This window comes from Nesoenas mayeri (genome assembly GCF_963082525.1).
Source record: "Nesoenas mayeri genome assembly, chromosome: 2".
Taxonomy (NCBI): Eukaryota; Metazoa; Chordata; class Aves; order Columbiformes; family Columbidae; genus Nesoenas; species Nesoenas mayeri.
In genome coordinates, this window is record NC_137543.1 from 39,989,434 (window position 1) to 40,133,612 (window position 144,179).

At 39.5% G+C, this 144,179-nt stretch overlaps 1 protein-coding gene across 1 annotated transcript; it reads left to right on the plus strand.

The window, feature by feature from the left end:
• Window positions 1-22,466: 22,466 nt before the first annotated feature.
• CA8 (carbonic anhydrase 8) lies at window positions 22,467-63,395 on the plus strand (the record flags this gene model as incomplete). Its single annotated transcript, XM_080339758.1, has 8 exons — window positions 22,467-22,545; window positions 22,900-23,091; window positions 26,978-27,102; window positions 48,949-49,044; window positions 51,398-51,460; window positions 52,845-52,893; window positions 55,442-55,554; window positions 63,261-63,395. 8 exons carry the CDS (start codon window positions 22,467-22,469, stop codon window positions 63,393-63,395), a joined length of 852 nt encoding a protein of 283 aa, XP_080195884.1.
• Between the last annotated feature and the right edge of the window lie 80,784 nt (window positions 63,396-144,179).

Genomic DNA, 144,179 nt, shown 5'->3' on the forward strand with positions numbered 1-144,179 from the left:
CCTGCTTCTGAAAATTTGGCTCTATCTACATGGAAGTGGAAAACAACAGCTGTAAATGAGGGAATTTGGAGCACAAATGAACACCAGACCCAGCTGCAGATTTGCATTCTTTGACATCTGGTGCTGAGTAGACACTGGGGAATTCTGTGATAACATGAGATTTAATGCATCTGTCCGCTAAATCTAGCATTTCTCTTTGGGACATTTGCATGGATGAGGTTGATCTCAGAGAGCTTTTTTAAGCCAGAACAAAAAAGGAAGAGGATTGTATCTGATTTGGACTCTCAATTTGTATGCAGAGCTGGCGGGCTGCATGGAGCTTGCCTTGAACTGGGATCACACATCTGTTCTGCAAGAATTTGCAAGACAGCTTCCACAAAACACCAACATGTTTGATTTCAGAAGTGCTGTGGCTTGGGGTTCCTCTGAAGTGTTTTGGTGCATAATGAAAAAGGTTAAGAGAGTGTCTGCATATGTGTGTGTATGTTGGAAATTCAACTAAAGGAGAGAGATCAATACGGTTTAAAAAGGGGATTTTCAACACTTTTCTGAACATTATTGGAATATCACAATAAATCCAGATACTCAAGGAAAAGAAGGGTTGTGATCACATGATGCAGTCTCTGGAACTAAAGTAATTCTGCCCTTACTTTTGTAATTTTACCTCATTCCAGTACAACTGGGTTCTTTTTTGAGATGAGAAGTCTTGTGCTTTATGCCAAGGCAGTTTGTATAATCACACTTTACATGTAGACAAAGGAACAAGAATTTGAGGGCCAAAGACATTACACATCATCATACATTGTAAATCCTCATGTACCCTCTTTAGGATTATCACTCTATATTGTTGGACCGTACACATTGTAAAACATCATTGCAAAGTGAAATCAGTTCACTAATACATAGAATTTTATTTTAATCTGTACTGCACAGTAACAATGTCATTCTTAAGAAGGGAGCTACTCAGTTTGATTTTAACTGGATTCTTCTTTATATGCCACGAGGATAAACACAGACTTCACACGAAAGCATTTAACCTCTTTTCCTCATAACCCTAGATAATCAAGGATGGGTGTAGACTGAAGCTGGTTAGAGATGCTGTGAAGTCTGTGGTTGTGACCTCTCCACCTCATACATCCGAGTGCACACATTGTGCAGCAGATAGTGCTGATGAAGACTGCCCTTTCCTGATGTGCTCACACTTCACGGTCCCTGCTATGGTATATTGTGTAATCTGGAATGATCTAAAAATGACTGGCAGTGCAGAAGATGAAATAAACCTTCCTCCTTCCTTCCTCATCTTCCTCTCGGGCTGCTCAAATGGCTTTTGTTTGGGGATGGCCTTTGTTCCAAGTGATTCCTGCACCAAGAGAAATGCAAAGAGATTGTTACAAATGCTGGACACCATTTATGTGGACTCATCAGATATCCATCCATAGGTCCATTTTTGTCGTGTTGCCTAATCCTCATTATCTGCTCACACTAATCAAGTTTGAGACATTTTCAGATACAGTGATTTAGTAAGTGCTAGTGCTCATTTTGTTTTGTTTTGGTTTGTTTGTTTGTGGGCTTTTTAGGTTTTGTTTGTTTGTTTTGTGTGTGTGTTGCTTGGTTTCTGTGTTTTTTTTTCTTTTTTAAATGAGAAGTGCTATCACACATCTGCCATGTGAATGTGAAGAAATACCCTGAATTGCTTTAGCTGCCAGTTTTCTCTTTACAAAGTAATTTTTGTGCTACACGTGATGGCAAGTGTTTCTGTAATACAGCCCTTTACTCCTTTAATTACAGTTTATTACCCCATAAAGGATAAAAAGCAACTAAAGCTCTTAAACAGACTTTGTTAATGACAGCTATAAATATACATATTACGTTAGCAGTACTGAAATGGAATCTGGTGTGATGAATACAGGTCCACAATTTTCTAAGAATACACTCCTGTAACTCTGAAAGAGACACAGGTGGAAATTTAGTGGGAGACAATGGGCTTGCTTGACACCTTGTGGCTGAGAAATGGTAAAACTCAATTTCTGAGAAATCGTCTGTTGGTTATAAATCAGGCATGAGAGAAACCTTGCTCCCTTGAGATGACCAACAAGTCTTCATCCTGCATACAGATGCAAATTCTTAAAGGCAGAATGTATTTACAGCCTATAAGATCCCTGCTATTTTTAATAATACCTCTCAACAAGCAAATAACATAAATTTTTCTTTATATTGGAAAGTGTTGGTATGTCTGTGTGTTGTGTGTGTGGGTCATGGTATGTGAATATAGCCCTTGCACATAATGTGCAGCCTGTGTGTGGCCATGGTGGGTGTTGTTCTAGCATAATTAATGAAGTCCAGGCTCACCCTAATGTACAAGCCCCAGGGTGTGCACCCATCAACCTTTCTAAAACTGGAGCACTAGATTACAACATTGACACGCCTCAGCAAGGGACTGATGTTAACCTTGTGCTAGATTTAAATCATTCCAGGCAGTCTGTTTTGAATTTCCAAATGTGCTGTACTGTTCTAATGAGTTAATTCATTTGGTATCCACTTCCTCTTGTCAGCTGCTTTTGGAAAATAAATCGTGCATTGTTATCTTAGCCTTGTCCATCCTATTAATGTTTTAGAAAATGCAGCTGAAGATTATCTGGAGTTTTCTATGGCAGCAGTTGACCTGCAGCAACTAGACAATGATCAATCACATCTTGAAACAGTCACGAACTGCAAAATGCTTATTCATTTTCTTTTCTGTCTGCAGCATAGTATTTAAAAAAAGTTTTCTACCGTCATGCAGAGGGGTAAAAGCAAGAGTGTAATCTCAAGAATTTTATAAAAAATGTCAATTTCAGTGCATCAGTGTCATGTACCTAAAAAGGGTAGATATACCAATATACTACAAATTCCACCTTTACCAGCAGCACATTGGAAGTCTTCTCTATTCTCTTCTTGTTCAGTTGTAGAGATTAAATTGACAATACCATGACAATCTGTGTATACTTTCATAAGGCTGACATTAGGCTTGGTGTGGAGCAGGGAGGGATGTAGGGCTTCCACCCCACAGTGTCTGCCAGTGCTGGACTCACAAAAGAGTGTTGTCCAGAAGGACCTTGGGGTTACTCTGAACGCTGGTCTCACTTGGTTCCATGACACAGCTTTCACCTGCCATTTGTCAAGACCTGCTCTCTGTTTCCCAATATGATGTTAATAGCATTGCCTGTATCCTCCAATTTACTCTGGCGAGAGACATTACTGGTAACTGGTCCTACCTGAGTTTATAAAACAAAGCTAGCTGGGGTGCCTCTGATTCCTGCTTAAGAGTCAGAAAAATTCCAAAGAGGGTCAGGCTCCTGAAGAAATTCTTCACTATGAGGGTGAAGAGGCACTGGAACAGGCTGCCCAGAGAAGTTATGGATGCCCCATCCCATTCAAGGTCAGGCTGGATGGGGCTTTGAGCAACCTGGTCTAGTGGAAGGTGTCCTTGCCAATGGCAGGGGGCTGGAACTAGAGGATCTTTAAAGTTTCTTCCATTCTGTGATTCTTTAACTGGCAGCAGTAGCCCTTCCTGCTCTTTCCAATCCCTCCATCACTTCCAGAAACTCTCATTTTTTGCTTTACACATCTTCCTCAATTTCCTAGTAAGAATTCCAAATCTGGTATCCTAAGATTATTTCAGCAATTAATTTTTGGAAAAGCCTAGACATCTTTGATCTCCAGTGTTCTGGCTGTGTTGTTCATGTCAGCTCTTTGCACAGCACTGCATGCTAACCCCACTGCAGCACACAGTACAGCATTACTTGTGCCCATACTCTCCCTTCTCCCCAACCACAATTAGATCATCTCAAAATATCTGTACTGCTTGGAGGCTCTAGATCTCATGTGAAGGTTCATAGATTAATTTAGCACAACTAGATTACCTGGGGATTTAAACAAGTTACTAATTTAATAGCCATGAATCTTTCTGGCAGTCCCTGTGCTGAAGTTCTATGCTTCCCCTAGGACGTGCAGGAATAAAGAGTATATAAAAAGAAAAAGAAGCACAAAATTCTCAGCCTTTTCAGCCTTTCATTTCCCTTTGACTTTCAGACAGTTCTGACTTGCACACTGGAGAGACACAGAGGTGGTTTTGTTTTTTTTTTTTTATTTCACAAGAAACAGATTGAATGCGCAGGTTTTCATTGATCTCAGTGTAAGTGAAGTTCACCTCTCTGAAGAAATCCCAAAGAGTCTAATGCATGGTGCCACGCGTAGTCAGCACCTTCTACTCCAGTCTATTCTCTGCTGTACTTCTGTTCTCCTCAGCAGGTGGTGGTGGGAAGACCTCTTTATTTTTCCTTATAATGTTTTTAAGGATTGCAAATGACTTTGACCATTCTAGCTCTACTTAAGCCACCAAAGCGGAGCCCTCAGATGCCCTTTAATCCTGAACTTAGAGCTAAGTGGGAGGAGAAGCTGCTTACACAGTAGTGGGGAAATTTGTTCTCTGAGAAGGAATTATCCACAGCTGTTTGTGGCGTTGCCTGAACACATTGCTCACCAGCGCTGCAGCGATGCACAAACATGAGCGGGGCCAAACAGCCTGCACCTTGTGCACATCTGAATCTCCATTGTTGCAGGGTGTTCCACAGTGAGTGCAAAAAACCTCTCCCTTGGAGGTGCTGGTGACTCTTGGATGGCTCCGTGTGCCTGGGGTGGGCTGCATGTGTCTGGCTGTTTGCTAGTGTCCATGGATAACTCATATTTTCCTTGATGTGGAAGAGCTGCAGCTGCACATCTGCAAGATACTCCACAAACAGCAGGTCACAGTTTGATTTTTATAAATAGCCTCTCAAATCCAAGATTTGTGAAAGAAAATGCTGTCAATGCTTTTACTTAAATTCTATCCTTATTTTAGAACTTACTTCAATTTAAACAAAAAATAATAAATGTCCTGTATTCCCTTTAGCATATAAATATAACAATAAATTGGTGCAGTTCCACTGAAGTCTGTGGAATTGCATCAAATATACTGGCACAGAATTTGGCCCATGAAGAGAAAAGAAGCCTCAATAGTACTGTACTTTCAACATGAACATTCATTTTCCTCATTGCCTGTACCAAGAGATCATTTTCTCTAGTCAGAACTCCAACTGCATTTTTTTACTATCAAGAATATTGCTTTTAAATAGAAAAATAAAAAGTAAACTACAATAATTTTCAATAACTATACTACTGTGGCCTTAATTTTCAAGGAAAAACATTACCAAACTCAATTTCAGATAACATTCTATTATGCACAAACCACTGTTGATGTGATAACTTTTCTTTTAGGTTGCTAGTAAAGAGAAGAACAATGTGACCCATTTAAAAATGGGCTCGTAGAAAAATATTAGCAAGCCATTTATCATTTCTATTTAATATTGTTGATAAGAACCATTTGATAGAAACATTTCTTTGTTACAAAACTAACAGTAGCACAGGACATATTTGACACATGCACTTTGCAGTGGTACTGAGAAAAGGACTTTCTGTTTGTTGTAAATTGTTTGGAAAAGAAATGAAAAAGGAAAACACCTTAGAATTCCTCAATAGGTGGAGCCTACATTTTTAGAAATGTTCAAGTAATGGGTAAATCACACTCACACAAGTGGAGTGCTGCAGTGACTGGATACAGGCTCTTTGGGAAGGCCAGAAGCGGATGGTGAGGAGGGACAGTGGCCTTGTGTTTGAGAGAGGAGCAGGGATGCCTGGAGCTCTGCCAAGGTCTGGCTGAGAGGTGGTGGGTCCGGGCTGGCTGGCAGAGCAACGTGGATGACCTTGGTGTGGGTGTCTGCTGCAGACTGCCTAATTGGGCCTCCTTCAGACAAGCAGAAGAAACTTCATGTTCGCTGTCCCAGGTCCTCACAGGAGCACTGATATCTTTTGTAGGTACAACATGGCAGGGCAAAAGAAATCCAGAAGGTTTCTGTAGTGCACTGATGACAATTGCCTGACACAGGTGGCTGAGGAGATGAAGAGGGGAGATGCTCTGCAGGAGCTGGTTTTTACAAACAAATAAGAACTGTTTTGAAATGTGAAGGTTGGGGCAGCCCTGTCCACCTTGACCAAGGGATGGTGGAGCTCAGGATCCTGAGAAAAGGCAAATAGCAGGTTAACAACTCTGGGTATCAGGAGAGCAAACATTGGCCTGTTCAGGGATTTACTTGGAAGAATCCCATGCGAGACCATCAGAAGAAAAGAGGAGGAGGCCAGGAGAGCTGTGATTTTCAAGCATCATCTTCTCCAGACTCAAGAGTGGTCCATCCACATGTGCCAGAAGTCAAGCAATGGTGGCAGGAGGCCTGCATGGATGAATAAGAAGCTATTGACAAAACTCAAAGATAGAAAAAGAAATATTCAAGAGGTGGATGTAGGATTAGGTGAGATAGGAGAAATATAGAGACACTGCCCAAGAATGCAGGGATCCAGTTAGGAGAGTCAAAGCCTATCTGGAGTTGAATCTGGTCAGGGATTTGAAGGGCAGAGAGAGACGTTTCTAAGGGTACATCAGCAGCAAAAGAGAGACTGGGGAAAATGTGTGCCCACTGCTGAATGAGTCAGGGGACCTAGTGGCCGAGGAGACAGAAAAATCCAATGTGCTCAGTGCCCTTTTCTCATTGGTCTTGACTAGTAAGACTGAACTTCAGGCATCCCAGGCCTCTGAGACCTACAGGAACACCCAGAACAAGGAAGAATTACCATTGTTGGAGAGGGACCAGGTTATGGAACATTTAAACAAGTTTGACACACACAAGTCCATGGGATCTGATGGGATTCAACCACAAGTGCTGAGGGAAGGCCACTCTCGATAATCTTTGAAAGGTCATGGCAATCTGGGACTGGAAGAAAGGACTGGAAGAAAGCAAATAATGCTCCTTTCTTCAAGATGGAACTATAGACCTCAGTCCTTGGGGAAGAGATGGAATAAATAGTCATGGATGCCATTTGCAAACATGTGAAGTAGAAGAGGTGATTAGGAATAGTCAGCATGGGTCTAGGAAGGCAAAATCATTCTTGACCAACCTGGTAGCCTTTTGTGACAAAATGACTAGTTAGGTGCATGAGGGGAGTGCAGTGGATGTTGTTTGTCTTGAGTTTAGCAAGGTTTTTGACATCATCTGCCACAATGTCATCACTGGCAAATTGATGAAGTACAGAGTAGGTAAGAGGAAGGTGAGCTGGACTGAAAACTGGCTGAACTGGTGGGCTGAAAGGACTGTAATCAGCCACATGAAGTTCATCTGGAGGCTGGTCCCCAGAGGTGTACACTGGGGGTCGATGCTGGGGCCAACGCTGTTTAGGATCTTCATAAGTTACCTTGGGTAACTTATGTTACATGTTGGGACAGAGTGCACCCTCAGTAGGTCTGCAGATGATACAAAACTGGGAGGAGTGTCTGCTTCAGCAGATGTTTGTGCTGTCATCCAGAGAGACCTTGACAGGCTAGAGAAATGAGCTGGCAGGAATCTCATGAAAGTAAACAAAGGGAAATGCCAAGTCCTGCCTCTGGAGAGGAACAACCCCAGGTACCAGGAAGTAGGGTCAACCAGCTGGAGAGCATCTTTAACAAAAAAGACTTGAGGGTCCTGGTGGAAACCAGGTTGAACATGAGACAGAAATGCACCTATGCAATGAAGGCCAATTGCCTACTGGGAGGAGTGTTGTCAGCAGGTTAAGGGAGATGATCCTGTGAGGACACACCTGGAATACTGTGCCCAGTTCTGGGCTCCCCAGTATAAGACACTCTTTGACATAATGGAGAGAGTCCAACATAGGGAAGATGACTAAGAGAGTATAGCATCCTTCCTATGAGGAATGGCTGAGAGAGATGGGACTGTTCAGCTGGAAGATAAGGCTCAGGAGGATCTCATCAACATGAATAAATACCAGATAGAGATGAGTAGAGAGAACGGAGCCAGGCTCTTTTCAGTGGTGCTCTGTGAAGGGACAAGAGGAAATAGGGCAATTGAAATGCATGGAATTCCACCTAAATATTCAGAAAAAAACCCTTTTTAACTCTGAAAGTAGTTAACCACTGGCACAGGTTGCCCAGAGAGGTGGTGGAGTCTCCATCCTTGGAGATACTAAAAACTCAATGAGACATGGCCTTGAGCAATCTTGAGCAAGGTCAACTGAAGGCCCTGCTTTGAGCAGGGTGTTTGGACTAAGTGATCTCTAGATGTGCTTTCCAACCTCAGCCATTCTGTGAAATCGTTGCTTATATAATTAAAAAAAAAAAGTAAAAAAAATTAAAAACTTCCTTCTCTGTAGGAAGCTCCATATTGTAGGCACAGATATAGTCATGCTCTTCTGCGGTTAATAAGTTCTATCAGAAAGAATTCCTGCGTAAGCCTGTGGGATGTAGGAACATGCATGATCCTGGCATCCAAACAGAGAGACAGCAGGGACCTTTTGGTACCTGATTCTGGGGAAGATGGAAGACGCTTTGCCACTTCACACCAGCTGCAGTCCTTGCAGTCCTTAGAGGGTTGGCTGTCCCATCCCCAGGTAAGGAGCACAGTGAGCATCATGACCTTGGTCCATCCAGTGTGCTGGAGAGGAGTGAGCTGCGTGTGGGGAACAGCTGGCTGTGCTGGCACTGCGGCAGCTGCGGAACCCTTGGAGCCCTTCTCTCAAGGAGAACCTGCAGCTGATTTTTCCATCCTACTTTCGAGACCTTTTGTGCTGATCCCGCAAAGCACAAAGGGAATAGAGCAGGGCTGGGACTATATGAAGAAATACCTCCCCCAGCCTTTTAGGTATGGAACAGAAGGAATATGTAACAGCATGACTTTTGTACCAATTCCACAGAGGAAAAAACGCCTCTGAGAGCAGTTTTTGGTAGTTCAGGAAAACTCATTTTCTTCACAGGTTTGAATTATACAAGGTCATTTTATTTTTTTTTCAGCTTCCTATTATTGTTATGATTATTATCATCAATGAATTGTTTTGAATATCAAGCATATGGAGCAAACTACACTTTTTTTTTTTTTTTTTTTACATCATCCTTGTAATAGTAAGTTTTGGTTTACATTTTAATAAATGAGGAACCACCACTTACTCTGTTTAGGATTAATGCATTCATGAGTCTTATTTTCAGTAGCTATGAGGGAAAGACAACATTTTAAAGCAAATTGAGGTGGCTGATATCTTCCCTAATGCATTTTTAATGTATAAGACATGGTAAGGACCACAAAACCATTCAGTGCTCTGTAATACTATTTGACAACAACAATAAAAAACCCAAAGAAAGATAAAAACAAGCTAACAGACTGTATGGAAGAAGGAAAAATACAGTCATGCTATTTGTCTCTGGTTAGATAATTTTATTGAGACTTCTAGCATATGATGAACGAATATGATAAGTGGTGGGGGGATGAGGATGTTGTGATATTAATAAAAATGTAATTCTGTATGAAACTGTCCTGTGATTTATAGCTAATAATATTACTGTAATGAGGCTAATGAAGCCAATCAATCCTGTATAATCTTTTGTTTTTGTAAATCTGATTCTCAAAGAATTTCTGATAGTAAAAGGACAGATTTGTCTTCTCCTCCCAGCAACCCCTTCCCTGCTGACATGAGAAGTCCCACTGAAATCAACTGACAAGCACACTGTGGAGTAAATAACACTCTGTGGAGGTTCTTCTGTTCTGCCCTACTTATGTGGTTCCTCTCTCGTGACAATGTCCTCAGAGCCACATTTTCTTTGAGTCAGAACTTCTTACTGTCATATTTTCCAGCTTGCTTTCATCTAAGTAACCAAAATCCATCTTCAGTGAGATTTGTCAGATCCCTGAAAACTTACAGAGACAGGCACTTTTTGCCCTCTTTGTTCTCCTTGCCTCTTTCCACTGTAGTTTCACTACGCGTTTTCCTGGGAAAGGAGAATGGGATTTAGAATATATATCTTTATAGCATTTGGAAGAATACGTATTTCTTCAGATAAATGTAATGGGATATATTTAAGAACACAGATATGTAAGAAATACTTGAAGTAATTTTACTTTGCTTTACGTTGCTTCAAGTACAGAACTCATAGTTCTCCTTAAAGAGGAATGACTATAATGAAATTAATAATCTTGTGAATTTTGACCACCATTCCTGGCAGAATGTGAAGAGAAGCTCCCACACATATTTATTTCTTCAAGTCCAACACCTTCCTCTCTAGGATTCTGGAAACGGGCAGTCTAGCAGAGGTTGCTGTCTCTGTCAACATGCACATTTAAGTCAATGGCAATAACCTTTTTGATGTCAGCGAGACAGGATAAGATCTTGTGTAAACAGCCAGCACTCACATCTTTCCTCGTCCCAAGAACCTTGTTGATATCAGATTTAACACCTTATATGTCCACCTCACCTGAATACATGAGTAGGCACAGATATGTGACAGAGAGGAGCTGTCATGGTGAAGAAAAGGATGTGAATCTGAAGTTGGAATAAAAGTATGGCATTATGGACAAGATCATACCACATCTTTTCCTGTGTAAGGCTCTTTCCTTTCTGGATTTCAGTTCCAAGCAGTTGCTGAGGCTAGTGCCATCACACGCAGGAGAAGATTGTCAAAAACACATTTGCAATATCAGATGGTAGGAATAGCTGGCATTTCATCTTGGTGAGAACAGTCTGAGACATTACATGGACTGGAGAAACACCAGCAACAGAGCAAGCAAGTGAATGGCTACTGGTTTCAAAAGAAAAACAGTTGATTATGTTCTGTCAGAAACCAAAAGATTTTAGTTCCTGACTGGTTATTTGTGTTTGAGGTTACTTATGAAAATCACTTACCACAGAGCAAATTAGATCCTAGCACTGTTATGTTGTCATCACTGTAAATTCATTAATGCTTCACTGAACTGTTCTAATGCCATTAGACTGCCCCATGTCACATGTGTTGTGTCTATGAATGCTCTCTTTGTCTCCCTGCTTAGCGTGGAAGGTGAAAGGCACTGGAATTGAACTGATTTTTCAAGCCAAGAATCTATGCAATCATAAATAGAATAAGTCCCTTCAGCTTGACATTCATTGCTTCCTTTCTCACATAGAAACAGATGGCAGTAAAAGGAGAAAGCAGGTGCAGAGTGCCTCTTTCAGCTGCTTTTGATGGAAAACAGAAAGTGAACAAGTCACAGTGAGGTGTGTTGTACATATCTTTAGAAAGGCACTTACAACTTCTAGATACATTCCTGCTAATGCGGGTGTAAGCTCTTTGGAAGTTACAGCATACACTGTTGCGCTCTCATCAGCTCTGATGGATGTGGTTTGTATGGGAATATAATTTAAACATGAGGATATAAGGAATGATTTATTAAATTACTGGAGAAAGTACTTACGAAAAGAGGCCTAATACTAGAGAAAATGTCTGCCTTATTTGAATGCTGTTAGAGCTATAGATTTCTTATAAGCTGGAATACCCCAAATGGAAACTCTCCATACATTACAGCACTGTCTGAATCTGCATATAAATATCCTGAAGTAGTACTTTTGAAATATTGCGATTCACAACAAACAGTTTCTTAACTCCTGAACCTAATGGAAGGCCACAATTCTATTGTTGCCAATCATATTATTGCTGTTAAAGTGAACAGCAATGTAATCTGAGAGCATGTTATGTTTGGGTGGGTAGTGAGGATTTGGATACTGCCATTTTCCCACTAGGCCATCCAGCTCTCATGCAAAACATCATTGTCTGTTTCCAATAAGGGAAAGATTAGACCAAATATGGTCAACAGTCTCTACAAGAAGCCAGGTCGAGGTGAGTAGAAAGAAATAAACAGTGCCATAGCCTCTTTTCCCCCTGTTACCACATCTATAAAGCAGAGCTGGTCTGATGTGGGTGGAAACAGGCTGTTCTTTGTGAAGAGCTGGCACAATTTGCCCTCATTAGCAGAGCATGCCCACTTTTATTTGCCGCTCTTGCAATACCTCATTCAAACACCATGCCGCAGGGATTTTTGTAGAATCTCTGGGATTTCAACTATGAAAGGAGAAGTTTTTTCTTGTAAACTCCTGCAGCTTCCTGGGCTTGACGTACTGCATTGCCTGGCATGGATTTAACTTTCCCCATGATGCTGAAAAAGCACTAGCCCTCCTGTCACAGAACAACTGGCTTCAATGCCCCATGCTAGCAACGAAGCTCTGTGATAAACAAGCTTTTAATCTTGTATTTCCACACATCTAGTTTGTAATTTGCAACTTGACAAAGCTATGTGTCAATGACTGTGCCAAAAGCTCAGCCCTGAACAGAGACGCTAAAAGAAGTGTGATGGTAGGGGAGAAAGCGCTCACAGGAAACTCACAGAAGAATTGTACTTTGTAGATGCTTTGATTTAGTGCCATTGGTCTTATTGCTGCAGGTCTTCTACTTAGTGCTAATGTAGACAGTCCAGGAAAACCTGCAAGAAACTAAAATGATGCCTTTCAACCTGAAAAGTGTCTTCTGCCTTCCTAAATGCCAAGGAGGGATCTGCCAGAGCCAAAAATGCGTGGGGACTCACGAGGAGCCAGCCCTTTCACATGATAAGGTCTCTTTGGAATGAATTATTGCTTAATCAAAGCATATAGGTAGCCAAATCTTATGGAGCATCAAATTTTCAGCAAAAAGCCTTGCTGGCTCCTTTGTATGACGCCAGCCCAAGTGTGTCAGGTAGAACTGCTAGAGATGGGCCACCTTCTGCGTGAAGGGAATACCTGGTGCACAAATAGGTATGTTAACATACCCAAGACAGGGGTTTTCAGTGCCAAAATGAGATTTTAAGTGCTAAGCAGGAATAAAAATAGAATTCAGGAGAATTTCAGTTCACTATGAGGAATACTGACCCACAGCTGGGAGCCAAAGATCAGCTAATTCAGAGAAAGTGCTTGCACACAGATGAGCGGTTTGGGAAGAAGCACAGGAACATAAATAGCAGAGGACCTTTTCACAGAATGGTTGGTGTTGGAAGGGACCTCTGGAGATCATCTAGTCCAACCCACCTGCTGAAGCAGGTTCATCTAGAACAGATCGCACAGGAGTGTGTACAGCTGGGTTTTAAATGTTTCCAGAGAAGGGGACTCTGCAACCTCTCTGGGCAGCCTGTTCCAGTGCTCTGGCACCCTCAAGGTAAAGAAGTTTCTCCTCATGTTCAGATGGAACCTCCTGTGCTTCAGTCTGTGCCCACTGCCCCTTCTCCTATTGTTGGGCACCACTGAAAGGAGTCTGGTCCCATCCTCTTGACACCCACCCTTCAGATATTTATAAACATAAATAAGATCCCCTCTCAGCCTTCTCTTCTCCAGGCTTACCTAACAGTAATTTTGTTTCCTGAAATCTTCAACATAATCCTGACGGACTGCACTGTCTCCGGGTGCTCCTTTTCCAGATGAAGAGAGGCTAAACTCGTCTGTTTTGGAGATGCAGATCCAACAAAACACACTGTGCTAATGAACTAACTCCCTTCCTGTGGAACAAACATAAGGAAGCAGCTGAAGAGATATTTATGATTCAGTATAAACCAGAAAAATGCCTGCTTTCAGATTCTTAAACAGGAAGGTCGAGACTGTGAAACACAAAATCTTATGGGAAAAAAGAAAAAGGGTTACATCAATCTTTTTTTTTTCTGAAGGAGTCTTCTCTGATGCTTTTTTCTTCCCCTCTTTTATGTAAAACTGCCATATATGGATGTATTACAGGACATTGGTAAAATGTTAGAACCACTGAATAATACTGCAATCCGGGGCATTTTGGGCAAAGATTTCATATTCATTGTGTAAAGGGATTTTTATTTTTACTGGCAGCTGCCTGTTGTTGTTCAGTGGTTTTGAAAGTTAACAGTCCCTTTGCACTTGTGAATATGAACATTTTTGTGTCTGTGTAAGATCTCAGTTTTTTGAGGTTTGGGATACAAAGATCCCTTTACTGATCTTTTTTACAACACATCTAATCTAAGGCAGGTATGATTACGTTATGTTTTATTGTATCATCACCCTGGAAGAATACTAATTCAAGAAATCATTATTCAGTATTCCTACTCCAAACATTTCAATTAGAACAAAATTAGTTGCTTCTTCCTAGTTATCTACATTGAAACATGATTAATAAATGGTCAATTTAAATCTGAATGGAAACATGTCCTGTTCTGAGGTTCCAGCTAAAATGTTTTGAATTGCAAAATTCAGAATGTGAGCTAAGAGTCTTTCTAGCAGCATTACAGTGTTATCTCACACCATTCTCTATCAGTTACTGCCTGGTCTCCCTTTAAATACTTGCTCCTTCATAATTATTATCTGCAGTTGACCACTGGACTTTGAAACTGCAAACCAAATTGCTTCGCATATCTTTTGCTTCTTGCCATATATACTTTGAAATCATATTGTTTGTTTTCTGTCACTAAGATACAGGTGACAAGACTTGAGAGGGAAAAGGTAAGCAACATTGAATGCAAATAGGGAGCCCTATGATTGCTATAAAATGTGAAAAAGTGTCACAACTCTGCAACTAAAAAAAAAAAGAACAGCTGTGCTTAGGATCTAGTGCTGATTCAATGGTGAAGGGAAAACTATTTAGAAATAAAAAATATAATAAATGGAAAAAGAAAGAAACAAATATTGATATGAAGTAGAAAAAGTGGACTATAAAAATATTGATCAATACTTCAGGAAAAACCCATAACTAGGTTTCACACAAATAAGTAACAGTTTTCTAACCACATTAGTAAGAAAAGAAACCAAAAGTCAATTACTGTCTGAGACTCTGAATTTGTTAATGATGATAAAGAAAGAAAATATTCATAAATATTCTGGAGGTTCCATGTTTGGAGAGGAGTCTGATCTGCTTACATCATGTGTGGGTAAAGAATTTTGCAGTTTAGTAATACCTAAGTGGTATTTTACAATGTCATAAAACTTAGAATTTTAAAATCTTATTTAAATCTATGTACTCACACCCTAGAGTTGTATAAGAATTGGCTGAAGGGATCTTCTGTCTTTTCTGTAAATTTTTAACAAATCCAGGAAAATGTTACAAGACTTAAAGAATTGTAACATGAGGTAAATATTAAATAAAAAAGAGATAAATGAGATAATCTAGGTAATTACTGTCTGGTTAGCCTGACAACAGTTCGAGGAAAAATACAAAAAAACATTGATATGGGATTACAGTCTTAAAAGCTTGATGGAAAGGAATATAATTAATGCTAGTGACAATACTTTTACTGAAAATATGTCTTGTCAAACAAACATCTATAACGAGATTAGAGATTTTTATGAGGCATATGATTTACTAGTGTACAAGATTCTAGTTGAAAATGAACACTAGGAATCTTTCAAATGAATGGCATTTCAGGTCAACTAAATGCAAACCGATAATGCAGGCTGTGTCCACATTCCATAGACTGGCTCCTGGATACCCTGACTCAGAAAGAGGATTTAATGTTTATACTAAACAGCAGCAGAACAAGAGCTCCAATGTCTGATTCAACAGCAAAGAAAGACTAATGTGGATCATCACTGTGCAGATAAAAAAAAAAGAAATTAATTAGAACGCAGGGGTGAAAACATGAGCTATGCAGGAGAATTCTGGTGTCTGTATTTTTAATGTGGAAAATGGGAAAATGTGTGGAAAAAAGCTAACAAGATATCCCAGTCTTAGCCCTCTAGTAAGTGTTAATGAGCTCCTCTTGTTTAGACCACACAGAGGTGAGCAGACCAAAGGCAGTGAGAAAACACAAAGCAACAAAGGCCCTTCTGTCAAGGCAAACAAGCATAACGTGAACCAGTGGCTGGAAGTTAAAGCCAGATAAATTCAAATTAGAATTGGCTACCCATTAGTTAACACTGAAGGGGACTAACCACTGGAACAAACTGTCAAAATAATTAATTCTTCATTTCCTGATGTCTTTAGGTCATGCATTCCTGGAAAATGTGCTGTGGCAAAACACAAATTATTATTTATTGAAAGCCAAATAATTAACTTAATACATGAGTAACTGCATGACATGTAATAGCTTGTGATATAGGAAGCCAGATTGCTCTCCGAATGTATGATTTCACAGCTTTGCCAGAATGGGGCATGTGAGCACTTTGTCATCCATGGGTGTTTACATATCGATAAGAAAAACTCGGTAGAATGAAGAACTGCCTCTCCTTTTGCCATCATTTTACAGACTCAAATATGTTGTTATTCCCTTGCTACTTTATCCCGATCAGTGCTTCCCCTTTCTCATGAGCTTCCCAGGTGAAAACCCAACACCTTTAAGCTAATACCTGCTTTTGCTCTTAGAGTGAAAAACTGCTCAGGCTCATTATTTAGGTCATTGTCTCTTTTTGTTTTAAAAAGTAGAAGATATTATGCCTTTCCCTGATTCCGTGCTTCTTTTTTAAAACATGTAATTTGCACGTAGTGGATTTAACATCTATCAGTTCTACTGACAAAGAGCCACTTCATTTCAGTAGGTATTAGATGAAACTTGTAATCCTTCAGTCATCTCATCTAATGTTAAAGAACTCGGATTATTACAGTTAGGTAAATAATATTCATCATCTCCTCATTGCAGATTTTTCCTCTGAGCTTCCCATCTTCTTCCTTGAACTTGGTTCTGGGTATATCTTTAGTTCTACTTCCTTCCTAAAGAAATAAAAAACTACTTACATAGGAGTTTTGCCATGTCAGGGCCCTTGATTATCATTTGCATTCTGTGTTTCAGAGAGATCCTATTTCATCCTTTAACTCTTTTTCCTTTTAGCACACTAGGGGGGAAAAAAAACCACCTCATTTCCCTTCGACGCTTCTATTGTCTGCAGAATTTCACTTTAGTTTTGTACTTATTTTACTTCATCAGCAATTCCTGTTGTCTTCACCAGTTTTTATAATTCTTTACAGATTTCTCCAGGGCTAGACCCTGTTAGGGAAAAGAAAAACTCCAGGAGACTACACTAGATTATTCTCTAATTTTTTTAGTGTGCCCTTACTCACACTGTATCTTCTATTATTTCTTTGCTTCCCTTTTGACTGTGGTATTTTTAGTCCTTAGAAATGCATTCCTATTCCTTGGGTTTTCCTTAAAGAACTTGAAATTATTCTGTCGTAGTTTTAGTGTCCTCTAGCTGTAGGTGTGAATTCTCATGGGCAGCCATAACAGTCCTGTTTTACACATTTGAACACTGGGACAACATAAGACAATTATGCCCATTGATTTAGAAATACTAGCTGGTTCCCATTTTCCCTTCATCTCTGGTGCATTCTTATAGACACAATTTTGCATGTAAGACTTTTATACTTGTACTGTAGAAAAACCTGTGTACATACTATCAGATCAATGTGTTGATCTTTAAATTCTACCCAAAACCATGTATATTATGAAGTGAAACATGTAAAGTGTGTACAGGACCAGCCTTCTATCCTGTTAACTGGCAAAGCCAAGAACACAAGTTTACACTTACAGACCATAAAACACACAATGCCACTGAAACTACCCTTTGGTGTGGATAAGGGGGAAATCGGGATCCAGCTGACATATTTTGCAATGTTTGCAGGACGGCATTTGCCAATGTAAACCTGACTTGCAAACACAAGGAGTAGTTCACTGGAAACAGTTTCTCTTTGCTATAAATGGTGCCTTTATTGAAAATCTTCTCTCTTTACCTTTTTAATTCTGGACTATTTATATTACCTGACCATCCTTTTCCTTTTAGTAACACATTACTTCAGCTGCAGAAAAAATGAAAAATGATAGGCAAATAATATTATTCCAAGAATACTGAAATATTATTTCTTGTAATGAACGAGTTCCTTTTAAAATGTGCAGAGATTTTCAATTTTGTTATATATAAGCTTGTATTTTAATGGTCATATGCAGAAATTTTCTGCTTATGCTTCTAAGTTTGGAAACTTATTTGAGAGAGTAACCTGGCAAGAAATAAAGATAGAAACAAGATTATGTGAGAAGTGATTGCTGGCAAACCTCATAGTCCAACACAGAACACAACATAGGAAGCCCTGTTCACTGAAAAAGCTGGATGCTGCTGATCCCTTCAGCTGCCTGTGCTGCTGTATGGACACTGCCTTGTCTTTCAGGACACCTTGGCAAGAGCTGAAGTCTGGCTTAGAGAGGAATAAATGTACCCTAAATTGTCCCAAATGGAATAGTCTAATATCCTACAGAATATTTACCTCTAATATGAAGTCCTGTATGCCATCAGCTACTCTTCTCTGTCATTAAGGTAATAATCCTCTCACAATCTGAATTTTTCATCCATCAAATCAGAGAAGTAACCATCAGTTCTGCAGCCTGCAGAGAATCTTGCAGGTAAGACACTATAGTTTAAAATAACTTGTAGGAAATTCTGCTTTTATTTTTCTACAGACTTCGTCGTGACCTGTACAGTTCTCTGCATTGGATTTTCTTTCCTCTTCAGAGTGGTGAAAGCCGTAAGTACAGTTGTTGAAAATGAATGCCTTAAAAAATGTTGCTAGTCATTAACGATAATTTACGCATATAAATGTCACAGTGTTTGGATGCAGAATTTTCGTTCAGGCCTGGTTTTCCCAGTATATAAATTTTAAGGTGATTAGGAAAGCTATATTGTCTTTTGAAAAAAAACAGTAACTGTATATGTATATTAAAAAAGCATATCTAGATATAGGAAATACCAGAATTGTTGTTTGTAGTCTCACCAGGATTAAGTATTATACCAAACATGTTTCAAAATGCCACTTCTTATTATTTTGCAAGAGGGAATATCAGAAGCTTTGCTGCTTCTGAACTACTGTCCTCTGAGTTTAAAGAGGAATTGTTAGGCCTTGGATCTATGCCTGAGGGTTTGTTTTGTTTTGTTTTTCTTTTTTTTTTTTTTTTTTTTTCAATCATCAAAGGGTGTGATCATTAATCCCAGTTAAACAAGATGTCAGCGTGTTCCACATAATTAAAGGCTGAACTGGAGAGAGGTGGCCTGCTCTTGCTTCTGCTAGTGAGGTGACATGTCACAAGGGTCATGCTGGCAGGGCTTCTCCTTCTTTTCACCTATCAATTTGATATGAGCTTGAGAGCTGTAACTATGCCTCCCTACAGGTTTTTCAATACGCTGAGCCAATGTAGGAAACAATCTCTGAGGAAAAACACCACAAGCAGTGCATTTTTACGGAATAAAGAGTGTATTTATGTGTATTATATATTTAACATCTTTTTACCGTAAAGTCAACTATTGGGAGCTTCTGCACAAAATTAAGCTTTAGATATCTAGCAATAATAAAATTTCTGAAGATCAATAGAAGATTAGTTTAAGAGAGAGACAGACAGCTGATATAAACCGTATGATCCCTGCAAAGAGTGCACTTAATTGAAGAGGAAAGACCTGTAACGTGGAAGTGGATGCCTTGGGACAGCTATATCTGGTGACATAACACTACAAACAGATGATTGCACAGTAGAACATGTGGCAAAAACCAGTGCATAGGGCACCGCCAGTACATTGTATGTGGGAACAAAAATGGACTGACAGAGAACACAACACTTTCAAGAGTGCCTACAGCACTAAAGGACACCAATTCTCACTGATCTTGAGCAAGGTTTAGATCATGCCACTGTCTCCATTTGATTGTCTCAATCCTTTTTCTTGAAGCTGGTTTGTGCAAAGACCAGTGAGGTTGATATCTGTATTTGTGGCTGGAGTTAAATGTGTCACATGCTCTGTTTCACTGTTGGGATATACCCTTGAACTCCTCTGTTACTTACACACTTTACCATCAAATATGTTGTAGGAATCTTGAGCAGATCTAAACTGCTGATCAGTCATGCTATGGCTGACATCAAGTACAGAAGGATATTTGCACAGAAAATACTGAGCAGACATATAACAATAAAGGAATGCCCATCATTCAGCAAGGCTTTACCTGCTATGCGTAATATTGAAGAGAGATTTGGGTAGAATGGGAAGGTTGAAAGGAAGAGCAACGAATATCAAGTAGCTTAGTTCTTGAGTTACGATGGAAAATATGGAAAGCCATGAAAAGTATTTATCACAAAACAGGAACTTTCAGGTCTGATTATGTTGCCCCTCATAATTGTGAAATTCTAGAACAGATGTCCCACAGGAAAGCTACTGCAGGAAAGGAATTAATAGAGGGCATGAATGAAGTACTTGTGCTTCAAAGAGCAAGGGAACAAACCCAGCCCCCTAGGACTGTTTTTTTTTTTTTCCAAATGTGTGACTATTTGAAGAGGAAAATGAATTTCCAGTCAGATGGAGCAGAGTCAGGGATGTTTAAGGGGAATATCTGGTCTTTTTTTTCCTCCATATGGCTGAGCAATGATTCAAAGTAAATGACACGAATAGGAACAACTAGTGTGTGTTTAACAAGTGATTAGGAGAGAAAACAGCAACCAACAAAGCCAGGTAGGTAGAGGAGACAGGTATGCATATACAACATATCTCACGTGACTACAGTTCATGTTAAAAAATTGGAGTCTTCTGTTAGTACTGATATACTCCTTTCAGTCATCAACAGTGAAGACAGTAACTAATGATCCTGTAGAAGGAAACTTGTGTTTCTGTTCTGATTCTGAAAAACCCCCAACCCAGTACATTCTACATCTTTTGTCCTATTTTCATTTCACCTTGCACACCACTCAGGGATCAGTACTCTCTTCCTTCAGTAATGAAGTTCCAGCTCAGTCCTCCTTCTCCTTCCGTGTCACTTTCACGCTGATGACAATTTCTGCTACAATGTCAGCCCTGCATAGATACCACTGCTGAGCTGGGGAACAGTACAGCACAATGAGGTGTACACCTAGATCAAAGTCTGTGGATCAACTGCACAGGATCGGGATGTTTTCGTCTTGGGATACTAGAACGCAGGGAGGTCTGTCCTCTGTCTGTAAGTGAGCAAGGACGGTAAGCAAAGGGCACTTCCACTTACCACTGTAGCGACTCTATTTGACTGCCTCTTTTACCTTTCCTAGTTGCTGTCAGGGATTGCAGATGGTGAGTGCTGGGTTTCCATTCCTCTTGCTGTCACTGATGCAAGTGTTTGGGTTGCTGCCTAGGGGAGATCTCTTTTACAGAGGTCTCTTCTGTCCTTTTTTCCCTTGATAGAACGAGTGTTCCCTAGGTTCATACATGGCTGTTGTTAAGGAAGAAGGAAGAGTCCTTTCATATGCCCAAACTGAGGCTTCCTCTTGTTGGGGGGAGACTTTCCTGTATATTCTGCAGGAGGCTTTGCCTAAATGAAGGGCTGACTGTAAAGATTGTGGAGGCATTGACCCTCCTTCAGAACAGAAGGGACAGAGCAGGGTTCCCTTGCTTTTTCAGTGGCTCCCTTATCATCACTGAGGGCCTCCATCCCTCCATAGAATCACAGAATGGGTAAGGCTGGAAGGGACCTTTGGACATCACCTTGTCCAAGTCTCCTGCTTAAGCAGGGCCACCCAGAGCAGGATGCCCTGGACCATGTCCACAAGGCTTTTGAATATCTCCAAGGAGGTAGTCTCCAGAACCTCCCTGGGCAACTTGTGCAGCACTTGCTCACCCCTCCACTGAAAAAGTATTTCCTGATGTTCAGAGAGACCCTCCTGTGTTTCGGTTTGTGCCCATTGCTTCTGGCCCTGTCACTGGGCATCACCAAAAAGAGCCTGTCCTATTTGCACCTTCCCTTCAGGTATTGGTACCTATTGATGAGATCCCTCTGAGCCTTCTCTTCTCCAGGCTGAACAGTCCCAGCTCTCTCAGCCTTTCCTCATGTGAAAGACGCTCCAGTTCCTTCATCATCTTCATGTCTCTACGCTGGATACTCTCCAGTAGCTCAACACCTCTCTTGTACTGGGGCGGTCAGAACGGGACCCAGTACCCTAGATGTGGCCTCAGCAGTGCTAAATAGAAGGGAGGGATCATGTCCCTTTACCTGCTGGCAATATGTTGCCTAACGCAACCCAAGATATCATTCACCTTTTTTGTGGCAAGAGCACATGGCTGGCTCATATTCCACCAGGACTCATAGGTCCTGCTCTCCAAAACTGCTTTCCAGCCAGTCGTCCCCCAGCCTGTGCTGGTGCCTGGGTTGGACTTTGCCCTTTCCCGTGTTGAACTTGCTCTCCCGGGTGTCCCCTGGCACACAGGCCGCCTGTGCCCAGTAAAGGGGGGCAGCGGGAGCTGCGCGGACACTCCCCCCAAGCTGCGGCTCCCGCGTCCGCCCGGTCCCCTCTCCCCCCTCCACCGGCTGCAGCCTCGCCCGCCCCACCGCACTCCTGGGACAGCGACCGGCTCCCGGTCCCGCCCGGCGGCTGCGCCGCGCCCCCTGCCCCGCCACACGACGACACCCGCCGGCGGGGGCGGGAGGGCGGAGGGTGGGCCGGGACACGCTGCGGAGCGCCGGCAGTCCGGCTCGCCCCTCGCGCACACACACCCATATACATACACTCACACAGACACACGCACTCACACGCACACCGCCCGGCCGACGGGAGCCGGGGCCGCCTGCAGGACGCCCGCCCATGGCTGACAGGAGCCTGATCGAGGGCGACGAGCCCTTGCCGTGCCGGGAGGAGGCTCCGGAGTGGGGCTACGAGGAAGGTGAGGAGCGGGCGGCGTCTCCGGCGGGGAGAAACTTTGCCGGGGAAAGAGGAGGTGGTGGCGGTGGGAGGATTTCGGTGTCGGAGCGGAGGGAAAGTCGCCCCCCGGCCGCCGCCAGCCACGGGAAACGGGGAAGCGCCGGCCCGCAGCGGGGGGCCGGTCCGTCACCGCCCGCGGGAGAGCAGCGCCGCGAGGCCGCCCGGTAGCGGTCGGCGGGGCCGGAGGGACGAGGTGCGCGGAGCTGCCGCTCCTTCCCGCACCGGTGGGCAGCGGCGGGGCGGCCGGTGCGGGCGGGCAGGGTCCGGCTGGCGGGGCAGCCGGATCTCCCCGTAACAGCCTTCCCTTGTGTCTCAGGAGTGGAGTGGGGACTCATTTTCCCTGATGCTAACGGGGAGTACCAGTCGCCCATTAACCTGAACTCGAGAGAAGCTAAATACGACCCCTCGCTCCTGGAAGTGCGTTTGTCGCCAAACTACGTCGTGTGTCGTGACTGTGAAGTGATCAACGACGGGCATTCGATCCAGATTGCCCTGAAGTCAAAATCAGGTAATGTGGCCTTTGCTTTCCCTGCTAAAGATTATCTTGCCTTCAGAGTGTACATGTATCCTGGTGCACTGGAACAGCAGCTGTGCCCAGCAGCGAGTGATTGTGCTCACTGGGCACTAAAGGACACCAAATCCCACTGATCTTCAACAAGGCTTAGATGATGCCACTATCTCCATTTGATTGTCTCAATCTTTTTTCTTGAAGCTGGTTTGTGCAAAGGTTGGTCAGGTCAATATCTGCATTTGGGGCTGGTCAGAGTGGTGCTCTTGACTTCAGTAGAAAAAGGAATAAGCTTGCAATGAGAGCTCCAAGTTTTGACGCCGAACTGAATGGTCAGTCAGATTGCTTCAAAGCATGTCCAGAATTTCCTCTTGCGGTGGTGTCCTCCAGTTCACCGGCATCAACAGTTATCTGCATTCAGAAGCCGTCCAGACTATTACTCAGCCAGCGTCATGCCAACCTGGCAAAATTTGCCCTTGGTCCAAAGACTATGCAATTTAAAAGAGCATCTTCTATTAATTTGGGTGGCATGTGAATACAAACTACAGAATTGGGCGGCTTTAGATACTCCAGGTATACATGCTTACAGTATTGATGATGAGCAGGTAGCAAGGCAGTCCGCATTTCTTAAAGCATTTTTTGCTCTCATTCATCAAATAAGAATTAGAAGCAAATAACAAAAGAAACAATTCCAACTTAAGTCAAATCGCAGTATCACATTCAGACCTTTCATCTGGACAAGCTATTCTGTATGAAGGAGACAAGTGTCAAGAAAGTAGGAAGAAAAAAAGTCCTTTGTGCTTTCCAGCACTGTGGTACTTCTTACCATGTGTTTGGAAGAGCATCCAAGTTATTCTAACCACTCTTAGCCTTTGGGGGGCATTTAAACAGCTGAACATTGTCAAACCACGAGACATTCCACTTGTGTTTCCTTCTGAGATCCCAGTAGTCCTGGGAGTGAGGGACTCAGTCCAGTTCTACACTGAATTTTTAAAGAAGGAAGGGTTTGTTATTTTAATAATGATACTTTTCTTTATGATTTCCTTTCCACAATGAATTCCGTTTTTTTTCCACAGAATTTTGCAGATTTTCAATAGAACAGAAATTTTGTACTTCCAGTCAGCTTTACTGCCTTCATCAGGAGCAGAACTCTTTTCCAAAGGAGTCAGGTTCTGTCTGCAGGGTCAGGAAGATTCTTGAATTCTGCCGTGGAGGGAGTGAGAGTGACCAAAAACGCTATAATCACTTGCATGCCACAATGCAGCTGTTCAACCCTACCTTTCCAAAGGGCAGTTTGTAACTCAGAAGTAATAGTTAATAAGAGGGGACCAGCACACCTAAATGCATGTGCAAAAACCATTGGAGACTTAGAAGGAAAGACTTGATTGCAGTGTGATGCCAGACTGATGAGTCTTGAAATATGAGAAAATGTGAAACAGAATAAAAGCTTATGACTGAAGTATGGAATTATGATTTAGGAAATCTTATTTTAGTTTCAGCTTTTCCATAGATTTCATGTTACATAATTTCCCATTTCCCACTTGTAAACCTGGGATAATTTTTCCATTTTTGGGAGGGAAAAGACAACATTTGTTAACCCTGCAAAGAGGAGAAAAGAGTTAATAAGCTGTGTTTGACCTAGTATTCTGGCCAGTTTTCAGGGATTGCGGAAACTCCTGCAGCTTCTTTTCCTCACGAGGGATCTCTGATGACAAATCCATTTAGCCAGATTATTTTAATGGGAACTGTTGAGCGCTAAATGCTTTTGAAACTCTGTGCAATTATGTGCAAGAGATCCTCATCTTCTGTAATGTTAACAGTCAAAGAAAAACTTCTTTGTGGAAAAAAAGTAAACTGATTAAGACACATATTTAAAAATCAATTTGTCATTACTGGTGATTGGTTTTATCCTTTAATTCAGGACATGCAGTCCATCTGGAATTCCCAAATCCTTATTATTTAATTGCAAACATTTTCCCAGGCTGCTTCAAGTTTGATCATTGTGCATATGTTATGCGTTAGGTGGAAGAAGCATGACCAACTGTGTAACGCAATTGTATATTTAAAAATGCTTTAGAGGATATCCTGTTAACAGAGGGACTTCTCTTAAGACAGCAGTGGGTTGCACAGTGGATGATGGTTTCAGAATAATTTTCTGATGAAGATCAAATATTGCTGAAAGGCAAAGCAAAGTTAAATGTGTTTCATGGATTGACAAGGATCAAGATTGGATGAAAGGCAAAGGAAGGATAAATGTGCTTCAAGCATTGAAATACTTTTGTCACTATATCAATGTTATAACTTAAGCCTCAGAAATAAACTCTTTGAAGCTCCTGCAGATCCGGAACTACATCATATAGATAATATCAGTTCTAGTTACACTTTCTGTAAGAGCAACATTTTAAAACAGAGAAAAAAAAATGCTTCATTTTCCTAAGAAACAGCACTAATTAAGTATCATGTTTCTTTTTATTTGCCCAGATTTCCCTAAATACTTTTAATTGGTTGTTTCCCCACAATGTTAATCAGATCTGTAGATTTTCCCTGTAGGATATAGATATAGATAGAATACAGATAAAAGAAGTTTAAGAAGCAAATCTGATCTGTAACTGTATTCCGGACATTTCATTTTAGAAACCCTAATGGCTGTTAGATTAGTTTTGAAGAATTATTAAAGGAGGATTAATCAGTATATTTTACTTTTTTCTCCAATGTAATTGATTATGAAAACCTTAACTGATCAGTATCCTTTCAAATTTTTAATAGTTCTGTACTTTTGTTTTTATGTTTGTACAGTTGCTGAATTATGTTTTTAGTGTTTCACTATGTGTTGTGCTCCAAACAAAGACTGTTTACTTTGTGTGTCAAAATAACTTTGTATTATGGAACTGTAATCCCTTGAAGCCACAGGTTATGCAGTTAAATAATCCTAATCAATTAGCAGAGATTGTAAAAGATTCATTCAAGGTCTATGAAATGTAAGCTAGATTTAATGGATTCTAGGGAAGATTGTAATTGGCCTTAAGTAAAATCTGACCTTGCCTAGGAGCCAGTATTCAATGATTTCAGTGGGAAGTTGCCTACAGGTTGTGGAGTAGTATTTGATCTGAAGCATATTCACAAATCCCTGGGCAAAATGCTTCGATTGATTAATTCCAAAGTAGATTGGGCCTCGCGAGGTACAGTTGCGTGCTTTTACTACTTATGGTGGAAGTCTCAATTGATGCAAAAGTATTGAGCTATTATATGATTTTTTTGTGTATGTTGCAATTGAGGATAGATGCTTTTAAGAAATTCCTGCTGTTTACATAACTGAAGGAAAAAAACAAGTCGTGGCTGCCTAGAAAGCTGTTTTTAAGTAGATGAGGTATGTTGTTGCTCCTGTGTATAGGTTTGATTATATGTGGACATGAAGGCATTCTGTCTTGCAGAAGCCTGACAGGTGGTATACGACTGAACACCTAGCAGAATATTGATATTCAAAAGTTTTCTGTCAGTTTCTGTGACTCATAGCAAATACAGGTGATGGAGATTAAGCATTCGGACAAGCTGGAGGTAGTTACCAGTTCAATTCAGAGCCCTTGCCATCTGTTTAGAGCACACAGCTACTGTCTTGATAGGATCAATAAACACATTCACTCTTCTGGCTGATAAAGGTACAGTGTGTTTATTTTGTGTTGTGACCAACTGTTCTGCCTCATAAAACAGTGCCTAAAGTTGCCTTCTGTACTTGCACGGTACTTCAAAAGTAAAGATGTCAAGTCTGTCAATTTTTCTCCTCTCTAGTACCTCTGATAATAAAGAAGCTTGCAACAATCTCCCCATTGTATTTGGAGAATATGTTCAGTGGAAAGCCAAGTTCATTACCATTTGTCTTCTTTCACAGTGTTAATAGGGGGGCCATTACCTCGAGGACATGAGTTTGAACTACACGATGTTCGATTTCACTGGGGGAGAGAAAACCAGCGTGGTTCTGAGCATACGGTTAATTTTAAGGCCTTTCCCATGGAGGTAAGAGTGACACTGCATTGCATAACACCTGCTAAACACAAAAGATTTTATTTCATAGCCTGGATTCCTGGTAGTTCAAAAGAGAGTTTCTTTGAGCTCAGCATTTTATTGCTTTATATTTCAACCACAAAGCTATCTTGCTGAGGTGTGCTTTAGTGCAGGTAAATTAGGATATGCATCTGGAATAGAATGCCTCCAGCACTCATCACATTGTGTGATTAATTGGTCATAAAGTTAACTTGCAGAATTATTAACTTCTGTCTTAATAATATTAGTGTTCTAACAAGATCTGCTGTTTCAACACTTCCTATGTCACCTTGACTAATAGCTATAGATGGGGAGAACTAGCCACTGGAAATATTTCCATGGTGAATAATAACAAATTAGGTAAATTTGGAGTAAGTGTGGAGCAATTTGTTCATGAAATAGCTTTACATACCTGAAAATTAGAGATTATACGATATTCAAGGGTATAGTCTGTAATATCTCAGTGAATTACAAGATTTTGAAACACAAAGTCATAATTCAGCCTGAAAACATTCAGCTGTTCATGGGGTATCAGTCTGGGCTCCTAGGCAACCCAAAATGCTGGGACCTACTTTTCCTGCCCCTCAGTAGCTGTTCGTCGTGTTACTTTACTTTCCACTGTACCATTGCTTACACTTGTAAAGTGGCCTGGAGTATCCCTTAAACCCTGTGCTACAAGACTGGTTTTAACAGATGCCAACCCTGATGTTCGGTGACTTCAGCTTTGCATCTTTTATTTGTTGTGCGCTATTGGTTTCAAAGAAACTCAAGATTTTTTCGGAGTTCTTTGGGTTATTTTTGCCATATCTATCTATCTATCTATCTATCTATCTATCTATCTATCTATCTATCTACCTACCTACCTACCTACCTATCTATCTTTTTATCTATCAATCAATCATAATCCCTCATGGGTCTGAAACTCTGTTGCTGTTTTCTTTCTGTTGTTTGGTGCTAGGAAATTTGTTATTGTAGCGTTACATTAATGAATGCCAGACTACTGGAATAGAACTGCTTTACAGAGAAGGGTATAAAGAGATTAGAGCAAATACTGCAGAGCTAAGTGTAAAAAGCTTGTGCACTTACACCATCAATCTAATTCTTAGGATTGTTCAGGTACTTTCTTTAAGAGTTGTGGGTCAGATCTTGGTCTCTGCTGTTTCCTATTTTTGCATTGTTCATTGAAAAAACCCTTTAAGTGACTCACAGGGGCTTTGCAGGTTGATTAGAGGCAGATTCTGGCAACTCAGGAGAATTACTTGGATGGGGAAGACTCTTCAACCAAAGGGAAGTACAGGAACCACCTCTGCATCCTGATTACCTGGCATAGGATATAAAATGTGATTTATATAGGCAGTAAGACCTTCAAGATACTGTAGTGTTCCTCTGAGGCAGGTAGTAGCTTGTTCATTATGAAACAGCCCTGCTTAGTGCTTTTCCTCAAGGTTGATTCAGCATGTGGTGATCAAGAAATACTGATATGAACTATGTCAAGAACTATACTTGGAAGTCTATGAGGTTCTCCTGTCTCTTTTTTTTTGACAATCACTTTACGAACAGTCTTGATGGTGTATGGGAACAGTCTGTTGATGACCTGTAGAAACCCCAGAGTTCTCTACTCCAAATCAGTCCAGAGAAATATGTATTTGACCCAGATATGCAAAACAACAAACTTAGTCAGTCATGAAGGGATTTCATTCTTCGCTTACTTTAAAAGCAGCATGGCAGCTGCACAAACAGAATTCTGGCACAATTGAAGAACATCACCTGGAGGTGTGCAGGCTGGTGATATCCTGTCTCTTGCATCTAAGCAGCTTTTAGCTAGACAGATCTCCAAGAAATAATTACTGATGCAAAAATTCTGTAGCAGAAAAAAATTGACTTAAAGATCCTTATGCAGGTGATTTCTTCTGGCAGAAAATGACAGCAGAGCTTGTCGTATCCAAGGTCAGTTGCACACAGGTGTATTGGTTAAGTCAGTTCATCATCTTCTGTCCCATGTTGCAAGTAAGGGATGGGCAGTTTGTTTGATGGCTGAGCTGTATTTCCTTCTGCTATTTGCACAAAGAGCTGCTCTATTAAATCCATCTCCAGTTGTCCAAATCAAATATTATACCCGAGCAAAAATGAAACAGGTGCTTGTGACCACTATAAATGTTTATGAAATGCATCTGAGACTCCAGAATGGAAGATTTTCAGTTTCCGTTCCAGGGATTGCTGCCCCTTACCCCTTGTTTGTTTTTTTTTTTTTTGGTGGAGTACAATCCGTTTGATCAAGGGACCAGGAAATCTATTTTCTTAACTGTTAACATTAGCATTAGTTAATACAGTTGTTGGAAATCAGCTTATTCTGAACGTATATTTGGCTTGATTTTCGCTGGCTTTGTTATTTACTGAACACAAATAGCGCTGGGTGCTTATTTTGGCTATATTCAAGCAGTTTGAAGTAGTTTATGCACTTGTCCTGTACTAAATGCAATGTAAGCTGTCACTTTTGTGCACAAATGCATGCCTAGGAATACGTTGAACACCAAGTGTGTAAGTTGGGATCTTGTGCCAGTGGAACAAATCTAGTAGGACATTTTCCTAAGAAACTAGAAAAGATGTACAAAGGAAATGATGGGGATTTTAAATTCTCCTCTCTTTATGGGAGAAAGACAAGTTAAGGGGATAAGCAGTAATATGAAAACATAAGTGCTTGGTTTAAGCGTGTACATTAACAATACAACCAACTAGGTCCAGATTATATACTCCATTACACTATTACTGTATACAGAAATCAACTTTGACTTTGAAGAGATCTATTTGAGATTACTGTCTAAGACTCTTTATTGACTAGAGCAGTAGTCTTTTTTTTTTTTTTTAGGACTGGAGACTGTAAGGCTTTATTTTATTACATTGGATCAAATGGTTGTGGAACAGCTTCAGATTATCAGTTTAATGGTCTTTTTAAAGCCTGACTTTAAAAAAGAGTGTTATTTTTCAAAATTTGGAAGAGCACGCTTCAGTTACTTCCGTAGTCGCTTCACCTTTGATACCATAACTGCTTTTATAGAAATTAGGCAATATCCTGTATTAGTTGGGTAATATCCTGTGTCTCTTAGTTCAAAAATCTATTATTTCTTACTAGACAGCTAGTTAGGATGTATAGGTTCTTGGTGAATTAGGTTGGACTACTAAACTTATGTAACCTCTGGAACAGGTTCTTGAAATAATTCACACTGTTGAAAAAATGTTGTTCATGTGGCTTTGAGGCTGAGTTCACCGTTATTTTTGTTATTATACGACGTTCAGCAAAGATGTGTTTTCCAGTTTCCTTGACTGAAGAAACCAGAATGTTGACACTAATAATGTGTTATAATTTTCACTGAAACATCTGTGTTTGCAATCAGTCAGGAAAGCAGGACAAAATAAATAGTTGTCAAAGGTAAATACTGTAGCACATCTTTTTAAACAGAGGAGAAGCAGAGGGCTTTATGTATCGGTACAATAGTCTTCTCTCTGTTCCATGAAAACAAGAGCGTGAAGTCTGTTGTTGCCTTGTGGCCAGAAATTGGAAGGAGATATTTGTACAACCTTCTCCAGAGAAGTTGTGTTCCTTTGCTTTTTGGCCAATGTTACTCTGGCCACCATTTGTGCTAAATATTTAGTCATGGTCTTAATATTGAGAGACTGTTTCTTGCCAGCAAATGAAACAAGGTACCAAAGATTAGACTGTGCTTCATAGCACACATTTCCACAGAGCAGTAAAATCCACACCCACATGTGAGTTACCCGAACCTGATTTAGGTGTAAGAAAGAGAGGAACTATTTGACATCTTTATTGCTCTTTGTCATGACAAGAGTATGGATTAGAGAAGGAGGAAGAACAAATGAAGAACTAAGAAAGCTCTGACTCTCTCCCTTACCTTTGATAGATAAGAGGGAGATAGAGTGGGACAGGAACAGGAAATGACTGCTGTTTATTTTTGTTACTAACAAAGTTAAAATAGAGGTAGCTAAAAATGGAGGCCCATTGTACCTGATCTCTGTATAAGCACAGCATACTATAGTATCAGGCAAAATCAATTTACAGTCAAAAAAGTCAGGAAAGACAACAGGAGAAAATGGGCTGTATGATGGCATCAGTGCTGTTTTATGAGAAGAAAAAAAGTTTTCACTGTTTCTACAGTGAAGAGAAACGGAATATTATGCCTTAAAGATGTCTCTTCCTCCTAGTTAATCAAGTGGTGGTGTGACCAAAGGCACAATCTGGCCTTGAGAGAACAGTTGTTTCCAGGCTCCTGCTCTGAAATAAACTATATCTAGAAAATAAAAAGGTTCCTTTCACCACTCATAATATGACCAGGAGGATAATTCTCTGTAATCTATCCTCTTTAAAATGTAGGATTATATTAGCTGTGAACCATGTGAAGACTCTCAGTAGAAGAGGATTGGCAGAAAATCCTTTAAAAAATGTTTCCAAGATGTGCAGGAAGATTTATAACTGTATTATTGTCTGTCCTACAGTTTTGAGTAGAACAGAAGAAAATCCAGTTGCCTGAAGGGCCAGAATCAGTTCTGTACAGAGAAAAAAAGATGTTCCTTTCTATTGTGTAAGGAAGAGCGGGCTAATTAATTCTGTAGACTCAGAGTTACTGAAATACCTGCTGCAATAATGTTAAATATAATACAAAAGACATATCCTACCCTCTATCTGATTTAAACCATTAAGTTTTCCTTTGTTCATGTACCTGCCTAAGGATATCATCAAACAGAGTTAAGAGCTTCAGGGCCTCAGGTTAGGCTGTTAATATTAAGTTCACCTACTCAAGCCTTCACAGGCTTGGTGTGGGGATTTCTATGTGCCCTTCTCTGAAATCAGAGACCTGCACACTGTGCATCCTCTTTCTGTCATTTCTTGATAGGAGGTGTCATGCTTTCATCACAGAAACTTTATTCTTTGCCAGCTTTTAATATTCTTTGCCAACGTTATTTAATCTTGCTGTTTTAATCAGTTTCTTATTAGCTTGTTAGCAAATTATTTCAGTTAAAAAATGGAACAGTATTTGTAATGGTGATAGAAGGTGTGGGAGATCGTGTGCCTCTCCCTCTTAACCCAGTATCTTACAAACTGCATGGGGGCTGGATTGGTGTGAATAGCAAGCAGGATTTAATCCACAATGACAGTAGTTTCTAATATGTGAGTTTAGTTCGGGTATTTGGGGATTTTTGCCAGTAGCTTTAATGGGACTATGATCCTGGTCATAAACCCTAAAAGAAAAGCTTTTAAACCAAGGACTAAAACCTGTTGCCTTATCTGATTGCATTGATTACTTGTTTGTGAAAAAACAAAAATTAATTCCTCTTGCTTTGGCAGCACTAGGGCTATGAATGAAGAATATCTTGCTTAGGCAGTCATGAATTTAACAGGAGGCAAAAAGAACAGATTCCAGAAAAGTTTATGTAGCTTCATGCTGGGGTCTGGAACTGCTCAGAAATTGTCCAAGTTTTCTGGTGGAAAATTATCTTGTTACTCAAAGGCTTGGCTGGTTTTCTAAATTTTGGAATAATTGCAGATGAATACTGTGAGCTGTGATTAAAACAATGTGTCTTATAAGAAAATGATGACATTCATGTAACAGCTATAGCCTTGACAGGTTATGAATAACAGATTAGTAACAGTTAAAAGTGGATATGCCCATTGGACATTATCTAATTTCTGAGGGCAGAATTGAGGAAAAACACAGGAAAATCAGGCCAGTATCTAAGCAGATGTTTCAGTTTTCTGAATCTGTGCTGATTTATACAGAAGCAGAATCTTTTACTCATTATGTAGATGCCATTTACAAACATAACAATAATATTTAGCTTTACACAGTGCTCTGTGGGCAAAATTGGCCCTAGCACCAGTTCTAGGGCTGCCAGTGAATTGTATTATGTGGGATCCTAGCCCCATACGTGAAGCTGTTTAAGTACTTTTCTGCATTTTTCTATATACCATACACTCTGCGGTCCCCTAATTGATGTGACCTCTGTTGGGATTTTTTTTTTTCTGGTGGTACAGAGCCAGGAGGTCTCCATCCCCTCCCATATACTGGGAAACAGAAAACCAACAACAAGCTAAACCAAAATTACCATCATTGTAAAAGCACACATGAGCAACTTACGACTCTTGAGATTGCTTGTTGCTAAGCTCTTTCTGTATTATGTTTTTATTGTGGTTGAGGGTTAATTTGACCTAAATAAGCACATGAAGTCTCTGAGGTAGGCTTTGTTTCTAGGTAATTTGTCAGGATGTGCTTGGATTGGCCCTTGTTTTGCTCAGTCACATATAGTTTGAATTTTTCAGAGAATTTATCTATGTGCTTTGTATTGTGGATTCGTGAAAAAAAGCTGGTGCAAAAATAGCCTGATGTGCTGGCACAAACATAGTTTTTGCTTGACTAGTGCCTGAGAAATGCTCAGTTAAGCTCTGTGGAAGAGCTGTACACATCTTCAGAGAGAGGTAGCAAATGTGATTTCCCTTCTCTGCAAAGCCTGCAATTTATTTATTGGATTATGTGGAAGACATAGAAGCTGCCAGACACCAGGTCAAAGAAGAGTGGCATTAACACTCTATACCGAAGCTGCTTTATCCTTTTGTCTCTCTTCTAAGAGTTACTTATTTACAGTCGGTCATGTGTGGAGAAGCTTTGTGGCTCGTATGCACCTACAACTCTTTTGAGGTGGCAGTTGCAATAGTTTGTGATTTGTATCTTCTACCAGGATGGAAAATGTCAGTATTCTTTTAAGAAATAAATGGTCCAAACTACAAATGACTGAGCAGAGTAGAAAAAACTCTTCTACTAAGAAAAACTCTTCTAATGGAGAGAAGTTGGGTGAAGGAAATGAGAATAAGAAAATGAGGACTGACTCAAGAGGGGAGCCCTTCTGTGGGCTTCCTGTTCCATCTTACCTCAGCTTATTGGTTTATTTCTTCTGGGAGTTGAGGACAGTCTTTGCACTTTGATCTAAGGAACATTTTGCACAAAATTTTCCTGCAGTCATGCTGGGCTAAGATGCAACATTCAGTTTTAGTAACTGGTTTGGTGGCACTGTGTCCTCATGGAGACAGGCAAGTAATCTCGAAGGCAAAATAGCCCTTAGCAATCCCTGTCTGCAGTGGAAACAATGTAGCTTCTGATACTTTTTAAAAATATCTTTTAAAAAATCTTTTCTACTTCTTGAGCAGAATTACAGCTTTGCCTTCTCCTTACTCTGCTTTTTCACAGAAGTGTCTTGGTGTCTTCAGACTAGACATGAAGAAGAAGTTTTTCATGGTGAGAGTGGTAAAACACAGGCCCAGGTTGCCCAAAGAGGTGGTAGATGCCCCATCCCTGGAGACATTCAAGGTCAGGTTGGACAGGGCTCTGAGCAACCTGATCTAGTTGAAGATGTCCCTGCTCGTTGCAGGAGGGTTGGACTAGAGGACCTTTGACAGTCCCTTCCAACCCAAACTATTCTATGATTCTGTTCTATGATTCTATGGTGACACTGCCTGTACACATTGATACAGATGTTGCTATAATAACATCCTTTATTGCAAACATGATTCCTAGTTCTAACAAGATTGATACTGACATTTTCACTCTCCCGTGGGAAAAGAGCTTCTGTAGTCACTTAGAAAACAGGACTTCTGAAGATGAGGTGAACCCAAGTTTAAGCACCACAAGAAGGCTGCTGAAGTCTTTTCCTTGCTGTTTTGCTTGGCTGTGTGCCCTTGACGTGAATTGCTTCAGTAGTACATTATTTTCTAATTTCTGCCATGATTTTTGCTGGCAGTCTGCTAGCATTTTGCCTCAGTTTCCTGGTGCCTTGGTTTTCCTGTTTGGTTTTCCTTGGCACTTTGCCCCAACCACTAGACCTGTTTTTCTATCTAAGACCTGTCACTTGTGGATTAAGCTGTGAGAATCCTTATTTTCTCTCTTTCCACTTTGTATGCTTGTGTCAGGACCAGTTCCTAGGTTGGCTCCAATGCATCAGTGAATACTTTAAGAGGGAGATAATAGCTTTCTGATGCTCACCGCCAAATTTTATATTCTTTGTGCTAATGGTGCACACAAAGCTCTTAGGAGGTAAAGGATAAAACTTACAGATAATCTAAGAGCTGAAAACCTTTGAAGGCTGCAACAAGTATTTGCTGTCATGCCTGAGTGCTTCACAAGGAGAAATCATGTAATCCTTAAGACATAAGTGCAAGGGAGACAAATTTTGCTATTGCCAATGAACTGGTAGAAAACAAGTTCAAAGAGATTAAATTGTTTGGCCATGGTCACACATGATGCCTTTTTCAGAACTGACAGAGAACTGACTTGTGATTCCTAGATGCTTGAATTCTAGTAAGACTAGAAATACTAGTACCGAAATAAATACCTAATTTATGTTGTAAATCCCAGTTCAGCAATTTAACCACAGGGCTATCTGATGCCCTTCCATAAGCCATGCTGTTGCCAGTGAGATGGCTTCACTGGTCATTCCCGCCTTTTTGCTGTGCCAGCATTAGGCCATCTAATGAACTGGACTGGGAAACAGTAAGTTTAATACAATTTGGAGGTTTTAAGGAACTATGGGAGCCCATTTTGCCTCATGTTCAGTCTCTATATAGCTATTGTTTTTCTATTAAGTTCCTATTACATTATGCCTAGTCTTGTTACATTAGGCCTAGGGGTTTTTAAGCTACTTTTTTTCTTTTTATGAAGAGGAGAAAAGTAATAGTGTCAGGCAATCTACAAACTTGCAGGTCAAGAGAAAACTGCTAGAGATGCATAACAAGGTTTATTATTTCAATGGAGGCTTTGCCAACATTACAGAAAAAAACCTGACAGTTTCCTAGAGGAGTGTAATGTGAAAGAGCAACTCTTCACTGGAGACCAGTCAAGATTATGACTTAAGATGATAATATGCACCTGCAGATTCTCAGCTCTTTAGAGAGACCCTTAACTTTGTAACACAGAGAACTGTGGGATTCAAATCAGTTATTAATAAAACTTACTAAATTAGCAGGGAAAGAGAGATAGAGAATCCATTAGAGAATCTTTTATTGAAATTTAAGTCAGTGATTTAAATCATTCTGCATACAAACCGTCTGGTTTTAAATCCAGGACAACAGATTGCAGCAACACTTTGTGGAATTGGACATGCCTATATTAAATGCTTAGTCATATGAATACTTCCAGAATTAAGTACTTAACCCATAGCACTTTGTGTTTTCTGTCTTCTTGTTGGCATCGCTAGTCTGTAATATCAACTGTTTGTCATGGGCCAGTCCTTTTTCCAGGCTTCACTCTTTCTAAATGTAGAGCTATAAAAACACATGCAGACTCACACATACGCCCACTCAGGGTGGCAAGAATCCAGAGTAAAAGCAGGATGGGTCCTGCACTAAAATCCTTGCTTTTTACTTCCTGACCTTCGTAGTTCAACAGAAGGAGGAAGAAAGTATTGAATGTGTATTTGTTGCTGTTGCCACAGGTAAGAACAGACCCAGGACACCTCAGCCTACATGTTTGCTGGAGCCAGCTGTGGTATCAGGGAACAATAAGCTGCTCTGTGGTGGTCCTGGCTTCACATGCTGAGCAGAAACTTGGCACAGTGAAGGGTCTGACCCTGTGAATGATGGTAATAACTGTGGAGCTTTTAATTTTCTTACTGATTGGGTTGATAGTGAAAGTCAGCAATCTAGAGACTAGGTTGTTCTGGCTTTTTCGTTCCTTTTCTTAGCCCGTACAATTTTATTATAGTTGGAAAAATGTTCATTTTGCATTAATTCCTGTTTTGTTTTTGGAAAAATGTTCATTTTTTAATTCCTGTTTTCTTTTCATCTTCTGTGCATGCCAGTAGAAATAGGCAGTGTCGGTGCTTTCAAACGGGAAGAAAAAATAAATACACACAAATTACAAATTACAGCATCCTCAGTTTCCCCCACTCCCTTAAATGTTTTGCCAACAGTTTTCCTAAGCAGGGAAGCTAATGTCACATGCCAGCAGCCTCTGTGAGCAAACCAGGAAATATTCTCATCTTCTGTTCAAGGCCTGGTCAAAAGGGGTCTAGGTGTTATTCGCAAAGGTTTCTCTGCCAACTGGTGTCCTTCACAAAAACTGGGATGCGTAAAGACATTGGTGTTGTGGTTGCATTAAGCATGAAGATTTATCAAGTTTATGCCCATGTCTTGCCTCCCCATGAGTGCTGAGAGAACTGCTGTGGTGTTTGGGTTTGTGTCAGCCTCCTTGCATCCACCTTCTGGTTCCTAACCTTGTATACTGTGGAAATGAAGCCTCTCCCTTAAGAGTTAGTCTATCTGGTTAGAAGAGGGACACAAAATCAATTTTTCCCTTTTTTATTGCATTTAAATTAATTTTATTTTAGCCTTTTAGCTTCTTTTGCCAGAACAGAAAGAAGAACACTTGGTTGGATATTTTATGGTTCCCATTATTTTTTTCAGCTTGCTGTTTGTAGCTGTAGGCTTTTGTATCTCTGCATATACATATGTACTTCCACTGTTAATTTCACTTCTTCAGTAGACCAACAGATCTTTGTCATACATGAAACGAGGCTACTACATGTGATTAGATTGTTCAAAGGGAACACAGATCCCTCATTAGTATTAGATGTGGCAATGTTTTTATTATTCTTCTTCAGCATGGCTTACCAATGTAGATACTTCTTTAGCACAAGTGATTTAGAATCATACAATCATAGAATGTCTTGATTTGGAAGGGACCCACAAGGATCATTGAGTCCAACTCCTGTCCCTGCATATGACAACCCCACAGTTTGCACCATGTGTCTGAGGGTATTGTCCAGTCTCTTCTTGAACACCGTCAGGCTTGGGGCCTCCCTGGGGAGCCTGTTCCAGTGTCCACCACCCTCTGGGTGAAGAACCTTTTCCTAATGTCCAACTTTAACCTCCCCTGGCACATCTTCCTGCCATTCCCTTGGGTTCTGCCATTGATCACCAGAGAGAAGAGTTCAATGCCTGCCCCTTCTCCTCCCCTTGTGAAGAAGCCGTAGACCGCTATGAGGTCTCTCGCAGTCTCCTCTTCTCCAGACTGAACAAACCAAGTAACTTTAACTGCTCCTCCTACGACTTCCTCTCCAAACCCTTCACCAACTTCATAGCCTTCTTCTGGACACTCTCCAGTAGCTTTATAACCTTTTTATCCTGTGGCGCCCAGAACTGCACGCAGTGCTCCAGGTGAGGCCGCACCAGTGCAGAGCAGAGCAGGACAATCACCTCCCTCGCCCGGCTGGCAATGCTGTGCTTGATGCATCCCAGGACACAGTTGGCCCTCTTGGCTGCCAGGGCACACTGGTGGCTCATGTTCAACTTGCTGTTGACCAAAAGCCCCAGATCTCTCTCCACAGAGCTGCTTTCCATCATCTCATTCCCCAGTCTGTATGTGCAGCCAGGGTTGCCATTTCCCAGGTCACAGCAACTGTGAGAGTGTTTCCTGAGAGGCTGCAAATAATTCAGTAGTCCCACTTTTTCTTACCTTTTCAGTGGCACACCTAAAGGCATGCCACACAATTTCCTAGACTACTTGTGCTGTTGCTTGGCTAGCTTTTTGGAAAGAGAATAGATTTTGGAAGGTGTCTTCGCAACTCTTCAATTTCTGATCTAACTAAAACAATTCCGTTTACAGCCACATTACAGGTCAGCCCTCTTTCAAAGATGTTCACAGAGAGGAGAGCACCAGTCAGCAAGGGTTCTGGACTACCCAGATACCACAGTCGACCATTTGTTCTGCATATTTTAGCTGTGAATTTAGCTTCTGACCTGAGACATAGTATCTCACACTTGTGACTGTGAAGTTGTTTAAACAGTATCTCCAGGATACCTTGTATTGTGCTCCAACTTTATTTGTTTGCACTTAATTTCTCTGATTTTAGATTACAGACTTCTTTGTTTGGGGAATGTCATCTTGTTCTGTGTGTACTTGGGGCCTGACAGTTAAACCCATAGACTAGACCTGCTACGTCTTCATCGCTTCCAGTAAATTGCAACAAGCAGAAGTTCAGCAGAAGCTGTGCTTTCCCTTCTCCCACGTTACATTAATCGGGCGTTTTTAATGCTAACAGTCTTGTCATCTGTGTTTCTTGGCACTGCTTTCAGCTTGTCTCAGTGATGAAATTAGCTTTGCTTTCAAAGATAGGCACAGAATTCCCTTTATGTCATTTTTATGACAATGATCTATGTATGAAGTTTTAAAGAAGATCTAATTTCTACTGAAATTCAGTGCCATTTTGGCACCTATCCACAATAGAAGCCTTGAAAAATTCCAGTCTAGGGTAAAAACCAAGTGCACCGATTAAAACCAAACTCCCTTGGCTACTTCGTCATCCCTTTCTTGATTTTGCCCAGAGTTCGTGATGTAGTAATTTGCTTTTATTTGTATTTGCACTTTTAGAGGAAGCATATTTACCTTGATTGAACTGCAATGTTTAACAATGCAGGCTTTGTTACTTTATGGGTTTTGTTTCTTTTTTTTTGTGGCATGGAGTATGTGCCTGTACTCTACTTCTCCTAAGATATTTTTCAAACAACCTCTCTATCAATTCCATTAACTTCAATTTCCTAAACCTCTCCTTCAGGCTGTTAATAACTAACTTTCTATTTTTCTAATAACTTTTCTTGAAGCTGTGTGCCCTGGCTGTATCCTTGGTTCAGTCCCCTTATGGGGATTTGGAACTTAATTATTCTGTGTTATGGTCACTGCCAACAGCTTAGTCAATTGCTTCCTGAAACAATCTGGTGCCAAGTCAAGTATCAACTCATAAATTCTTGTGCACATGTATAATAGCGAGACACAATTTTTCCACATTTTGTCCTCATGAGATTTTTTTTGTGCAATACTTGTGTTGTTGTTGAAATTACACATAATTACTGTACAACTAGGCAGTGTTGCCTTCCGTTATTACTAGCTGAAATCCTAAGCTTCTTTTCATCCCTCTCAAACTAGGAAAAAGACTTTCTGCTGGCCCTAGTTCGGTAGCCAGAGTTTTCCATTTGTACTGTTCCTTCTTCAGCTTTTGTGGCATGTTTGGAATGAAACTGGAATATACTGGTCTCTGACAAACCTGGGTGAGTCCAGGAGAACAGTTCTTAGCTCTACAGTTGTTAGCAGAACCGTGCTAAAGCTGCTTTACTTTACCCTAAGGATATAGATTTGTCCCGGTGGTGGCGTTTATGTGGAATCAAAACAGTTTCAACTCTGCTTGTTTTCTCAGCAGTGACAAAAATATAACAAATGCAATATGCTCAAAATTCCCAGACTAACAGGTTTTAGATGCAACTCTGGTTAAGACGTGGTGATGCACTATTCTTTAATAATAACTTTAATTCTTTTGAGGTGCAGCCTATATGAAATGAAGTAGGAGTTGGGAAGGTATGGGAGCAATAACGTATCTCTCATCCTTAAATGCCTTCTTGTCCTGTAATATTGCCAGACTGAGCAGACTTTTCTGGTGCTTGTAATTGCTAGTTGCACAGCTGACAAGAAATAGCTGTATAACCTAGTTCTGACCAAGCAACAAAGCTTTCCAGAAGATTAATTTACACATGATGCAGCATGCATTGAAGAAAGAAGCTTTTGTAATAATTAGCTCCTTAGTAAAGAGTTAAGAGTGTAGAGAGTCGAGAAAGTACAATAGGCAATTGCAACAGCAGCATGGATTCAAGCAAAGCTAGTGACGATGGTGTTGGAGTCTGATGTTCTCATAGTTTAACATGCAGATCTAAAGAAGAATTATTTAAAAATGGTGGTCTGCCGCTGTTTGTAGAGCACAAACAGAAGCCTGTTCAACAGAAGGATCCCCCCATACCACCACCTCCTGCAAAATGGGCTCGGGTTGCCCATTAGGTTGAAGTAGATCTACATCCAGGCTGGGCAGGTGTTTCATGTTTCCTCCAGCTGCCTCAGCTGCTGGTGATTTTATTGTGCATTAGGTCCTCTGTAGAGTCTGGTTCTGGTGTTAGGGAGGTTAGGAAGGGTTTGGCTGTTGCTACAATTCCCTTTGACTCTGGTGAGGTGTGTCTTGGTGCTTTGTTCCAAACTGCCTGGCTTAGCCAGTGGAAACACTGCACATTGAACATTGTTTTATAGGGATTCCCAAAAACAAATTAGGGATTTAGTAGTGTAGCAATAAGTATTCACAAAGAAAGCAGTTATAGGGTATGGACTCTTTTTTCTCTGGTAGCAAGTCATTCCAGATTGTGCAGGTTTATAGCAAATCTGTAACGTTAAGATTATGTAAGAGTGAGAAATGTTGGAGCAGAGAGACCTTCTTCTCCCCTTAGCATTAATCAGATATGTCATAACAAAAGATGAGCTGTGATTTCTTTTCCTTATTTCTTTTCCTATAATGAATTAGCCTGTCTTATGTTTGGTCTGGCACTTGGGTGAGAGATGCACACCCGCATATCACAGTAAGGCACAGAGCTAGTAGTGATTTTCCTGATACTACAAGAGCTTAGGTGAAACATGATCACTCACATAGGTGAATGACTGAGAGGATCTGAGAAAGATGTGTCATTCAGGAGTCAATGAAGAAGGGTCTCTCTAGTGGTCGTGAGCAATTCATGCCTGGGCTCCTGAACAGAGACTCCTGAGGAGCATGAAAGGGTGAGAGACGAGGGACACAGGTTACAACAAGAGATTCTGATTAGGTACAAAGTGAAAAAAGTTCTTCACAATGAGGGAGGTCAAGCATGGAACAGATTACCCAGAGAGTCTGTGGGGTCTCCATCCTCGGAGATAAGCAAAATTTAGTCTGACAAGGCCCTGAGCAACCTGATCTGACTTGGAATTAGTAGCTGAATTTGGAGTTGGTGCTGCTGTGAATAGGGGAAGGAGGTGTTTGAACTTCAGAGGCCACTTCCAACTTAAATTTTCCTGTCATTATATGTTTTTATGTGTGAGCTGGGAATAAAATAAAGTCAGCAACAGAACTTAAAATATCGTTTTTGTTCTCAGTGAGCTCAAGACCCTGCAGATTTCCATAGAGCAGTCAGTGCCCCAGACAGGGGAAAAATATACATGGTTTTTATTGAGAGAAACTGGCTTCCAGAACTGATAAATATGCTAGGTCATATACAGTGACTGATTCCTACCAGAATCTGTCATCCCAGGGACTCTGGTTCTGTGTAAAAAAAATACACCATCCCAGGCCATTGCTTTTTGTATTGACATAAAGGATATTTCTGTGTTAGAGAAATGAATGGATTTAAGTGTAGGGTTTTCCTTTGTTTATAATTTTTAAAGTCAGAATCTCAGGTCCTTACTCAATTTTGAAAAAGTCTTAATTTGAGACAAGCCCCTTTTTCATGTCAATGTCAACTTTTCCTAAGCAAGGACATCAGGAATGGGATCAGTAGTCTTTTGGTGGGGGGGCGGGATGAAAATTGGGAAGATCCTTAGAATTTGTTCCATACAGAATAATCCACCGGCAGGGTTTGCTCTAGAATAATTTCTTAATCTTCCCTCTGAAGGAGAGTCTCTCCAGCTGTTCACAGAACAAATCAACTTCATCAGCACTGTATTATCATTTGCCTTCATGAGTTTTCAGTTTATCTGATTTTAATGAAGTCACTGCTGCAATTTGATTTACAGCTGGAATATTAAAAGGCTCCATGTTTGTGCTTGTTTTTTTTTTTTTTTCTCCAAGAGAAAAATGGATTTTTGGGTGCTAAGGAGTTTCTCACAGATTTCTGGTTATTTTGTTAAAATATACTGCCTGGCATGGTTAGGCAGCCTCTGATGATTGGTAACAATATAGCTGATTCATTTTGCTTGTATAGAACAGTCATAACTATGGAAAATCAAAACATTAGCTAACAAGTTGAGCAGAGCCTCTCCTGGGTTACTGACATGTGCATCTTGTTTGTACTCCAAATGAAAACCACACAATGGTGAGCTGCCAAAAACAAAAACAACAAAACCACATGGTTATGTTTATACCAGAGACTGACACCCCTTGAGAGTGTACACTTTTTATATAGCTGTCTCAAATCAATGTAAAACTGAATGTTACCAAAACACAGTGTTAATCTAATTAATCTCTCTGGCTCTTGCTACTTATAAGATACAGATGCCTGGGTATGAAGTTGTCAGTGTACACAGTCATTATATTCTATTGACTGTTTCAAGATTTGTAAAAGCACTGGGGTCTTTTGTCTGTGCACATTTGATTCCTATAAATATTAACAGGAGTTACAGGCCATGTTGTTTCTGTACTGTACTCTCCAGAGTTCAAATTTTGTAATGTTTTTAGACCTTTTGCCATTTTTTTAGCTGTTGTCTGATGTTTTCATCTGATGTTGTATTACAAATAAAAAAAGAGCAGGCAAAAGGGAGAAGAGCTCCAGAGAACCACACAATCACACAGGATAAACCATGATTTGAAAGCAACGCTTTTGCTACAAATACTGCAGCCTTATTGATTCCTTGCTAATATTTCACTTTCTGAATCACTTTTTCATTTACTTACCCAGCCCCTATCTAAGCTATGTTTTTCCTACTCAGTAGAAATATTAATTTGTTTTGAGTTCCATTTAAGTGCATATTGACATCCGTTCATTTATTTAAATGTCCGTGCATGAGCTTATCAGAGAGCAAAAGATGTGAGACCTGTTGTTAGGAAATATTATGGTATTAATTATTATTCTTCCATTAGGTTGGTTGTCTAATTTCAGTTTGTAAATCCCTAATGACAGAACCTTTTCTGTGAATAGCTATTCTGAGTATCACCTTGATTCAGAACCCGGGAACATAATAAATACGCTGCTGAATCAGGCCAGCAGTCCATCATAGAATCATAGAACAGTTTGAGTTGGAAGGGACCTTCAAAGGTCATCTAGCCCAACCCCCCTGCAATGAGCAGGGACATCTTCAACGAGATCAGGTTGCTCAGAGCCCCGTCCAGCCTGGCCTTGAATGTCTCCAGGGATGAGGCATATACCACCTCTTTGGGCAACCTGGGTCAGTGTTTCACCACCCTCACTGTGAAAAATTTCTTCCTCATGTCTAGCCTGAATCTCCCCTCTTCTAGTTTAAAACCATTAGCCCTTGTCCTATCACAGCAGGCCCTTCTAAAAAAAGTCTGTCTCCATCGTTCTTATGGGCTCCGTTTAAGTACTGAAAGGCTGCAAAAAAGTCTCCCTGGAGCCTTCTCTTCTCCAGGCTGAACAACCCAAACTCTCTCAGCCTGTCCTCATAGCAGAGGTGTTCCAGCCCTCTGGTCATCTTGGTGGCCTCCTCTGGACCCTCTCCAACAGGTCCATGTCTTTCCTGTGCTGAGGGCTCCAGAGCTGGACACAGGACTCCAGGTAGGGTCTCACCAGAGCAGACAGGGGCAGAATCACCTTACTTGACCTGCTGACCATGTTCCTTTTGATGCAGCCCAATATACGATTCTGGGCTGCAAGCACACATTGCTGGTTCATGTCCAATCTTTCATCCACCAGTACCCCTAAGTCCTTCTCTGCAGGCCTGCTTTCGATCCCTTCATCTCCCATCCTGGATTGATACCAGGGGTTGCCCTGACCCAGGTGCAGGACCTTGCCCTTGGCCTGTGCTCTGTCCCTAGCAGTGCCAGTAAGAGATGCTGTGTAGGGAGAGCACACAAGCCTGACCACTTCTTGTTGTACTCCCTAGTCATATACAGTCGTAGGACGAGGAGTGCTAGAGGCTACAGCCCTGCCTGCTGTCTTCAGTGCCTGCTTTTGGACTTCTTGTCCATAATTTGTCCAATCCATTTATGAACCTGCTGATAGTAGTTGGCACCACAGTGTTTATAAGAGTGAGTTTACAACCTGCTGTAATAAAAGAAGATTACTAATCTTCTGTAACTATTGCCACCTTTGATGAAGCAACACAAGAGAATCTTAAATGCAGACCAGAAGTCAGTTCTACCTTGGGCTTTAGAAACCTAGTACACAATGATGATTCTTGTTCCAAGGAGCCTACTGGGTATTTAAAGCCTCCTTCAGCAGAACCTCAAAGTTACAGGAAGCATTGGACCAGAAGTGCAGAGTGCCCATTTCAGTACCTTTGGTAATGTTGATTACTACACCTGAAGCTAGTCAAAGGGTGTCTACATTAGACTTAAGTACATTCATTTTTTGCCTTTGTGATATGTTTTTTGTTTGTTTTGGGTTTTGTTTTGTTTGTGTTATTTATTTATTTATTTAGTTAGTTAGTTTGTTTGTTTTGTTTTTCAGTTTTTGTTTTTGTAGACCATCCTCACCTCTGTTGAGAGGGTAGAAAGGATGGAGACACATAAAGGATGGAGAGACCTAAAGATACTTCTAAAATGGGTAGCTAATACTTACTCTCCCAATGCCCCTGTAGATGTGGGAAGAGGTGCTGGCTATTGAGTATGTTCCTTGGAAAACAGTTCCAGCTGCAGGACGTTTGGCACTGTGCTCCCCCTTGCATGCAGCAGCCAAGTGTATTTTGCATCATATCTTCCTGTCAGGTTGCTCATGCTGCTGCACAGACTAATTCTAGACCTCTTAATGTTTTATAGTATTACACAGAGGTTTTGCTGTCATTTTTCTAGCTGATAGATAAGCTGTATCATAGGAAAGTCTCTCCCCTGCTACCTAAGACAGGACAACAACCTGTTTCTGGATAAGCTGGGGTCATTTCTGGTACATGCTGAAGCTCTTGCTCATTTTCCTCATGCTGAGGCTCGATGTTTTCCTTTCAAATCTTCAGAAAAACCTCACTGTTGTCAGAATGCAGACAAATGCCAGATTAAACTTCACCTCCAAAGGAGCGTAACATGCTGCTGAATGCCATGGTAGCTTTAGCCAAGACCCGCCTGTTGACACAGCCAAAGTCATGGTCTCTTTACATTTGGCGATCGCCCTCAGCTCTATTGTCCCAGCCGCCAAAGGACAAGCTTGCTTTGACATTTCCAACCAGCCGAGTCGTGGTGCCCTGCGGTGCTGTTCTTGCTGCACCAAAGACATTGCCATCCCCACTGCAGTCACCCCAGCCTTATTTTTTCCCCTTTTCTTCTCACATTAAGATTTTGGGGAGGCTTGTGGGACTCCGTGAGTCCCCTCTAGTGGATAGCTGATGCAAACTCCAGTCTTGTCTTGAAAGATGCAAAGCTTTCTCTTTATCTTCTTGGGTGGTGGTAGTTCTGTGTCTGCTAAAGTGAGCACTGGAGACTGAAATCTCATTATTTGATCCTGTGGTTTTGTTACTTTAAAAGCCAAAAGCAAATAAAATGTGTAATAGAGCTTTTTATTGATGATAAAATACCTGGCACCAAGTATATCCATCAGCAATAGTGAGATGGCTTCATTCTTACAGGGGAAATTTGTGTCTAGAAGCTTTGTAGTGTTGAGCAAGTACATTTGTATTAGACTTCTCATGTGCAAATGAGTTGTTATATTTTTTTTAAGAAGAAGATTTCATGTTTTTACCACAGCTGATGCTTTTGATCAGCATGAATAGAATTATTTGTGTGATAATTTGGAATTTAAGTGGATTTATAATATGTTCATTTAAAATTTTGTATTGATTTTTGAAATGACAGTCATCAAGAGTAGTGCCCAAAATTCTCATCAGGGATTAAATAAGGATCACTTGAGGAACTGATCTTCTGAAATACTGAGGTGCCTGAGTGAACGCCTGCTGTATATGGCAATAGGGCCATTACAGGCCAGAAATGAAACACAATATAAGAAGAGACACTATCTGTTTTAAAAACTAATTTTGCTGAAGGAAAAAACAATGTAAGATAACAGAGTGACATTTTTAACTCCTTAGACCAGGGGTGTCAAATATAATATAACTACTCCTACATTTACACAGTCCTAAAATTACATTTGGCCCTTTGAAGGCAACTGTAAGGCTGATGTGGCCCCCCGGTGAAAATGACTTTGACACCCCTGGCTTAGACACGTGACTGAGCAAAACATTTATCACAATTTTACAATGGGATTTGAATCTAAGAGCTTGTACTTTTTAAACTGTTTTATCTATGTGAAATGTGCAAAAGTTGTTGGCAGATAAACTGCAAAGCAGCTGTGCTTTAGCTGTTGAAGCTTTGCAATTATATCAGACCCAGCCACAGCGATTACATTTTAGCACTGGTGCTGGAAAAACCTGCGTTTGAAATGCCTATTACCTCTCAGTAAATACTGCTGTCCCTTCTTCCTCCTTTCTTTTCCTTTCCTTTCCTTTCCTTTCCTTTCCTTTCCTTTCCTTTCCTTTCCTTTCCTTTCCTTTCCTTTCCTTTCCTTTCCTTTCCTTTCCTTTCCTTTCCTTTCCTTTCCTTTCCTTTCCTTCCCTTCCCTTCCCTTCCCTTCCCTTCCCTTCCCTTCCCTTCCCTTCCCTTCCCTTCCCTTCCCTTCCCTTCCCTTCCCTTCCCTTCCCTTCCCTTCCCTTCCCTTCCCTTCCCTTCCCTTCCCTTCCCTTCCCTTCCCTTTCCTTTCCTTCCCTTCCCTTTCCTTCCCTTTCCTTCCCTTCCCTTTCCTTTCCTTTCCTTTCCTTTCCTTTCCTTCCCTTCCCTTCCCTTCCCTTCCCTTCCCTTCCCTTCCCTTCCCTTCCCTTCCCTTCCCTTCCCTTCCCTTCCCTTCCCTTCCCTTCCCTTTCCTTCCCTTCCCTTCCCTTTCCTTCCCTTTCCTTTCCTTCCCTTTCCTTTCCTTCCCTTTCCTTCCCTTCCCTTCCCTTCCCTTCCCTTCCCTTCCCTTCCCTTCCCTTCCCTTCCCTTCCCTTCCCTTTCCCTTTCCCTTTCCCTTTCCCTTTCCCTTTCCTCCCCTCCTCTCCCCTCCTCTCCCCTCCTCTCCCCTCCTCTCCCCTCCTCTCCCCTCCTCTCCCCTCTCCCCTTCTTTCTCCTGGTTTCTTTCTCTCCTTCACTTTCTTTCTCTCTTTCCAGCTGTCATTCTGTTTTCCAGCACTTGTCTTTTTCCTCTCCTCCCCCTCTCTCCCTTCCCACTCTCCTCCGTCCCCTCCCTCCCTCCCTTTCCAACCTCCTGCTGGTCTGTCTTCCAGCCCTTTTCTCAGACACCGCTTCCCAAGTCAGCGGGACCCCTCCTCACCATAACAGACTCCGTGTTTACCACCCAATGCCAGCTGCCTGGCCTGTGTTCATGCATTAACTCCTATAGGCCCTGCTACTCTGCAGAAGAAGGCAGTTGAGGGCTCGTGTTTTACACTTAAGCATCTCTTTCACTGCTGGCCCTCAGGTGGTCCTCCAGCCATTCTACTCTGCTTGACTTTCTCTATGTTTAACCTTTCCTGAAATCACTTCTTCTTTTACTACTGACATTTGAGTGACTCATCCTGGGTGATATGTAAGACAAGTGACATTAAGATAGTACAGTCAGCCAGTCAGACCTGTGTTTGCACAGCCGGTGTCCATAATCATGCCCCTGCTGTGGAAGAGAGCTTGGCTGGCGGAGAGGCAACACTGGTGGCTTGAAAGTGAGTGAGCTGGTAAATCATCATTAGCATCACTGGCATAGTTATCCACACCTTTGTTGTAGATATTTGGTAACTGGCTATACATCCCTTTCTCTGCAGCTATTTTTTGGGGGTGGATTCCTGATGTTCGTAATAATAATCACAGAATCACAGAATATTAGGGACTGGAAGAGACCTCGAAAGATCATTTAGTCCAATCCCCCTGCCAGAGCAGTGGGGAATACCCTTATGCCAGAGGCATGCACATATGTATATTCATGCATGCACATACACATGCTGAGCCTTTGTTAATTGAAGTTAATTGCTGGTGTTTTTTTAATAACATGTTTATTTGTCTATTTGCACTGCTTTGTTTTAGCTTCATCTAATGCACTGGAACTCCACACTGTACAGCAGCATTGATGAGGCCGTAGGGAAGAAGCACGGCATAGCTATTATTGCTTTGTTTGTGCAGGTAAGTTTCCTGTGTTGCACTTCTTATAATGCACTATCATTTGTCTGAGTAAAATGTGATCCCTTTAATTTTCTTTCATTTTTAATGATTTCATAAAATAAAACAGCGTATGACTGCTGGTACTCTATTCAAAAGATACTTTTCAAGTCCTATGTTCTGTGTATGATGTGCTATGTAAATATTTATTCTTTAAATGGGATATTGAAAATATGTTAATTAAAGAAGGGATAATGCATAGTGGGCAATCTCTCTCTGTGACTCTGGCTATGGGAAGACATCCACTGTTCTTTCCTCTGAGGGCAGAACGAGGGCTGTCAGGAGGTACAGGTGCTTCACTACCCCCGTAGTGTGTTTTTCTCCATTCCTGACCTGGCCTGCTGTCCAGGGATTGAGGAAATGTACTGAGGAGAGAAAGAAAGAAGATAAAAAAGCCCTTTCTAACCCATCGGCCCAGCCAAAAACTGGTAGTATAATAGGATTGTGCATTTCTGAACACAGGGACAATGTGAGGTGGGGTCATATTACTTCAGAGACACCAGACATAGTGTAACGAATCTTGTCACAGACCCTCAGAAAAGCCTCTGACAAGGAGACTAAGAGCTTGCTGGGGGGAAGGTGTAATGCAATCTGGGAAGTTAGCCCCATAAACTAATTGCTGTTAGAGGTTTTTCAAGGGCTGTACCCCATAAAGAAGATTTTTTGGTTTAGTCCTCAAACATCCGTTTCTCATTCTTTTTGTGAGAAATGCAAACTGCTCTATTTAAATGGCTTTGGAGGAAGAGGTTTAGAGTTTGTGCATAGATCAAATGGATTTTCTTTCCCAGTGATATTATTAATTTGTTGTATTTCATAATGAGTTTGAGTGCCTTTGAGCTTTACCTCTGTTTGAATTTAAAGGTACATTGGTTACAGCTCCAATGCTCAGAACTGCTAAAAATGGAAGTTAGAAAGTCTTCGGTTTTGTATCCTAGAGGGCTGTGTGATAATTGCTTGTGTAAGTCACCTTCTAATTCCAGCAGAGGTAACCTTTGAGTTAGTTAGAAAGTTATATATAAGTTCTTAAATAAATCTGAAACTTCAATGATACATTTTCCATTTCTGGTCTCACCTTCATCAAGAGTTCTTAAGCATTCCAAAGGGCTTTTTCATTAGCCAAGAAAGGCATCCTATAGTTAAAGTTGACCAAGAAAAAATAGTATTTATGCTATTTATTAAAGGAACAGGGAGAGAAAATGTGCTGACCATTTTTTTTTTCCTGTTAAAAGCATGGAAATATAGTAGTATATCTTTTATACACTTCAAAGATTTTAAACTAAAACCCCATTCTGAAACAAAATACTCTAAAATTCCTAGAAATAACAAATATGTTTTGTTGACATTCAATTGTTTCCTTCCAGTGACTACTGTGCCATTCTATTCCAAGAGAAACAAGGAGCAAACACATTTTTCAGCATCTAGCTCTCCAGGTCTCACTCGTGCCTACTTCGTTCCTCACCTCATATATGTACACACTGGCAAAGAAATCAGTTGGAAGGAGTACTTTTCTTTCCCTGTTTCTTTAATACACAGTATAAATACTATTTTTCCCATTCTTTCTATTTTGATAATTTTCTGAAGGTAAAATCTAGGGTCCTAGGATGGGTGACTTAGACCAGAAGCAGCTGAAGTCAGTGGGCAGAGTGGACAATGTTCATGGAAAAGAAGAATCTCCTATTTCAATAGCAGGTTTCTTTTGAAAACCTCATCTTCTGTGCCCTAAAGTTGCTTGGTAAAGGCAGTGCTGGAGGCTGCCGGGACTCTGGCTTTTGCCAACAGGATCCCAGAGTTGCCATGAGGCAGAGGATCTGCCATTCCACGCTCTGCAGGCAGGAAAAAACACCCCCAAGATACCTTGGGCCAGATTTGCAACGTTATGGGAACAAATTCAAAAAAATGTCTGTTGTGCTTGTTCGCTCTGTTCCTTTCTGTGTACTTTTCTTACAAAAACTGGTAAGGACAAACTGTGTCCTTGGCATTTATATGCCATAATGCTGCATGATTTTGACTACGCATGCAGTATATGCTGCAAAACAGGGTTAGTCAAAACTTACCAGAATCAACTATGACTCTTTGTTGTTCTCGGGGTTTCTGTCTCTGCTTTACAGTTGTCTGCACCTTGATTACTTCGGACTGGTGGCTTTATAATGATTTAATTATTAGGAGTTGCCATCTATCAGTGTATTTGGTTGACACAAGGTTGTGTAGCTTAACTAAAAACAAGTATAGAACTTACTGTCCTGATTGACCTCTGTCTTGCCTCACAGTATCTGAAATAGCACAACACTGAAACTCATCTTCGTTTGCTGTATTTCAGATAGGAAAAGAGCATGTGGGCCTAAAGGCTGTAACTGAAATTCTCCAGGACATCCAGTACAAGGTAAGGCATTGTCTGAAGAAATGCTTCCTTCACTGACCAGAGAGAAAGGGAGCGAAGGGTCTGCATGGAGCCAAGAGAAGGTTTTCGGATGTATCTGTTGTAAAACCACGTGTGAAAGCCATCATTTGGTGTTCTGCATCAGAACCTCAGCATTTTACAGTATGCAGATAAAATACAGTCTTTGTAGTTACTTCCTTTTCTGGTGGCCAAAAAGTTTGATCTCCTATGCTAGTAACTGATTGCAAATACTGCCTTTTCAGTGATTATCACAGAGTCAGTGTGAATGCAAGCACTGCAACATGCTTAGTGAACACCAGCAGCAGTATCTTCAAACTTATCTGGTTTTAATTTGTAGTGCAAAAGAATAGATGAACTGAGCACCCATATTAACTCACAGTGGGTAATCAGCAAAAACACAATTCTACCTTGTCAGGTGGATTATGTCTGGTGATCCTGAAGGACATGAAGGACAGATAATAAGCCTAGCACTGAGGAGATATGAGTGCTCTCCAGGATGTTGATACTATCTTAAATGACCTTGGGCAAGTTACTTCCATCTCTCTGCTTCAGGGTCTCTGTCTGTGACATAGGAATAATCATACTTACCTTTGATTTCAGAGGATTTTGAAATGTATTAATGAGACATTCTGTATTGGTCTGGAGAGATTAGCCATGCACTTAAGTGGATGCTGAAGTGTAGAAAAATTAGAAGCTAATATTAGAAGGGAGCTGAAAATCTTCTTTTAGTCAAATAATATAGGTTAAACTTCGGGCATGATGCTTAATATTTTAAACTCATTTTTTATGAAGGTGTGAAAGAAAACAATAGTGTATGAAACTCTGTAGTTTTATTACTGAAAGGACAGCCAAGTAGAGGAGGGCCATGAAAGGTCTTGTCATTGTGAGCCTGTTATACTAATGACTTTCAGAGGGTCAGCATCAAACATAGTTTTGGCTCACATAAAATTTTCTTGCATTAAATATGTGTAGCCAGCTTTATTTATTAAGTATTATCCACATCAGCCAAGAAAAAGCTCACTTTGGCCCTTGTTTTTTAATCTCATTTTGTATGGAACCCCTGAATTTAATGTAGAGAATTTTAAGGCTGGGACCTGGAAGGAGCCCAGGTACTAAAGGCAGAAAGTTAACAAATTGTTGAGATAATCTTAGAAGTAAAATATAAAATAGAATTTAAAAAAAGAGGTGTCTGTGTAGCTGCAAGGACAAATGCAATGGTGATTAGATAGGGGCTATTAATGATGTTGCTTTGCCACAGGAACTCAAGGCTTAATGTTATAAGAAGACACAGTGTGTTTTACCTCTCAATTCATCATCATTTTAATAAGAAACTAGAGATGAGATTGATCTGTATTCATTTTTTCAGGGAAAGTCCAAAACAATACCCTGTTTTAATCCCAACTCTTTATTGCCAGGTAGGTGCCTTTGCTTCCTTTTGTGTGGGTGGATTACAAGCTAATTGCAGAGGCTGAGACAATCTTGGTCTGAAGCATAGTCTAATTGCAAGACTAAGAGCATATCCCTTAAGGCAGTAATGCATTTTGCACCTAGTGCTGCTAACGGGGATAGGGAATTTAGGATTTGGAATTTAGGATGAATCTGCACCTTCATGTTATGAGTGGGATGTGATGCTGTAGTCTCTGCACTTCTGGCAACGCTGCAGCTCTTAATAGCTTTCTTGAGGATTTATCGTCCCACCTAGAGGGGGAGCTCTGTGTCCTCCTTTCTCTACTTCAGCATAAAATAGGAAGTGTAAGGTTACCAGCTTACCAAGGTAGCTTTTGGCAGCATCAAAAGAGAAGCCATAATGCAATGACAGTTGTATTGCATACAATGAGTAGTGACAATGGGCGTTTTTATAAGGCAAATATTTCGTAAGAAATCCTCCTGAGCTGAATTCCATGGCAAGATCTTTAATTTTCCAAATTATCTAGATCTGCATTAAACTATATTAATTATATCGAACTAATGTTGTTTAGGTTGCAAAGTCAAGTGCTCAGCAATTAGGAATTGCAGGAATTAAGGCTGCCTGTGCCCCTTCATGCATATACATTATAAAAAATCTTTTTGATTGTGTGACCATAAGTTATTTTTTACAGGACCTCTGCCTTGCAGTTCCTGTGTGATGCTGATCAAGTCACCTAAACCAAAATTTTCATAAGTAATCTCTAACTATGTGTTCCTCGTTTTCTAGGTGCCCGACTTGAGATCATGGGGTCTGATTTGCAGAAGTGCTGAGTGCTTACACCTCCAACTGAAGTCAATGGGAGCAGTGCTCTGACTGCATTAAGTGCTATAGAAAGTTAACTACTCTGAGAAATCAGGTTCTAAGCATCTCATATTGAACACCTCAGATGAATAGATGCATTTGACCTTAACTCCTCTGTGCCTCAGTTCCCCAGCTTTAAAGTGTGGGGGTAATCTGTCCTTCCTCACCGAGCTGGGGTGTTAGAAAGATAAATTAATTCATGTTTGTGAAGCACTCAGACACTGAAGAAACGAGTGCATTAGAAATATGAAAAATGAGAAAATGTGGTCCTTCAAACCAGCAGGATTTGAATAGCATGGGAGAAAGAAGACCAAGGACCGCATTTTGTACTGAGAAATCCAAATGTTATTAGATGCTTTTCAGAAGAAAATCATCCATCTTTGCAAGTAAATGATGAAAGGTTCTCTAGAAAAGACATACGTGATCATATAACAAGACGGTGTCACAATGCATGCACAGGATGGGCTGAATTAATTCTTGCAGTTCTTAACTTTTGAGTGTTTGATAATGCAACTTGCTCTCAATGGATTTGCTGTGTAACTCCCTGAGAAGGAAAATTACACCAACAAACCAAAATCCGTTCACTGGCAATCACAGGGTTCACTAGCAAGATTTAATTGTACTGATATTCCTCTGAGCTAGTAGTGAAATGGCAATAACAGCTTAGGTCAACCAAGCAGGTTTATTCCTTTCCAGTCTTCCATTTTGTCCTGGTCAAGCTAGTCACAACCTTTCTCTTAGCTCTCCGTGCCGTGATTAACCACCCTTTTCCTCCCGTTCCTCTCTAAGTTTGTTTCTTGTTCCCTCTTTTACAACCAGGCAGTTTTTTCTCTGTACTCCTTTAGCTGTGTCAGGGAGTCATTTGTGAGTATGGCCTCCAGCAGCAAAGGGCAGCCTTGTGTAGTCTCACTTATGAAGTGTGTTGTGACTGGAATCTTTGAGGAACTAAAATTAAAATAGTTAAAATGAAACTTCTATGTAGAGGTAAACTCTGCTTGGACAAACAATTGCATGTTTTCTTGTTAGGCAACTGTTTATTCTAACAGTTATTCTATTTATACACCTATTAATAAGTTTGTAAACTTATTAAAATAAACTTATTCTTAAATAAGCTTTGATTTTTTTCACCTGTGAAATTCAATTCACTTTTCCAAACCTAGAAGGCACCAGTGCATCTCAAAGAATGTCACAAGAATTGCAAACTGAAATATTTGGCTTGAGCTGTTTTCACTGATTTTTAGAAAAAATTAAAGAAATTAATCCTTGAGACAAATAATAAATGTAGAAGTCAGCTAAAATTTCGTGACCGCAGCCCTGCTTCATTCAAAATGGGATATCTGTTGGATCTTTTGACACTAAGAGGAGTTCTTTTCCACTGTATTATTACATCTATTTGCTGTGTTAGTTCAAGGAGTTGTGCACATGTTATGTTTCATTATCTATAAACTGGCATTTTTATCTTTTAAATACTTATCTGCAGGGGATAGTTACTGTAATATAATGATCACAAGCTCATGTACATTCACATGAGAAAGTAGCGGACAAAATTTGACAGGTTATCAATTCACACTTTAGCTGACTCCCTACTAACTTCACCATACGAGCAAGCCCATGGCTATCATAAGCTGTCATAATTGAAAGATGTAATTACCTTCCTTAATGTCATTAAAATTCCACATTTCTTTTAATTTCAGACCCTCTTCTGCGTGACTACTGGGTGTATGAAGGCTCTCTGACCATTCCACCCTGCAGTGAAGGTGTCACCTGGATATTATTTCGTTATCCTCTGACCGTGTCCCAAGTGCAGGTAACAGCTGTGCTTTAAGTGGCCTTGGAATATGGTTATGAGCTAAAGGTTATAGCGTGCAAATACATATATCAGGACATTATATCTGTTCTCCTTGAAGATCCCATTAGATCAGTACATGGCTTTTCAAGTAAAGGTTAAGCCTTTTGAGTCACTGAAAGCAACGCAAAGGTCAGAGATGAAAAACCTTGTTACCATTTATCATCTGCATTTAAAATAATTCTTTATTTAAGTGAAAGAAGAAGAAAGAAAGAAGTCAATGGGCAAAAGAAGTTCAGTTCTTTGTAATTGTAAGCTTTCAAATATCACCGCTTTTTGATGTTAAAGGAACAAAAAAGCACAGGAGGACACTATGTCCTGGAGAATGAAAAATATTAATATAGTACAGGCTAGCTATATTGCATTGAACTATATTTAACACTTACCTTGCTCTTTTTAAATTCTGTTTTATAATAAATGTCAAATGGAAACCACCTATTTAAATTTCATTTCACACGTATGTATTCTAAAGGTATTTTTTAAAATTATATCTGACAGTCATGTGAGCCTTTCTATAGAAAATATTTGAAATCTCTCTACAAATAAGCCCAGTAAAACCAGTGAAAACTCTTGATGAATGTTTTCCCACAGTCTGTGAATCCCAGCTGGAGGAATGTGAGTTTAATTTAAGTGAAACTATCGGGAAACCCTGAAGCCGAATGCATTAATTTTCATTGCCTACTCTGAAGCATGTGCAAACAGAAGGGAAAAAAGTATAAAAGGTGATAATTCAGTTTTGAATCATTTCAGTTTTGATAACCTGAAATTTTGCTAGGAATCCCAGCACAGTATTTTAAAAAAATTAACTGTCTGAAATTGGCAGTGTTTCTTTTCATATGAAGAACAAATTCTCATTCTTACAATAGGATAAAAGCAACAGCTCCCAATAAGCTTATTGGTATGGTAGCTGCAACTTCTATGTGTCCCATCATGGATCTGGTACTTACACGCTTATGAAAGGATAAGTCTTGTGGCTGCTTACTACTGAGTAAATGTTGGCATTATTAGATTCAGAATAACTTTTAAAGACAGAATGCATTTTGTAACTTGGCAGCTAGTTTTCCAGATATGATATGGATAAATAAGAGGACTTGATCAGAAGTATAAAGACCATAGTGATTACACTGAGATATTGTATGATGTTTTATTTCATGCTAGTTGCAGATTTTGTAGTCTCTATTCCAATTTTAATCTCTATTTTAATCCAATCAATGCACAGAGGAGGGCACAGTTCAAGCCATCCACATGGTAGGAGATGGCGAGAGTATGAAAGGAAGGGGAATTAAACAGAGAGGTGCAACTTTAGTTAATATTATTATGTACTCATTTACCACAAGAAAACAAGATGTTGGAATGTGGTGTGAAGGGGATAAGTCTCCAGAGGAGAATATTGTGCCTGGGAAAAAAAGTGACCCATAGTGCGTGGGTAAAAGAATGTGATTCGTAACCATGGCTGCCTTGGGGCGGGGGATAGCTGGCTTCCGTTGCTGTGTTACTTTGACAAGTATAAACCAATCCAACAAGAACACTGCAGTGATGAAGGGCACACAAGTCATGGAGGGGCTTTTTTTCCTGCCACTGACACAGTATGTGGGTGAGATGTGGCACCCGAGCAGGGAGAGATTGGACCGGATTTATGCCAAGATGGTCCACAAAACTTTGTACTAGTAGATCAGCATCTATTAGAAGAAAATCCCTCACTCCTAGCTATGAATGCAGCAGCATTAGAGTTAAGGCTGTGCAGAAAAAAAACTTATTAAGCATAGTAAGGACTTTGGCCAAAGTGCAATAAAATTTTTACTTATATCAGATACTGCTTTCAGATGTCAAATCACAGAATCACAGAATCGACTGGGTTGGAAAAGACCTCAGAGATCATCGAGTCCAACCCTTGGTCCAACTCTAGTCTGTTTACTAGATCATGGCACTAAGTGCCATGTCCAACCTCACTTTAAAAACCTCCAGGGACGGCGAGTCCACCACCTCCCTGGGCAGCCATTCCAATGCCTGACCACTCTCTCTGTAAAGAATTTCTTCCTAATATCCAGTCTAAATTTCCCCTGGCAGAGTTTAAGCCCATGCCCCCTTGTCCTATTGCTGACTGCCTGGGAGAAGAGACCAATCCCCACCTGGCTATAACTTCCCTTCAGATAGTTATAGAGAGTGATGAGGTCACCTCTAAGCCTCCTCTTCTCCAGACTAAACAACCCCAGCTCCCTCAGCCTCTCCCCATAGGTCTTGTGCTCAAGTCCCTTCACCAGTCTTGTTGCTCCTCTCTGGACCCACTCCAGCACTTCAATGTCTTTCCTGAACTGAGGGGCCCAGAACTGAACACAATACTCCAGGCGTGGCCTCACCAATGCAGAGCACAGGGGAAGGATCACTTCCCTTGTCCTGCTGACCATGCTATTTTTGATACAGGACAGGATACCATTGGCCTTCTTGGCCACCTGGGCACACTGATGGCTCATGTTGAGCTTCCTGTCAATTAGTACCCCCAGGTCCCTTCCTGTCTGACTGCTCTCCAGCCACTCTGCGCCCAGCCTGTAGCGCTGCAGGGGCTTGTTGTGACCAAAGTGCAGCACCCGGCACTTGGCCTTATTGAACTTCATCCCATTGGAATCAGCCCATTTTTCCAGTCTATCCAGATCCCTCTGCAGAGCCCTCCTGCCTTCCAGCAGGTTGACACTCCCTCCCAACTTGGTGTCATCAGCAAATTTGCTGATGATGGTCTCAATCCCCTCATCTAAATCGTCAATAAAGATGTTAAACAGGACTGGACCCAACACTGACCCCTGGGGAACACCACTGGTGACTGGGCGCCAGCTGGATGCAGCCCCATTCACCAGCACTCTCTGGGCCTGGCCCTCCAGCCAGTTCTTAACCCAGTGTAGAGTGCACTTGTCCAAGCCACGGGCTACCAGCTTTTGCAGGATAATAAATATGGAATTGATATGATAATAAATATGAGGACAAGTAAGTGAGAGATGATGATTCTGAGATTCCAAAGTCAAAAGGGACTGAGAGTTCTCCAGGATGCCTAAAATAAGATTTTGGGGATGCCAGAATATTTCGTTATAGTGTAGACATCCAAGATTTTAACTTGTAATTAGCATTTTGCCTGCAATTATCTGGTCTCTTTTGTGCATGTGAGCATTAGTGCCTATGAGGGATTCCATTTAAGGGGAGATTAGAAATGCAAGGGGTTTTGTCTGTGGAAAATAGGAAGGTGTAACATAGCATATACCATTCTGAATCATCCATGGAAAGCTGGTAAAGGCATTTAATTTTATTAAGCTTGCTTGTAGTATTAAAGCATAGATTTCTGTGCAAATGCATTTCTAATGGATTTAAATACATTATTTTTACATGTGTCATTAACTTGTAGAACTTTCTTATGTGGGATACTAATGAACATAGCTAATGAAACTTAAAGTGACTTCTATAAATACTAGTAGCATCTGTGGTTGTAGCCAGTAAGAGACAAATTCGAGGCTTTCTATTTTCATCTTTCAGTCCATAAAATAAAAAACTTCAGAGTGTCAATAACAAGTAACAATGAAGAACAACACAGTCTGATATGGAAGGGGTTTTATTGCCTTGCTCTGATGAAGTTAGTTAATATATTTGAGTTAAGATACTTATTCACATTCTCATTTTCTGTAATTAACTAGCAGTATTGATTAGCTTAACAAACTGTGGGTCATAAGGTGAAAAATGAATAAAATTGCAATTCTGGTTCATAATCACTCATTTATTTTCCCGTTTGCTTATTTTGAAACAATGCAGAAGGAACTACAGGGTGTGTCAATAAGATGGACCCCATTTGAAATCACTGTCTCTCTGCAACCATGAACTGCCCGTGAATGAAACTCTTACAGTCCGTACAGCAGGTGGAGAGAACATAGAGCATTTATGAAAAGGTTACTAAAACTTGATAACTCATTAAGCTGCTGTAAATTTTAGTGTAATTATAACATGTTGAGTCCATCTTTTTGATTTGACATAGGCATAATAGGCTGACCATTGCAAGGTAGAGAATCTTCTTCTGTTTCTCTTGAAGGCATTTGTAGACCATAAAGTTCAACTCACGAGTTGATTTTCTACTGAACTAAGTCAATGTTAAGTGAAAGGAAATTCATCTCCATATTGCACCTCACTTCAGCAGCTGGGATCTGAGTCTGTTGATTATATGTGTAGCAAAAGAGCAAGCCAGGACTGTAGCATCAGGATGTGCTTTCCTGGAGTCATTTTCTTCAACATGAGGCTTCATTTCCACCAATGAGCTGTTTCCTTCGTGGGTCCTTCTGTGAGGTCTGGATAAAGCGTGCAGGTACCTCTTCTCCCCTGGAGAATAAGGGCTTTGCAAATCTGCTGCTTGGAGTTTTATTAGTGACCTCATTGGAAAGGTGCTTATCTGGAAAGCTGCACCCTGCATTGCTCTTTTTGCATATTCCTGCCATCTTTGTGTGGGTTTTATCATTCTCACTTTTCTTGTGTTGAAATATCCAGCCCAGAAGGAACTGTGTTGACTGCTTTTGTGAGACACCTCGCCCATGCATGTACACTGCTGAATTGCAATGGGAGAAAATAGAAAACTCCCTCCTATTAGGCCAGTAAAGAGCAGGAAATAATTGGAAAAGATTTGCTTGTGCTTCTCTCTGCTAATTTTTTTAAAAATTTGACATATGTGAATAATGTGCTTTGTGATTCACTGAAATACAGATGAAGTGCATTGTCTAAGCCACTCAGAGTAGGGATTTTAAATGATGATGCAGTAAGGAGCTGTTGTTCTGAGGTACTCATTGTCAGAGTTAACTGGTTTTGTACCGAACGGCAAGGTCTCTGGTCCTTTTGTCCACCTCATTCACAACCAAGACCTCCTAAAGGACATAAATAGTAACTAGCATATAGAGCTGGAATTCTGCAAATTTCATGTAGTATGTGAAATAAAGCCTCTGAGAGGTTCATGATATTCTGTTCACTGGGAAGCAGGTCTGTGGCCTGGGAAGGTATCATGGAGGCACGTGAAATTTTCAAGCAGAAGGATAATGCTTCTATTTCTCATACAGAAGAAATCTTTATATAGAAAACATGCAAATTCTTTGTTTTGTGTGTTCTGTTCTTCAGCAAATATTTAAGTGAAAAAGAATGCAGTATTCAGAATCTGAATACAGGGAAGTAAGTGGTAAACCCATTCTCACAAAATTCTACAAAATATAAACTACATGCTTTTACTTCATAGAAATGTGACTATTAACATTGTGGATTTACCCCTTCACTGTTTGGAATTTGATCCTGAATTTCGATATGAAAATGCCTAGGTCATCCTTAGTGTCTTCTGGGCATGAGAAAAACTTTTATAAATGGCTATTCCTTTGGAAAGTGTGTGAATATCCAAGGGCGCTTAGCTGTGTGCCTCTAAAATATCTATTTCCTTGGCAGTCCTACAGGGTGTACTTCACAGCTCTGACTTGTAAGGGGTTGGGAGTAGATGATAGGTGTTCCATATGAGATGAAGAAGAGTGAGTAGGGCACACATATTGCCTAATCATGTGGAAATTTAACGGAGAAAGTAGTGTTAGCACTGTTAGTGTCCTTTTCTGACAGAAGCACTTCTTAAGGGTGAGGCAGAGCACCATGTGTATAGAGGATCAGTGTCACAGGGGTCTGAACCATGATGTGAAGGACTGAACGAGGAGGCTGATGATCTCCGGAGCAATTGCCCCTTGGAGTAGGGCTACATTTCTTGACTGCATTGAAGACTAAAGAGCAGGCACAGGGATCGGGTCAGTCCTACTTTCCTGACTGAAGAAACTGGAAGCTGCGTTCTCCTGGAGAAATATTTCACTGTGGGAACTGGGGCAGAGCATTTGTAGTTATAGTAGGAGACAGTTCACAAACGCCAGGTTTGCAGAGAGTCTGCTCTTCCCTCTCCTTCATCTGTGTTTGAAGTCTCTCATTCTCAGAAGATCAAACAAAAGCCACATTTTTGTAAAGAGCTCCTTCCTAAACTGCAATTATTTCAGGCTTTCCGGAGTTGATTCAGATGGTAAAAGACAGTATCTTTACAAAACTCATTCAGCAATTTACCAGCACTTGACTCCTGAAGACTTTTTCAATTCCTAGCCTGTAGTGGGTTTGTTTTCAGTTTGCTTTAAATAAACATAAAAAACCCAACCTTCCAAAATAAGGATCTGCCTCTAAGAGCACATTCAGGGAGCTTTACAGTTTGTTCTGCTTTTCATATTTTGAGTCTAAGCTGTTGCCTTATATCTCAGCTGTGGGAAGCTGAGTGTTGATTTCTGAGCACACTGTTTTTTGGGAAGACATGACAGAGCAGAACTGGCCTCTAAATCAAGTAAATAAGTCTGGATCAATTCTGCTGTAGAGCAGAAAGCAATGAAGGCAGTTGTCTTCCATGTTGCAGTACAAAAGTATTCTCTGAAGACAATATAAGAATAAAAATAACATTACCTGCTGTTTAGTACCTCGTTTCTTTTAATTGTGGAATCACATTTCCTTTCTCTCTGTAATCCTTCATAGGGTGTTTTTCATGGAGAAATTCACTCTCTGTAATTTCTTACATGATAAAATGATTAAATACTTCAGGTTCCACTTCACTTTCTGTGTAGCTTCAGTTTCCAGTGACAGCTGAGCTGGTCAGAGAGGTGTCCCAGGGTCAGTACAAGGGCAGAGGCTCAGGCCAGGGAGGCCTTTCAGCCTTCAGGCAGGTTTGCTAAGAGAGTTTGCCAATATCCCACAGAAAAAACAATCACAATTTTGTTAGTAGTTTAACTACTTATTTAGAATACCAGACTCTTAAAGATGGCACTGTTGAACAATAAGGTCTGATGTTACTGAGATACACATGGATTTTCTTAATTTGTTATTGCACAGAGCTTGATGCTGATATGCTGATACCAGCGATGGAGATGGAAGCTGCTCACATTCTTCCCTACAATAGATTAGGTTTAGAAAAATCTAAAAGGAGTCTATAAACTAGAAATATTTTTAATTTGCACCAACTGAAATGTTTTATGTTGATTTTTGACTGTATTTGATTTTCTGAGTACACTTAGCACCCACATCTACAGAAATTTTGGAGTGGTATGTTGTTTTGATTGAACAAACCACATTTTCCATATAAGATGTCAACAGACTTCTTCTAAAGCTGAGAATCTTTTCAGAATTCTCCTGACTTAGAAAATAATTTTTATTTAATTGAAGCAACAATTTTAGGCAATAAATAAATCACTGGAAGAAATTCAAAACAATTTAGAGTTGACTAAATTTTTCCTGAAATGCGCTTCTTTGGTGAAGACCAGAATGATTACTCTCATGTCACGACTGTGAGATTGATTAATAGTATGAAATCTACAATGGCTAAGAAAGTTATAGATCCTGAAATAAGTTACGCAAAAGAAAGGGTGTTTACCAAACCATCTGCATGAAAATTCTTATTTTTCTCTATATGTTAAATGTTTTGACAGTACTAACAACTATTTTAAAATGTTATTAATGATGTGTATTGACCTTAGCATATAGTGCCTGAACACTCCAATTTTCAAAGCTGCAGAAGTGACTGGGCAGGGCTTATTTTGATCATTAAACCCATATTGAAGAATGTGTCTCAGCTTCTTCATGTCTGTTTTTCTGCCTTTCAGATAGAGGAATTTCGTAGGCTGAGGACCCATGTTAAAGGTGCAGAACTTTTAGAGGGCTGTGATGGAATCCTAGGAGATAACTTCAGACCAACTCAGCCACTTAGTGATAGAGTCATCAGGGCTGCATTTCAGTAGCAGAAGAGGAAGAACAAGAGAAATAAATCTTTATTCAGGTAAGTAGAAGCTTAGTGGAAAAATCAAAACATTGAAATAATTTTCATAGGAGATATTTAGCTAAAGGAGAAAATGCACTGAGTTCATTTCAACTAATGTTATGATATATTGTCACAATTTAAATTTTGACACTGTACCAATTTATTTTATCTCTAGTATAATAGTTTGGTTACTATTTGTTCTTTAGTGGCTGGAATAGTTTGGTTACTATTATGTTCTTTAGTGGCTGGAATGTAGTATGTGATTTAGTTAATTAAAATGTTTATATTTACTTCAGTAGACAGTGGATCACGCAGTTAGATCACAATTACTTCTTGTAGCTTTAAATTTCTCCTACTGCAGTGAGCAACAGCACAGCATGGTTAGGTTATGTGACAGATTCCCCCACTAACTGAGGTTCACTGTTTGATTTCTTACTGTGTTTTTAGAAGACCAGTCACTGGTGAATCTTTCTACTGTTATCTGTTGAAAACCACAGTGTAGTTCTGGAGGGAGGCCTTTCATTCTCAAAGGAGGCCTTTTTTTTGGATCCCTTCTCCCTGCTTCACAATGCTTCTCTTTCCCAGCCAGACCAAATCTTGGGCAAAATGAGTGCAGATAAAAGAGGAAACTTATTAACTTCTGTCATGGCTAATTTTTAGTATTTCAGTCATTGAAATAGTTGCTACTTCTCAGTGGCTCAGAGAGCAAGAATTTAAGGATGATGTTGTATTCAGTGCAAAAGGGTTAATACACAAGTGAACCTGCATTATCCCCACTGGAGTTATTAAAACCTCCCACATCATGTTCCCCTAGCCTTTGTCAAGTAAAGGTAAATTCCCTCAATGCCCAACAGTTATTCCTAAACCTCATTATATTTAGTCAGTCAATGTTTTACTATAGTGAAAAACATGGTAATGAGATTCTTAGAGAGTTAAAGAAAATTTGCTGTCAAGACAACTAGTTACCTTGAAGGTAGTGAGTCAAGACACCAACATTCATGGCTGATTTAGTAAAGAAGTGACCTTACCTTGATACACATAGTAAAACAGCTAATGTGGGAAGCCTTCAAGAAAAGAACAAATCTGTTCACTTGCTTTCTTTAATAAGTCCTGCTACTTTTTAACATTGTAAAATTTTTCATCTACCATCCTACAATATAAATAATAAAAACATTGGGTACTCTCCATTACCCTGTTTTGCTGGTAGGATCCATTATATAAAAGTGTCAGTTTCTCATTCAGCACATTTCTTCAAAGCCATATGCTCACAAGAGAACCAATCCATCCAGAGTTTCACCTGGAAGCATGCTGCTGAAAGATTTTTGATACACACTTTTGGGTAAGGACCTTTATTTGTACTTTAAATTTTTTGCCTTGTCTACGTTAATGATGGAACTCCTTAGTTCACGTCAGGCTCTGCTGTAGAGTTGAGCCTCTACAGAGGATGCTCTGGGTCTGACCACGAACTTCATATGAATTTAACAAATGATCAGGCAGCAGATAACCCCTTAAAGAGATTAATAATTTGATGCCTCCAAAAATGGATCCATTAAAACTAAGTGGGAAGATCATCTTTCCTCCTGCATGTGACAGAAATTATTAAATGGGCTGAGATAGTGGCCAACAATTTCATGGTCTTTCCATACAGCATAAGCATTCAATATGCATCTAAACATTTCTAAAATAAGGGTTTATTTGTATTTTATAACCCTATTTAATACCTGCATTCCAGATTTAGTCTAAGAAAGTGAAACATTAGTCCCTGTATTAATATTGTTTTCTCATTCCCATATTTAATTTTGGACACATCCCTAAGCCCAATTCTCAATTACATGGTTCTCTGCAGTCACCGAGTGTCGTCACTTTAATCTTGAAATGGATGATTCAAATTCATCCCAGCTTCTGCATAAAAATTACTTGGGAAAATCATAGCAATATTAAAGTACAGTTTTTCTCAGAGGGTGAATAATACCTTCAGGCCAGTGCAGGTAATTCAAGTTTGTAACAGTGGAATTACTTGACATGCTGAGTTTGAATTTTAAGCATGAAAGAGTTTCCTTTACTATGCTGGAATTGAAATGTAAAAATTTCCCTTTTGCTTTCATGTTCGAAATTTTATTACATTTGTCAATACTTAAAAGTTTTGTTTTAAATAATAAGATTTATCTTGGCCATGCTTCACAAAATAATCTGCAGTTTTAATTCTCAAATGATAGAATTTTTAATGTAAAATGATAGTTCTCACTGTAAGGCTATGCTAATTATGGACTCCCAAGCACTGAGAAAGAACTGTGACTCCTTGCGTTGTGTAGCCCACAGGAGAAATGGCACTTGGCTCTCTACACCTGGTTGAGTTATTTATCAGAAATTCATTTGGCCAGTTAGTTTTGAATGCATCAGTCCAAATAGCACTGAACCAATCAAGGGTTCACAATATGTCCTTGGTATTGGGTTTATCTCTGGGGAGCTGGATACTAGATATACGAAGTATAAAAATAAATCATGTGCTTTTAATCACCTTTCTTCTATGGAAAAAGGGAGAGAGGGAAGAAAACAATCCTGCCTATTTGTAGTGATTTTTTCACAGAGTTCTCTCCAGGAGGAAGATTTTGAGTAGCAGGAGCTGCTCACACAGACCTCAGGCATCCTCAGAAAAGACACTTGTCCTAATTCATGGGAATGGGTAACGGACCTTAAACTGGGACTGCTGATATGGGCTGTATATTTCTGTGAAGACTCAGTAGCAGATGTGAAGGTAATAGTTTGCAGGGTGACATCTGCATAGTGATCCAAGAGGGAGCACATCTTCCTTTCAAAGAGGAGATTACCTTATATTCTAAAGGTCTGGCATGTCTTGAATATTACAATTACTAACACACTGGTGGACTTCCTTTCTGACATGATGTACCTCTGCCAAGGCTGCTGGAACTCCTGTTGATAGACTTTTCAATATTTCTTTTATTCCAAGCCAGTGTGGTACAGCCACTTGAAGGACTTCATGGCCTCATCATTCTGTTAGGGAAAGGAGGAGACAAATGTTTCCAGAAGTGTTCAATAAATATGAGTAGAAAGAGGTTGCTTGAAAGATCTAATTCGTTTTGATGGAATCAAAATGCAGGCTCTATGCATGCTGTGCTCAAACTCTTCAGAACATCTACTCTTCAGCATTGGTTTAAACCATGATGGAACTGAACCCTATGTGGCTCATCATCAAGTGGCTTATGTTGATCTTTGATGAAATTTACGGTAATTTGTCAAATTGAAAGCAGAGATGACACAAACGTGATGTATTGTGGTGTGTAATCTCAGGTAAAGAACTGATTTTTTTTTTTTTTTTTTTTTTTTTTTTTTTTTAATGTTCCTTTATTGTAGGAAAGCCTGGATCTGAAAATATCACTCTCCAGTTGTAGAACAAAGTTTGGCCAGGCACTAGAGGGAGCCTTCAGGAGGACGAAACGTTGTAGCTTCACTGCTCTCTTTAATGCAGTAGGCTTTGTAATAAGCTTGTTGCTACCTAGTTGGCCTCTTCTGGCTCTGATTTTTCTGCTAAAAATGCATCTGTCTCGTTTAGCCTGGGGTTAATGCGCCTTTAGACTCTCTTGTATGGGTGTTTTTGAAATACATCCCTTACAGAACAGTCTTTACATCCTTTTTCTCCTGCAGTTGCCAAAGTTTTCACTTATGTTTCCTTCCAAAAAGCCATTATTTTTCTCATTTCTAACCTCTTTAAATCATATCCAGTAGTGACAGATTCAGTCAGGTGTCAAGGAATTTGGAGGGAAAGCTCAGTGCAGATTTGCTTTCAGACATGCGAGGTGCAAAAATTGAGTTCAGTTTTAGACAGTGAAGAACAACAGAATCACAAAATAGCTGCAGTTAGAAGGTGCCCCTGGAGACCTACTAGTCCAATCCTCTACTCAAAGCAGCATTAACTACAGAAGGTTGTTCAGGGCCACACCCAGCTGGGTTTTGAATATTGTATGGATGAAGACTCCACCACCTCTTTGAGCAACCTGTACTGGTGTTTGACCACCCTTGCAGGGAAAAAGATTTTTCTTAATTTTAAATGAAATTTCCTGTATTTAAGTTTGTACCCATTGCCTCTTCTCCTTTCACTGGATACCACTGAAGAGTCTGGCACCATCTTGTATACATGTTCTCATAAAATTGTACACATTGATGAGATCCCTCTTGAAACCTCTTCTTGAGGCTGAACAGTCCCAGCTCTCTCATCTTAATCAACTTTGTGGCCTGTTGCTGGACTCACTCCAGTGTATCCGTGTTTCTTTTGAATCAGGGAACCCAGAACTGCACCCAGTACTCCAGATGCTTCATCATTGCTGAACAGAAGTGAAGAATCATCTCCTTCTACCTGCTGGCAATGCTTTTCCTAGCGCAGCCTAGGAGGCTTTTGGCCTTCATTGTCATATGGGTGCATTAATGACTCATGTTCAATTTGTTGTTTACAAGGACTCCCAGATCATTTTCTGAAGGAAAAAAAGAGAAAGGATAACATTGTGACTTCCTCAGTGTTACCACAGATACTTCATACTTGACTCAGAGCCATTGCTGTGGGCATCAGGCTATATCTTGATAATCTCAGGAGATGTTGGAAAAAGATTTGTAATTCTTATTGTTATGCAGCAAAGCTCACCCATGGAGACAACAAATGCTACCACTCCTAGGAAATCAAATAAGGAGAACATTAAATCTTCTGTTTCATTAAAGGCTAATATTTTGGCAATTTGAGTCCTGACTCACTATTTTTTAACATGTGAATTGTGAGTATTCCAGCAGGCTATCATGTTTTGGGGCTTGCCACCTTACCTAATGTATAAGTACTTTTCCAGTGGCACAAAAGACAGCATCATTTGTGGTTTCCAATGGTTTTATTACCCTCTCTTTAATCCTTGTTTCCTATCTAACTGATTAGATAGACATCCCTTTCTCCTCTGTTATATCAATGGAACAGCTTTATCTCTGAATGAGCAAGATGTCTGATTTCAAACACCTGAGTATCAACTTGAATTGATAGTGATACTGAATTCAGTATGACATGCCTCCATGTCTTCATCCCTTTATAAATCAGGGTGTATAAGCATGATTCCATGTATAGGATAATTAAATGGCATTGCTCCTATTTACTATGAGAAGGTCAAATAAGTACCTGTTACAGAAGTCATTGAAATCAATGAGATTATTTTAATAGAAGGCAGTAAGAGCTAGTTCTAAAAAATAGCTAAAATAATATTGTAAGAATATTATCTTTTGAAAGTGATAAACTTTAATTTATTTTTCACTAAGCATAATTAATAAACTAAGGAATTTTATTTCCAGTGTCTTGTCTGAAACGTGTACATCTCAGACACAATTTATTTCATATCTGTGAAAGTGTGATGATGGCTTATACCTACTCCATCTATCTATGTACATTACTCCAGTTCTCCTGAACATTTTTTTGGGACTGATTCAGAAACTCCTGAAAAAGCATCAATTTGTATATACACAAATGCATGTACACATTCATACATACACATACATACTTGATAGACTTCAGCTTGTAAGTAGCTTCAAGTTTATCCAATGTCCCGTAACTTAGGATAGCAAAAATTAATTTGGATTAAAACCCATTCTTAATACAATTACCATTTTCCTAGTCGTACATTCAAGATTAGAGGAAAACAAATAAATGATATAATTAAAATACCAAGCTTGTTCTAGGCCTGAGGAACAGGAAGGAGTAATTTAGGGTGAGAGGAACAGAGACTGATACTGCAGAGACTATCTGCATGAAATTGAGAGCTCTAAGCAGAGAAGCAGAAATTGGCACAGCATTAATTTCACAGCGAGGAGAGGGAGCAATGTGGTGACTGTAGCTGGTGCATTTAGGGAGTGAACAGTGCAAATAACTTGCTTTTGAAGCTGCTGAGCTGCTCTTGTGGCACAAAACTACACTGCTCTTTCTGTAGGACATTGGACAGTGTTGCCAGTGGGAATGAGCTGGTACTAAACACGTAGTGGTGCCCTCCGCTCTGTCTGGCACTGCATATTGTATGGTAACTACATTATAGAATATGAAGGGAAATTAAAATACAGAGTAAGCTATGGAGCTGTGCCTTGCCTTTGAGAAACAGAGAGAAGAGTAGCAGGATGCTCTGGTCTGTATTTCTTCACCTCAGCAGATCTCGGTTACCTTTGCATTTCAGTGGAGGTTTACTTTACCAGTCAATGTATACCTTTATTCTCAGTTTACTAGTAGCCTTTGTAGTTCATGAAGTTCAGAAAGAAGTTTCTCTGCTGACGTTCCAGCACTTGGGGATTTTATGCTTTCCTGTTGTGTAGATCCAGAGCCAGAGTGAGCTTTCAGCAGCCATCATTAGGCTACTATGACTATTCTTCTCTTCTTCCTGGTTTAAAAAAAAACCCACAAAAACCCCAAAACCAACACAAAGATTATCAACACTAGTTCTTTAGAAATACAAACACCAATTTCCTAGATTTGATAAAATACAAGTATTTATGCTGCTTCTCAGTGAGTGATTTTTCATCAGTCATTGTTTGCCTCCGTGAGTTTAGCTTTTGTGCTTAAAAGGTGCTTGGTTTAATTGTTAGGTTTCAGTCTTTGAAAGAAACTCAGCTTCGTGTTATCAACAAAGCTGACTGTTCTTCTGTTTTTAAGAGCTTATGTATAGTGCCCAGCACTCTGCTGCCACTTCAGAGTTCTTGAGAATGTGCTCACCTTTGAGTGCGAGACTATAGGACAGAGGGCCAAACACCTTTGGCTTTTGACCCACACACCATAATCAGAGACCTGCTGGAAACACACCAAATCTTTTGGAGTGTTCAGGGGACCAAGAGCTCCAGGAATGGCTGAAACATGGTGTGTTTTCAGGTTCCTTCCCACTACTTCATTGTAATGGGAGGGGGTGCGCACTGAGATTTTAGGCTAACCCTGTGATGTCAGTCTGACTTGTTTTCCCTCTGCTGAGGATTCAAATTAGTGAGCAGCAAAGCACTTGTGTTGCTTGTGTGACATATCTCTGACACAGGAGCCACAATTTAGGCCTATGGTAGACGAGGCAGCCCAAGAATCGTAGGATGGAAGAGGAGGAAAACCATTTTGAGTTGTATTTGTTTGTAGAATGTAGGATTTGTTTGTACCACATTCGAATTGCCCTTGTTCAGTCCTTTACTCAGCTCTTCTAGAAATACACAAATATTGGTGGAGGAATGGAAAACAGTTGAAATTCCTTAGCATGTAAAGAAGAAGCCAAGAAGAAACAAAATACTGTGTTTCCTTTTCAAAACTAAAAGTCATAAGGTAGTTGAGGAATCAGACCCTGCTTATGTTTGAAATACAATACTTCATGATGACAAGGGCTCCCACATTTCTTCACTTGTGACTCCCTATTGGCATCACACATTCTTTGCTAGCCACAATGCACTGTTAATCATCAGCTTTTTTATTAAAAGCATTCTAAGAGTGTTACTTCCACCTGCTTACTAGAAACCACATATGATTTGTACACTGCTACTTGGGATGTGATGATGTAGTTGGGAGTGCCTGTCATAAAAACCACCCTCACAGCACGTTTATTGGCAATTTCAACACAAAAGCTGGAGTCTGAACGCAAACTGAAGCTCCACCATATTATTTTCATTTGAGGGGAAAATGGTGCACATTGGTGCTGAAGCAAAAATGGTCGGAAGCTTAAATCATCTTTGATAAAACTACACCTGTTTTTTAAAACATAGAGACTCTAGATTAGTACATGTAAAATATAGTAGTGTAACAGCTCTCAAATGTCAAGGACATTATTGGAACTGAGGATCCGGGTAGTTACAGAATTTGTTATTCTAATTATTTACTATTGGTGAAAACAATGCAGTGACAGTATGCAAACAAACTCTTGCTAAGCAGACAGCAACGGTTTGAAAATAAATAGCAAACCAAACCAACAAAGTTATTTGGATTACTGAAAATGTTTTTGCAACTGATAATTGTCACTCAAGGAAGACTGTTCGCAGCTTTCTATGACTAACACAACAGTTTATGACAGAACAGGGCTACAAAGCAAAACCTGCTGTAATTTTTAAAAGAGCTCAAGAGAAACAAAGGTAAACTTAAGTTTGGTGTTGTTAAATGCCCACAGAAATAGATGTAGATTTAATAAATTGTGACCTTTTAATGGAAGGAATGTGAAGTGCTTCAGGAAAGAGAAGGATTCATAAGGTAGTAGTTTTTTTTTAATTTTTTTTTAGAGACTATGAATCCATGCCTGACCATACTTTGAGGTGCTGTTTCGGGAAACGTATCAGATAAGGGTGATGTGTGGCTTTGCCTCCCATGTCCTTTGATTTTTTTAAGCTCTTAAACTTTTTGTTTTAGCCTGCTATTAAGGAAAAGGAGGCGAGATGCTTCTACAAGGAAAAAATAGAGACATTGTGTGAAACAATAATGATAAGGAACATGGTAAGACAAAAGAAGTGGTGGAAAAGCTCCTCAGAGAGAAAACTGACTACTTTCAAGCAGTGGAACAGTTTTTGATCTTGTGTAGTGATCTTGACCTAAGGCTGCTGTGGTGGGACATTTTAGAATATTTCCTTCCTATCAGAGGGAAAGGCAGATTATCATGGCCATCCTATTTCATTTGCACTTTCTCAACACTTTTGGAAGACTTTGAAAAATAATCCTTTTTACTGAAGATTTCTTATATCTTCTCTTTTAAATGTAGTCTGCCTATTACTATGAGAACATTGGGACTTTTGGTTCTTAAAATTATACCAACTTGGCCCTGTCTTTGCTCCTGCCACTGCTCCTTGATTCTGAGATAAAGTTACAGTCTCGCGTTTATCCCAGCTTTGTACAAGAAAATTTATTCTCTGTGAAGAATATAAGTATATAAATATATATATGAAGGAATTAGAAAGAAATATTGGAAGCGTAATGATTTTTTTTTGCATTCTGATGACAATTTCTGAATTTTGATTGACCTTGTTAATATTTCTTTTTTTCTTTTTGAACCATGGGTATTGAAATAATAGCTCTCACATTTCCCAGGTATTTACACATTATGGCTGAAAGCTTTTCTTTGGGGATGCTTGTCTGATCTGTAGAAGTCTCCACCAGAAGCAGTGGGGCTCTATTTAATATATGTAGGACTCAACCCAAGCAAAGGAGATTTCAGAGGCAGAGACATAATCCATAAACAAGCGAGGCATCTAGGCAATTTTCTGATTATAATACACATGCACATTTGTGCAATTGTAACTCAAATATTACCTTTCCAAAACTTTTCAGAAGACTAAGAGAAGCAGATATCTTCATATCTACATAGATCTTTAGCCTAAATAGTGTATTACTTGACTACATATATTATGGAATGGTACTAATAATTTAACATGGTAGAAAAATTACTCTTAAACAAGAATAAAGGATAAACATGAATAATGACACTACCAATAAATACAATCAGTCATTTGCCAGACAATACATTAAACATTTCTATAACAAACACAACTGAAATCTCCAGACTGGCTCATAATTAGGCTCCTTTCCAAAAGTAATCCATTAATAGAATAGCTGCCCAAATCCCAGTTCAACTTAATTTCACTGACTTTGATTTTTGGACCAAAAGCATTAAATTCGAACTAGTGAAAAACATACAAAATGTGCATTCAATTAAGGAGTAATTAGATACTCAGTCACCCTTACATCACACTAGGGATTATCCAAGAAAGAAGAGAGATACTACTCACTGCAGTGTATAAAACAGTTTTGTTAATTAGTTCAGCACTAATTGAGATTGAGAAGGTGTCATTGTGTCACAGCATTAGCTTGCCTACACAGAACCTTAAGAACACAAAGTTTATTGTTTCTTTGAGCTTACTTGGTCAGATTTTTCAGTCTAATTCCCTGACCCAGTATCTTCTGTCCACGCAAGAGGAGCCTTTCTTTTCACATAAGGGAGGGGGTTGGTCCCTGCACCCTCATATCAGCAGCTCACAGAGAAACACACCAAGAGTTTATTCCAGAGATGGAGAATAACTTGTTATTACTACCTGTTCTTTAACGTTACACCTTTATACCAAACCCTGGGTAACTGTAACTGTGGCTATAACCAGCCACTCTGTAAAGGGCTTACAGCCTCCCTTAGAAGGTAGCTGGTAGAAAGTTCTTCAGGTTGACCATCAAATGGTCTTACTGCCAGACACCATGACTTTTGGGGGTACTGGACAATAAGCAGGAGACGCATGGAAATCATGGCACAGGTTGTCTCATGGGTAGATGCTGAGTCCTTAACAGTGCTGCTGGTGACTTACAGCCTCTATACACCCTTCCTCTTTAAGAAGAAGAGTGGGAGCTCTCTAGAAATGTGTTGACCCTGCAAGCAATTGTAGCCCCAGGTGGCCATTTGCGCCCAAGCACTAATGGATTTTTTGTATGTACGTACTGAGCTACAGTTGGCAATAAAATAACCTCAGGAGCCTGAGGCAACCTGAGCAGCTGATTTTGTAAGGTTATGCTGAAGCATGTGAAAACGTTTTTGCATGAAACCAAGTATTGATTTATCTCTGCTGCTAATGAATATTACTGCCATTAGGAGGGTCAAATTGGGTGATTGTTTTTTAACTCCTGAGCTCACCTGACTCACACCATGAAAGCTATGTACTCAGCACTTCACTTGGTAGGGCCCCTAAAATAGTAAGTGGTAAAAATTTCTCTGTGACAAGTGTATTTTGCTTTCTATAATAGTTTACTGCCATGCTCTCCACATTAGAATCAATTACCTGATTGATTCAGAAAGCCAATTGTGAAGCTTTGTTTCAACTTATTAATTTTACTACTGCAACTAATTAGTTGTTTTTATTGCCATTTCCTCCATTGCTAGTAAATCTTTCAGCACTGGCTTTACCCTAAAAAAGAAGAATCAGGACCATTATGTCACTGAAGTACATACCCTGAAACTGCCCCCACCTGCTGTCATGAAATCCCTGCTTTTAGTTTTCCCTGTCTCCCTGGCTGGACATAAACAGTCTTTCAGACCCACTGTGGAGGAATTTCAGTAACATAATTGTTCCATTCTCTTTTCAGAGTGAGGGAGGACAATGCTCCCACAGTGCCCGTGGATGAGAAATGGAAACTTTTGAGGCTGCTGCTTCAGTTGAACCACAAAGCCTGTATTGTTCATCTTCATCTAATTCAGCCTTGATAGACAGCTGTGACAGTTGGTCTGTCCATAAGGTCCAGTGAAATTCTGGGAATGGGGCTGTACATTAAAAGAAGAAAACACGTTAAATCTTCCACTTCACACTAGTAACTATTTTTAAATGGTAATTATCATTGCTTATATAATTTCTTTGCCATAGCATTCAATAGTGGTCTGTGATCTGAACAGTACGAATTTTAAGCTTGGTATGAATATTAATATGTAGGAATACTCATTATTGTTTTAAATGCTAGATTTAATTTTTTCTGTATCATCTCTTGTGCTGTCAGTAACCGTTTTTTCTGTAGAGGGGAGATGCATTCTATAAAGCTAATAAAAACATTGTTTGTTCACAGAGAGTATTCCACAAATTCAGAATTAACTTTGGGGCAGAAAGGAGCACTTCTCTGCCAAACCTATGTAGTTAACATGGTTTATCTGAATAAAGGTGAATGACATTTGCATTACTAGGAAGTTTAGTGAAAAAAAGGACAATTTTGAAATAAGGAAAATTAACCAGTATAACAATAAACAGAATCATCTGGATTATTTTCTACTTGGCGACTCATGGAACTTTGCAAAGAAATGTTTAATTCAGGCAGAAAATGATCGGCCTTTGTTCTCCTGTGGATTATGACAGTTTTATTTGTTCTGTACATTGGTGAGGATGGTGGTCTGGGGACCTGCTCTGCATGTCCTGAGCTCACTGCACAGTGTGGGGCTTGCCACGTGGGGCCACACGTGACATATCTGACAGAACAGATAAGGGAACAGTAGTCCAAGCCAGCTAGTCAAGCTCATATCTTCTGATTCCTGCAAAACACCAAGATCCAAAGAACAGAGTCAGTAATGTGGTGGGCTATAGTTTTGGTCACCATAGCTATTGATGAGGCCCAGTTTACTAGCATGAGGAGGACAAGTTGATGCAGAGACCTGTGTGAATGGAAGAACACCAGAGGGATAGATGGCAAGCTCCAGGCCAGGGCACAATGGATGTGCAAACTGGGGGTTCACAAAGGGCAGGTCACTCCCTTGGTGCAGATCTGTGAGTCATGAATCACCAAGTCATCACCAGGCCATCGTTAGTGCAGTGTCAGAGGACATGCCTAATCCACCTCATCAAGGGCTGTGGGGAGAGCTGCTGCTGAATAATGAGTTACGAGTTCTCTGAGTCATTGATGTGTATATTAGGGACAGCAGAAACAACAGAATCCTAGAATCAAAGAGTACTAGGTTGGAAGGAACCACAAGGATCGGCTGGTCCAACCTTTCTTGGCAAAAGCACAGTCTAGACAAGATGGCCCAACACGCTGTCCAGCTGAATCTTAAAAGTGTCCAATGTTGGAGGATCCACCACTTTCCTAGGGATATTGTTCCAGTGACTGATTGTGACAAACCCACACACACACCACATGTGAGCTGGGTGAGGGGGAAGGGATACTGCTGAATGCTCATATGTTCATAACTGTGTGTACTGCAGAAACATATATTCTTTGGAGAGACACACAGCTTCCCTTGACAGTATGTGTTGCAATAAATGGGTAGAAAATGTATAGCAAGCAGCCCACCGTGAAGTAAGTCATCTGTTTATTTTGGGCTTAACAGAGTAGCAATTGGCAAATTGCTCCTTGGGCCTATAGAAACTTGTATTCCTTGCGTTATGTTTAAGGAACTCCCTCTCTACCTTCTGCCCAAATTTAATGAAATATAACAGTATACAGACAGGGAACGAGGGGCTGGAAAGCAGCTCTGCAGAGAGGGATCTGGGAGTTCTGGTTGATGGCAAGTAGAACATGAGCCACCAGTGTGCCCTGGCAGCCAAGAGGGCCAACCACGTCCTGGGGTGCATCAAGCCCAGCATTGCCAGCCAGGTGAGGGAGGTGATTGTCCTGCTCTGCTCTGCACTGATGCGGCCTCGCCTGGAGCACTGTGTGCAGTTCTGGGTGCCACAGGATAAAAAGGTTATAAAGCTACTGGAGAGTGTTCAGAAGAAGGCTATGAAGTTGGTGAAGGGTTTGGAAAGGAAGCCGTATGAGGAGTGGCTAAAGTCACTTGGTTTGTTCAGCCTGGAGAAGAGGAGCCTGAGGGGAGACCTCATCATGTTCTATAGCTTCCTTACAAGGGGAGGAGGAGGGGCAGGTGCTGATCTCTTTGGCGACCAATGATAGAACCCAATGGAATGGCAGGAAGATGTGCCAGGGGAGGTTTAGGTTGGACATGAGGAAAAGGTTCTTCACCCAGAGGATGGTGGACACTAGAACAGGCTCCCCAGGAAGACAGTCATGGCCCCAAGACTGACAGTGTTCAAGAAGAAACAGTACCATGCCCTCAGACACATGGGGGGTTGAAGTGAACTGTGGGGTTGTCATATGCAGGGACAGGAGTCCGATGCGATGATCCTTGTGGGTCCCTTGCAACTCAAGACATTCTATGATTCTATGAACCTCATTACCTAGTCAAGCAATTCAAGCTCCCCAAGGATCTGGTCACCAGAGCCTGGCCTCCTGCCAGCCCATGTCTTGTCACAAGGCAGGGGGGACTGTCCGCATGAAGTCTGCTCAAATGGCCTGTGGGTGTCAGGCTGGACTGTCCGCAGTTACTGACAGGAGCCTCCTCGTTTATCCTAGTTGTCATGTTTGGCACAAAAATCTTGGAAAAAACACTGCAAGACGGAGCCCTACAAGGTGGAAGTAAACTGATTTCTGCTGATTGAAGTCTTATTCTGATCTCTTTGCACCAAGCAATGAACAGCAATGAAAGAATCCTCTGACAGTGGAGTGAAACATGTTCTGAACCTGGCAATTCCCAGGTTATATGCACAGTTAGTTTAGAAGATCTTTTCCCTTTGAACAAAACACATTGTTAACTACTCAGTATTAATGGAGAGGAACTGTAATATTAATACAGCAAATATTGACATTATGATGAAATCTGAACTAGATTTATTCTCTAAATAAATGTGTTCCTTATCTTGGAGCTGGCTGATATTATTCTGGCTGCGAAATACAGATACATTGCAAAGCAAATGATGTAATGTCTCCACGGAAAAATGGAAGTCCACTATTTCCCTTTCCTGTACTCTCTTCCTGTGTTTGCTGTTCTTTCCTGCATTGCCTTATGCAGTGAACTTCGAGTCATATAAATACTACTACGGAGGAACTGGCGTTAGTAAATTTGTCTCAACATTTGTCAGACTCTTTTGACTCTTCTGTTTTTTTTCTAGACTTGGCTTTGAAAAAGGAAAAAAAAAAAACAAAACAAACCACTGGTGAAAATACTTATAACTGTATTTTGTCTTTAGAAGCAGATCTAATTATAACAAGCTCATTCACAATACACACCCATTCTAATTACAGACTAGTCAACCCACATTCATGGTGTGTTGGGAAAATCAAATTATTTCTGGTTTTGCAGGAAGGGCTCTCTGTGTATTGCTTCAGTTACACTGCACCCAGGAGAGGTTTTATTTGGTGTGATGAGGCTCTGCTACTCTCCAATTAGAGTTCTTCACATCTTCTTTTGTATTAACATTTTTAAGAAATCATAAAAACTGATAAAGGTGTTCTGAGGGTGGTATAAGGCCCTAAAATGATTATTTCCTCTTCAAACCTTCAGCTGCTAAAATTCTTCCAAATCAGATTGCTGTCTGCACTGGTAGTATTTTTAAAGTTAAGTATCAATGTCTATGATGCTCCATATAATTTAAAAGATTTATTAGAAACGTGAATCAGAAGTTTCCAAGGAGGTGTTGAGCAGTTGCACACTTGTTGATCAAGAAATTAATGACATAATACTTTAAAGCAGCTATTGGGCCTCATGAGGTGCAAACTGGCTGTGCAGCCACCTGTTAAATTTAGGATGGTACAAGGAATAAGAAGAAATCCAGCTCTTGGGAGAAGGCAGGTGAGCTGGGGCAGGGTGTCTGCTGTCGGTGACCTTCCCTCTGCAGCTGACTTGTTCTTTGGGTTCCTCTGCAGTTTTCTGGAGCTTCAGTGAAAAATTAGAGGCTTTAAGCTCTTAGTTTGTATTCAGACTATGGTGCAATGGGCTTTGCACCCCAGGCTACAATCCCAAGCTCCTGACAGTTCAGATCAGAGAACCCTCTCAGAGAGCACCACATGTCCGTGTGGCTGCCTTCAGCTCTGGCTCTCATGTTTCTTCCTTTGTGTGAAGAGCAAGGCACAGGCAGAGCAATAATGAATACTAGGGCTGTCCTCAAAATAGGCCTGGCAGGTGACCAGGCATAAATTGGTGTGGGTTAAAGGACAGATGTGATCCCAAACATTACAGTGGCAAGCATGGTAGGGTAGCTGTGTCTAGAAACAGGCATGAACTAGGACACTGAATCTAAGAGAAGATAAAGGTAGGTCCCTGGCCAGAAGCACTGTCTGTCTCCTAAAGGTCAATTCATTGGTGTTACTGAATCCCAGAGGGTAATTGAAGGCTGTGATGGATGCACTCAACCCTCCGCAACCACACCAGCAGCAGTTCGGTCCAGGGTCCAGAGGAGGGAAGGTCCTGAGCTGCAGCCAGGCCAGGAAGCAGAACAGCACACTGAATGCCAGTAACTTGTGGGCACAGGAAGTCTTGTGCATACTTCTCCTACTGCATGCAATTGACTACGAGTCAACTACCTTATTCTATAAATACCACAGCCTGGATGAGCTCACTTTGAGCTCTCCCTGCTAAATAAGAGAGCTTTATGGCAATCGTTTTACTATTCACAGGTCAGTGGATGAGCCCAAATCAAGCTCAATTTTAATAATTTGGTTGAAGTAGATGCATACTAAATGTAATTAATTATTTAGAGATATAAGGTTGTATGATTTTCAATTTACTCTTTGCTTCGTGTTACTTAGTAAGCTGGATTTGCTAAAATTTTAAGCTGTAAAGTTCTGCTCATATTTACCAAAAGCAACTACAAACTACACTGAACACTTATAAGGCCTATTTTGCACTTCACTGAGAAGAAAGGATTTATTCAGACAAAACAGTATCTGCAAGGCTATGGACCATAAACAATGTCAACATCTGAACGAAGCAAAGACCCACATGGAATGAGCGAAAAAGATCCCATGAGAAGCCAGAAGGTCCCAAAGTGAAATATTGCCATTGGGCTGAATCATGGTATGAATGGTCTGTAATGTTATAAAGGTTTGTAGTTTTCTATGGTCAGGGGACCTCTGTGCAGGTACCCAGCCTAAGCCAGCCCTTTTGCTATTCTACTCCATTATTTTTTTTTTATTTTCTAATAATTTTGTCTCCTGAAAGACTGCTCTGCATATGATTATCATGCCTTGCCTGAAAATTTGTCTCCAGAGTTACAAGACACAGCCCTCAGAGTGAATGGTTATCAGGGAGGGAAGGTGCCTGAAAGTTTGCTTCATGAATGGGTACGGGCATCTGGAGAGAAGGTAAGCAGTGTTCAGCTTGACATATTTCCCCCATGCAGTAAATAACAGAATGAATCCACCACCGAACTCTTTAAGTTGCACTTCTCTTTAAGAAATCTAAACATTGTCCTGCAGTACGCACAACCCTGAATTTACTCCCCTGCAACAAAGGCTAGCGTTCCTGAAGAGTTAGAAGCGCTTACCAACAGGACAACATAAAGAAAAAATAATTTTACTGAGAAATTTCAGCTGATTTTGCTGAGACTGCAGAAGAAACGAGGAGGGGGAGATCCATGCACAGGCAGCTTCACAAGACATCATATACATCAGTGTTCTTGGGAACCTGTCAGGGTACAGCTGCTGTAAGCTCAGGCTCACCTTCATTGAGTTTGACTGGTAGGCACAGTGCTGGTGCAGTAGTGGCCTTGTGCAAATTAATTCTTTTGTGGCTTCCACATCAACTCCAGTGTGAATGAAGCTTCCTTCCTTGTAGAAATAGGAGAACCTCATGGTGAATGATGGCTGCAGAGGAAAAAGGGAAAACCCTTTATTCGGTTGAGGACTCTGGAAAGTGGGCAAATTTTGGCCTGCCTTTATTTCCTTGGCTGGGTTTCATGGTGGTATCACCAGCCATGGAGTCAACCTTTGAGATGCGCTCTTCCTTTATATACCTGTGCTGCCTGTCCAAATGTCAGGCAGCTGGAGGACTATCCACCACACTTGAGGCTGGACCATGCAGGATGTGTTTAGAAATGTTTATGTGCACATTTATCTATGAAACTGTACCTGTCATTGTAAGCAAACATCTGTGGGTATATTCATATCTTTAGAATTATATACATAGAAAAAAATAGTTTTGAAACACAGACAATTTAAAATGAAGACTGTGTGCGTAGCATCAGTTCACCAGCACTGTGCATATACAGATGGCATTTGTATGATTGGATACTTTTCTCTTTGCACAGTGAGCATTTGCTAAGTCCCTTCTCTTTTCTCTTATTGTCCATTATTCAGTTTCAAGTCCTTTATACTGAATACTGTTTGAGATTTACTCTGAAGACATAATCATTCTTTTCCTCTCAGGGCTTTTTCTCTTACAGTTTTTGTTTGAATGCTTCTGATGTATTAATGAACTTATCCTGACACTTTGCAAATGCCTTCTGCCCTGTATCACCTGGGGGATATTCCTCTCTGATCACAGACTGGCTATCCGTATGGTGCCAGACATGAGAAAAAGACTCAGCAGTCAGCCATGTTGAAGAGAGACTCTTCATCTTGACCTGTAACATATGATGTCCCTGTCTAGGAGAACTTGCTATAACCTTATCTGCAAACTTAAAAATGAGGCATTGACTCAGTAGTCAGGTCAACTCTTCAGTCTTCTCCCTGACAAATTTGCTGAGATGATGACTTCCATTGAAAGGTTTGTTTTTCAGTGCTAGGTCATTTTTGTGGCTCTTCTATTCAGCATCTTCACATCCTTCTCATCACTGTTCTCACCATGCTGTGTCCAGATGCAGTGGCACCTCTTCATTTCTGCTTGGCCTTCCCTAGAGCTTCACCCCATGTTGGAGGCCCAGATATCAGGCAGATGACTGAAGATGGGGTCTGAGAATGGAAAATATTAGATAATGTTGAAAATAACTTTCCCTATATACTACACAATGAGCTATTCAGGCATCGAATAACAAAGAAATAAGAAAGCATAAGGATAGCATAAAGTCAAAACAACATAAAGAAACTTCCTTATGTGTCCTTTTCTCTAGCAGGTATATGCTTTGAAATATTCCTTCTCTACTTCATCTCAACTCAATTGTGTTGGAAGTCATTGGGTAAAACCCGCTGATGAATCACAGAATCACACAGAATCACAGAATGGTTGGGGTTGGAAGGGACCTCTGGAGATCATCTAGTCCAACCCATCTGCTAAAGTAGGTTCACCTAGAGCAGTTCACATGGCAATGCGTCCAGGCAGATCTTGAATCTCTCTGGAGAAGGAGACTCCACAACCTCTCTGGGCAGCCTGTTCCAGTGCTCTGGCACCCTTAAAGTAAAGATGTTTCCCTCATATGCAGATGGAACCTCCTGTGCTTCAGTTGGTGTCCATTGCCCCTCATCCTATTGTTGGGCACCACTGAAAGGAGTCTGGTCCCATCCTCTTGGCACCACCCACTCTTGAGATATTTATAAACATTAATGAGATCCTCTCTCAGCCTTCTCTTCTCCAGGCTGAACAGACCCAGCTATCTCAGTCTCTTCTTATAAGACACTCCAGGCCCCTGATCATCTTTGTAGCCCACCACTGGACTCTCTCCAGTAATTCCTTGTCCTTCTTAAACTGGGAAGCCCAGAACTGGACACAGTGCTCCAGATGTGGCGTCACCAGGGCAGAATAGGGGGGGAGGAGAACCTCCCTCGACCTGCTGGCCACACTTCTCCTAATGCACCCCAGGATACCATTGGCCTTCTTGGCCACAAGGGCACATTGTTGACTTGTGGTCAACCTGTTTTCAACCAGAACTCCCAAGTCCTTCACTGCAGTGCTGCTTTCCAGCACATCCACCCCTAACCTGTACTGGTGCCTGGGGTTATACCTCACAGCCAACTCCCAGATCAGAACTTGCAAGCCTTATTCCTAAACCTGATGCTCTCTTATCCCTCTTCCACCAGTGCCAGGGAGCTGGCTGCTCGTCCTTGGGCAGTACACACCAATCCTTATCCCAAACCCTGACTGTTTAGTACATCCCCTGTGTTGTGTTACCCACCCGCCCCTGGAAGACAATAAAGAAATAAAGTCATAACACAAACTCCATTCTCTTGAAAAGTGAAGCACTTGAAAAAAAGCTGGAGCTTCAAGGGCATAGGCAACTCTTGTGCTTATTATTTAAGGTGATGTTTGTGTCTGAGATGGAGACAAAAACACCTTGATCTTACATAGATACAAACTCCATGCATCCTTCAGGCTTTATTAAAAATATACACTACAAACCCTGCTTTCTGAAGTGCCTCCCATGTAAACATACAACAGTGGTGAGCACGAAACAGATGAAAGCTATGATAAGTCAGTGAAACACATGGAACTGCATATGATACAGTATATCAGCAGCATTTAAATAGAAGGTATAAAGCTATTTTGGAAAATGTGTGTTTAACATCATGTCGTGAAGATACCATTTTTTTTTTTTTCATGTACTATATGTCAGCTGAAAGCGAATTTCATTATCTTGATTCATAATTGGGCAATGGGTGCAAACTGGAACACAGGAGATTTCACCTAAATATGAGAAGAAACTTCTTCACAGTGAGGGTGACAGAACACTGGAACAGACTGCCCAGGGAGATTGGGAAGTCTCATTCTCTGGAGACATTCAAAACCCACCTGGACACCTTCCTGTGTAACCTCATCTAAGTGTTCCAGCTCTGGCAGGGGGATTGGACTAGATGATCTTTCGAGGTCCCTTCCAATCCCTAACATTCTGTGACTCTGTGATGCTGTGATCATTAGAAAAAAATCTCAGTCTCTTTATTTGGACAGTCGTATGTGTGGCTGAGCAAGAAGGAAAAAAAAGCAAACTAATGGTAGTGCAAAGATTTATCCGTGGCTTAGAAACATGTAGTAATTCACATAGATAAGGAGATGTTTACTTGAGACACAAATCAAAAACAAACAGAAAAAAAACTTGAAGCTGTGTGCTCTTGGCAGGGAAGCCAGTAATGATTATCAAGTGCATGAATCTCTGTGTGAAATTATAGGCTGTGATTTAGCAGATGTGCTGCAGCATTTTGAACCTTCCTGATTTCTTGGCATTTTATGTGATGACTGCCTCAGTTCCACACTATTTAAAATGAAATCCTAGAAACACGTGAGGCCGGAGCATCTCAAAATACCTGTGGCTAGAGTCGTAATGAATGAAGAAAGGGATTGCAGAGCCAAATAATGTTTCCAATACGACTCAAGATATCTGGCCTTTAGATTATGATATAACTGCACGATTTTTACAAGTGTCCTGTAAAGATGTTTAATTGCACTATATTATCCAGCCACTAGATGTCTGCATACTATAGAGCTTCAGGCAGGGTTTGGTCCCCAGCATTAAAGGCAAACAAAGAAAATTCATATCTGTGGATATCTCTCTGTATCATACTTTGGTATCTGTTTTTCTTTTTGAACCTGTGCCTCTTGTTCAAGGAGGGATCTGTGGGGAAATAAATACTCTGCAAGAAAAATTACATATATGAAAATTGAGGCTAGTTTCTATTAAAAATGGAAAAAAAACCCACGGTAGATTAAGCTATTTGTTGAAATCACACCTACTCAGATAAAATTCACAAACAAAAGCTGGAAATCAAATCCAAATTGCCACTACCTAAGTCGTTATGAATCCCAACTATGCAGGTCATGTGGTGCCACAAAGCAGCAGTAACACGCATTGAAGACAGCGGCAAGTCAGGGTGGCTACAAAGACAGTCCTGATACCCCAGTGGGTGCTCAGTGCACCCGTGGTTCGGGGCATTGCTCGCCTGGCATGGCTGCAGGTGCATCAGAGATCTTTGAGTTGGTGGCTGCAGAGCCACCAGTGGCTTTGAGGAACACCATGAGTCCCAGCGCTGGTTTGCCTCCAGTTCTTCAGGGAGTCCCATTGGTTTTGATGCTTCTTACTTGTGAAGTGGAATTTAATTTTGATTTTAATGCAGTCAGTGCTGTTAGGAAATGTAAAGCTGAGAGCTGTGAGCACTGTGAGCTCAGGTATACACCCCAGGGGCTTCCTCTGTAATAATAAAGATAAGGTAATAATTTATTACTCTAAAGCAATGAACACCCCTTTCCTGAACAATAGGACAGCCCAGCATGAGTGTGCACTGCATGGGCAGATGTTTACATACCTGTTTGGCATAAACACTTTTCTCACAGGATTCCCCCAAGACACAATGATGATCAGCCTTTCCTAGGTATTCAGTGTGCTGAAATGCCAAGAATGGGATGGGTAAAAAAATCTTCTGCTTTCAGGGCCCTTGCCACTGCCTGCAAAGCAAGTATTGCTTGGATTTAGACATCCACCTTCAGACGTCCCTGTTATCTGTGTTCACAATCTGTGAATAAGTGAAGTTTGTGAAGTTTTGTGAATACTACTGGTTTACACAAGGTAGTACCTGCAGCGCCTCAAATGAGCACCACTATACAGGCAGATTGTGTCCTATAACCCTTAAATTTGAACTGTGTCTCCTCTCTCTAAGGTCTCTTGACACCTGCATCATGCTGCTTCTGTTTGCTTGCCCTAAGATACAACTTCCTCTTGCTTCTCCTGTCCAGACGCCTTCCACTGCTACTGTGGGTTCTTTCTCTAATGCACTTAGTAGTGAGTGGCTACAGAGCACAGCAGCCTTTTGTGTGCCACTTGATTATTTACCCTTTCCCAAAAGGATTTTAGCACTATATTGTGTTCAGGCTTTCCCTGCTGCTTTACATCTCTTGGTTAGCTAATCAAGTAACAGTTCTTAAATCCACTTTCTCATTAACAAAATTGAATCTAATATTAAGGATTCATTCTCATTTTAGAGTTGATTACCGTAATTGTAGTTAGTGTTCCATCACAATTAACTTTGTTTTTAATCACTAAAAGGCTAACAAGCTCATTTCAAACCCTTTTCATTTGGTAAATGCAGAGAAGGAAGATCCAATTGGTGTCTTGCAGTTACGAGTTGCAGAAACTTTTGCTGTCCATAATAGTAGGTGTCAAATGTGTAAAGCTGGAGGACAGAGTGATGAGGACATTTTTCCACTTTTAAGAAGTGGAGGTGTAACCAGTAGGTTGCCATTTCTTTTTGAATAAGAGCAGAATCCCATGTCCTTTTATGTGAGTGCTAAACTGTGGCATTCATTGCATTTCTGTACAGTCAAAATTTTTTAGTTTACAAAAATCCTGGCATTATTCTGGATGGATAATTTGTCTTGAGACAGCCTACAGTGTGTATAATCTTGGAGTCTTGAAAGTAAGGATCCAGTGAAGCCCTTGGAAGATGGGTCCTTGTTTTACCTGTAAGGAAAGAGTGCCCTTTTTGATATTTCTAGTACTTTTCTGAAGCAGAATGAAATCTTATGATATGTCAGCATACTCTAAATTATCGAGATTTCAAATTTCAATGAGTTTTAGTCACATTCTATAGGACTTTTGTTACATCAGCTAAATTTCTCTTTTCATTTAGCCTCCAGTTCCTTTCTAGACCAACCTGCATTCTACCTTTGTTTTGTTAAATAATTGTTTTTATTTCTCAAAGAGAGAGAGAGAAAGAATGCTCTTTGAGAAAGTATTTGGCAGTTGTCCTGTAAATGACAAGAGTGACAGTGTGTGGTTACATTACTGTGTCTAAACAGCAGAGACTTTGTGATCTTGAATACACATCTCATCTTACTAATTAGCCAGTTAGAAAAGAGCAATCTGGTATTACTTTCGTAATCTTTTTATATAGAAAGACATCCATATTAATGATGAGATTGCTCTTACGGTTTGTTTTATAATACTTCTTTCTCCCCAGTTTCTAAGAAAGAAGAACCCAAATATCTTTGATTTTGGCAAGCTCATTAGGCAACAAGAGACAAGGTGATGAGATACCCCTATTCTCCTCACTTTCCTTGTGCCTGTCCCTTTCCCCAGCAGCTAGAAGAAGGTGAGAAAAAAACTCAAAACAAGGTCTCCTTCCCACCAGCAAATTCCAACTGACATTTTAGCTGTGATGTTCATCTACATGCAGGGGTAGAGCTATTGTCACCCGAAACAAAGCAGTTGCACATGTAAGAGGAGGACATTTAGCTAGAGGAAGGAAAGGACTTAGAAATCTGTCAAGTCTAAATCTGCTCTCAAGAGTTTTTCAATTACTAATTTAATGAGGTCATGTGGTATTTTTTTTATCTCCTTAGTCTCTTAAATTGTCTTTCATTAGATTTTAATGAGATTTTCTTCATCTCCTCCAGATAGTGTCCTCCCATTTTATTGGTGCATTTTCCCTATTTGTTTCCAGCTGTACAGCCTTACATTCAGAGCTGTAGTAAAAAAAATTCGAGTCCATATGTGCAATCCAGACTGCTTCACTCAAGTGACTCGCAATTACTTCCAATCAACAACATTAAAGTGGAAAGGTTCACTCTATTTGGCCTGGTCTTCATAAAATATACCACAGATTTTCACCTAGTAATTCCTTCTTCAAGTCGAGAAGCTTGTGTTGACCTTCTGCCTAGTCTTGAATTACCTTTAATCTGTATTCTCAATGCTTTACATCTGGTACTATGTGTAACCATGTTTGCATTACATGCAGTTTTATGCATGGTTTTCACATCTGTTGTTTCACGTGCTATTTTCTTTTTAAGTCAGATCTCATTCTTTTTTTGCTTATCAGCATTCGTACAGCTTTTTTACTTCTAACTTTCTTCCTAGATTCTTTCTGTCACATACCATTTCTGTCAACAGGGTGCATGCAGGCTGTGCTTCCACAGTGTAAGATCTGTGTGCTCCTGGATCATCCCGTGGTACAAATCTGATTCGAATAAGGAACAGGCATATTTCTGATGAATTAGCCAGAGTACAGGGTATGGATGTATGCCAGGCTTTATCCCAACTATGGGTAAACAGATGATGTGTATTCGGCATAAAATTAGAGTGGGCAGGATGAGCTAAAAACTGATCTGTCAAGACAGATTGAAGTTGTACTAAGAATTCAAAATATTTGGAACAAATTTGAACTGACAGACTGAAGTTGTTTTAGTGTTTTGTGTCATATGGCCACAGGGTTTTTGATCTTGTAATAAGCATCTTAAAACAAGTTTACCATCTTGTTTGACTACAGCCTCAGTAACACCAACGTCAGTGAAGTAATAAAGTTTATGATATTAAGACCAGAAAGAATACTTCAGGTAATTTCAGCTGATCCCCGAACAACCCAGAAAGTAGAATTTCCTTCATTAATCCACATTGTGTCCAATAACCTGCTGTCATTCTTTAATATCGAGGACCCATGAGAGAAAAATACATGAAGCATCCAGTAATACAATGATGTTTGGCCAATACAGTCAACATGTCATTTGGGCAGTATGTGTCTGGGACTTGTACTGAACCATGACAAACCTGCTAGGTTAGAAACAGCCATCCTCAACCTGAGCCTTGGCACTATGTCCTTTCAGAGGGTATTTAGCCTGGCACACTGATCCATACTGTGCTGTGGGGAGAGGCTGGTGAGACACACGTGCCCTAGGACGCTTCTCCCAGCTGCCTTTCAGTTGCTACTTGCACCTCAGCCCTGGAGCATGGTATGAGAAGGCTCTGCTGCTCAGCCTCTTCTGGGAAACGGCTTTCTAGGAGACAGGGGTGTGGACTGAGTAGGAGAAGTCACTCATTTGGACTTCACCAAGAGACGGTACTGCCTGTTACCTTCTTCCAGCAGAGATGGGGCAGAGTGGGTGTGCTGCTTGGCTCGGCTCGGCAGCCCTCTGCTCCCCTCGTGCTGGCAGCCAAACAGCCACCAGTAGAATAGAAAGAGGAGCTTAGACAAGCACTGGTCTTATCAGGGAGAGGCAGGCATCAGCAGCTGCCTGTGCTCAGTCTGTCTGTGGGAGCTCTTCTCTGCCATTGCTGTGCCACAAGCTGAGTGGTGTGGCTGCCAGCATCAGCCTGGATAGGAGATGAGAGATGCCAAGGCTGCCTCCCACATCTGGCTGGCATCTGTATCTTAGGGCAAGGCACCAACTGTGGATAAGAGACAGCTGTGGCTCATGGTTGTCAAACTGGGTAACACCATTGCCTGCTGCTTGCCAGCTGAGATCTGCATTTGGCCATTGGAAGCTGCCCGCTCTTGCAAGGAGTTAGCAGGTTCGACACATCCTGGCTGGTACCTCAGCCAGGCACAAGATGGAGATACAGTCTAAGAGAGCACCACTAGCCCTGGAAACTGCAAAAGAGAGCAGCTTAAGTAGAAGCTCCTCCAACCATTACCAGGGGGAAGCCAGAACTGATGACGAACTCTGAACCTCATGAGATAAAATTTGTCCCTGCTCATTTGTATATCTGAAGATTAGGCATACAATTAGGGAGGCAGTTGAATGAGAAGATGAGAAGGAAAACAAACAGGACACAAATCAATCAAAACAAATGCAGAATCTGCAATCAGATGATGGGTCTTAAGTGAAGAGCCAAAAAAGGGTGCTGACCACTCCTGACAGGGACACAGGAATCTCTTTGTGGATGTACCATGAGTGAAAAAGATCTTTTTGCTTTTATACATTTTTAATACAATGATTAAACAGGAGATTATAGATATATAAAAGAGTTTATGCACTTATTGGGAAAGATGTTTATCCCTTTCTACTCACTTAAGTGCGTAGGATGCCTTGATCTGATGGTATATGGATTGCATTTGGCCAAAGTGTAACACGTTTCTCTGAAAATGACTGAGTCACCTCTGTAATCTAGTAAATACTCTACTCTGGGCACATTCAGGCATCATCTGACAGAAATAAGTCTTTCTTGCTTCTGTTACGCCTTCAGCTCCAGCTGCAGGACAAATGGGTCTGTTCTCTTTTTCTGACTCACAGATCTTCAGGATATGTGTTTTTAAACAAGGAATATCTTTGTTTATTTCCTGTTTTCCAGGTACTGGAGGATCATTAGGAATGGTCCAAACTCTTCTCTCCTTCAAAGCTCTATTCAGGACCTGTGTCTTACATGCTACCTCAGACAAGTCATCTCTGAGCCATAGAAGGTGGCCTAAAAGTGACTTACTGTCTGCTTATGATGTTTGTTATGCACTTGCAGTTGTTTTCCTCTTGCCAGAGCTGTGGTAAGAAAATCTAGTACCCAGACTGTCTAATAGTTTTCCCTTCTAATAATGAATTCTGAATAAAAAAAAGTTCAAATACTTAAATTCTCAGATAAATATTTAAATATCAGGCTTACAGACACCTCTCATTGATTCTTCACAGCAAGTTACTACAAAATGGCATTGATTCTGCCAGACCATGTAGTCAGTCTCTTGAAAAAGGGATTGCTGGTATGGCTGGAAATGGCTGGGCTCAATGGTACCTGCAGTCAGATCAGCTCTGCTTTCGGAAAGAAAGGCAGAGCCATCCCAGTAGCCTCTATGGGTCTTTTGGAGGTCTGAATTTTCACTGCTGGATCCAGGTGCTCAGGTCTTGATCTGGAAGGACATAGTAAAAATGCTCTTTCTTTTCTGGGAGGAGGTTTGTAAAGGAGTAGCCAAAACAATGATTCATCCACTCTCCCATGGGTTCTACTTGGGTGAAGTCTGATGAGGCATTTCCAAGCAGACTGGACAAAAGCATTTGCTCCCAGAGGTCTCTTCTTGCTGTGCACAAGCCTGTTGCTGCTGTAAAAACACAGGGATGTTGAGTTGCCCTGTCTAGTCCTGTCCCAGAACTGAGGCAAGGGTAGCTGATGAGTATTTGTATAACTCGCTTTAGAGGGCTTCCCATGTGAGCCTTCCCTGTCTCCTTAGAAAGCTTTTCCTCCATGCTGACCACACTCAGCTTCAGTGACCGTGTTCTCTTACTTTGACCCCATCCCTCTTGAGTCCTTCAGGGAATGGTCATGGTAATGCAGCAGGACACCATGAGGACTGGGGGCTCCCCAGGGTGGCAGAGCAGGTCCTGGCAGCCTCTCCTGTTGCACCACCTTAGTCAGAAGCAGCCAGGGGCACCAGGGCATCCCCTGTCCCACATCAGGGACCTCCCTGGGGACAGGGATGGGTCTGGCAGCAGCCGCAGGCAGAGACGCTGAAATTTGTCCTGTTCCTAACAGCCTGTTACCCACCTCAAGGCTGTGATCTCATCTGCCAGCAGTCCTCTCCTTGGAAGAAAGACTGGTGCCCACCTCCACTAGTTTCTGTAACCAGGCACTTTTCCTCATCTTGTTTAGTCTGTAATCTCTCTGGTACAGGGAAGCCACCATCCCACCTGAGGACTGTGGTGATGACCAGGTGCTACTGATCCCATCTGGCACCATCTCCAGTGATTCCTGATGCCCCTCTTTCCCATCTGCTTTGTCTCCCTCCCAGGACTCACCTCTGTGGGACAGAAATTTATCCTCAGACCAAACTACTCTCTGGGACTGAAAAATGTGCACAGTTTATTTTCATGGGCCTCGTCAACATGTCTTGGGAAGAAAGCAGCTGATTAAGTAATAATTAATCTCTCTTCGCTGTTAGAGTGGAAAGTAGTACAGTAAAACATTTTGTGTGTTGTCCGTCTCATTAAGTTAAAAGAGCAAAAAAGAAGAAAAGGAAATAACAATGTTTTGGATAAAACAAAAAAACCTCCTGATCAGAAAAGGAATTATTTAGACATGCTCCTCAGATGATCATGTGCTAGCCAATTTTAAATTAGCATCATTTCACACCTATTCTATAGCTCTTTCTTCTTTCCTTGTGCATGGTATTGATCTGTAAGTGACACCGTCCTGCTCATTGGCTTACAGTGGTGAGGAGGAGCAGCACCTGGGCTGCCTGGGAAGCATGGAGAGATGAGGAGACCTCACAGTGCTGCTTTTCAGCATCCAGGCTGTCACCTTCTGCTCAGTTAGGCTCATCCATCCTAGTGGAAAACTGCTTAATTCTCCTGTTTGCATTAAATACAGAGAACTGAGAGCACATTCTCCTCTATATTATCTCCTTCCCTCGTTTGGGGTTTTGCCACCTGTGTGTGCCCTGTATGCCAGCGCTTCACAAAGGGCTGCTGTGGTTTCCTCAGGCATGAGGGGCACTCTGGGGAAAATGAATCACAACCAAAACTTACGAAACTTAGCTTATGTTCCATAAAACCCTAATAATTTGAGGTGTCAGGATTGCAGAAAGGGATGCAAATGGAGAGCTGTGGTGTGATTGTACCATCAGTCCCTAAAACTCATGCAGTGGACAGCCCTGTGGCTGGCAGCCCATCCCAAGTCAGCCCAGTCGTGGGTGGAGGTGGTCTGCTGCTTCCCAACAGCTCCTTCTGGACACTCTTGCCCACCAGGTCACCTGTCCCTAAGTGGGGAAAAGGTGGCTTTAATATAGGAGGATGGAAACTGGAGGGTCAGCTCTTTGCACACCCACCTGATGTTTCCAGGTGTTGCCACCAGAGGATGTACCAAGCACATTTTTGCCAGATCAACACATAAACAGATTAAGATAGCCAGATTTATCAGCAGAGGTAGCATAACTTCTGTATAGAGACAGGACATTTCAGTGTAAACAACAGTCCATGAAAAAGCAAATACATAGAGAGAGGCAAGGAAGTTACACACTGTATTTTCTGATGCATTTATCCCACCAGTTCTTGAATCTTTAACATATTAAATGGTAAATGCATTTCTTATTTCTTTAATACATTACTAAGACTGGGAATATCTAGGCTAGGCCACTTCCAGTCTTTAATGCTGTTTTTTTCAAAGACAGCAGCCATTTTGATGGTTGAATATTTTTCATTGCAGTAATTCATCTTCTAGATCAGGCATAGTCAGCAATTTAGGCACTGGGCAGACTAAAGAGTGTTCAAAGAGGCAGTGGCTACTAGTCTGAGGCACTGACTCAAAAGCCATTTGAAAAAAATGGTTGCTATAAAAAGGAATGGTAAGAACAGCAACTGTAGATAACAAGACAGCATTTAAAATTGGTGTTCTAGAGAGAGATTTGTAATCTTCTCAAAGAGAAACATCGAAGATTACTTAGTTGCTACATCCTGCATCAACAAGAAAGTATACATTTTTCAGTGAAAAACGAATATCCTCCCAGCACTTTTTCCCCTTATTACAGACACTGAATATCTCTAGGAAGCCACAGGTGTACTTCTAAACATAAATTCTAAAAGTGTATAATATAGTGAAATATTAATGGATACACATTCTGCATTAGTTCTTTTCAGACTTTGTTAATGTTCTGACTCTGATGATTCAGTGTCTGGTTCAGTGGCAAACCACCCCATTCAGGGGAATAGGATCAAGCCTTTAAAAAATATTTTTAAATGAGTGTTTTGTCATTGTACCCTGAAATGAAACTGACTCTTTACAGGAATTTTATCTTACATGAATAAACTGAGTTATGCAGTTGTGATTGCTTCCTAGAACTGACTATGACTAGTTGTTTATGTTTCTGTGTTTAGGCACGAAGTCTCACCTAATAACTCAGGAGTTATTAACTTTCTAAAACAACCTGTTTACTCAGTACATGTCCTCTCTGTATTATGATAAATAAACATGAAATGAGATGGATTAAGGAAAGTGTCATTGGTCTATACTGAAGTCTGCAGAGAAGAGGTATTCTGGATATGTGGTAAATTGCAGTTATCATTTACTTCAACAGGCTCATCAGTATAAAAACTAGCAGAATAGTTTTTCTTCAGTTATAGTGCTCACAACATCTGTAGTTGCTGTAGTAGAAAGCAGTGGATGAACAGGTTGTATATTGTAAACACAGTCAGGTTATTTCAGCCCGCAGCATACTAGGGTTTATTTTTTAACCAATGAACACTTTTTCAGTTATTGGTGCTTTCACTAGATGCTTCATCCTGTCACTTTGAACTCAGCATGCAAGTGGTAGGAAGCTTGAATGTTGTAGTAAACTTGTTTATTGAGCAGCCAATTATAAAATGAGTATTTTTTGTTACTTCTTCCTAATGGCAAACAAGCAAGGGCTTTTTTATACTCTCATCTTCTCATGGCCAGTGTTAAGCATCTGTTCGTGACTGCTGGAGCCTCTGGCAGACCCGTAACACGTCAGGTGCCTTGATCTCTTCCTCTGAAAGTGGTAAGTCACTATTCATCCTCTGTCTCTATGAGAGCAGACAGATAGGGGAATTCAGAGCCGTTGGCAGCACAAGTTACACTTTGGCCCATGCATCTGACAAGCCATCACCAGAAGCTTCTCATGGTGTGTTCTTGGAAATCAGTTAGCTCTGAGAAGTTAGGATATAACATCTCTACTCTTGACTGCCTTTGAATCTTCTCTGTTTTCTTTATTTGAATAATACAAAAGGAAATCAAGCACAACGTAGGAGTCTTATACATATGTATACACAGCTGAGCAAGCAAAACTCAATCATCTAAGGCAGAGAGGAAGAGCACTGTTCAAATATTAGTGTTTTTCTGTTGTTAGACCCTAACCACATCCATCCTCATTCATGCACAGATCCAAACATGCTGAGGTAGAGGAGAAGGTATCCTCTGGATTCACAGGACTGCATGCTCAGCTGTACCCCCAGCAAGTCCATTACAGCCAGAAGCACTGGGTAAGCAGACAACAGAGGCTTCACAGGGTAGATGGTGAAGAGATTGCTTCTGAGATCCCTGTCCATGCAGACACTGGAGACCCAGGCACATCTGGTCTCATCCAGCCATTTCTTGTGATGAAGCAGCAGCTGTTTGTTGTCACCATGGATCCAGCTGTGCAGTCCCACACCTCTTGAGTTTCCACCTGAGCCTTAAAGCAGCACAACTGCCAGAGGATCCTTCAAGCAGGGCTCGGGAAGCATGCAGGCCAGTCCTCTCTCCTGCTGAACTGTTCCTAGACCCAAACCAGGATCCAATTCACTGTCCTCTGGAGCACCTGGTGCAGGTCTCTTTTGCCCTTTCATTGGCACAGTGCTCATAAGGAGGTATTGTCACCGAAGAGTAGGCAACCCCCCACAGGATACAATAAGCATGATAATGTGCAAGAAACTACATCGCCCAGGTGAACAGCGCCAGCCAGAGCAACCTTTCATCCTGGCAACACTTTCAGCTCTGGGTTTTATATATATGCTTCTAAAACTGAGTTTCTCTCACAAGTGTGATGTCAGAAACCTCCAAAGTGTTTTTGTTAGTTTGTTGTGGGAGACTTCAGTTTACTTCTTGTAGTCTTCTCCTCTGTAGTGGACATGTCTGGAGCCAATTTCTGGTCTGTACCTTCATCCAAAACTTCACTGTAATCATTAGCACTTCGGAGGCTTCTCAGATGGTTGGCTGACAGGAAACTGCGGGGTTACACAAGTTTTTAACACACCTTTCAGCTAACTCTGAGACCCAAACGCAAAATCTGCTAGAACATGTAAGGACGTCATGTGGATTTATGATATTTGCTTGAGGATTCTAGAGCCATAAACCAATGAATGGATTAGACCGAGATAAATACAGTATTTTCTTCTGCCAAATGCAATTCTCTCCCAATAATTTTCACTGCATTATTTAATTGAAAGCAGCTCCCACTTTCCTCAACTTAGCAATTTGAAAGTTTAAAAGATAAGCTACATTTCTGTGTTTGAATATACTGTCAAATGCATTTGAAAAGAAAATGCTCAATCACGATAATGTCGTCTGCTCCTTATGTTTGTGGATTTAAAATGTAAAACCTAATAATAGTCCTTCTTTGAAATGAGGCCAATCCTATTTCACTTGAAGTCAATGGGAATTTTGCCAGTGACTTAAATGAAAGTAAGGTTAGGACCTATATATTAGCTTCAGGCTTTAGGGCTCCACAGGAGCCCAGATCTTCAGCTTTCTGGAAATCAAATATTTCCAACTGCATTGAGCTGTCTGATTGCAAATTGCTGCTACATCTCCAAAAAAGTATTAAAACGAACACTGACAAAGAGTGAAATATGTTTTTCATACAGCTGCCAGATTCTGAAGTTTTAAAGCAACAGTGATAAACTGGAAATATATATATTTATATATAAATATAAATATATATATATATTTTTTTTTTTTCCTGGAAGAGCTGCATTTCTCGAAGACGTGAAATACAGTGCCAGTCCTGCAGGCAAATACGTACAAGGAGAATTGCAAAGCACAGGTACCGTGTGCTTGTCTTCCACAAGCCTGTGCGCAGCCTGGGAGCCCACCTACACAAAGTAACTGGGTAGCAAGTAGCTCCTACAGCTACTTCAAATATTTTTTGAAGAAAAGTATCTTTCAACAGATTATTAAAAAATTACAGAGACGTTTTTTTAGTACTGATCTTTTTTCCTTATTTTGACAGAATGGTTCAAAAGGAAAGGTAATAAAGTTTTAAACACTTTCGTTGCTAATTCTAATTAAATTAATTTAATAAACTCTTTTTCAGTTATTATGAAATCCTAATAAATTCAGTAGGCAGATGAAAGACCGGATAAGTTTAACCTGATGTAGGGAATGAATAGCCCTTTCAGCACTCGGTTCTTTTTAATGAACAGTCAACATAGCTCATGGAAAATAGTTTCTCCATTTGGACCAGCATTCTGTGAAATGTCAAGTTATTTCAGCCAATGCTTTAATTATGTCCTGAGAATGTAAGCAAACATGAAGAAAAGCAAGACAGAGACAGGACCAAACACACTACTTTACTTATTCATCAAATTTAAGATGTCAGTCTCCCCAGACACCAAATTAATCTCCTGGTTTTGGAGAGGCTTCCTCCCTCTCTTCATTCAGTGGTCAGAGATGAGCACTGCAGCTCAGGTACAAATCAGGTACCTCAATGACACAGTGTCACTGTCCCCTTGTGTCTGGTTTCCTAGAATTAGCACATCTACAAGACTCAAGCTGAGAGTTTATCTGCAAAGGAGTTCAGAAAAATTGTGAAGATATTTCCAAAATCATAGAATCACGGTATGGTTTTGATGGGAAGGGGCCTTTAAATACCATCTAGTCCAAACCCCAATGACATGGACATGTTTTTTTTTTTTTTTGTGTGTGTGTGTGTGTGTTATTTCAGCACAGATGAATACTAAAAGTAATGTTCTGATTTCTACGACATATCACAAGTTGTGGTCTGTGTCCCTCCACCCCACAATCTTGCAGAACTAATCTATCCACTACTTGAAAACAAAACCCCAACATTTTACAAATAGCTGAATAACTCTGCATCCTTTGCAGGGAAGCTCAGACAATTCACCCTCTCCTTTACTGATATCACAGTAGGTGGGGCCTGATTTAGAGACTCAAAATGTCTAGAGATCCAACAGACTTTGAGTACTTTTGAACAGCAATACCTCCTGAAAACCAACATCAAATGTCTGTGTGGAGTCCTTTGCACAGCAGGACATGCATTTGCCAGTTCTACTCGAAGCATGTTAGAAGTACTTTATTATGTCTTTCTATGAATTACATGAATTTCTATGAATTACATGAATTACACAATAATAATTCCATCTTATTTTAGATGGATAATGACAGATTTGCTTTATTTATTTGGGAAGGATGAAGTTTGGGGTACAACATAGTGGTTAAATAATTGCCAAGTCACCATAAAGACATTACTCTGTTTAATGTGCACAATTGTATATTCAGTCAACTGATGATACAAGCCAAGCAGAACTAATGAAAACATTGAAGGTGGGTGCTTGCTGCCAGGATCTCTCGCGCATTTACCAGGCAAGCTATTTACAAAACTAGAATATGAACTACTTAACTGTGAGTGATTTGAGTTTTAAAAATAAAATGTAGCCAAAATTAAATAGAAATGTTCACTAAGAAGACTTAGAGAGTTACAAGCTGGCTACAGATTGGATTTTCAGCAGGCATATCATTCATCAGCAATAGTATCTTCACTTCTAGGCTGTTCACTGCCCTCCTGCAGCCCACATACCCATTGCTATGAAGCAATGGATGTTATCATTAGATTTCCCAAAATCTTAGAAAACACAGATGAAAATAACCTCACAGGATCATCTGCCAAGCTCCTCAACAGTATCAGCTGTACCTAAACCATTTCTAAGGGAAGTTTACCCAGCCTGCTCCCATTTGTTTAATGTTCTGTCCCTGTGAGCTGACACAGATCTCTTCAGCTGATTCCTCCAAGCTGGCACTGGAAGTGATCTCTTTAAGTGATCTCATTAGTTTGACTGTACAACTATAAATGTGGGGGGGTTTTGTGTGTATGATATAATTAGGAAAAAAAAGATGAAGGAAATTTGTTAGTGAAACTCATCTAATGAGAAGGAGGATTATAAGGGTTAGTTGAATCTATTGACTTGTTTTGTTTTTAGTGACAATCTGTTGCCTTTTTATTTTGGGCAGAAATCTACTGATCCCTGGGTTTGTGGGAATAGCAGGCTGGTATATTTGGCCTGCTACATCACAGTAACTAGTAACTAGCTTTACAGTTACTTATACATCTGCCCTCAGTGGTGAGATGTGAGGACAAATATCATTATCTGCATTTGGTACACGTGGAACTTGGATGCCAGGAGACCAAATTATTTCTGTGAGACCACAAGTAACCAAGACTTCTTGTAACTCTGGGTTACTGAAACTTGTGGCTGCCTGTTTGTACACATGTGTGAGAGAAGAGGTTCTGCTTCTTCATCAGAGGAAATAGTTACCCTCAGGCTCTGAAGGTAGGGGATGTTTATTGACCTCCTTTGCAGGAAGAATAGATCCAATCTGAATGTAGGACATAGACAGTTTTTTTACTTACTGAAGCTTATTTGTGTCATTTGCACAATCTTTACAGAAGATTTAAGATTTGTTACTTCTACCAAGATCGTTTATGGACAATGTGTCATTCTTTCAGACTTCTCTACGTGTGCTCAGGTGTATAACCTGACCAGTTCTTTACCTATTTATTATCTTCTTAAATATGTCACAGCTAGTGTGAAAAAGAAAATAAGGAGATACTTGTGGGTTTTCTTGATTTTTTTTTTGGTTGGCAGAAAGATTTGTTGCAAAAATTAAATAGAAAAGTTTTATTAAAATATCTTCACAACAAACTAAAGCAAACAATTCCCAAGCATAACTAATTAATAATTAAGTGAATGGATTACAAAATATATTTCTAATTTTGTCTTAATTACACTAACAGTACTTAGCTGGTATCACAACAGGTAAATTTTTTATTCATCAGACCTATAAATTTATACAAGAAGTTAATACATTCTTCTTGTGTGTTCCCTTTTCAATTAAATAGTAGTCACCTTGTTTGATTTATTGAGCTATCACAAGCATTTCATGAAGTTCTATTTTGTAGTAACATTTGGTGGGCTAAATACTTCACTAATGCCACCTCACATTTTCCTGTGAAGACTCCTGTCCTACTCATACATAGAAGCTGAGCTTTTTTTTTGAATTTGCTTACTCCCAATTTGTATACATATTTGTTTAGAGTGTAATAAAAAAGGCTTCTCAGGACAAGAGCTAATTAATGTTTTGCATATGCCTGTGGGTTGACCTTGGCTGGCCTCCAGGTGGCCACCAAACTACTCAATCACTTCCTCCTTCTCAGCAGAACAGGGGGAGAAAATACAATGAAAAGCTTGCAGGTTGAGATAAGGACAGGAAATCACTTACCATTTACTGTCTTGGGCAAAACATAATTGATTTGGGGAAAATAATTTGATTTATTGCCAATTAATAACAGAGAAGGACAGTGAGAAATAAAACCAAAACCACCTTCCCCTGCACCCTCCACCATCTTCCCAGGCTCAACTTCACTCCCAGCTCTTCTACCTCTTCCCCTCTGAGCAGGACAGGAGGATGGGGAGTGGGGGTTGCAGTCAGTGCATAACATTTCTTCTCTGCTGCTCCTTCCTTCTCATGTTCTTCTCCAGCTCCAGTGTGCCAGTGTGGCATCCCTCCCATGGGATACAGTCCTAACCAATGGGATACGGACCTTCACCAGCTACTCCAATGTGGGTCCTTCCCATGGGCTGAAATCCTTCAAGAGCTGCCCTAGCATGGGTTCTTTCTATAGGGTACAGTCCTTCAGGAATGGACTACTGCAGCGTGGGTCCCCCATGGGCCGTGGATCCTGCCAGAAGACCTGCGTGGGCACCTCTTCAGTGGTTTCAGCTCCTGCCAAGAGCCTGCTCTGGCATGGACTGTCCAAGGCTGCATCGTCCTTTAGAGCATGTCTGCATGCTCCAGTGTGGGGTTGTCTATGGGCTGCAGGGTAGATATCTGCTCCACTGTGATCCTCCATGGGCTGCAGGGGGACAATGTGTGTCACCATGGTCTTCACCAGGAGAATATCTTCCCTGCTGCCTTGTGCACCTCCTCCTCCTCTTTCTTCACTTATGTTAGTGTCTACCTAGTGCCTTGAACATTTTTTAACTCCTCTCTCACATCTACCATGCAACATTTTTTACCTTTTCATAAATATGTTATCTCAGAGGCACCACCAGCATTGCTAATGGACTCAGCTTTGAGCAGTGGTAGGTCCATCCCAAAGCTGTCTAGAACTCTGTCAAAAATAGGGGTAGCTCCTGATGTCTTTACATGGAATCCAATACCACAGCCCCCCAGCTACCTAAACCAGTACTTTCAGTAGAAGACAGCAACCTGTCACCTTTTTTACAGATGCTGCACATTCAAACAATAAATTAAATAACAATTAGCAATATGCCCTTTTCCTCTTCTCCTCACCCACTCATGTTGTTAGCCATCTTTCTGCCTTGGACTAGATAGTCTGAAATCTTTAACTTTCCATTCTCTGTGTGGTTTAACATGGGAATTAGTTTAGCTTCTTGCATCATCAGTAACCACCAGTCAGTGATGCTGTCCCCGTTTAGCTATAGGTTCCTCCAGAGATGCTCACTACTTCGTCCTGAGCTACTCAGTGATCTTCTGCCACTGCTCTGCCGTGCTGTTGGAATATCTATACCGTAGGTGAGGTACCAGAGAAGTGGTCCTTCCGTTAATCCCTCATCCAGAACAACTACTCCACTACATTTTTCTAACAAATACTATATAGGGTTGAAACAAGGATAGCTCCGACTTTTTGGAATACTCTGTGTTACTAAATCCTGAGTCTTTACCATTAGCAGAAGTGTGCCAGAAGTTTAGCTGTATTTACTCTGTAGTTGTTGCTTACATTTTCTGCACAGCTATGCGCAGGTTCTTCAGAAACCTTAGCAATTATTAGGTCATTTGTTAGTCTCTTCATTATTACATTTCCAAAGAACTTATAGAGAAAAACGTGGGTTGTAGACCCTATTACATTTTTAATGCCAAATAAAAATCTTGACTGCACTAAAATAGTTTTGCACTGTTTTGCACCCTGTACGGTATACCATTATAGTACTTAAAGCTGCATATCACAAAAATGGCGGATATATAAAGTAGTAGAAGATATAACATGCTTACCAAAGGACCTTAATTGTGAAATACCTGTAAAAATATTGAAGTTGTAATATTTATAGAAATATGGTTGTTCTCTATAACAAGCTCATTGGGAATCTCCACATTTGGCTGGAGAGCAAAACAGATATTTTGCTTATAATATCCATGTACATCATGCCCATTAAAACCAATGTTTTTAAAATTAATTTGATTTTCTTAGGTGGTTAATTGTTATTCATGAACGTAGGACCACTGCCTAAGCAGTAGGCTTCATTTTAGAATTTCCTGAGTATTTAAATATGGAATTTAGGATTCCATTGTCACATTTTTATCCAGAAATCTCTTTCTCTAGTAACAGCCAATATTTAAGCATGTCTTTGGTGCTAAGAGTCAGAAAAGGGGTTTTATCTCTCTGAAAAATATGTCAAGGAAATAGATGGTGGTATGGAAATACAGCAATATTCCAATATAACCACGTATGTAGGTTTCATAGAGCTGCTTACAATTTATGTATAAATTTTGACATTTAGTTTCATTATTTGTTTGTTGTTTATTTATATTCCTCTGCAGGCTTGTGGATGTTCTCTAGTGTATATTTTCATCAGCTATCTTTCTTCTTAACCTGTAAAAGCTCATTTTGATTCTCCTAGACAAAGCATCTTCATCTGATATCAGCCTTCTCATATCAGTAATTCTATTTCCTTCTTTGAAGAGTCTGATGATCTGGCTGCCTGGTAGCCACCACGATTATCTGACACACACTATATCTCTACTGCTTCTGCATTGCTTTCCACCATTAAACCAGAGTGGAAAATGATGTCAGAAGACAAGAGGATGAGAGAATTATTTTGCATTAATAAAGCCCACAGCCATGACTGACTGATACGGAACTAAGTGGTGATTGCAGAAGTATAATTTCACTCTCTAGATGGATGGAAGAGTGAAGGTATGCCTAAAAGTCATCACAGAAACAGCAATTGATCTTAATCAGGCATATCAGTACATGATCAGTGAGCAGCTTAGTGAAATGCTGAGTGATGAATCAAAATGGTTAACATGTGTCTTGGGCATTTCATTGCTCGGTTACGTGCAATTGAGAAAGACTGGCATTGAAAACCCTGTCCATCTCTTTGGTTAGGATGTTCCTATCTCCTTAACCAGAGATTAAGGTGAAAATAATAAAGAAAACTCTTTTTTTTTTTAAACAAATGAATAAGCCAAACATTGTTAACATGAAAGAAGTGCAGGATTCCATGGGTTTCTGATAGGCAACAGAAGACTTCTTGGCTAGCTGCTATAAGGAGACCCGCACACCCTATTTGTTTCACATTGGCTATAGCAAGATTAACTTTACATGAGAACAGGAAACTGCCTGATGATTTTTAATATTGCAACCAGAAATGGGCTCCATAAAATAGGAATTTTAACCACACTGGCTATGTCTAGTGATCGTGACTGAGGGTTTGACATTCACATAGTCTGTGACTAAGCTGGGGAAACCAGGACCATTTGCAAGCTCATGGACAGGTGTGTGAACATAGGCTGCGTCCTAAATTCAGCTAAGTCAGCAAAAATGTAGACAAGGGATATGAAATGCCAGCAACTCATGCTCTGATTAGGTCTCCAACCTAGAAGGCTGAGACCAATCTGCATGTGTGCCCTTCTGAGGCAAACTCATCAATGCTTCTCATTTTATTTAGATTTAAATATAAGTAATTATGATTTTGTTCAGATTTTAAGAGTAAAGTAATTTTGGTTGTATCAGTGAGCCAAAAATATCTTGTTATAGTACATCAGCTTTCTGTAACTTAATTTGTAACAAGAGTTTAAAGCAATACCCACAATACTTTCTTATTTATTCCCTTGCAGACTTATGTTTGTATTTTGCATCTACTCAATTAATTTATGATTCTTTCGAGCTAACAATAAATATTACATTAATTATAGGATGACCTGCAATGAATATTGAACTGGTGATTTTGACAGTCTCTGCTGAGAGTCTTGGTAAGAAAAGATGAATTCATGACATAAAGTCATGAATAAGTATTTACCTAAGAATAACATCTAGCATGCTGAAGTTTTTAGGTGAGAAAAGCAAAGAAGGAGTCCAAAATATATTGTCACAATAAATCTATACTTCTCATCTGCTCCTGGTTTAGCATTTTTACTTGACAGATTAACAGAGATGTGTAGCATATGGATTGCTCTGCTATGAGTTATTGCATGTGCTATTCAGGCCTAAAGTACATAACTCTTTTAAAATGATTGACAATAGAAAATTGTTAATAAATTTTTCCTGCTTAGATCAATGCTAGTATCGGTGACAGGAAAATAAAGTTAAGATTCAACTAGACCCAAAGTTTCTTGAAATTCACAAGTATGTATCTAAATTTATTCATTTATTTGTTCTTCTTTCTCATTTCTGGTGTTTCTGGTTACAGCTCACATCGAAACCAAAAAAGTACCAGAAACTGCAGAACCGACACCCCAGTCCTCCAAATAAGGTTTTTCACATGCTGTTTATGGCTAAAACTGCAATGAAATGTATTTTAAATTAGCCACGGGTGCACAGTGACAATGCTATGATGACAATTCAATTACCATAATGCATTCAACACAGAGTGCACTTGTGAATTTGTGACTTTTTTTTTTTTTTTTAAAATAACCCTACTGAGAGGTTCCATAATTTAAGCAACGTTTATCAAAGGTCCTGAGTAGCTCTTACTAGCAGTTTAGACAAAATGAGTGAAATCAAGGCAACTTTTATGATATACATAGTGGGTCCAACATCTGCATATTCCAGTTCTCTCTCTCCAATAGACTATAAATAGAGATGCTAAGAGCTTATGGGACAATTGAGGAATGCTCCTGGCATAATCCAGAGAGTCCTTTGCACACTTGATAATGGTATTTTTGTTCTTTGTCCCAAGAATCTGATTCCGAGGGCTGTGATTTTGTGTCCCATATCATACTATCTTTAATGACTGCAAAAAAAAGATTAGGTTAGGTCTTTATTTGAATTCTCAGGTGCATCTTGTATTTCAGCATTATCCTTTCATTTTACTAATTTCTGAATTTCACTTCACTACGTTTATTTTTAAACTCAAAACTAATAAAGTATATTGTGTGGGCGGTCAGAACTGTGTTACAAGAATTTTCCAAGCAAAGCCTATATTTAAAGTGAAGTATCTATAATTAGGCTGAAGAGAATGAATTTCACATGTTTTAAAAAAATCCCTTTTTGGTATGACTCATGGCCATGATGGCAACTACAGTAATCAAATGTACTTGCAATAGATATGAGTACGTACCTAAAATCACTGTCAGTTTAGTTTGCTGAATAAAATAAATTTATAATAATTAATAGCTGTGAAAAATACCAGCCTTCCCATGCACATCTGTGGGTTTTTAATGTTTTTAGTCCACATACATGAAAATGCTATTATGTAAAGACTATATTTTTAAAACATGTTTAAATCCAGAACATACTGTGATACTGTGATACTGTGAAATAGCAGGGCAGATCTGAGGGCATATGTTGCTGGGTCACATAATTTTTGACTTGGTTAGTCTGCATTGGCCTATTTTCAGACACAGAATCTATAAAAACCCACACAGGTAAGGCATCTGACTATTGAGAAAATACGGTCTCAGTGAAAAAGTGAAGTACATAACAGCTACTCCTGAGTGTCCAGGCTAGATGAAAGAGAATGAAAGAGATGAAAAAGGATGGATGCATGTATTTGTGGTTGAATACGTGTTGAAAATGTATGTAGCATACTTTTGCAAAGCCTTAGATATATTAGTACCTCTATGCAAATCAAGCTGAGTGTGTGATGTGAATGAGAATTGTTTAAATAGTAAAAAAAAAAAATGTATGGTTAAGTTAACATGCTAACAATTACGGTGTTTTAGTCCTTCAGTACTTTCTCATAAACATTTAACATCTATCTCTTAAGGATAATATATTTCTGAAAAAATAGATTCTGGAGTATACAACAACAACAAAAAAAGCTCAAGTCAATGCTAGTTATTTGAAGTGCTGCTTGAAGTAGAATATCACATGCCAACATTGTGTTCTTCTATTGCTTCTGAAATGTGTTACAAACTTTGGAAATCACATCGCCTCAACCATATTTTTCCTTTCCCCAAAATAAATAACTCTGCTCAAGTAGCTTCTTTCAGTCATATATTTCTTCCTCAAGGAAGAGAAATAAGGTATTTTTCTTACCAGTGCCGATACTTGCCATCAATTAAAACAATTTTGCCTTACTTTTTTCAATTTCTTTTCACAGGCCTCATTGCTCTTCTATGGATAGACATATTGCCCATTTCTGACATCAACAGATGCAGTGCTTTCAGACTCTACAGAAAGTAATGGTGCCTGACATTTCTAGGGTGAAAGCCTCTCTTTGGTTTTAGTGCTAATGGAAACAGACTTTTCATCTTCTTGAAAATCCAAAGCCAGAATGTAAATGGCTATGTAGTAAACACAACAGATTCTTTTTTTAATCCCAGAAAATAAAGTAAAAGAGTGAAAAAACCCCTCTTATTGCAAAGTTACAGCAAAGCTTTGAAAAACACACTTTCTCTCCAAAGCTTGCTTTCTTTGATATCGATTAGATATCCATTCATATTGAACAACTGCCAATATTTATACTTTATACATATGGGAATTTGATAACAGCATGCATTACATCAGTGGCCAAGTATGTACGAATGGGAACAAATATCAGACAGATTTGCTATAGTGATCCACAGAACCGTTTTGTGTGAGAATGAGGTGTTCAGATGGCTTACACTAAACGAAAGTCTCAGATACTTTGAATTAGTCCTACAGCAGTTCTAAAGGCTAGATTTTCTATTTAGTGAAAGAGATCGGATAAATAACGTTTTATTTCTTTTCTTAGGAGCTAAGGATCCAGCACAAATAATTCTCTGTGATCCAAAACAGGAAAAGTAAGAGGTATTTTAGACGACAATTTAAAGGGAAGGGAGGTTTTGTAATGGAAGTCTTCTTAACAATGGTAAATGCCTATGCAGACTTAGAATCTGGAGAGTGATATTACTTGTAAAATAAGTACCTAACAATTATCCTTGGATATCTAATTCCTATAATAACATATTTCCAGTGCATAGGACAACTTATTTTGAATTCTTGCTTGAGGCCTGAAAATCTATGATAATCTCAGTGTTTGATTGCCATCACATCTATTTTATACTGAAAGATATTCCTAAAAGAGTGCTATTACTCGAGGCACTAAAGCCTTAACATCCCAAGATACATCCATTCTGCTGCATCTGTGTAACACATATGCAACTGAATCTAATGGCATGCATCCACACTTGATGTTAACTGCACAGTTCAATCTCTGTCAGACAATGGCCTAAGTCCATAAAAGTCATTGGTGATCAAACATCAAGCTGACCAGAATGTCTCGAGTTTTGTAGAGGTACTAGATTTTGGATGGCGTTTGGATGGGAAAAATATTTCTGCAAAGACCAGTCCTTAGGAACCAGAGGGTTCCAACATTCCAAAGAACTCCAGTTTTAAGAAGTGTTTCAAGCAAAATGTTTAAGGTTCCTCAGTTCAATGAAATATTTCAATCTTGAAAGGCAATCTGAAATAATTCTAATTTCTAATTTAAAAATCCACGTGAAACATATTAATTTGTAAAACCTGCATGTTCCATCAGAAGATTTGTTTTAAACTTCAGCTAATATGGAAGATATTTCCTTCCAGGTTTTAACCTTCTAAGAGGCATGTATTGACACCTTAAATCAGAATGCAGCTGATGTCAGGGGAATAGTTTGGTACTATCAACAATTGTTCAGAGGTATGATTTTATAGACATAAAAGAAGCAGACTCTGAACAGTTAATTTCTTGTTGGTTGTGCTCTCCTGGAAGTTTCCAAATCACATGAGATCATTAGGTATTCTCTTTTGAAAGCTAGGAGTCAAACACACTATTATAATTTTTTCATTTAAGTTTTCTCTTTTATTGTTTCATCTAGCCTGTTTCCTTCTGGCCTTCATGGTGACAAGAGTATCTTACGATGAATTCAAAACATGGAGTCCATTATCATCTAAGTCTCCTTTGTCTGTGTAATGACTCTTAAATTCTGGATCTCTCAGATATTGATGGTATGCCTGATACTATATGGATGCATTTTAAAAAGACCATAGTGCAGCTGTGTAGATATTGAAAGAGTTGTCCTAGGTATCAGACCAGATCTCAGCCTGTCTCCTGCAATACCTTCTGCATTCACTTGGCTGTAGGAACCAATTTTTCTGGTAACCTCGATTGTGTCAGCAAAGCAAGGAGCTAAGCTCAGTGAAGCAACTTCTTATATGTGCACACACACACACTTATGCACACACACAAAGTATACGGTAGAACAAGAACAGGGAAGTTACGCAGATAGAAAGACACTGAACTCCCAAACACAGTCATTAATGCAGAATATTGTCACCCACAGAAGTCTTGATATTGATCAGAGTCATATTTGCCATTTTGCCTCTCAGTCTTTCTAGCCTGATTAGCTTCTTGCATGTGGTAGTTTATTGGTTTCCATTGATTTGGAAAGTTTACGTTTGAGAGTTGTGCATTGTATTTTTTTTTTTTTTTGAATGCTCTGCTAAAATTTCACCAAGGAATTTCATACTTCAGTCTTCTGTTGTTATCTGTTACCTTTTCAAAGTCAACAATGATCAGCTGTGCATAGTCACTTCAGAGCTCACCAGGAACAGTGATTCCAGAAGGTGTCACATTCTTGTTATAAAAAAGAAGATGCAAAGCCTTAATGAAAGGTTGTTATAGAAAAGAACTCACAACATTAGAATAGGATATATACACTTGCACATATGTATTCCACAAATGGTCACACTATCTTTGTGCAACCTGGATCAATGGAAATTGTAATATCAGTGCAAAGTTATGTTTCATGTTAAAAGAGCATCTTCTCCAACACAAGATTTTCTTCTGCATGAAATGAAATTCAGTGGCCCCAGAGTGATGTGAGTACTAAACACTCAAGCATTTCAGTACTTTCAGGGAAACAGAGAGACAATCAGGGTCTTTATTTTGGCAATGTAATGTAAAATATTATGTCTAGGAGTTAAAAGAGTTGAACTGAAATTAGAGACAGGGCAGCACTTTTTAACAGTGAGGTAAATAATTTCTGATACAGACTACCAAGAGGAATATGAAGATTTTGAAGGGAGATTTTGTTCCCTTCCAAGATTTAGTATCTACCTCTGGAAACACCTTCCTTCAAACACAGGAATGTGGAAAACATCCCGTGCTTGATTTAGGTTGTCTAAAGCTATCTGAGAAGCTCTAGATGTGATCTGGTCTCCAGGTGTTGTGCAAGTACAGGTCTCTCTTCACACTGGTGTCACAGCTGCTTGTCCTGGGTGGTTGTCTCATACCATGAGGCATCCAGACTGGCACTAGATACTTATGTCTGAGCACCTTGCATAACAGGAAAAAAAGCTGATCTGTTAATAGCTGGCCTTCTTGTATTAATTCTGACCATTTTCAGAAAAAAATGAGAAACAGCTTACCGTTTCATTTTTCTGTTCTGTAATATCAGTAATATCAAACTGGCAAATTCATGAAGAGAAGACAGTAGTCTTATTCTTGGAAATTTACAGATGAGTTTATTTTCTTTCTGAAGCATTTTTAATGGGTTTGTTCTGTGCTGTCTCATAACAAAGGTAGGTTCATGTCAACAGTAAGCAATCACTTAAAGCTTTGTAAAATTGATACTCTCATAAATTTAAAATGGACATTCATATGAGACTGTTTGAATCCAGCCTTCATTTTTGGCCTCCAGGCCATATCTAAAATCCTTAACTAACTAGCTATCTAAGAAAATAACTGACTAAAGATCAAACAATGGACACACTATTTTCCGGTTGCAATTCTTATCTGGATTTTTTAATTAATTTCTGAGTAGTGCTTTTCATCTAGGAGAACTGTATGGAAATGTGAGTGTAAGCACTACTTATTGTGAGCCAGAAACAAAGATAGAAGCAATGGATTCAAGGCTTTTTGCCTATAATGTGCTACTTTCTAGATAATGGGCTCTCTTGGTGTTAGAATGAAAAGCAAACATATCATTAAGAAAGACCTCCATAAAAACTGCCTGTCATATATCTTAAGCTTCATTAGTTTAGATTAATGACTTACTTGATATACATGACAATATGTGAAGCGAATCTTTGTTTATTTATTGACAATTCAATGTAACTGTGACATGCATAAACAAGCTTTCTCCTGATTAGTTCCATGTTTTAAAGTAACTTTGTGTTATAAAACTTGTTAACTACAGTATCATTTTATTGAACTCTGCTCTGTGAATGATGTGATCTACATTGAAAGGCGTCAATATTGCAGCCATTCCTGGCAGGCATTGGAGCATTATGCACACAGATTGGAGTAGATATCTCATTATACAAATCCACAGACCCAGAAAATGTCCAGTTACTGAGAATGCACAGAGAGGACAATGTTCTGTTCATAGGATCTGCAGCTCAAGGTCAGAGAATGAAACTTGAACTAAGTGTAAGATTCAGATGGGTTTCACAGTTTTGCAGAGGACCTCCCTGAAATTTAGGACTCTGAAAGCACCAATCCTTTCTCAGAGGTCTCTGGCAGGGGTTCATAGCACGCAGCACAGCATTTGTATGAATAAGTAGTTGGGGAGTGATTTCCGGTGTGAAGCTCCTGTAAATCTCAGCAAGAGGGAGAGAGTGGTAGAAAGGAAATTTTAGGAGGATTTTGTGGCAGAACAACTCTTTCAGAAAAGGCATGTGGAGTGATGGTGCAAAGGTGTTGAATTTTGACATGTTTTTTGCCTGGATGAAATAATTTTATTTAGATTTGGTTATAGTTTGGAAGCTGAAACTTCCTGAAAGCTCATAGCTAGAAATGGGTTCCTTTAACACTAGCAATTTTAGGCAGAACTGGTAGTGCTGTCTCTAATTATGTCAGTTTCTCACTTTCCATTATAAAGATCTGTTTTCACTGACTTCTAAATTTGCCAGCTTTTCTGGGATGATATTTTACATATTGAATGTTGACTTCAGGTTGCATTTATTGGAAAAATAGCCAACCAAAACAGTTCAAAGGAGCAAAGTTCAAGGTCAAAGACAAGCTCAAAGAAAGGAGGAATGGAAAAGAGTCTTTGCCCAATATATACACTGCTGGGTGAACAGAAGTGTCTTGAGTTTCACTATTGTTCTGCTGCTGCAGTGGCAATCTCTTATCTCAGGGCTCCATAGCCGACCTGCAAGAACCGTGTTGCTGCTATCTACTCTCTGCTAAAATCTCCAAAGTTCTTCTTCAGCTCTGTTGTCTGTTATCACAGAACAGAATTCTCTCCATTTAAAAAAAAAAAACAAAAAAAACCCCAAACAAAACAAACAAAAGTTCACACATAAAAACACACAGAAGGAAAGCTAATAAGATAACAAAATTATTTTTATTTTTTCTCCTAAAATGGGAACAAAAAGCCTTCAAGAAAATATGTAGGTCCTATAGGTGATAACGTTGTAAAAGAAGCATTCACTAAGGTGATGCTATTGGAGAAAAAAAAATAAATATTAATTATTTGTGTCAACATTTATTCCAGAAGGGTTCAGAGAGATTCCTGCTCCACAGCTATTCTTTTCTGGAGGATAAGCCCACAGGATTTTTTCCCTCAGGAATTCTTAAGCAACCGAAATAAGCAACAGCTGAACTATTAATATTAACTGTGAATAATAATCTGTCATTTAAATGAGTTGTGTTACCTGAAGAATAGAAAATGACAAACTTCATATCAATATTTTATAAGATATTATAAGATATTATAGATTAACTCAGATAATTACAAACCAATAAGTGCAAATTTGTAGGAAGATTCCATTCTGTAAGAACAGACTGAGTAATAAAATTAGAAAAATATTATATACTAGGGAAAAAAAAATGTAGCCTTTGCATGGAGAAGTCATGGCCCACATATCAGTCAGACATTTTTAGAGGATCCACTGAGCATATGGCTCAGGTGATGCAATGTACATACATTAAAAATACCCATAAACTTTAGAGAAGGTCTCATTGCAAAATGTCTGGAAGACACTAAGCTGTCACAGGATGAAAGAGAAAGTCCTGTGTTGGATTAAAAATTGGTGAAAGAAACAGATGGTAGGAGTGGGTAGTGGGTTTCCAGAAAGAATGAAGCTCAGATATATTCCACATATAAAAAGTGTGCCATTTGACATATTCATAAATGGATGCCACTCGAATGTTAAGGAGAGAAAATCTGAAAATGATACAGAATTATTTGGGATAATCTAAAGCTGATTGTGAGAAGTTGTCAAGGAACCCACATTCATAAGTAGATGATAAAAAGCTATATGAAATTAAGTGTTAGTAAGTGGAATATAAAGCCCAGGAAAAGAAATAACCTGCAAATATTAATATGTGATGGCCGCCAGTTTAATTATAACCAATCAGGAAAGAGATCTTGAAACTACTGCAAACTGTTCTTCAGAACAACAGCTTAGAGTTCAGTGGTGTCTATAAATGTAACCAGAATGTGAAGAATAATTAGGAAAGTAATTAGGAGCCTAACAGAATGCACAATCATGTCCCAGTGTACATTAATCTTCTATTAATATTTCAAAATTTCAATATTCTAAATTTAAGAAATGAAGCTTGTGGTCCTGGGCACGCCATAGCAAAAGAAAAAGGTATAATGGAATTACCAAGGATCTGGACAAAGACAATGAAAATAAACAGAGACGTGGATTTTCTTTCATGCAACTACAAAGCAAATTAAAAAAATCTGAATTTGAGAAAAAAGATGGCAACAAAAGAGAGATTTGTAGAATAGGGAAGATCAATAGCAAGCAACTCTTCTCACAGTGCAAGTAATTTCATGTGGCCATGTGCTACTCCCTCCTGCCGCTTCAGCAATGACCACCAGTGGTGGTGGCGATGGCTGCTTCAGGCTCAGGTCGGACTTTAGGGAGATGGATGGCAACAAAGCAGCCAATAGCCATCTGGCGCAGTGACCCAGATGTCTTGCTGGAATGTAAATATGATTATAAGTCAATCATGTTACTCCATAAATAGTGGACAGTCCAGAGCCCTTTGAAGTCTCCTGCATGGCAGCAGGCTGCACACCAGGATCTCCCCTTGAGTAAGGATGCCTTTCAAGGTTACTCCTTGAGGTTGAGAGAATCCTTATCATGTCAGATATTCTGTAAGTGAATTGCAAAGAAGCGCACTGAAAATTTGTAATCTTAGTGAATTGATATAAAGGATTGATTTTATATATATAATCATTTAGACAATGGAGAGGGTCCAGCGTAGGGCAACAAAGATGATTAAGGGAGTGGACCACCTCCCTTATGAGGAAAGGCTGAGGAAGCTGCAGCTCTTGAGTTTGGAGAAGAGGAGACTGAGGGGTGACCTTATTAATGTTTATAAATATATAAAGGGTGAGTGTCACGAGGATGGAGCCAGGCTCTTCTCGGTGGCAAACAATGATAGGACAAGGGGTAATGGGATCAAGCTGGAACACAAGAGGTTCCACTTAAATTTGAGAAAAAGCTTATTCTCAATGAGGGTGACAGAGCAGGAGGGTGACTGGAACAGGCTGCCCAGGGAGGTTGTGGAGTCTCCTTCTATGGAGACATTCAAAACCCACCTGGATGTGTTCTTGTGCAACCTCACCTAGACGTTCCTGCTCCAGCAGGGGGATTGGACTAGATGATCTTTTGAGGTCCCTTCCAACCCCAAACATACTGTGATACTGTGATAAACTGTTGACTTAGATTCTTCTCTGAGAAGGAGTTTAGAATGCAAAGGTGTCCTTTCTGAATCTCATGACTCAACAGGAGGGTGTCCCTGACAGTTTTATCTAACCCTGTCCTCTATGCAGTAAATAGTCAAGTGTACCTTGCCATCGGCTCTTGCTCAACCACCATTGCATTTATTATACTATCAAACTTTGTTAAATCACTGGTTTATATCAATAAACATATTTCTGCTTCTCTCTTGCATGTGAAGTTCACCACTCTCCATGACATGCTACCAAATGAAATTGTCAGAATAGACTTTGAAAGTCACAAAGGATATACTATTCTAAAGTAGTTTAGAAAGGGATCAGATAAATAAGTGCAGACTAGATCCACTATTGACTAGTACACACGATGAGTTGTAACCTCTAGAATAAGAAGTAAGTCAACAATGCTGGAGGTTGGCTCCCTCTCTACACACCCCGCCCAATGGAGATATGAGGCTAGGCTCACCTTTGGTGTTACCTCTTCTGGCAATATTTACATCCAACATTTAAATTCAACATTCAGAAATGAAGGAACTGGAAAATTAAAGTTTACTGTGCAACTTTACTTAAAAAATTATTTTTAAATAAGTATTGTTATGTCTGTTACAGACCATTTTGCCCTTTTAATCTCCTGCAGTCACTACAGTACAGTACTTTCTCAGTACAAGCCAAAGAACAGACTGGAGAAGAATTCCTTACAGTTTCTTGACTCATGTGTTCACGCTCCAGGCAGGCAGATTGTCTACAAAATTCCTCTTGCCTTTGAACTGCATCTCAGCAGTAACACAATGCAGCCAACCTAGATGGTTAGGTTAGATGTAGGATGGCAGTACGGTCTCCATACCCTGGTCCCTGCTTCTAGGCTCAAATCCCTTTCTTAAAGAGGGACTTAAATCTAGACCTTTTGGGCAAATTTAGGTTCCCAACCAGAGGACATATAGCTATATAATGAGAGGAAATCCCCTCAAATCAGAGTTTTCACAGCTCATGACAAATTTTTACTGCAGTACTGGAGATCTGATTCAGAAAAGCACTAGCAACTTCAGCTGAAGTCAATAGGATTATGTAAGCAGCTGTATGACGTCAAGTGCTCTGAGGAGACTGATCTTCCTCTGTCTAAAACCCTACCTGCTAATCCATGGAAATATTTGTTTTCACGTATGTGTTCATGCACCTTGTCTATAAAATAATATTCATGCCACTAATCAGCTCACAAAGATGTTGTGAAAATTAATTAATATTTATGTTTCTCTGTTATGGAAGTGATGAGTGACATTGAAAAGAAGAATTAATTTTTCTGGGCTTAAGTCTACATTTTAGCAACAAATGTGGCTTGAGGGTGCAGCCTGAACAATAAGGAGAAAACAGAATATTGATTAGATTATTCTTAAGACCATTTTGCATGCCGAATGAGGTAGGTCATGTGTGAGGAATTATTTTCTGATTATATAATGAAAGACAAGAATAGAAAAATGTGCACTAACTGTACAATGGCAACCTTAATTCTGACATTTCCTAACTATTGAGGGCTTGCTTTGAAAGCATATTATTTGAACACATTATTTGTATGTGTGTAATATAAACCATGAGGTTTATATCAGCATTGTTTGTTAGAAATTTTATATGTATCCATCCCACTCTTTTACTGTAACATTTTTATATAAATTGAAAATAAACATATTCTAATGGAATTTTAGAAACATTCACATTTTATGGTTTAGCCAGTCCAGAGTAGTGCTAGATTTCTGCATAATAATATCATCACATTCAAAAGAAATAGAGTTCGATGGCGAATGGGCTATTGCAGATCAGTGAAAACCGAAAGATTGTTTTTTCCCTTCATATAAGGTCTATATTTAGTAGAGTGTGACCATGCCATCACACCATACAGAAAAAATGATAAAAGCAAGTCTCTACATCCAGGCCACTTATCTTAAAAATAATTTACTTTCTATTATACCAAAGTGGTGAGAATAGTGTTGCCTAGGGATTTTTAGTATTTGTAGACTATAGTTGCATTTCCAGTCTCTTGGGGAGCAAGAGCACATACTCTGTTTCAACAGGTAAAGTTTGCATAACATTGTTTGTAATTTTTTTTTTTTTAAAAAACAACAGGTACTAAACCAATCACAATAGCCCAGAGCAGAAACCACAAAATCTGCTTATAATTCACCATTCTTCACAAGAAATTGGATTCCTTCTATGACATCTTAGCAGACTCAGGCCCAAAGTTTCAAAAGGGTGTTAGGAGAGATTAAAAAAAATCCTTCAGCTCCAAGATGTAATGGGAAGAGTGGTCATCTGCTGACTTTATTGCTTTCATATCCTACTGATTTGAAATAACTCAACTTCTTAACACTTCTAAAGTTTCTCAGGCAGCAGAGAAAATGTAAAAATCCATATTCTTCTGTCCTTCATACGACAGTCCTGGAATAAATTGGCTTATCCCTTTAGGAGACTGTTAATGAACTTGATGGAAGGACAGTGAAAATGAATTCCTGTGTCTTGTGTATAGGGTTCTTTTTTAAAACATTAATAATTGTAATTTATCCTTTCTCTAGCTGCCTTTTTTTTGGTTGCTAGCTATCTTGTATCAAAAACATCTGGAAGATAAATGTTTAGAGCATGAAATATTACCCTCATCGCCTATCCATGCTGCAGATCATACATTCAGGTTAATGTTAACAAAATAATCTGTAGGTAGACTCAGGGAAGCAATCAGAAGGAACTGCTTTCAGGTCAGGAACTGATATGTGCAATTTTTCTTTAAATTTTTTTGTAGTGAGGTGTTTCAGCTGTGGTGGGCACAGAGGATTCTTGGTCCCAGGTCCCAGGATTCTCGGGTCTTCTGAGTCACACTGGTTACTGCCCAAATCTGATGTGATGTGCTCTTTGCCATTTAGCTGTCTTTCTTTGAGGAAAAATCTGAACCAAGTCCCTTCACCGAGCTGCTGGTATTGTCTTTAGCAGATACCAGCAGCAGCAGGAAGGCACAGAGCTCAGCACATGGCAGCAGTGCGGGGTCCCTGTCCAGAGGAAAACAACTCTTTCTAGCTCCAGCATCTACAAATTTGCTGATCTCAGAAGCAGGAAGGTTTATATCCCTTTCTAACTTAAAACAAATCCTGTTTAACTGAATTTAAAGCGTGCTTACTGCCAGTATAAATGCATGATCCTTTTCAAATCCTACTAAATCACTGGTGTCAGTGATTTCCCTGGCATGGGGAGGGACAAGGGAAGCTCAGTGCAGATTAGGATGTGCGTCCCTGACTGTGAAAGAATGATCTCAGGACCAGGCAACTGAGACAGGCATGTGTTAAAAAGTACAAATCTTCTCCCTGTCTGCTTTGGGAATGTTTCTGTTTCAGTGTGGCACAGGAAAGAGATTTAGACATAGCTAGATGTCTAAGACTCATCTGTTCAGATATCTATAGACAGATATTTTACCCTACATGGCCCAATTCCAGACAATTAAACCATTTTTTCCTTCAGCTCAATAACTCCATATGACAGGACATCCATGAATTCCCTTTATCTAAAAGGGAAATGAAGGTTGGAAAGTTCAGGCACATGGAGGTGTGGGTGCACAGTGAAAGTTTGTAAGGCCAGCTCTTCACTGTTTAAATCAGCTTGGCATCGATGCCCTCAAGGAAAAAATGTCAATTTACATTAGTTGAGGATTCAGTATCTAGTGATATACTGAAATGAAGGGAGGTTTTTTCCCCATCACTCAGGTGCCTAAAACAGCTACTAAACTGGGAGAAAGGAAAGTCTTCCTCTTGAAGGGTGACTCTGTATCTGAACCTGACCTTGCTGTGCCAAATTGCTGCTCAAAGGAGCCTGCTCCTATCCTTTTGTCAGATTGCAGGAAATCTGGTCACCTGCATGGGATGTTGTAAGTACCTGAAGCTGAAGAGATTGATTTATCCCATAAGAAAGGTTTTTAACTGAAAATTATGTTAGAGGATCTCCTTGGTCAAAGAGAATAAAAATATACACCAGCCAAAGAGACACCCAATCTTACAGACTTTAATCACATGAATAATCACACTGAAACCTAGAGAGCCCTGTAAAATGGCCTACTGGATAAAGGACATCATGTTTAATAAATTTGATGTGCATTTTTTTCCCCTTTGAGAAAGAACAATAGAACACATCTAATTCATTTCAGTTTGGAAATGAAAGAATGACTCAGAAGCCACAAACTGATTGGCAAACAGGAAATGGAGAAAGACCTCTGAGTTGTAATTTTGAGACAATATTCTACAGCTAATCTCTTTGAAAAATAATGGGACCAGACTTTAATATTAACCTGTCATTGCACTGGAAAAGGATCTAGATAGAACAGTAAGCATTATCAATTAAATTAATCTAATGACATTTTATTGTTGCTACAGACCAGAAATCCAGAGATTCAGCAGACAAAAGGAAAATATTCTAGAAATTCTTATGGAATTATGCCATTGCAACACTTTTAGAGATTATAGAGTAAGGTAAAAATTATGTCATTTCAAATTTAAAAGTCCGATTCTCATAAAAGCCTTGTTTAGCTTGGTTGTGTGATCCTTCCTTGCTGCCAGAATAAATTTCAGCAGTGTTCTTGTCAAACAGGGTGCTCAATACTTTTCACTATGCTGTTAAAACTCCCTCCACTAGAGCACAGACATGTAAGAAGTGTGAGACCCTCAGAACTTAATCCAAAGCTTTTAAAACCCTCCTTATATCAGCTTGAGTTTGTCTTTATTAAAAATATGACTTTTATTTTATAAAACAACAATTAGTGTTCTAATATAATTTAAATTACTGCCTCCAAATAGGTCACTAAAAGAAAAATGCGTAATTGCATTGAGATGGTGAATAAAAACAAATAAGAACAAATTGTGGTATTATCCCAGGAGAAAGAGTCTTCTGAATCTATCTATTATTTCGTGGCTTGAAATGTGCCACTATTGTACTTCCACTTGATTATGAGTCTTGTTATCACTTCCTCCAGCTGATCCAAACTGAGTGCTCCTGACATTTGCGAAGTTACATATTCCCCTGTGCAGCAGGGAAAACCCTGTTAATGAAGAAATAACAAGCAGAAAAATTGAATAAATATTTAGTTGATTATAAAGAGGTACAGTTGCTGGTATTTAAATGCTGAAAATAGAAAAACCTCCAAGCCACAGTACCATGCTTGCTCATGTCCTCTAAAAAGGGTTGCTGGTGGTGTTTCTCTCCGTGCCACAGGGCACTTTCATTTCCTGATTCTATTATATACTAAGTGGCCACCTGAACCTGCCAATGAACTTGTTCTGTTGTGTTTTTCTATTTTTAATCCAAAAGGAGTAAACACATTTCTCATCAGATGTGTCACACACTGCTCTACATTGGTGAGATTTATGAAGGTGTCACAGAGTTATTACAGAGCCATTCATTTATAAATAGGTGTCCATTCTTCAGGAAATCATAAATAATAGGAGTATTTCCACAGTTTCACAAAATCTGTATTGTAAGAAGGTTGCCTATTTGTGTTTCTTTTTGACTGTGCTACACTGGTGTAATTTGTTTTTTGTCCCTTCCCCCTCACCCATTACTTCAAGGATTTCTCTCTATGATTATGTTCAGCCAGGTTCATGCATTGGATGGCTAACAGCAGTGCAGCAAGAAACATAACTACTATTTCAATATTAATTTACAGACAAAAAACAACCAACCAACCCACCAACCCAACCACAAAAAACCCCAAACCAAACCAAAACCAACAAACCCTCAAAAAAACCCTCTTTAACAAGCCAGGCTTGAAGCCAGCTGTCCTGCTCTCTATATTTTTTTTCCCGGTCTTTAGAATTTGATGTAAGGGTGCTCTTAGTAGGTATCCTTCATTAAACACCTCCCATGTCTGCCCAGGAGTGGATATGAATGCAGCTGTAGCCATTTGACAATGACATCTCTTATGATCTTGAGTTGTATTTCTTACTTAGGAGGAATCTTTCTCTAATATATCATTAGTGGCACTTTAAAGTAACTTGAGAAAAAAAAGCTTTGCTTGCTAATCATGAGGAAAACTACACTTATGGGAGGATTTCCCCAGAGACATTAGAAGTAAAGGCAAATTGTAGAGAGCAATATACATGTTTTGGAGAGTTCAGGAAGAGCAAAAAAGGAGAAAGAAAAACGAAGTATTAGCATCCTTTAGATCTACAATTCTTCTAAATGTCCTATAGAATACTACGGCAATGTAATTAGGTTGCATTAGAAAAGACTGGAGCACTATTTCCTGGCTTATTAATCTTTCTTTAACATTCATTTGGCACATTATACAGCCTGTCACGTTTTTTACTATTCAAATATTATTTTGACAATCGTCAGCACAACAACATAGAAGAAAAATGTTTGCTTAGCGTGTTGTGTATTGCCAGGTGTTGGGTATTTCACCTAAACCATCTAAGTAAAAATGAAGATTCACTTTCCACAGTGTTTGTTTGGGTTTGTTTGTTTGTTTTTTCTTGTGTGTGTATGTGTGCGCGTGCTTCACTTTCACTAAGAGGGTCAGGGAAAATCCCAGAACAAAACCTTACCTTTGCAGATGATTTTCATTTGATATAGAGGAGTAACAACGGTACCTTTTAGCCACTGCTGTCTGTCATCCTCAGCTATGTCCTCAGCAAAGTTATGATTTTGTTCTGACAACAGGAGCTTTGTTCTACTTTTGAAGTCCTCTTTCACGCATATACAACATTGTGTTAGAAAAACAAATGCCTTCACTCTGGCACCAACTTTAACAGCCAAGAAATAACATGAAAATCCATGTACCATCCAAACAGCAAATGGTATTGATTGACATATGTTTAAAATAGATCTCTTTTTGCACTGTGACTGGTTTCCATGCCCAATCTTTGAAGTCTAAGAAGCACCCATGAGTGTAAAGTCTGTCTGGTCTCAAAAGGATGATTGTGCCTGCATGTGTGGTGTGTCAGATGAGAACTTTGTGCTCAACTTTGCAACATGCTGCCCTTAGATACAGGAGGATCCTTGCTTCTTAAGCTGAGCTACATTTACAAACCACTGCAAAAAGCAAAGAGCTTCCAAAAACATAAAAAAGCTCCATGGATCTTCTGTAAGCATATGGGGTGACAGAGGTTCCACAGACTATCTGATAGCACAGCTAAAGGCACAAAAACTTTACTTGGATAAATAGATTTAAGAAAAGACAAGAGTTGTTGTTTTCTTTTTTTCTGATTCATCCACCCCTCCATAATGAAGCTTCTCTCCTCTTCATGTCTTCCCACTGTCTCCCATTCACTGCAGAAAGTGTCACTTCTCTCCACTGCTGCACTGCTATGTCCGTGTGCTTCCAGCTTCTCTGCTTTTCCCAGTCTCCATCTTCTCATTGAGCTCTAACTACACATTTTTATTCTCTCTTTTGTGCATTTTTTTTCACGGTGATTATTAATAAAGGGATTCCTTCTTAGCCTTATGGATGAAAATATTAGATTGTTTCTGCTCGTATCCCTCTTCAAAACCCTCATCTCATCTACCTAGCAGAGCTGTCATTCATCCGTTAAAACAAATCAGCCTATTCCAATGGAAACGTGCACTGGCATAAGTTTCTCTCAGCTTCAGCTGTTGGTCTGCATCAAAGAGAGAAATCCCACTACACTTGTCTTTCTTTTTCTGTGTCTTGCGTATTCTACTTTGAAGACAAGAAGGTAAAGCTCCAGTAAGTATACCAGAAGAAACCCACAAAGGCTTCTAACTTTCACTGCATTAAAAGAATAAGCCCGTAGTACCTTTAGCCTGAATCCAGCTCTTATTGTTTCATGTTGTAGCAGCAAATAGGTTTTCATAGTATCTAGATCTACTACTTGCTTTTCCACTGAAACATATAGCAAGATCTTTGGGCAAAGACAAGTTTCTTGCTCTGTACAGATCTGCTCAATAAGTAAATAATAAATGGTTCGGCCCAGGGGCATTAATGGCAGTCAATGCTACCATACTTTCAATGTGATGATGTCAGCTATATTGTGATGCTGAATTAGATACAGGCAAATGTCAGAGTGTCTTATTAGTAATATTAGACTTGGTTCAAAACTTATCTGTGAAAAAGGTGACCCAGGATAGTGGTGGTGAGGTTTTTTTGTAGGTTCAGGAACTGGCACCTGATGTATTCTGCATCTAGTGAGGAGATGGTGCTAAGAAGTTCTGCATTTGAATTTTCCCTCCTGAACTTGGAACTTCTTAGAGAAAGAAATTGCTTCCATTCATTTTAAAGAATAACACTTTTCTGACTGACACAGGGAGTAGGAGGAGCTGATTGCAACACAGGCCAGTTTTCATCATGTGGTGCTGAGCCCTGAATAGAGTATCTTTAGTTATTACAGAAGTATACAAAATCAATGACCTGAGTACAATAGCTGTGACCCAGAGATTGCAGTGGCAAGGAATTTTTCCAGGATACAGTGAAAACTGAGTAACTAGCAGCATCTTATTTGCTGTGCCTGTGGGCACACAAAAGCCTGCAGGTGTGATTTAACAGAACCAGTCCATATTTTGGAGAATTAATCCATAGAATTAATCTAGATTATTAGAGAGCACGGTGTTTTCTGCCATGCCACGTTCCTCTGTGCAAAGGGGAAAATGATATTTTAATGGATTACATGTAAGAAAAGGATTCATGTGCCAAAGCATTGCAGATAATTTAGGTAATGCTTGTCCATCCTTGCAGCTTATGCCCACCAGGTCTAGGAAGCATATAATACATATGTGTGGGAAATTATGATCTTGTCATTTTTTGATCATTGTCTGAAGACATAAACCTGCAAAAAGGAAGCATAAAAAAATCAGTATTGATGATACCATACTATGGTCCAGTATCCCTGGCAGATGATCTTCTTGTATCTGCATAGTGGCGGTGTTGCAGGAATTACATAAAGACACTTGCAGACCATCTGACTGCTTGCCTTTTTACTTTGCTTTTGCAGTCCTAGATGTTTCCATTAAAAGTGACATTCGAGTGAATGAACAGGGGATTTTCCTGTGTATTTGTCACATATAGAAAGAACCTTGGTGTTATTTCTGCTTACAGACTTGCAGCTGCACTGAAGCAGACGTAGAAACTGCAGGTTGTGGCCATGTGTCTGACAGTGGAAAGCACATATTTTGTGCTCCAACATGGCCCCAGAGGATACTGCAGCATCATCCCAGACACTGTGTGTGACTCATTCAGTGTTTATGGACAGCTAAACTATGTACATTTTAATTTATTGAGGAAGTTAATCATACAACCTACTGGAAAAGAAAAAAGTCCATTATGAGAAATTTGGACTTGAAGAGCATTGGGACTGTGGTCTGAGCAGACAGCTGGCAAGATAATCAACTGTGTGGTTCCTTAGGTCATGCACAATTCAGGTGTACAGGGGTCTACAGAAAGTTATGTTCTGCAGGAGTAATATATACTGTAAATAAATCAAGCTAGAATAAATTATTTAGTCTCTTTCTGATATTTAGCAGCACATTGCCCTTCAAATTTAGTGGAAGTGGCAATTGCTCAGCCTTGGAAAAACCTGACTCTTCTCTAGCTCAGCTGTGAGACTAACTGTATCTGAATTTATATATATAAAACAGAAACACACAGTTTTTTATATTTTTTTTTTTTCCTTCCCCAGAGAAACAGCCTTCACTGTAGGTAAGAAGCACCTTTGAGTGGAAATTCTTGAGTTTTGGAACTGCAGGCTAGGCCATGCAACACCTCTCTTAAGATTTTTTTACCTTAGGAGGGCAGAAGGGCACACCAGCATGCTCTTTCTGAGCCCCGTCATAGCAAGCCAGATGCCCCATGATTTGGGGGCAGCCTCACCTACTGCTCAGTGGCACCAGCCACAGGCCACTTGAACCTATTTTTCTGTTCTTTGATTTAAGGGGGCAGAGGGGGAAAGGGGTTGATGATATAATACTGCCATCTGGTGACCACTGCCAGAAAACCTAATCTCGAGGAGAAAACCAAAAAAACCATAAAAAATGTGGGATTTGACTGGCCAGAGAGTGAGGAAGGGGCGAGGAAGCAGGGGCGGCAGCTGCTGGGGCAGGGGAAGCATCGGCCCCGTCCCTCCCGCCCGACCCTGCGCCTGAGCCACCTCTCCTTGTCCTGGTGCTGGTTTTAAATTTAATTATCAGGAGAGCTCAGTTATTTAGGCACTAACAGAACCTGAATATGCAGAACATAGGGTTTATTTTTTTCTTTTTTTTTTTTCTTTCTTTTTTTTTCTTTTTTTTTTTTCCTTTTGAGAGTGGCTTAAATACAGTTTCCATGGCAGTTAATCCAACTTCGACCCAAATTAAATTTCAACGTCTAAAAATTCATTCAGCCAGAGAAGGACAATGTTTCGCCCTCTCTGAACCAGGCAGAGCTGTGTGAGAACATTTCTCCTCCCCTGTTTTGCTATTTGCAGTAGGAACCTGTATAATCACGAAGCCAGTTGGTGTTGCTGACACCCTTGCCCGGGTGCAAGACACAGCCCAGTGACCTTCCTTGGGATCCTGGCTCTAAATATGACCCACTTAGGGGGGTGCTGAGGATTTGGTTGCTTATCACAGTCTCACAAGGCAAGGGTAGCAAAGGCAACCATTCAAAAAATACCTTATTGCTGTAAGAGACTTGTGTGTTCAAAACGAAAATGAATCCATTTTGTGTCCTTCCAAGAAAATAATATTCTCATTGATGTTCACTCTCATAAAACATTCTGTATTTTATGACACTATCAGTACAAACCAAGTAATTTAGATATTATAACAGTATTTTAGATGATACCTGGTATCAAAGACACCTTAATGGTGGTGAAGCACAATAGAGATTTTATAATATAAAAAGAACTTTACCTGTTATCATGCTGATGGGGACACAGTCCCTGTTTCAGTCCTGCCCGTAGTGGCAAATTACTTCTAACATACTACATATTTCAATGATATCTAGTTAAGCTTTTATTATGACATCTCAGTATAAAATATAACGTACTATTTCTACCATGTTTTCCTACAACATAACCGTGGGTGAGATTTTTCACATTAACCGCAATTGCAGAAATGACTGATGTTTAAATCTGAAGACAATTTTAGTCATTATTAAACTTCATTATAAAATAAAGTACGTGGGTGGAATTGTGGTTTGATGCTTTTGTAATTTGCTCTACCTTTTCAATGTACTTTTCAGTTACATTAACTGAATCATTTCATCTTATAGATGCAAAGATGAAGGAGAAGAACAAAAACATGCCCATTAACTGAAGCAGTGCAAATGTGCATAGTTAATGGAAACCATTTTGACATTTTGTATTTGATTCCATGGTGTGTCTACTCAAACAATTTCAATGGCATATTAGAACAAAATGCTACATTGTACTCTTCACTAAGAATGCAAGTAATAGACTTCAAAAATTACCTTTCCACTGAAAGTATTATCTCTTGGAAATGAAGAAATGTTTTACATTATGAAAGGCTAATAGCAGTAAGGGGGAGCAATGGCTGTAATGAGAATTCAGGCAGAGAGGTTTTTTTGACCCTGTGTTTCCCAAAAGCATGTGTTTCTACAAGCTATGACAGAATTGCTTAGATAGTGACATAAACTCTGGTGTTTAATGGCAATTATTTCACTGTGTTACAATTAAAGGCTTCTTAATGCAAGATCATGTTAAACATTGTGGTAATATTTTTTTCTGTCACAGAACAGGTAATGGATTGCTTTTCCAAAACCTCGTCTTCTTGTTGTTGGTTTTTTCTGTTCGTTTGTTTTTCTTTCCATGATTGAATCAATTCAAGGACCAGATGCAGTCCAAAATATATTTCCACTCTGATGCAAGGTTTACCTATTAAACAAATTATCTTTTTCAACACAGGATAATTTATCTGTTGGTAAGCATATAATAAATAATTTTTACATGCATTTAAGCCTGATGGATAAAAGTATTTCAATTTCTTGTCATTTTCAGGCCAGCTAGAAATTGCTGTATCTTAAATTTCACATTTGAAAATTCATAAAGGTACTATTCTTCTGATTGCCTCAAAAACGTTACTTTTTAACCATTTCTTTATGACAATACACCCAGTATACTTAAGAACAGCTGGACTGCAACTCTGGAATGCATCTAGAAAAACAAAAACCTCTGTATATCCATTTCAGTTAAGTGTTGGTTTTGGCATTTCCATGAAATGTTTGACTACAGAATTTTGCCTCATTCAGGTTCAGGATTGAGTGTTTGGCTGATGGATAGACTGCAAGCCAATTCAGTTTAACAAGAGCTTAGGCTATGCTCGCCTTCCTTCTATCCTCTTGCTTACTCTTCTGTGTCAGGTTTTCTTTCCAGGTGATGTCTGGAAGTTCCACAACTGGCATAAAAAACTTGTTATAATTTCTAGTTGTTATCCTTGATTCACTCGAGAGAAGAAGGTTGTCACTTTTTGGCTTCACTTGATTGCTCTACCATGTATGTACCATTTCTGGTGACTATTGCAATCTTTCACAAGAATGAGATCAGAATTTCAGTACTCCTTATGCATTTCAAAAGAGAATTAAGCCTCATTCCCTTCAGCTTCTTAGTCTTTTCTAGTTCACTGCTACTCAGTCTTTGTTCTGTAAGTCACTTCTGCCTGACAATCAAAAAGTGAAAACACTGCAAATTAAACAAGAAAAAGAATCCCACTTCTATACACATTTACTTCCATGCAATAAATAAAACAAGCAAGTTGAATGAAGGAAAACAGAAACAAGAGGCAAACATTTAGGCTAGAACTTATCATATTGGTGCCAGCTGAAAGGTATAGGTAGGAGCCAACCACTGATTCATATCAGTACCTGCCTGCAGACAGAGGTGCCTTCCTCACTAATTCGTTTTTTATCATAGAGAGTGGTGTTAATATCTTCAAAGAAAGGGGAATGTTACTTCTGCTTACAAAGCTAAGCATGTTCACTACCCTCTTCTGCCCCATCCCATCTGAATTGGGATGAAAGATAGTCTATTAATTTTTTTCCTAAACCCTTAAGCTATTCTTCAGGTAAAAAAGGCAGAAAATATCTGCTTTGCCTCTTAGAGATAATTTCTATTAATTAAAGACCTCAGTTTTTACTGACTGCTTACTACTTTTACATAGTTTAAGACCCTGTGGAAAACATAACCATGAAGCAAAACATCACATATTCAAAAAGTTAAGGTAGTGCATCAGTGCTATCAGTGCTTTATAGTTTTTTGTTCTATCTACTTGTGTGTGTAAGCCATTGGAAATATTGCAAATCCTGTGTATTACAGTCTTAGGCATCCTGATTATAAAAAGAAGTGGAAGTGCCCCTAGCTAATGTATCTGCACATGGAGGGGTACAGTCTCAGAGACAGATTCGCCATGGTGTTATTCACATTGTATGCTACTGAAATTGAATTGAAATAAAACTGGACTAACAAACAAGAAAATTAGGTCCTCAAACTCTTTTAATAGAAGCTGAGCCGCTTTGTTGTGTTATCCTCCTATCCAGAGCATAAAATATGTATGAATAAGGCAGTTTCTGTTGAGTCACCGTGTTGAAAACATTCTGTTAACTCCAGCCAGCATAAAGATTCACAATTTTTCCTGAACAAAGGAGGAATTTGGGGTCAGGACACAGGTGGGCCTGTGAGAAAAAAGACTATAAGGCAATATTTGTGGGAGAGAGGAGAAATGTTGCAATTTTTATTGTTGTTGAAGTGGATAGCAAAGTCAAATTCAAGTAAATCTATCAGAAAAAAAATATTGTAATATAGAAAACAAGTTAATTTTACATTAAACTGCTAGGGATAACTCCTACCCAGCCTCAGATACAAAGTTGCAAAGAAGTGCCAGTACACATGGAGATATGGAGTTCAACGTTAGGCAAACACACCTTCAGTGCAGAGCTCTTCTTTTGTTGTCTAACTCAGTATAAAGCAGCTTTAACACGAAGGTACCCACCATGTGAACTAGATTTGTCAATCAAACTCTGTGCCAATTATTTCTAAACTTTACCCTATTTTTCCATGTTAACCCTAGCCTAAAATTGTGGCCAATCTTAATTAGCAGAGGATAAATATTCTTTGCAGCTTCTGCTCTTGACAATGACTAGATTTTGTATTTTCTTTCCTCAAAATTTAAAAGCTTTAAAAATTTTATTTCTAAAATATCCTAACATTATTAACTAAAACATCTCCACAGGTCTGTAAGCCTTTTCCTCTGGTTTTATTTTTTGCTTTTCCTTGTTACTTTTTGTTTCAGGATCAGCCTTTGGTTTTGTATCTGACTTTATTTTATTTTTTTTTAAGGCAGCACAAGGTGATCTGGATATATGACTTGGTCTTGTTGATGCTGAAGGCAAGGTAGGACAGGAAGCATAATCATCAGAGCTATAATGCCATTTGAGGTTATGACCAAGTTCCTGATAGACAATGAGCATATATATATATAACTGAGCACAGCCTATTTTCCAGCCATCCACTCCGTTACTAAACCAGGTGGTAAATCACCCTTTGGAAAGTAGAGAAGTGCTTACAGTCCTGTGACACATTAGTTTAATATTGGCAAGTCCACCTCTGCTGTAGTCATCTCAGAGATCTGTAATTTTACATTTTGGCTAGTCAGTGTTCAAGTTCTTCTTGGCTACTGTTCTCTTCAGTGGAAGAGATGGGATCTTCGATTGATTTTCTTCTCTGTCTCCTTAAAGCAGAGGAACCATCTTTTATAACATTAGTACCACAATTCCCAGATATTAAATTCTTACTGTCTTCTTCACACCCATAACCAACACATGATAGGCCTTACTGGAATATAATTTTTGGCAAGACAATGAAGTTAGCCTAGTTTTAGGTCACTCCATACTGGTTTTGTATTTAAGCCTTTCATATTAACAGCAGTTTCACTGCTAATAATAGCACCTAAAAATTCTACATATCAGCAGAAAGATTCCTCACAGTTGCAGCTCTCAGGAAAGATGAGAATTTAATTTTATACTGTGCAAGAATAGGTGACAAGGAAACCCATTCTCAATCAACCGAGGCTTTCATCATGTGAAGGCCCAATTTAGCTTATGTAGCACCATGGCACAGCTTTGAGCATGTTATGGCGTTGGTTTTAGCTGGGGTATAACTCATGGTGTCTGAATCTTCTGGACCTTTAATCTCCGGGGAATCTTATTCTTGAGGAAAATGAATCTGTAGCATGTTACATTACAAATTTACTGTAGTTTGAGCAGGTTTTTTTTCTGTAAGAGTCTGGCTCAGAGGAAATGCTCCTACACACCAAAATATGTGCCTTTCCATAACTGGGACACCAGCTGGAATACCAGGCCATGGCACGAGGGCACAATTTCACTCTGGGCAGATGTGCAGGGTAGACATTTGTGTACTTAAGAGTGTGCTTCAAGAGGAGAATTCAGGTGCCACACTAAACAGTGCTGAAACGTGCTGAAAGTTAGGTGGGTCTTGTGTAGTGGAAAGCACTGAAAGTGTAACTGATCAGGCAGTAACGTTTTGGGCTTATCTGTCCCTCTCTGAAAATACCTCCTGGGTGAAGACTGAACAGAAATCCCCAGTTTCTAAAACAAGACTATGCTAGATGCAGAACTATTCAACATAAGATGGAACTGATGGCACAGTTCCAGGGGGAGCTGAAATGAAAGAAAAAGATTAGGCACTGCTGGTATCAGGTGGTGGCTTACTGAGGCTTTTTCAGATCATGATTTTGAGCTAAGGCATACTTTATCGGATACAGACCTACATCAGTAGTCTTATGCGTAAACTTAACAGGTTCTGCAGCTAATTCCTTAGGCTTCTTTAGGACTTACAGCTCGTGAGATTACTGAAAGAGTGATACATATATATGTGTAAATACAAACATATTTAAAAATCCATACAATGGTTATGATATGCTGTTAAGCTCCACTGGACTAGTCAGAGGACTGTAAGCATTAATATTTTCTAGACTCAAACAAGAAGGCATAAAAAGTCTGTTGAGAATATCGTTTTGTTCCATAATACACTTGTCCTTCTTTCCTGTTGTATATACAAAGCCTTGGCTATTTGTGTTTTGTCCTGATAGTTTCAGCTGGTGACAAGTGTATGTTCTGGAGAAATCAGTTGGGTAAATTTGGTCAGACATAACTGTGTACCTTCTATGTTTAAGAGTTTCTTCATGAAATAAACAGAGACCAAACATTCTAAGTCATCTGTTCATCTTTCTGTGTTTATGGGACAGACTGCTTTTAGCTTTTGTTCTGGGAACCACTTTTTCTGGTTTTATTCCAAAAAAGAGTACTTATAAACCAAACATACATACACACACACACAAGAAATTTGGGATTGTAGACTCAGCTTGTTACCAGCTTGATCATGAATCAAGACAATTTCTTTATTTTTTATTATGCTGCACTTACATTTTTAAGGATAAAAAAGTGTTTTCAAAAACTGATAGATGAAATATTTTCCTCCAAGTTGTGCATAAAGTCAAATATACATGATTTTTTAAAAGAACTAATATTTTCTTAATAATCAGATTTTGGTTTTCTACTTTCATATATGTAAGGCTTCATTTTCATGGTCACATCATTAGGCACTTTCTAACAAAGCCATTCCACTAGAATGATCCAAACTGGCATTTCAAAATGTCTGGAGTGAGCTTCTCCACAGTACAAAATATCCAAGGACTACCCCAAATTTAACATACCACTACTCCAGAGAAGAGATTAATGATAAAGAGATACAGTTTTCAGGGCTTTCTGTGTAGATGTGACGCTCCTGTGCAGTGCTTTATTAGAACAGCTTTGCCAGTGAGTTAGAGCTTTTATTAGCCAAAAAAGAGAGTGGACATGTTTCTTTCAGTCTGCCTTTCAAGCTCTCTGTTTGTTGTTTTGCCTGTTAAAGACTCACTTAGTTTCAGGCTCCAACAGAGATTTCTCATTAGCCAGTGCATCAGAACACCACAACGGTGTAAATTCCATATCATTAAATCTTTGATGCATCTGTCAAGACTACCGACACCACCTGTCATAACTGTAAAGGAGATATTCATCCACGGGAAATGTGAATAGCACTTTGAATTTCTATCATGCAGGTCCTTTTGCAACCATCACCTTTGTCTGCCATCAAAGATAGGTCAAATGGAGTGCTGGATTCTTGGCCTGTTACACTTACTGGAAACTCAAAATCCAGATTAAACTATAGCCCTGGACATCAAAATACCCAAGTCTCTTTGTGCTCATTGCATATCTGATGGAAATGTCCCCTAATTTAAACTAAAGACCTAGCAGTTGGGTTGGCTGGGATTTATTCCATATCCTGACATAGGTCTTCAACAGCAAGTTAGTTGATTCTTTCCCATGTCAACAGTTTCACTATGGGTCTTGAGGTGCACAAACTAGACTAACTATTTAATCAATATGTTTTGCATATTTGTAACGCTTAAATTAGGAGCAAACTTGCCTACCCTTTTTTTCTTTTTTAGTCGAGTTTTCAAACTCATATAAAAGCAGTAATTTGTTTCTAGTATTCAGTCATATATGTTGATTTGATATCGATTCTGAGATAGCCTCAGAGGCAGCACAGTAGAAGTACAAGTTATTTATTTCTTTAGCACTAGACTATCAGACTATTTTCTGAATATGAAAAAATTAGAGAACATAGGAAAGAAATGTATTATAACTAAAATTTGCAGAATGTCTACTGTCATCTAGTACTTACCTGGAAAAATTCTGTGGTAGAAAAGATCATATAAATTGCACATTGGACAATGGAACTAGTGCTGGGGAAACAGATATTCCTGAAACAAAGGGAGAAATCCACTAATTTCAGCATTTGGAAAAACACCGTTGGCCTTATTCTGACATATACTGTAGAAGAACATCAAGCAAACCAAAATGTAACAACATTTGAGAAAAGCAAGATGGTGCTAGGAAGGTGATGCTGGGAAGAACTGGTATCTGTCTCAGAGTCTGAGCCCATGTCCTGCTGGAGGCCACCAAGGGTACAATCCCAGAAACTCCATTGGACATGGAAGCCTCTTCCAATTTACAGGCACAGGATTTTAATAAATTAGGGCCATGTATTTACATGTACACTAGTCCATAGTTAGTGCGGAGTTGGATCTTGAAAACACAAGCACCCCCACAATTATTTCAGTACCTCATTTGCTCTTTACCCAGTGACTTTTCTAGTGACTTTACCCAGTGACTTTCTATCCAGCTTTTTTTCTAACATTGCAAGCCATCAAATAAACAGCTGCCATTTAAAACAACTAACCTACACGAACACAAAGATGTTTCTTCATACTACAAAAGAGTATTTCCCACATTCTTCCCCCAGGGGTGCATCTGCCTACAGTGATACAAAATTGATTCTGATTCACAGAGAACTGCATCTGAATCAGTTGAACATTTTCCTTCTGCCCCAAATTTCACAGCTTCAAGGCTGAATCTGCTGTAGATTTAAGATCACTTCGGACAGCTTACTAGAATTACTAGACTAACACTACTACGGGTAAACTCACACCTGGAGGAGATAGATACAGGAGTGTTACACTAAGGGTAATGTTTTGATTCTGGTTGCTAATCTGACTTGGAGTTCATTTGAACACCCTTGTATGACACTGCATTTTGTCAGGCAAACATTATCTCCACGATTAAGCACTACATTGATCAAGGTGCTTAGACATCTAACTACCAGTAAGTCTAATCTTAAATCCTCAGAAGCCTTGAGGAGCTGCCTCAACTCCAGAGGCACCAATATTCCTGATTATAAAATCCACTTAATTTCTGTTGCTCAGAGCTGTGCTCATCATGTTGATGACAGGAAAGAAAGATGTCTTTACCTTTGAAGAACACACAGAAGAAGGAAATGTCCAATACATGTTCTTTAAATTTCCCCTTTCACTGATTTACTGCTGGGAATTGAACAAAGTTTCTAGGAAAGTGTGCTAATGGCTACATTTTTATGAGATGTCTCTTCCTTTCCTCTCCTTAATAAAGCAGCATGACTTTGTATATAATAAATATTCACCATCAAAATATTACAATTAAAATTAATGTCATAGACAATTAAAAAGTCAGAAACTGTCAAGTTTATAATGTTGAACACTCAGTTGCCTGTTGAAAGCAATGCACACATGATAAAATGAAAATTACTATAAGTGACATTTTTTTTTCTTTCAGTGTGGGAAAGATAGAAGAATCTTTCTTTAAAAGTATAGGTAGGAAGACTGGGAAGAGGCTTTATGAAAAGATTATAATGTTACACTGTTCAAACAGGAGAAAGCTCAGTTCCTGGGAAACAGCAGTGACTAGCTTCACAAGAGTTTGAACTTTAGGATCGGTGATCAAAGCATCGCTTAGATCAGACTCTACTTTTTCTTTTGAGCTAAGTACCAGCAATTACCAGCATACACAAGTGTACCTCTTTGTTATCATATCAATGTTGCTATGGTTTGCTTTATGGGCATCAGAGTTGGACCTCCTGTCTATGAAGTCTGTGGCAGTTCTTCCATTGACTTATAAACTTCTTGAATTGAACCTTTAGGAACAATACTAATAGGCAAGGTGGGTGTAAATGAATCTACATACAAATCCTTCCTATGGTATACTTCATCAGTAGCACATGAACAATGTACCTGTCTATCCTGTCCTGCTCTTAACATGTCCCTTTAGTTAAAACTCATTAGTTTTCTCCTTCCCAACACCATTCAGCAGAAGGATGCTTTAACTCATCCATTTTGTTTGCAGCTCCAGCTGCCATGATAGATGTTCTGACTAACTATAGGCCCCAGCTATTTTTTTTCGTACCTTTTGATAATTTAACAGTGAAGGAGATCAATGAATTATTTGATAAATATCAACATTTGTTATAAATCTGCCTTTGTAAGTTTCTAGTTCTTTTCCAATAGTAAATAAATTATGGTAGTGGGTTATTTGGAGGTTGTAACATTGGCTACAATTTCTTAGCCTAGATGGGCAGAATTATCATCCTGCATCCTGGTCCACTGCCTCTAGCATCCTATTGCCATGAAAGATCACAGCAAGTCACATGAGATCACATAGCTACAAGTGAAATCTCTCCATGTGCTTTTTTTGAGTTTTAAAGGAGTTATAGCTGAAAGTGTATGAAGCTTGTACTGAGCTAAGTGGGTTTATAGTGATATTCTGTACAGGGTGGAGGTGGGACTGGAAGAAAAAGCTCATCAGTGGAAGGTTATAAAGGGCAACAGAGGTCATGTGGGCAGGCTTAGCTGTTCTCAGCCTGTTGAAAATTTTCATGTCCTTCCCACCTCTCTCCTTTGGCAGTTGAGAAAGGGAAAAAAATTCAAGTTTTGTGTCAGTATTTTTTTTTTTCTTCCACTTAATTCCTAGATTTTATTATAAAAATCATTGGCATTATGAAGGTGGTGCATTTTATTTTTACACGTACCTTGAATGTCTCGACTTCGTATAAGCTGATCTGGAAAAAGGTGGAAAACTCTTTGCAACTGATGTCTACGCATCAGGTTTCCTGTAGAGGTTTGCCTCTAAGTGTTGCAAGTTCTTTTCTTCTGGACTGAAAAATTGGGTGACTGCCCAGAAACAAAAAGAATGAACTCTCCAACTCTTACTGGATCTTCCTGAAAATGTTCGTTTCTGTACCAGACTGAAAAAAAAAAAAGGTTTTCCTTATAAAAACATTGATATGTATAAAATCTTACTGCCACTGTGGACTTCACATCTGCACATCAAATTGCTAATTTTTTTCTACCAAAAGGTCGTACCACACTGATCACACTTTTGTGCTTTCTCAAGAAATCAGGATTGTTTTATCTATTAGCTTTAGAAACACTGTGGGAGATATTGGATGTAGATTCTGTCCTGTGTGAATGAGCAGTAAATACATAGTCAGAAAGGATCCATGTTTTCTTTTCTCAACTCTCTGAAAAATCTTATGCATCCATTTTCACAAAATAAACTAGTAAACATTCTTATTTATTTATTTTTTTAAAATGGTCTACTTTTCCTGGTCAGTATCTTGAAATATCCCTCATTTTTGTTGAGAGTAAGGGAGAATTTATCTCTTTTTCTCCAATGCAAGTGAAATAAAAGCTGGGGCAGAAGATTCTCTGGATATTCTGGAGGATTTCCTCTTTATTTTGTCTGTGTCTTTCACACCATGGATGAGTCTGTTTGGGGATAGTTTGTGTGACAGCAGCTCCTCAGATGGAGTGAGAGGAATGGACACGTTCTTCACAACCATAATCCAAGAGGGAGGGAAGAACCTGTGCACACTGAGATCTGCTGGCAACCAGCAGCTCCATGACTTGCTGCTGCTGTGAGGTCTTCCCAGATGCAATTGGTGAAAATGACTGGTACGAGGGGCAAGACATCTCTGCCTGCAGAGTCACAAAGTGATTTGGTTGAACAGCCACAAATCTTGGCTTGTTACTAAGTGACAGTGTTAAGGACAGGAACATTATGGGCCATATGGCAAGCATTTTTGATTGATAATAGATGTTTATACATCTCGTGCTGCCTCTCTGGAGGTACACTTAGAAAGATGAGATGACAGGTCCCAAAGGAACAATAGTTCGTATTTCTGCCTCATCATTCAGCCTACTTCTGTATTAAAAATGTGATCACATTCACAGTACTATACAAATGGGCATGCAATGGCTAATTGGCTAAGCCAATAATGTTACGTTAATGACTGTGGACATCGGTTTAGATCACTGAGGACTGAAAAACTGTATTTTCAAAAGATTTTCTTCCTTGAGCATTCAGGTGATGTGATATTTCTCTGTTTTTATGTGTTGTTGTTGTTGTTGTTTTTTTATTTAGAATGTTTTCCATCATCCTTTTTATATGTTTATCTTTGTCCTAATACCGAATATTACTGAAGCAGGTGATGCATAATTTATGCAAAGAATGATCTTCATTTAGTGCTTAGAGAAGTGAGAAAGTTCATTGCAATCACCAGCTTTGCTTCCTGATAGGCATGCAACCAGCATCTGTGCATTGAACAGGCTACTGTAGGTGTGTTGCTTCCAAAGCAAAGGAAATGACTAAAAAGACAACCCAACCAACCTTTGTCTCTGGGTTATCTTTTGTAGCCAGTTCTCTCCCATCATAGTGTTTCAGTATGATTGCCTGAAACTGGATGGATCTGAGCTGCCAAAACCACCAGCAAGGTTGTATGAAGAACATATAGTTGTGCTGTCTTCCTCAGCCTACACACTGACTCATTAACAGCTTTTTTGAAGTCCTGGGAGCTCTGTCAAGAAGTCTGTGAAGGAATCTTCAAAAAGGAAACTACTGGAGATAGCAACTGAGAAAATGTGCAAAGCAAGTACGTTTGCCAGACCAGCAGACACTATAGAACATTTTCTTCCTAATTGCTCAGATAACATAATGTCATTCAAGAAACAATACTAAACTGGAATGCTGTAGAATAAAAAGCATGCTTTTCAACTGGAAAATAATTTCTGAAAATAAAAGTAATTTTGTCAGCCATTGAAGTTTCATAAACAGAAGAATATCCACGATGCTAAAGCAAGATGGGAAGAGGAATGACCAAGCTCTGAAACATACAGGAAGCAGATGAGACTTCTGATTTGTATTTACAATGTTTTGTTGTGCTGATTTTGATTGAATAAATAGGCTTAAGAGATGTTAACAAGACCGACACTAAATAATCAAATAAGGTGCAAATTTTAATTACGCAGGACTTGACCTGGTTAGTCCCATGACACACAATTACCATTACTAGCATTTTTGGCAAAGCTAAGTGTTATATGAAAGAAGGAACAAGAGACAAAGCATTTGTAATATGGCATAGTAATTTAGTCTTTTATTTTAATAACATTCTTTATTCCCATTCCCTTCAACAGCAGAGAATTTTTGAAGGAAAGTAATTTGATTGTCAGGACTTCAGACGGCTTATGGAAAAAAGAAATTATGTTCAAGTTTTGTCTATTGATGATAGAACCCTGTAGGTAAAGTGAGGATGACAAATGCAAAATGCGTAGAACAGAATAACCAATAATGTAAAGAAAATATCTGCTTCTGGTTCACACTTTAACTTTTCAGTCTTGGCTCCTGAAAATATAATTGGAATAGCACAGGTTCTTGATAGGTGCTCTTATACCTGGCAAACTCCATACTAAAGTAAGGATATTTAAAGACCTGATTATTACTGTATATTTTTACTCATAGATTTAGGCATGATGCCAACATGTAGTAGCTGGCTAAGTCAGTAGCCAAAAGAAGAAAACTAAGAACCCAGTTCTGAGTTGTAGAGGTTCTTCAGGACTGAAGATACCAAGAGAGGTGCTGACACTATCCAAAGTGTTTTGTACAGCTCGATATGGACAGAACTCCTGAGTAAAACAGTGTGATGAAGGCCTGAAGATGTCATGGTGGAGTTCAGCATCTATGTGAAGGATGCCAGACTTCAGTTCTTATTTAACCCATTCTCTGGGCGTTATTGAAAAATCAAGGACTACCCAAAAAAGCAATGAACAGAATGTGCTACTCTGTCTTTATATTGCCCACTAATTATGATATAACAATTTTGCTCCATAAATTTCCAATCTTAGCCTCTTTTGTTTACAATGGATCATTTCAGTACAGTCCTTGGACTGCATCAGGAACATTTCTGTTTGCTTTGTTCAACTCCATGTTTCCATCTGTAACTTCTGATGATTTTTGAAAACATTTTTATGTGACACAGTGTCTTTTGCTTTTGTTGCTTTGAATAGCAAAAGTATGTGTTAGATTCTATGTGCTAGCCATCTCTCCTTTTGGATCAGCATGATTTTCCCTGAAGTTGTTGATTATGTGTGTCCATACAACTTGTTTTGAACAAGATAGGATGCATGCAATTTACATAATCAGCTCTGTATACTAATTAGAGGAGTTGCTATTTTCAATATCCTAGCAAAATGATACTAGACTAACACAAGGATATTGAAAGCATCTGCTTCTCTAATTAGTAGACAAGGGGCTTATCTTCCATTTTTATTCAAAGCAGGAATGTGTCAAAGTATTTTGCTACACCAAAGAGTAGTGACATTTTGATCTAGGAAGGTCAAAGGTAAGATGCCTCAATTGGTATTGCATAGAAGCTGCCCTTTATGCTTTATGAAGTAAACAAGACTTATTTCCCCCCACAAATAGTAATATCATATACAGGCCATAAGAAGCTGCAGAATAGAGTCATAAAGAGATAATCTATATATGATTTTTTTTGGTGAAGTTATTTACAAGAATCGTTCAAAAATAGCATTCTCAGAGTCCAATGACAATTAGTAGATGACATAAAAAATGGAGAAGCTACCATTTATTTTGTTCCAGGCATGTATATACAGCATATTTTGACAAAATTCCCCATATGAATTTATTTGTCAGGAAAATTTAGCCATTAGTTCTTGCTAGTCCTTTATCTCTGTATTAAGAACTTCATGCTCACTGTTTCATTTCCCAGAAAACACATAAGATACCATAGTTAGGTCACTGCAACATTATTGTTTTTTTGTTTTTTTGTTTTTTTAATTCAAGACTTTTAAAAACATTGACCACAAGACAATTTGTCTAGGCATAAACTAATTTTTATAGTTATCTTCTGCATCCTCACCAAGTTTTTTGGTGTTCTTATGGACAACGCAGCTCTACTCAGGATTCCAGTTTAAGTTTCACCAGTGAATTGTGTAGAGGAAGCACCTCCACAATCCCAGGCATGAGTCCTCAAATTATGGACTGAGAAAGACATAACTTGTTCTTAACTTCCTATTTCACATGGAATTCAGATGATGAATAAAATTCAGTGGACAAAGAGAGACCTTACATAGTGCTGTTCCTAGTTGTACCATACACTCTAAGTCATAGCAATTTATCAAGCAATGTGATTTATTATACCTGTTTGCCTGTATTAGTATTTAATATCCCGATCAGTCTCCAAATCCAGAAGAAAATATATTATTTACTTCTGGATAACTTAATGAAATATGGATAGAGCTGGGTTAGTCTAGAGACAAAAGGGATATATGTGGTTCATAGATGTCCTCAGATTGTAGTCAACTTTATAATGGATCAAGAGGCTACTTTATGGTCATATTTAAACTGTAAGAAAAAAACATTTTTACCATTGTCATCTAAGTGTTTTTCTTAATGAACTTCCCCTAACAAATAGAAGTAGTAGTTTTATCATGTTAACTCAGATAAAATGCTTGATGTGGGGTAGACCTGCTAATGGGATACAACACTTTAACCTTGAAGTCACCAGCCCAAGTTTTAATTTTCCAGTGGGTGGAAGGAGTTTCAATCTGGAATGAGTTTATGTTTCACTTAGAGTGCTGATAAAATGTTGTTCTCTGCACTCAACAAGGTTTCAGAGTTGTCTTTCAGCAGGCCCCAAGGGGCCAGGAGCTCAGCCTTCCTCAGTCCTTGCTGGGTGGCAGGATGAGGCAGCACGGGGTGGTGCAGCTTGATTATGGCAGGGTAGAACCAACAAAGCTACAGCCCTCTAGCTCCAGTGGTACCTGCTGCAATTTGCCTTCTTTGGGTAGAGTATGACATTAAGATATTCTTGATTTTTCTTCAACTCTCCTCTGCCTCCTCCCAGAGTCTTATCTGGACTAGAATGAGGTAGAGGAGGTAAATGCCCTCCGTCTTCTGGAACAGCCTTACACAATTCCCTTTCTACCAGACTGTGAGTTTTCATATGACTGTAATACAAAGACAAGAGACAGACATTTTTTCTCTGCAAGGCTTTCTGTTTAATTAAAGGCCTATTGTGCCTGAACTGTTTTTTAAGGAGGGCTCTGTTTAAAATCAGGGTAATGGGTTATTACAATTCTAGAGAAGAACATTTGCAGAGAAATATTTTGCATTGGTTAGAATTTTTGTGGAATACCACAAAATACAAAATAGATCTCTTAATCTCAGTGGCTATCTTGAAAACATATTACTAAAGTATATATAAATGTGTAAGTACTATTCATTCTTTGAATGTCGATGTGTTGTAAAATTCTGTTTTCTTTTCATTTCATGCTGTTGTAAATAAACTGAACCTGTACAGTAGGTTTTTGTCAGACTCCCAGAAAGACAATTTTATTTTATAGCACATCCTAGACTGACAGCCAGAAACTGTTCTGCACCACCTCAGTACAAACAAAATTAGCTTCTCACAATATTTTTGCAGATGTTAAAGGTCATTAATAGAATGAAACCAGATGACTAAAGCAATACATTTGGAACGATTGGGTTTTATTTTTCTCTCCAGCTTAAAGACACAGAGTCCTCTTTTCTTGACTGTTTGGCTGCATTTCAAATGTTCTTTTTTTTTTTTCTTTTTTTTTTTTTGTTCCTCATTTAAAGGTTTTCAAAATCATAAAAGTGAAAGTAGTGGGATATGTATTTCTTGGCTTATGCAACCTCACTTGTGTGAAAGATTTGGATCTTGTATAGAGATGAATATAATATTAACTGTTCAAACTACACATTCCTGGAACAATTGCCCAAACTCCACATTTTGATCAGGGTCACACTTCTGCAATGATCAAGGGAAAGATGGTTAGCAGATGCAAAAAAATCATGTTCAAAATGCAACTATATCCAGAAATAAAAAGAAATCTCCCCTTAGAGATAAAAGTGTTTTGATGGATTTTGAAGTACATTGTTTAAGTGAAAGCTGATGTTGATAAAAACTAAATTAACATTTTTCTTTCCTAGAAAGAAATGTCATAGTGTGATTATTGTTTTGTGGCTTATCTAGATGGTAATGAAGAGCTTTTTTTGTCTTCTAATTTTGTAATATTACTAGTAAATTTGCAATGCTACACCCATCAGTTTAAACTATATTATGCTATTTATACACTTCCAAAATGGAAGCTAAGTAGTAATTAATTGCTTGTCAAACAATAATAATGTCTTCAATGCTTTCAAAGACATACAGTATGTCAACTCTTTCTAAAAACTTCTTATATAAATTTAAAAGTGCAAATCAGTCCCATCCTGAAAGCTGAGATAAGAATGCATGTGTCCCTACTTTGAAACACTTTTAAAGACGGTGGGAAGAGAGAGAAGTGAGGGTACTCAATCTGTACAGGAGTGAATGTTATCAAGACATGGAAAAAAATCAAAAGTACAGAAGTTAATGCAAAGGAGTGATTGAACAGGTTTCACTGGACAAATGAAAAGGAGAAAGGTCAATGAGATAGAGGGGTCATTTCAGGGCCCAGACATCCAGCAGAAGGAAGAAGGAGCTGTCATGTGCTAAGGATGCCTTAAGATACCTTTTCTTACCTTAAGAAAGGTAAGAATAACCTTATGCAGAATGCAGAGTACAAGCCAGAGAAAAAGACATTGGTGGTTTCTTATCTTGATTAATGCAAATTCTGGACAAAGACTCCAACTCTACATCCACGAAAAGAGAAAGAGAGATTTTTGAGATACTGGAAAGAAGTGAGGCTTGAAACTAAGCATGAAAGAAATATCAGGCATAAAACTATTTATGAAGCAGGATGAGCAGTAAGATCATAAATGTAAAAGTAAAGGGCAGACTAGGTTTTGGTGAAGCAAGGCAAGGAATTTCATTTTAATATCATCTGTTTGAGAGAGTGTTGCGAGATTCAGGTTGGAAGCCTGGTGGGATAGCCAAAGAGGCTCAAATGAATGACTAGAGACATGATTTGGCACCGAGAAGTAAAGCAGTAATTTGTCAGCAGAGGACTACAGAATTGGTAGTAAAGTCTTGTTACTGGTTGGGTTAGAAAGGGACACTACAGAGGAGAGAAGGCCAAGAATAAAAAGTTTTGAAGAAGCTTTGAAAACCTGATCTTCTCTAAATTGAATGTATGGGAGGGAAAGCATAAGTTAAAAAGCATAAACACTAAAATGTAGCCTGGTAAAGTAGCAAAAGAAACAAATAAAAAAATGTGGAAATTATTCATTCCCTTTCTCAAGTATAAATATAACGTGCTTTTTATCTGCCTAAAAATAAAAAAAAACCCCAAAAACTCAAGTAAGCAAATAAATAGATATTTTTCCCTGTACCTTATAGATGCAAAGTTGACAAATAGGAAGTAGATGGTTCCTGTACCTTGAAATATCACACTATGGCAAATTTCCTGTACTGTTTATTACAAAACAATTACTGTGAATTTTCTGGCACATGCCGGCACCATCCTGATGCTGGATAATTTTGTCAGGAAATAATCCAAAAAGATGTTTTTCTTTCCCTTTTGAATTGCTTTATTTTTATTAGAATCTATTTGGAGGGTTGTGCAATGCTTTGGTCTGACTAGATCTGACAAACAGCTGAGCTGCATGGTGAATACAGCAAGGAAGAATAACTGAGGTGGGTAGGAGGAAATCTTTAAAGGTTAACGCAAACTATATGCAGAAGTTTTATGAGCTAGACCTTTTAAATATCATTGCTCTTTAAACAGTTATGGCATAGAAATATTTCCTAAAGCAAGCATATAATGAAAAAAAAAATCACATGTTAAACCAGTAGGTAACATTCCCCAACATGTTAGAGGTATGTGTGGACCCAATAGCTTGTCTTGCTCTCCTCAAAACATATCAGAAGAGCTGGATGAGCTGTAAATGCAATCATTCCACCACTGTTTTACAAGAAAAAAAGATGTTGTCAGGTTCTCTTTTAGCTAAAAAAAATGTAGATGGATGAAAACCTCAATGAATAACAGTTAATTTTCATCAGAGTACTCAACTTATAGAGGGACTACCTCTATATCACTGATATTGTTAACAGCTAAGCAATCTCTGAGGGCAGGATTAGAGGAAAGTCTCATCAGAAAGCAGTATTTTTCACAAAGGCAAATTGATAAATAGTAACAATGTGAATGTTCTTTCATTTTCTTTTTGTTGAATCTCATGGAAATCTGTTTTACTTAAGTAAGAATGGTATCACATTCCCCTTGGTCTACTGGAATAATGGTACTATCAGACATCTAGGAGCCACACTCTGCTGGTAACAGTCTTGATCCTTTGCATTTACAGAACAATCTTCAACTACAGATTTTAAACCACTTCCCTGTGCAAAGATTAACCAATGAATTTCTCAAGCATCTCCGTTAAGGTTTTCATGCCCATTCTGCAGATCAGTTCAATGCTGCAGTCTCGTGTCACACACTTGCAGAGCACTCATGAGTCCAAAGTTCTCTATACCTCTAAAAATCAGCCTGTCAATGTCAAGTGCCCTGTAAGCAGAAAGCCTACTGCCTGTAGTGCTAGTGATGAGCAACAAGTCTAACTAAAAATCCTAGCTATTATAGCTGTTTTTTCATTACTTTGAACTGTCAAAGTGAATCACACATGATTTCAAAATGATATAAAACTAACCTATCAGCTCTAAGAGGCATTGGCTAAACACTTCTGTTGTAATTTCCTTTAGAAAGTCCACTTTCCTTTAAATATTAATATTTTTACAGTAGTTTTTGACTCAATTCTGAATGGGAGGCATCTGTGGTAACTGTGTTAACCTTTGGCAAATGTTAATTTGTTAAGTATCTTCTTTAGCTGACAAAAAATAATTTATGACACAATATGAAAGTAATTTAATTCTGTTGAAAAGCAAGCAATTTAGATAGTCTTTATATATGTGAACAGGATTCCTATAATCAATTATGTAATAAAGTAAATATATTTAAGAACTATTGAAGGTAAACAGGCTTCATTTCACTAATTTTAAACAATGTGCAAAAGATATCATATACAATTTTCCTGTATATTTAGATATATATTCACACACTGTATGTACACTGAATTTCTCTTAACATTTAGGGTTGTTTAGCTAACAAATTAATTCAACACAATGAGCTCATGCTGCAAAATACTGTGGAAATAGAGTATTTACATATGCTAATGACTTCCAGTTAAGAAACATGAAAATAATGGGCAGAAAGCAAAATTAAAACACTGTGCTAATAACCTGACAATTACAAGGAAAACTGTATTATATAAGGCTGCGAACATATTTGCGCACATAATGTCTATTTGACTACAAGGGTAGATAATACAAAATATGCACCAAATTGTCACTTACTACAGCCCTTGACAGACTTCTTGCTGTAGGACTACATCCCTTTGAAGTGCAAGGTGAAGTGCTGGGATACCACATGGTGGTCAGTGAGGATAAGTATCAGGTCAGGAAATTTGTCACTGCGATGCTCTTTCACAGCTCAATCTTTGGTGTAAGAAAGAAGTAGCACTACAGAGGTTTTTTTGAGCTGTTGACCTAAGCTTAGCTAAGCAGAGCAACAGAAGATGCTTGGTGGCTTGTGGTCATTAAGGATTTTCCCTTTCACAGAAAAAAAAAATAGTTTCCTTCTACAAGAAGATCATAATTTCAGAACTTGGTTTTAATTCAAATTGTGATGGGCTGTGGAAATTCAAAACATCTCAGTAGAAAGTCATTCTGAAAATAGAAATTCTGTTTCAAAAAGTCAAAATGTTTCCTTTAACAGGGTAGACATTTGTTTTGGTATTGTCACAATATTATAATACTTTGTAGGCCCACAGTATAATACTTTCATAGAGCAACATCAGAGACTACTTAGTTAGAAAATCTATGTTATACCAAGTGAAGAAGTCATTCTTACCTTTCCCAAGGGAAAATTTTCAGTGCCTTCACAACAAAAAAAGTGAACCCTTTAAAAGGAAAAAAAAAAACAAACAACAACACCACAAACCCTAGTGCCTTATCTTACTCAGAAAGAATTTGGTTGTTGGCTCTGTGTAATCCAGGGAGACATCTCTTTCAGCACACACATTGCAAAGAATTGTTTTATTGACTCCCTTCCCTGTACTCTTCCTGCCTTGCAGACCCAATAATCATAGAATCATAGAATGGTTTGGGTTGGAAGGGAGTTTCAAAGGTGACCTAGTCCAATCCCCCTGCAATGGGCAGGGACATGTCTGTGAGCTCCAGCTTTGCCCCACAAGGAACAGAGGTTTAAATTCTTGTATGATACCATGAAAGCTATAGCACGCCGATTCAAAGATGTGCGACTCACTTTTGCTAACATACATCATTGGCTGTGTATTTCTTGTGCTCCAGAAGTTAAGGCTGCTAATGGTAGGAGTGAACCACTGCAGGAAAAGAAAAACTGTTTTTGATCTAGTTTTTATAGTTTTTGTTCATGATGCTATTAAGTTTGTTAGTCTTTACAGATATTTAGGACTTCAAAGGATGAGACTCATCTTTGTATTTGTATTGCCAGACTCTAACCCTGTATCATATTTTATCTGCTAGAAAATTATTTTCAACCTTAC